At 43.0% G+C, this 144,179-nt stretch overlaps 1 protein-coding gene and 2 pseudogenes across 1 annotated transcript; 1 reads left to right on the forward strand and 2 right to left on the reverse strand.

The window, feature by feature from the left end:
* Window positions 1–18,066: 18,066 nt before the first annotated feature.
* Window positions 18,067–85,811, reverse strand: LOC133052095 (heparan-sulfate 6-O-sulfotransferase 2-like). Its single transcript, XM_061136870.1, has 3 exons — window positions 85,384–85,811; window positions 84,005–84,523; window positions 18,067–18,105 (listed from the first exon to the last, which is right to left on the reverse strand). Exons 1-3 carry the CDS (start codon window positions 85,809–85,811, stop codon window positions 18,099–18,101), a joined length of 954 nt encoding a protein of 317 aa, XP_060992853.1. The 3' UTR covers window positions 18,067–18,098.
* LOC133053363 (U2 spliceosomal RNA) lies at window positions 36,456–36,573 on the reverse strand (annotated as a pseudogene).
* A 28,846-nt stretch (window positions 85,812–114,657) lies between the features above and the next one.
* On the forward strand, window positions 114,658–114,775 carry LOC133053368 (U2 spliceosomal RNA; annotated as a pseudogene).
* Window positions 114,776–144,179: the final 29,404 nt, after the last annotated feature.

The raw sequence follows: 144,179 nt of genomic DNA on the forward strand, positions 1-144,179 counted from the left end.
CGACTAACACTTTCACTTTAGTTTCACATGTACTGCAAAGTGATGCACTTATATATGTGTGTATATAGACGTCCATCCTTTTTAGATTCTTTTCTCATATGCGTTATCACAGAATATTGAGTCGAGTACCCTGTCCTATACAGTAGGTCCTTGTTGGTTTATCTATCTTCTAGGTAGTAGTGTGTGTATGTTCATCCCGAGTTCCTGATTTATCCCTCCCCTCACCACATTTCCCCTTTGGTACCCATAAGTTTGTTAAATTGCTTTTGCAGCATAAAACTTACTGCATAAAATGAGCAGGTTTCCAAGAATGGAATCTGACAGCTACTCCTATTTCCCTGTTCCAATTCTATGTCTAGAGCTCACCAACCCCTGAAGCTTCTGGAAGGCATCTCTGCCATGGTAGCACTTATAGCATTCACAGCCAAGATTCTCAGTGGAAAGGCATACTTCCTTGCCTTTTCCTTGCATATCACAAATTTTCCTGTCATGGAAATGCAAGATAGATGGATAGATGGGTTGATAGATAAGTAGATGGATAGATAGATGAAAGGAAATGGCCACTGATTTTGTGTTAGATTTCAGGAACAGTGGAATGTCATAGAGTAAGACTATAGGCCAGAGTTCAGTAGACCATAGTCTGTGGGCTAAACATGGCTTGCTCTCTATTTTTGTAAATAAAACATTATTGGGATACAAGTCCTGATGGTTCATTTACATATCTCTAACTAGAGCAGTCCAGTGCAGTAGTTGTGAAAAGGACTGTAAAGCCTAAAGTATTTACTATCTTGCCCTTAAAAAATGCCCTTCCTTTAGGCTTCCACTCTGATGCTGCTTGAAATCCCCCATTAGGAAGACATCATTTGAGGATGTTCCTATTGCTATTGGAACAAGGCAAGATGCAATACTCCACTGTTCATGGGGCCAGATGCCTTTCTTTCCCCTATTTTAGCCTAGGGCAGAAATGAACACAGGGACGGCAGTGGGGAGAGAGGAAGCTGGGGTATGGAGAGGTGCCGCAGGATGGAGGGTGTGGATGTGAACACAATTTATCCACAGAGGATACAGATGGAGAAGAGGGACCATGGTATGACAGACTTATATGGGTCCCATTCCTTGCAATATCTGTCAAGGCAAGCCCAAACAGAAGAATGGCGTGGCGAGCACCACACAGACTTTGAACAAATATCAGAAGGATACAGAAAAGGTTCCAACTGAAGTGAATTCAGTTAGCCTCAATGAGGATTAACTGAGTACTTCTTCTATACTAGCCAACAAAAGGTGGATAATCTACCTCAGAAGAGAGGCCTTGATTTATTTCTGTCAGTGAGGCTACCAAGCTTGAAATAGTAGCATCAACCTTCTCCCTCAACCACCACATAGTCAACCAATCCTCCGTCTCTTCCTCTTCATTCATTCCCAGTGATATCAATCTAGACCGGACTGTAATCAACCAACTCAGTCAACTCATAATCTTTTGAGTCTGGGATGTATATATAAACATGTAACTGATAAAACCCACAGCACAAAAAAGAACAACTAAACTTTGAAAAGGAAAGAATTTCAGAGAAGCTGGATTCCTATTGTCTGGGCTGATTAGAGAAAACTTAAAGACATACATGGCAGTTGAGTTGAGCCTTGAAAGTTGCACAGAATTCAATTATGTGGAGAGAGGGGCATCTCAAGTGAAGAAATGGGCGTAGCAATGGCATAACATATGGATTGTCTCATTCTTAGATGACAACACACAGTGGGCCTCAAAAAGAATCTATGGGGAATACATGTAAATCCATGGCTGATTCATGTCAATGTATGACAAAAAGCACTACAATATTGTAAAGTAATTAGCCTCCAACTAATAAAAATAAATGGAAAAAAAAAGAATCTAAAACTCTGCTCCCTAAGGATGAGGTAGGTCATGAAGAACAGCGACCAAAGCCTTACCCAAGCTATGTGATCACTAAACAGCTGGATAAGCTGATTAATGGTCTCTTGTATCCAGAGAGACTGTTCCTTATGCTAAAGATAACACAATAATGGGGAGGAGAGGAGTAAGTGACTCCCATACACACACCTTGCAAAATGGCACTCGACTGAAACAAAAAAGAAAGGAAGGTGACATCCAAGGCCATACTGAGATTGCATCAAAAGGTTTTACAGGGACTTCCCTGGTGGTCCAGTGGTTAATGCTCCATTCCTTATAACATGCCCAAGAACCTCCACACATCCTCCATACAATGGTCCCACAAAGTATATACACTTCCAGTTTTAAGAACAATGAGTTCTGGATCTAACATACAACATGGTGATTATAGCTAATAATGCCGATAGAACTGTGTTAACATAATACTGTATTGACTTGAAAAGTGCTGAGAGCAGATCTTAAATGTTCTCACCATCAAAAAGAAATGGTAGGGGCTTCCTCGGTGGTTTAGTGGTTAAGAATCCACCTTGCAATGCAAGAGACACTGGTCTGGGAAGATCCCACATGCCTTCGACTAACAAAGGTCGGGAGCCGAAACTACTCAGCCCATTCACTGCAAATACTGAAGCCCATGTGCCTAGAGCCTGTGCTCTGCAACAAGAGAAGTAACTGCAATGAGAAGCCTGTGCACCGCAATGAAGAGTAGCCCCTGGTTCACCGAAACTAGAGAAAGCCCGCATGTACCAATGAAGACCCACCACAGCCAAATAAATAAATCTGAGAAAAAAAAAGAATTAGTAGTTATGTGACACGATAGAGGAGTTGGCTAAAGCTGTGGTGTCATCATTTTGCAATATATAGGTGTACCAAATCAAAATGTTGTACACTTTATAAACTTATTCAGTGTTTAATGTCAATTATATTTCAATAAAGCTGGGGAAAAAAAGAAAGAAATCCCTCAACCCTTTTGTGTTCCAGGAAATGACTTATTGTAAAGAGCGTCTATTCCCATAGGATGTAGGTAAGGCCTGGGCTGGCCCCCTTCTTTACCTGTGACAAGGCCAGATACAGACCCTCCCAATTCCCATTCTCTGTCTCATCAACTGAATTGAACTATTTTTTCCATGGGCTTCCAGGTGGCACTAGTGGTAAAGATCCCACCTGCAAATGCAGATGTAACAGATGTGGGTTCGATCCCTGGGTCAGGAAGATGCCCTAGAGGAGGCCATGGCAACCCACTCCAGTATTCATGCCTGGAGAATCCCATGGACAGAGGAGCCTGGCAGGCTACAGTCCATGGGGTCACACAGAGTTGGACACCACTGAAGCAACTTTGCATGCACACACACGCATGGGCGTGCACACACACACACACACACACACACACACACACATGCACATTTATTTCCATTAGCCAATCTGGACATAATGTTGGCTAGTTTGACTTGACCAGACGTTAGTCAAACTTCTCTCCTCCACACAGATCCCTGAACTTTGACTTGCTTTCAGCCTCAGAATGCGGAACGGCCCCTCCTTAACAACCCCTCCTGAGAATCGGCTGACCAGCAAGAAAGATATTCCTTGATTAACTGCCTGATTATGCCACAGGCTCATCCCACTCCCCCACATGGGTTCTTTCTAGCCAGAGTTCCTTGTTCCTATAAAAGAAAAACACTTTCTGCCTGCCCTTTGAGGCACTTGCATATCTCCTGTTCCTATTGCAGTAGCCTCCTCCTTACCTCGGTCTCTTCTGACCTCAGTCAGGTGTTTTTTTTTTTTTTTTTAATTTGACACAGACTTCCTTTCCTGCATGATGTAGCAGTAAACTGATTTCTCCTTGGAAATCAAGATAAACCACCCCAGTTAGTAGACGAACCCCTCTTTACACCAGTTTGTTCAGTGACACAAGATCAAAATGGTCAGTTGGCACTTCCCACCTCCAGTTCCCTGAAGCCATCTGTGTGGCCCCGGGAGGAAGCATCCTTTCCTTGGGAACTAATATCTCCAAGACAGTAGAGCTCAAAATTCCTAGTGTGGAAAACAAAAATGCGGGAAGTGTGGTACTGGGTGTAATAGTAACAGGAGCTGTTCCCACTGCCTCTCCCACTCCTTAATTCCTGGACTTCAGTGTTCTGGGTATGGCGGACACATGACGATCTGTGATTTCAAACATAAACTGCATCCTGGGAGGCGGAATCCCATCCTAGCAAGGTGTTTTCTCCCAGTTGACACTGTGAGTCTTCAGTAAGCCATTTCACCTCTCAATCATGCCAGGTGCTTGTGGGGTAATGGAGGGTGTCATAAGACCAGTTATTTCCATGGGTACAAGGTCGTGGCTGCACTTCCTTCCTGGGAGACAAGTTCCCTGATGAGGTGCAAGGTTGGACTGCCGTCTGTCAGATAAGGCTTTCTGTGAATCCAGGGGTGGCGGTGCTGGCGGAAGCTTTACCGGCAGGGTTGACAAACCCATTTCCAGAATATATGTCTACTTCAGTGTGGACAAATATTTATTCCCTCTATGGGAAAAGAAGGGTTTTCCAGGTGGCTCTGTGGTAAAGAATCTACCTGCCAATGCAGGAGACGCTCATTCAGTGCCTGGGTTGGGAAAATCCCCTGGAGGAGGAAATGGCAACCCACTCCAGTATTCTTGCCTGGAGAATCCCATGGACAGAGGAGCCTGGCGGGCTACAGTCCCTGGGGTCACAAAGAGTCAGACGTGACTTAGCAATTAAAACAACAGTGGGAGAAGAGGTCCAGGGTAACCCATATGCCCACAGGCAGGTGGCTCGTCCTGCCAAGGAATGGCGCCATATCCGGGGCTCCGCATGGACCTTTGCCATCAGCAGGTTACACGCTCAGCAGTAGCTGTAGCCGGGTCAGCCTTCCTGCGGGCAAGTCTGTGTTGTCCTGCCCATGCACAGCCTCCACGGCATCTTTCTGTCCACCTGCTATCTTCACATCCCCTGCCCATTCGGAGTCACCGATCCACATGCCTCTCCCCTAGACATCCTCGCGTCTACACCGCTGACCCACGGCACACCACACCCCTGACAGCTGCCGGAAGCAGCCGCGAACTTTCTCTTGCAATGTCCTTCCGACGCCCTCTACTGGCAAAGCCCAGCATCGTGCTCATTGTCAACCAGGGATGTTAAGTGAATTCTGTCCACTATCGCACAGCGGTATGGACCTGGGAATTTGGAGCTAAGATACAACACATTGATAACCGGCACAGATTCTTCACTTCAGTGCCATCGGGCCTCTGATTTATTTGAATTAGAATCCCGTGTGACTGTTGAGGTAGTAAATTTCTGAGCCTCAGTTTTCTGACCTTTGGGACATAGTTCAGTGTTCAGGGCTTAATATTTTATGTTTTCAGCAACGTATTTCCAAAATACTGGAAAGTAGGTATGTCCATTTGGAATCCTGCCTAAAATCCTTGATCCCTCCTTTTTGTACCCCCACAGAACCCTTGCTTCACTTAAAAATTTTAAAAGAAGTTATACATTCATTCTAAAGTCCTGGGTACCCCTCAGAAAGGCAATTGGGATAACTCATCTGCGAACTTGTGGCTTTGTCTACTGAAGCAAGGAAGATTTGGGGAGGTTTTATACTAACACGCCAGTCCACTTTGCTTCCAGTTGTTCTGGTGCCGAGAACACTGACTGATTTGCATTATGAAAGACTAGTTGGTGGTAATGGAAGTCTCAGAGGCTGGCCTGATGCAGCAATTATTTTCTACACCTGCTACAGGGTCTCGGGCATTGTGGGACTCAGCAGTGTCCTCTGGTACAGAGTGTACATTCTTGCACATGGTGAGTGTCCTTTTATCAGGGTCTAACCAGAGGGCTGAGGGTGGCAACAGACTGTCCATAGGATTGTCCCCAATTCACACAAGCCTCTGTCTGATTTTGAGGGAGATAGCTTTCCACTTTGTTACATCAGGCATGCAAACCCTCAGCCTCTCTGGATGCAACAGCTTGGTTCATGGGTACTGTTACATTAGACCACTTTGCTTTGGTTAAATTCCTTCCATCGTTCATAGCCCACCTTTATGTCAGCTCGTTCAGTCTCCGAATCCTCTGCATTTATTAATATTAGCAACCTCCATTCAGTATTCCCCCCAAGACTGCCTTTCCCCAGCGCTCCACATTCTACTCACCTCTTACTCTTGCTTCTCTCTCCCTCTCATAACCTTTCTTTAGAGCCCGTGAAAACGTTCCTTTTCTCAGTAGGCTGGTCTCCCCAACACTTGATAGTAATTGCACTGTCAAGGTGAATCTTTATTTACTGAAGCTATACTCCCCTCTCACTGGTGGCATTTGGGGTCTTGTGATGAAGAGACAAGAACTGGATTCTGAAATCACTCCTGAGTCTGGTAGGTATAAGGCATATTTCATTTACTCATATTTGGATTTTGTTCTAATGGCTGTATTTCTTTTCCCATCTGGGATCACATTCACAATTCTGAGGGAGAAGTTGGAGTTCAGCAAAGAGAAGTACAAGTAATAAATGAAAACGTTGCTGAGCAGAAACTGTCCTTTAGCAATAATTATATCCATTATTGAAATGATTATCTTCTCTATAGGATTTTCAGTTTTCTCTTCTAGAAGCTTCTGATTTTCTTTTTACCCTTTTCTTTTTACGAGCAATTATCTATAAGTGCAACTGAAGTGCCAACAATCTGAACTGTTACTAAAATGGAAAACTACGCAGTCTGAGGAATAAATGTTAAAATTGATAATACTTTTTATACACGGTCTCTGTGGGTTTTGTTCTTGTGTTAGAGGAGCAATTTTCATAAAGAAGGAAAACAAGGTACTGTGTTTGTATTCATTATAAACCACCATACTAAGCATTCTCTTCATAAGTTGCAATCCAATGGTCACTAAAAGAAACCTTCCCTGTGTCTGCAATTCTGCCCCACACTGGCTGGGGTTGTAGTCAGAAGTGTCATCACAAATGTTTACTTCCGTACGAGGTAAGCTGTGAAGCCGCCTTACCTTGAATACGTTATTTAATGACTGTGCCTGTTGGAGAAGTTTGAACTGTGGTGTTGGAGAAGACTCTTGAGAGTCCCTTGGACTGCAAGGAGATCCAACCAGTCCATCCTAAAGGAGATCATGAATATGAATATTCATTGGAAGGACTCATGCTGAAGCTGAAGCGCCAATACTTTGGCCGCCTGATGTGAAGAACTGACTCATTTGAAAAGACCCTGATGCTGGGAAAGATTGAAGGAGGAGAAGGGGAAGACGGAGGATGAGGTGGTTGGCTGGCATCACCGATTCGATGGACGTGAGTTTGAGCAAGTTACAGGAGTTGGTGATGGACAGGGAAGCCTGGCGTGCTGCAGTCCATGGGGTTGCAAAGAGTCAGACATGACTGAGCGACTGAACTGAACTGTGCCTCAGCTTCCTAATATGTAAAAAGCACAAAAATTAATTTCTTTATCTATGAATGATTGTGGGGATGAAAAGAAATATCTCGTGTGAAAATACCATGTATAGGCTTAAAGGTTAAATAAGTAGTAAACACAGAGGTACCTGCACTTCAGGTTTGCCTAATGGTTACAGAACCAAATCTGAGTCAGGTGAAATAACCAAATAGCACAAGACCTTTCCTTCCCAAGTTGTTGATATCTTAGAATTCTAAAGCAGTGGTCCCCAACCTTTTTGGCACCAAGGTCCGGTTTCATGGAAGACAATTTTTCCACAGACTGGGGGAGGGGGGTGGTTTCAGGATGATTTGAGTTCTTTATATTTATTATGCCACCACTGATCTGACAGGAGGCGGAGCTCAGGCGATAATGGGAGTGATGGGGAACAGCTGTAAATATAGATGAAGCTTCCCTCACTCACCCACTGCTCACCTCTCCTGCTGTATGGCCTAGTACCAATACATGGCCCTGGGGTTGGAGATCTCTGTTCTAAAACTCTTGCCTCCCAAGGAAATCCAGGCATTAAAGTCATGTTTTCCAGCTTGGTAAGTATTTACTAATTCTGGAATAATCCATGCTGTTTCCATTTTCCTCCTCCTTCCCATCCATCTTCCCTGTGTCATCTCTCGCACCTCAATACCATTTCTCTATGGAGTTAGAGGCAGTTTCTAAGCAATTTGCTTGAGTCTGGCTTCCTGGGAATTCTAGATAGGTCCCAACCAGTGGTGTGTTGGAGCCAGTTTGTACTGCTGCCAAATGTATATGCACATTCCTTCCCAACTTCACCACTGATGATATCCATTGGTACCTTGAACTTGGCCATGGTGGGAGTTTTCACACCACAAAAACTGGCAAACTTTACAAATCAGGTCTTTGCTTTTTGCCTTTCAGAAAGTTGGTTGTTAAACATTTAGCAGCACACATATCTCTTTTGGGTTCTCATTTGCTTAGGGAGCCATTGGATCTCTTTCTGAAGCAGATAAGAGTGTATTTGGCTGCTTGTAACCAAAACCCCAACTGAACAGTAGTGTAACATACTTGTTTCTAGCAGGCATTGTTGAGGGTTGTCCAGCTTTGCCTTCCTTAACACATTGGCCTGGTGGCTCCTTCTTTCCATCCAGTTATTGCAGCCTCCAGACAGTACATTTTGCATATGGCTCCCAGTAACTTCAAGTCCAGGCAAGTGTGTGTGTGTTTAGCTTTTCAACCTCTGCAGTAGAGTAAAACAAGAGAATGGGTACATGTGTATGTATGACTGAAGCCCTTTGCTGTCCACCCAAAACTCTCACAACGTTGTTTGTTAATCAGCTATACCCCAATACAAAATACAAAGTTTTAAAAAAAGATGAATGGAATTGGGTTTTCAGGGTAGAAATCAGCACCAAATCCACTCATGTTTATTGGTCCCCTGATATTAACAAGATTCAGAGTCAGCACAAAGAATGAGTTAAAGCATGCAATGGGCAGATGCTTTTACTTTCTTTCTTCTAGAAACAGCTGTGGTCCCAAATTGATTCCATGGAACATACCTTGCTTTCCTATAATTCCATCCTCGGTTGTATGGCATTACTTACACGTGATGACTTTGTTTCACATTTGTGACTGGGGTTATGAGTCTTTATAGAGGTCACCACAGAGCCACTCAGTGCTTTTATTTATAATCTTCTGTGGGATCCTTGGTCTGAAGTCTCCTGTCAGGAATCAAATATCCTTAGATGCTGGCATCTGCAGTCCTGGCCAGATGCTGATGAGTCTGGCAAGCCACATCTCCAGAGCCTCTGACCCCTATTCTCTGAGTCCACTTCCAGTGCAGGGTTGATTTGGTTTCCCACTCTCCAGAGGAAACTTATTATGAGAAAATACTTACTGTTAATGATGACCAGTGTTTGAGCTTGCTCTCAAAGGTAGATGGTGATTTATGAACTTAATATGGAAATGTTCAAACATTGAAACTTTGAAAAGTTGAAAAGTAGTGCAGAGAAACTTTGTGTTCACATCATCGACCCATAACTATCAACTGATGGTCATTCAAGTTTGATCTCTGCCCCTTCTCCCTTCCTATCACCATGGGATTATTTTGAAGAAAATTCCAGACATCATAATATTTCACTTGAACATGCGTGAATATGTACAGGAGCTTGCTTTACAAAAGAAGGAACAGAAACCTTTATGAATGACTTCTACTGAAGATGCAATTTACAGTGAGCAGCTGCCTAAAACAGAGATATTTTCCTTCTTTTTAGGGGTAGGGTAAGTGGAGGTACAGAAAGAAGAATGGTGTAAAGTCCTTCCTCTAATATTTTACAGAAAGCTTTGTCCTTTCTTTACATCATACATATTTGTCATCTCATCTTGGTTATAAATGAGCTGAGGAGAGAATGCTTGTCTTATTCACATTGGATCACCAGCTTTGCAAGGTTTGGTTGTTTTTCAGAAATTCCAGACCTGCGTCATTTTTGTTGATTCAGTTTTTCTATGGTGTCAGCCTCATCTACATAGTTTGGTCTCAACCATCTGTTACATATCAGTGTTTTGAATGGTGTTAGTTCCTGGGCTCCAGCATCAGAAAATGAATTGCTGGTATGGGGCCCTTGTTTACAATTCTACCTCTGTGTTCTGCCACTTTATTAGACCATCTTAGGCTCGAGTATCTGGTAATAAGTTGCCTTCTTTATGAAGAAAAAAAATCAACACATTGTTAGTGGTGTTTTTCCAGATGAAATGAACAGATTAAATCAACTTTTACCTTATTACAAAGTTTCATTTTGAACAGTTAATGGGGGTCATGAGATCCCAAGAACTGGGCGTCTTCTGGAAAAATTTAATGACCTGGTTTCATTTGAGATGAAACAGCCCCCATCTAAGTTACTTTGTTCTCTATGACCCAATCCATAACTGGAGGCTGTGCTGATGAAGCCTGGCATTCGCCTTCCTTCCAGGCAGCTGGTGATGAAGTAGGCTAATGGTCAAGTAAAGTATCTTATGCTATTGAGCGTTAGGATCATACTTCATATTTTGCAAAGTACTTTTTCATTATTTATTCCTCACAACCTACCTATGAGATCTCCTGGCTGTCTTATCTCCCATATTGTGGCTGAAATATGACTAACCTATGTTCATAAATGCTTCAGGAAGCTGAAATGAATGCAGGTACTTGCTGACATACAAACACCCAGCATTCGAAATGGCCAGCCTACACGGCCCTTGGGAAGGGGGGATGCAGCTCCCCCAGAGAGTGGGAAATAATTCCATTTTCCTGTGTGTCCAGAGGTCCCTGGGACTGCAGGTATGAGAGTTAAGAAGGAGGGCAGTGAGGGCGAGTGATTATACTCTTACTGCTGTTCAGCAGAGAATTTCTCTTTCCACAAACACTGTTTACCGGGGCTTCTGCACTCAGATGAGTTCACCTGATGCCGTGTTGCTCACACCTCGGTTAAGGTCTATCATGGCTTCTGTGCTTGGGATGGTCATGTTTTGGAGTAGCTCCATTTTTCTTCGTGTTGAGCTACTTATGCTGATGCTTCATCACATTCTCTTCCAGAGAAGTTTCTAGAACAGAACAGCCTTGAAGTGATTTGGTGACCTAAGTAAGAAAGGATGACTTCTGTCTGCTGTGGCTGCCAAGGTGATCATGAATGGGAAATAGAGTTTTATTCAGAGCCTCCTTTTGCTTGGTACCATTACGTGCCATCTCCACAAGACTTAGGTTGCCATGGCTGCAGACTGCTTGTAGTGCATGGCTTATGCCATCAGTCCAGCGCTTCCTGCTACCTGGAGCTTATTGATAAGTATAGCCAAACTGAAACATTAAACTAGAACAAGGAAAGGAAGACGGAAATCTATTTCCATTGTAAATATAATATGCATATGCAAAGATGAATTCTCCAGTGATTTGGCCTCAGTTAAATGTAAGTTAGACTAGTTAGTTTCAAGAGGTACAAGATTTGCTGCCAGTAGAGTCTCAAAAGAAAAAAAATCTTTGAACTGAAATTTTTTTTCCTCATGATACTGGGATTCCCTGGTAGTTCAGCTGGTAAAGAATCCACCTGCAACGTGGGAGACCTGGGTTTGATCCCTGGGTTGGGAAGATCCCCTGGAGAAGGGAACGGCTACCCACTCCAGTATTCTGGCCTGGAGAATTCCATGGACTATATAGTCCATGGGGTCGCAAACAGTCAGACATGACTGAGTCACTTTCACTTTCTAATGATACTATTGATTATGAGCCATATGATTTTTTGAGAGGTGAATTTTAACAGAAAGCACACTGAATTAGATGTCAAGAGACTGAACTGCACTCAGATCCAGTTCTGATACTGACTAGCCCACAAGTGGTTCCTTTGCCAAGCCACCTGACCCCTCTGGACTTGTTTCTTCCTGTGTCAAGTAAGGGTGATGAGCTAGATTGATGCTAATGTGCCTTTGCAATATTTTCAGCTCTATTCTAAGAAGAAATAGATATTAACATACCAGCTAGTGACAAACATGGTTTATTGCCAAAAGGCAGGCAGAGGATCTTATCTCAGAGAATGGCACTGGAACCTAGTTCTTCCTTTTTTTTTTTTTTTTTTTTCTGATTTCTCTCCCAGAAAATCATTCCCCTTTGTGTATCTGATATTTGCTCAAGACATGTACACGCCACACTTAGATCCAAGTGCCTTAACAACAGATATATTGAGATCTTCTCCATGTTTTGCAGCTCTCCCCTATTACTCATCTAATAACCTGGCTACTGGAGCTCTTACCCAGGCCCAATTTAAAGTCTTACTCCAACTTTCCAGTTGAAAGCTGATTAGGTGGCCGCCTGGGTTACTAGGGATTGGCTGTCTGTGGCTTTGCAAGCTGTTCACAAATGTTATTTCATTGGCAGCACCGCTTTATTGAAGCAAGTGAAGAAAAGTAAAGGGAGTGTGTTCACTGAAAACGAAACCACCTGCGGATCTTTCCTCTCTAGGAGTATGAAGAATAGTCACTACCTTTCTCAGAGATAATTGATAAAACTAGAAAGTCCAGTCAAGAGAGGAGCCTAATAATGTCTTTTGACCATTATTAATGACTGAGACAAGGATTGCATAGACATATCTAAGACAATAGAGAAAATCCTAAATACATTCTTATCTGTATTATGATTAGAGCTGTAATACACTTTATAGTTTGATTTCATTCAACTGTGGACTCTTCAAAGCAGAGACTGAATGGATTATCAGACGGGACTAGAACAGTTTTTAAACATAGTAAATGGCATACTAGTTGTCCTTGAAAGAAAGCCAGTCTTCCAGGTCTGCATTGCTCCAGGTTGGGGTTTGAGGGCCTAGTGTTGGTACCTGAGATGAGGCACTGAAGCCCATCTGTTCTATGTGTAGAGAGGAGAATAAACCCAGTGGCACTGCCTCAACCACAAACCCAAATCTGAAGCCAGGCAGAGAGACATTGCATCCATGATAGAAACATGAAGGGACCTGTCCAAGGTACAGAATTCAGGTAATTAAAATCTGGAATTGATAGCCAAATAATTGCAACAGGAATCAGTTTGATCTGTGGGTGGAGCAGCATGTTTTAGAGGCACTTGGCTGGCTCAGGCATCTATTGTGAAATATCTGTCAGAACTTCCCTGGTGGTCCAGTGGTTAAGAAGCCAAGCTCCCACTGCAGGGGGCTCAGGTTCTATCCCTGGTCAGAGAACTAGGATCCCACATGCCAAGCAGCCAAAAAAAAAAAAAAAAGTCAAATTACTTTGAATAGATAAGGTAAATGGAGTACTGGGTCTAATTGTGTTAAAAGTGTGCACTTGGTGGCATTTTTTGCAACCATCAGTACATTTAAGTGATTTCCAATCTCTCTTCCTGGAGAGATGGGGGGAACCAGGATGATGTATATAGAAGCACTAGGGTTAAGAAGAAACATCCTCTCTCCTAACAGTTTAGAAGGAGAGGAAATACAAAAAAATTCTGATGCTCTTTTGGAATAAATTGGCCATGCTCCATCCAATCTAGAGTGTTTGGCATGTACAGTAAAAGCACTTTAGAGTAAGAGAATAATTGAGATTTATGGAAAAAAGGGGAGTGAGGGGTAAAAGATAGGAACATAATAATTAAGGTTGCAAAAATATCCAAAAGGCAGGAAAGAGAAGGTGGTGGCCAGGGACTGGAGAGAGATTGAAGAAATTTTCATAGACTGGATATTTGAAAAATATTTCAAAGGATATTTCAAAAATGTTTTGATTGCCTTCAACATCAGAAATGACTTAATTTCTGAAATAACAAACTTGTTGGATTATGAAGAGTAGACATTGGCACTTCTCAGCCTCTAGCTGCATTCAGCCACCCTTTAATAGGTATGCTTAAAAAACTTTCAGTATGGCCAGAAAATGGAAAAGTACTTTGCAGTTAAGATTGAGACAAATCTGCATCTAAAGTTCCTGAAAAAGGTTTATGAAATATCAAATGAAGACAGGAAGTTGTAGAACAGCTAGCATAGTCTGATTCCATTTTAATGAAAAGCCAGTAAATGTATAGAGAATAATCTGGAAAGAATACAGCAGCATAACAACTGTAGTCATTTCTGGGAGACTTTTACTTTCATCTTTCTTCATTTTGGGATAACATGACTTTATTAAACATTGTTAAATCATATTAGTATATTTTGACAGCAGGAGGAGAAGGGGACGACAGAGGATGAGATGGTTGGATGGATGGCATCACCGACTCAATGGACATGGTTTGGGTGAACTCTGGGACTTGGTGATGGACAGGGAGGCCTGCGCGCTGCGGTTCATGGGGTCACAAAGAGTCAGACACAACTGAGCGACTGAACTGAACTGAATATTTAAAAGTATCAAAAAACTCCAAATTAAAACAAATTAAATATTGAACATGAGCTATACAATAGTTCATTTTATTTATTTCTTTTTAACTCGACGGAAGTTGTCTTTCTCTTTTTGACTGCACCACGTGGCATGTGGGATCTTAGTTCCCTGACCACGGATCAAACCCACATCCCTTGCATGGAAGGGCAGAGTTTTAACCCTGGGCCACCGGGGAAGTCCTCAACTGAAGTTTTTATGATCTAGTCTAAGTAAAGAATCATTTTGTGGGAGGGAATATGAAATGCAAGGCATAAACTGTTCAAAGATGGGTGTGTGAGCTAAGTCACTTCAGTCACGTCCGACTCTGTGTGACTGTACGGACCATAACCCACCAGACACCTCTGTCCGTGGGGTTCTCCAGGCAAGAATACTTTAGTGGGCTGCCATGCACTCCTCCAGGAGATCTTCCTGGCTCAGGGATTGAACCCACATCTCCTCCATTGGCAGGCAGGTTCTTTACCACTAGTGCCACTAGGGAAGCCCACCTTTCTTAAATTGTGCATATGTATTTTTGATGACCTCAATTTATATGTGAAAAAATTTTTATTGGTCACTTTGATTTAGACCAAGGGCTTTACTTTTTATCAGCAACTAGGAAGATTTTCTTCTTCTCTGTGGTGAGAGTTTGCAGGAACCTGGAATGCAAAATTTGGAAAGTTGGTATACAATATTTAATCCATGCAAAGAATTTGGATAACATGCATACAACTTTATTGAAAGAGCTTAAAAAATAGTCATTTATTTTTTGTGTTTTCTTTCTTTCTCTCTCTCTTTATATATTTATTTATTTTTTTTGGCAAGGATGAGGACATTACACATAGTTCCTAGAATTTATGGTATTGAAGGATATAGAAATCTCTAGACCTTGAGCATTTATTCTGGAGTTTTACACAATATATGCAGTTTATGTTTCTAAAGTTTTCTGGGTTCAAGTTCTTTTCACATATATCTGGCTGTCACGAAATACAAGACCCAAAGCACATTTAGAATCACTTACCTGGAGGGAGTTTGAAGTTCCTCCAAATCTTTTTCACATCTGTTGTACTCTATTGTTCATTGATACAGTCTAAAACATACTAGAAACAAAAAAGCGGCTGCATATGCAGCATTAAAATTTACCCTGGCTTTCTGATCCATGAACAAACACTACCATGATAAGGCCAAGTAGAAGCCATGGGAGCTCTCTTGCCTCTTAAATGCTAGAACAGGTCCTGCATCTAAAGTGGGCAATGTGGCTGTTACGGTGCTCTGTTGGTATTCTGCTTTGGTGACCCTTCTTAGAGGGGCAATTTTCTTCTCTGTAGGACCACCTGTGCAGTTGGGGTACCAGTGGGGAAAACCCGGATATCTCTACATCCCCAAGCCAATTCAAGGTGCTTGTCAGTTCGTTCAGTTGCTCAGTCGTGTCCAACTCTTTGTGACCCATGACCTGCAGCATACCAGGTTTCCCTGTCCATCACCAACTCCTGGAGCTTGCTCAAACTCATGTCCATCGAGTCAGTGATGCCATCCAACCATCTCATCCTCTGTCATCCCCTTCTTCTCTTGCCCTCAGTCTTTCCCAGCATCGGGGTCTTCTCCAGTGAGTCGGCTCTTCACATCAGGTAGCCAAAGTATTGAAGCTTCAGCTTCAGCATCAGTCCTTCCAATGAATATTCAGGGCTGATTTCCTTTAGGATTGACTGGTTTGATCTTACTGTCTGAGGGACTCTCAAGAGTTTTCAGCATCACAGTTCAAAAACATCAGTTCTTCGGCACTCAGCTTTCTTTATGGTCCAACTCTCACATCCATACATGACTACTGGAGAAACCATAGCTTTGACTATGCGGACCTTTGTCAGTAAAGTAATACCTCTGCTTTTTAATATGCTTTGTCATACCTTTTCTTCCAAGGAGAAAGCATCTTTTAATTTCATGGCTGCAGTGAGTTTGGAGCCCAAGAAAATAAAGTCTGTCACTGTTTCCATTGTTTCCTCATCTATTTGCCATGAAGTGATGGGACCAGATGTCATGATCTTAGTTTTTTGAACATTGAGTTTTGCTCATGTCAGTAGTTCAAAAGAAATTATAAGTGAGATCCCCAATGATTCTGATTTGTTATTTGTTTATTTCCATGCACTCTTATCAACTCATGAACTATTTCAATTCAACTCGAGACCTGAGTTGGCTGATGAGATGACTTTGGGTTAAACTCATAGGTGAGATTACTAGAAGGATTTGTTGTATTTGTGCATTTTATTGGCTTGTGAACTAATTCAAACATCACTGAAGCCCTTAGTCAACTGTAGCATGATTGATGTGGAGGTAATCTAATTGCTTTTCTTTTATGTGACCTATACACATGCATGTGACCTGTAATGGCAATTTGAATAATCACCTTTGAAGCCTTTGGATTTGGGTTTGTCTTCTCAACCCACTGTGCTAACTCCAATATCACAGTATAGGAATTACTCACTGTTACCAGGCAGATCATGTAATAGTTTGGATTTGGGTTGTATTTCTGAGCTTCTGTTGCATCTTCATATTTGTGTTCATTTCTTGTCAACTTGCTGCTGCTTATTCAACTCCAAATGTTGATAAAACCCATAGTACTTCAATCAACTTGACCAAAGAATAGAAGTGGCCTGAAGCCCTTAAGATTCACTGATTTTTCTCAGTCTCTCCCATCAGTCAGGCACAGCAGCCTTACAGGATGATGGAAAGACCCATTGTAGACTCTGTTCTAATATCAGCTTGGGGACTACAGGTTGTGTAGTCAGGGTGCCAAGCTCGAAGGATGTAGAATGCAGTTTTAACCGAGAAGCAGGCTTTTAGCCAGGAACCAGATTGGGCTTTTCTCCCCTAGGACCCAGAATAGATGGCCTTGGGAACCTGGAGTTAGAGGTAAAAATGAAATCTCGCATGATTCCAGATGAGTGGTTACCCCAGATGTTTGCAGTTTACAGAACTCAAGGGGAAGAACATTTCTACTAGAGGAAATGGGAAGTGTCATCTATAGCTTCTGTATAATTATTTGCCCTTGATTCTTTAATTTGTATGTCGTATTTTGCCTTGGTGGGATTTAAGGTTAACCTTAAGTCTATAGATTTCTGAATCTCAAAGAATCACAGCAGCTCTGCAGAAGTCGTGAACTTCACCCTGAAGACTTCAACCCAAAGAAGTCCCATGACTTGGGGCCCCAGACTTTGGACTTGGTTTGAGCATGGGGTGGTTTTCATTGCTTATAAGGTGTGCACTTGTGCTTATGCAAACAATCCTGGAATCTTAAGTATGGGGAGATATCAGAGTATGTATATACTGTATTTGTATCCCACACAGTGCAAGGCAGTGTCTCAGGCTGATTGGTCTCCCCAGCAGGACCTTTTTTGTGATAACTTCCTGCAACCTTCGTTTTCTGTGTCACTAAGTCTCTGGGCATAGCTACCTTGTTTGATTATTTGTCAGCTTTCCCTCGTTGAACCAATCTCAACATCTGTCTTATCAAATTTGGAATTTGGGACAGGTCCACAAGACTGAATGATAGCTTGCTGAATCTCATTAATGCTCTTTTATTACAGAGAACACTATTTAGAAGACATATTGTTGATTTCTCCTGAACTCTTCTTGTTTCTGTGCCTGTGAAGCGGTTTTCTGCTTTTTTTTTTTTTTTTTTTGGTATTTTATAAAATGCTTATATTTTCCCTGTGATTTGTTGTTGTTGTAAGCTCCCACTTGTAAATTTTTGTTATTCACAATGACTATAAATGTGATCAAAAAAGCTTGTGGTCTGCCAAGTACATTATCCAATGTTTCAAGGCAGAGCTCTGAGTTATAGAACCTAATGCATTGAGAGATTTGGTGGCAAGGTGTGGACTCTCCAGGTCAGGATTGAAGTTATCTCCTAAAAAAAAAAATAAAGTATAAATGGACTTTAAAAAAAAAAAAAGTCAGTAGGTAATCTAATACCTTCCTATGAGAAGTGGTCCCTTTGGCCACTTCTTGAAGGCCATAAAGAAATATTTGGGCATTGTGGGGGTGGAAGGGACATCTTCTACCCCTGCTAGAGGAATGGCAGACTCTCAGAGGCCTGTAGCTCACCAGCCCAGAAGTCCAGAGAGCATGGACTGGAAGCAAGGGGTGCAAGGTTAACTCCTGGTCAAGCCTGCATTCAAACTCTGGTCCCCAGAGTCTGGAGTGTTTATCATTACACCACACTACCTGGTCTTATAAAGTCGTAGTAAGGGTACAGAATCCAAAGAGGTAAGTTAGTAACAGGTTGTTTTTGGCATTGTTTGTTCCTAAAATTTAATACTCTTTCTACTGCTTGTATAAAATTTCCTGTTAACTAAAACTGCATGTCCTCTGTACAGCTTGCCATGGTTTCAACATTCATCAAATAGCTTTATCACTGTGGTCAGGAAACTCTTTCCCCATGGGAGAGGAGAGCAAAACTGTGCCAGTCTGTCTTGGCTGCAGCTGTGCCTGCTGGGTGGTCTGCCAAGTACATGGGTCACTTCCTAGGATTTCCTGATGACTTGGAGTTGCAGGTGTCAGCAACTCCATTCCAGCTATTTAGTCTAGAGGCCCCAAGCCGAGCGTCCCCTGGTCTTTCAGAGCAGCTGGGACTTATCTCCTTATTATTTATTACCCAATCTATGTTAAGGAGTGGGCCACCCATTAGCATAGCATCCCCATAATGTGTGCCCCTCTCCCCAGAAAGTCTCTGAAATGTTCTGAGGGGGAATTTTGTAAGGGACTGAAGGGTTAGGTGAGTAGATGGCTGGCGACATTTGGGGTATTGCTATTAACCTGACTCCATTTCAGAACACCTTCTTGAGCTTGCAGAGCTTATAGTGAGAGTCCGGTAATGAATTTTGTCCCATTCAGATACAGCTTGCACTACCCATATCCGCTGGACGCCAGTGATGAGGGAGTGTCGCCGGAGGTGGGAGGAAGCTACCCAAGCATTTGGTGTCTGCCCTTGGCCTCACTGTGACAGTTTTGTGAGTTAAGGTAACCCTGGCCTGAGAAAGCCTGGGGCACATCAAGGAGGGAAATGCTGCTATTGTATTTCTATACACAGTTAACTGCCACAGATCAAGGAGAAGTTTATGTCTTTGTTTCCATGAAAGCAAGGAAATTTGAAACTGGGGACGTCTTTAGGAATATGAGTGATCTCAAGGAGCAGAGTAATAATTGTCCTCATTTATTGAGGGCTTTATTTTATTTTATTTTATTTTGGTGCCAAGTTCTGTGTCACTCACTCTTTGTAGCATCTCATGTAATAGTCACTGCATGCCCTGTTGGTAGAAGATATCATCCTCTCAAGTAATATTTACAGGTAAGATGTGAATTATGACTGGGAATCTATGTGTCTTACCCAGGCCCCAGGCCCTGAACCACTAGTTTCTGCTGATTTTAAAAATGAGATGAAGGTTTCAGAAGGTAGAGAAGGCCTGGTCCTCTGGGCCATTTTACAAGTGAAAGTAATGAATGCCAAGGTCCGCCTCTCTGCACCACCACGCAGCTGGGCAGTCTCCTTGAGCGCCTCACCTCCCTACCTTTGACTCTATACTTAGGCGACACTCAGCCTTCTCACTCGCTTAGTCCTCAGTTGTGTCCGACTCTTTGCGACCCCTGGACTGTAGTCCGCCAGGCTCCTCTGTTCATGGGGAATTCTCCAGGCAAGAATACCGGAGTTGGTTGCCATTTCCTCCTCCAGTGGATCTTCCTAATCCAGGGATCGAACCTAGGTCTCCCACATCATAGGCAGATTAGTTACCATCTGAGCCCCCCGGGCCAAGTGTCACTAATTTAGAAATAATCTTTTGTCTTCAAAATTCACTTTACCCTAGACCTTCTTCCAAGATATTTGATTAGAGGAAAGTGAAAGAAAGTGAAAGTCACACAGTTGTGTCTGACTCTTTGCGATTCCATGGACTGCGGCCTGTCCTGCTCCTCTGTCCATGGAATTCTCCAGGCAAGAGTACTTGAGTGGGTTGCCATTTCCTTCTCCAGGGGATCTTCCCGACCCAGGGATCAAACCCAGGTCTCCCACATTGCAGGCAGATTCTTTACCAGCTGAGCCACAAGGGAAGATTAGAGGAAGTCCCTACCAAATTAATGATATTGACATGTGACTGAGTGTAAGGATAAATACTCCAGTTTAGGAAACTGTGAAATTGACCTGAAGGACTGAATTTAATGATGGATCTACAGGAGCAGGGAGGACTGACAGGGAGATACTGGAGTGCGTCCCTGTTGTGTGTCTGCGTGTGTGCCACTCCACAACCTGCCTGTGTAGTCCTCAGTATTCCTTAAAGGCAGGTGTACACAGAAGAGGGGCAGACATTGATAATAAACAAACCCATCTTGGAGTTCAAGTATAATAACTGGAGGTCAAGCCAAAGTGAGCATTCACTGGCAGGAGAGCTACCAACTACAGAGACCTCCAGTGTGGATCAGATCATCAGCAGGATGGGGAAAAACACATTTCCTTCAGGCTCCTCTCATCCACACTGTTGAGTATTTTCCTCATGCTGCACACAGGGTCTAGAAGACCTATCAACTTTACCCCCACCTTTCGGAGGCCTGGTGAAGTCAGACCAACAGTGAAACTGAAGACACACTAGTGAAAACCAGAAACTCATCACGTTACCTTCTCCAACGGCCAGAAAACCCTTTTAGTGACTCTGATGGGCTCTATGATAAGCAGTTAGTGTCCATCATCTTCTTTTACACTCCTAGTAATCTGAAGAGCTAGGTGCTATGTTATTTCACAGAGAAGTTAAGCTAATGGCCTAGGGACACACACGGCTCATAATTTCAGAGTCAAGATTTGACAGCATGTGTTTATACAGCTCATGTGCTCTTACCTACATAACATCTACATAGTCATAGGACTTTGGGGGTGGCGTGGAAGAGTTTTGAAACATTGTTTTAAAAATCATATTAATTAATGAGACTGTAGAAAATAAAAAGGGATAGAAGAAATTCACTTCATTGTTGCCATCTAAACCCCTAAACTTTTAGTATTTTGTAGTATGTTCCTATGGGCTTCCCTGGTGGCTGTAAAGAATCTGCCTGCAATGCAGGAGACCTGGGTTCCATCCCTGGGTCAGTAAAATCCAATGGAGAAGGAAAAGGCAACCCACTCCAGTATTCTTGTCTGGAGAATTCCATGGACTGAGGAGACTGGTGGGCTACAGTCCATGCAGTTGCAAAAGAGTTGGACATGACTGAGTGACTAACACATGCACACAGTATGTTCATACAGTCCTTTATTTGCTGTTATAGTTATTTATGTATATATTTTCATACACTCTACTGTATACACAGTTTTCTATATTTGTACTCAATGCATCATAGTGTTCTCTATGGTATTTATTTTTGTAATCTAAATGTTTTCTTTAAATAATAGCATTTTATTCTTTCTGCCTATAAAAGTGGTTTGTTCCTCACTAAAGAGAATTCAAAATTCAGAAAGGCACAAAGAAGATAATAAAGAATGAACTCTAATTTCACCATGCAGAGAGAACCATTTTAATGCTTTATTTTTCATTTTTAAGACAATTAAATATTTGGGTTTATTTCCTTTCAGTCTTGCTTTTTTAAAACATATCCACATACTTTTCTTTCTTTTTTTTCCCCACATACTTTTCTTTAAAAAGAAACTGGGATCACAATGTGCATGCAATAATTTGATCATGCTTTTTTTCACTTAAAATACTATCAACAGTTTCATATGTTATTAAAACACCATTTAAAATGCTTGTGTGACAGTATGGCACATAAAGAACCGTTGATTTATTAAACTCATTATCTAATTGTGAATCTTTCGTGTCTTTCCAGTTAAAAATAATTTTTAGATGCTATCTCAGTAAGTATTTCTTCAAGTAGCCATTTCAAAATTTCTGATTAATACCTTAGGATAAGATCCTAGTCAATGAATTGTTGTTCAAAGAGTATAAACTTTTCAGAAGCACTCTATTCATATTGTTAATTGCTTTCATGAATGGTTGTATCAATTTATTCTCTCATCTCCAAGATAAAATGTCTGCCCATTTTAATTGCTGCACAGTTTGCTATTTTTGATCCATTCTTATTACAAATATGGCTCCCATGAACATCTCCAGACCAGGGTATTAAGGCACCAGACCTGGGTTGAATTCCTCTTTCACTTATCAGCAGACCTTGCACATTGGTGCCTCAGTTTCTTCATCTGCAGAATATAAAAATAACAGGGCCTCAAAAGGTTGTGACGTGAATTGACTAATTATTAGTTCAGTCAAAACAATGTGCCCTTTGTCTGCATTCTGAATTTTTCAGTTCCCCCATTTAATAAAATTATTTGATCTATAATCTATCCTGATTTTATGATCACTGAGCTTTTTTCAGCTCTGAGGTTCTATGAAGTAAAATGGAGAAATTTGCAACAATCACAGACAAAATCCACTTACTAACATATCCTTACCATGTTTGGCTATCAGAATACATTTAAGAGGATTTGTTAAAAGGCAGAGTACAAGTGAAATAAGTAGATTAACTTACAGTATCATGTAAAATGAGTTCATTTTCTTTTTTCTGTACTCCCAAGTAAGGAATGAAAAGTAATCAACACAGAAGCTTCAAATATAACTATCTAAGTTGTCATTTAGTGCCAGTTAGCTCAGTGGTAAAGAATCTATCTTCCAAACAGGAGACATGGGTTTGATCCCTAGGTCTGGAAGAGCCTCGAGAGAAGGAAATACAACCCTCTCCAGTATTCTTGCTTGTGAAACCCCATGGACAGAGGACCCTGGCAGGCTACAGTCTATTGGGTCACAAAAGAGTCAGACACAAATTAGCAACAAGTTGTCATTTACTAAAATTCCAGTGTTTTTGTAAAACTTTTCTCTATCTTGTCTTTAGCTCTCTCTCTCTCTCTCTCTCTCTCTCTGTGTGTGTGTGTGTGTGTGTGTTACTCACTTCATCATGTCCAATTTTCTGAGGCTCCATGGAATGTAACCTGCCAGGCTCCACTGTCCATGGGATTCTCCAGGCAGGAATACTGGAGTGGGTTGCCATTCTCTTTTCCAGAGGATCTTCCTGACCAAGGGATCAAACCAGCATCTCTTGCATCTCCTGCATTGGCAGGCAGGTTCTTTACTGTCTGAGTTACCAGGGAAGCTCCTGTCTTTAGGTTCGGTTCAGTTCAGTTCAGTTGCTCAGTCTTGTCTGACTCTTTGCGACCCCATGGACCGCCAGAACTCCCTGTCCATCACCAACCCCCGGAGTTTACTCAAACTCATGTCCATTGAGTCTGTGATGCCATCCAACCATCTCATCCTCTGTCATCCCCTTCTTCTCCCACCTTCAATCTTTCCCAGCATCAGGGTCTTTTCAAATGAGTCAGCTCTTTGCATCAGGTGGCCAAAGTATTGGGGTTTCAGCTTCAACATCAGTCCTTCCAATGAATATTCAGGACTAATTTCCTTTAGGATGGACTGGTTGGATCTCCTTGCAGTCCAAGGGACTCCCAAAATCTTCTCCAACATCACAGTTCAAAAAGCATCAATTCTTCAGCACTCAGCTTTCTTTATAGTCCAACTCTCACACCCATACATGACTACTGGATAAACCATAGCCTTAACTAGATGGATCTTTGTTGACAAAGTAATGTCTCTGCTTTTTAATATACTGTCTAAATTCATCATAATTTTCCTTCCAAGGAGTAAGCATCTTTTAATTTCATGGCTGCACCATGAAATTAAATTAAATTCACCATCTGCAGTGATTTTGGATCCCCCAAAAATGAAGTTTCTCACTGTTTCCACTGTTTCCCCATCTATTTGCCATGAAATGATGGGACCAGATGCCATGATCTTAGTTTTCTGAATGTTGAGCTTTAAGCCAACTTTTTCACTCTCCTCTTTCACTTTCATCAAGAGGCTCTTTAGTTCTTCTTCACTTTCTGAAACAAGGGTGGTGTCATCTGCATATCTGAGGTTATTGATATTTCTCCCGGCATCTTGATTCCAGCTTGTGCTTCGTCCAGTCCAGCATTTCTTGTGATGTACTCTGCACATAAGTTCAATAAGCAGGGGGACAATATACAGCCTTGATGTACTCTTTTCCCTATTTGGAACCAGTCTGTTGTTCCATGTCCAGGTCTAACTGTTCCTTCCTGACCTGCATACAGATTTCTCAAGAGGCAGGTCAGGTGGTCTGGTATTTCCATCTCTTTCAGAATTTTCCACAGTTTGTTGTGATCCACACAGTCTAAGTCTTTGGCATAGTCAATAAAGCAGAAATATATGTTTTTCTGGAACTCTCTTGCTTTTTCGATGATCCAGTGGATGTTGGCGATTGATCTCTGGTTCCTCTGCCTTTTCTAAAACCAGCTTGAACATCTGGAAGTTCACGGTTCACGTATTGCTGAAGCCTGGCTTGGAGAATTTTGAGCATTACTTTACTAGTGTGTGAGATGAGTGCAACTGTGCAGTAGTTTGAGCATTCTTTGGCATTGCCTTTCTTTGGGATTGGAATGAAACCTGACTTTTTCCAGTCCTTGTGACCACTGATGACTTTTCCAAATTTACTGGCATATTGAGTGCAGCACTTTCACAGCATCATCTTTTAGGATTTGAAATAGCTCAGCTGGAATTCCATCATCTCCACTAGCTTTGTTCGTAGCGATGCTTCCTAAGGCCCACTTGACTTTGAATTCCAGGATGTCTGGCTCTAGGTGAGTGATCACTCCATCGTGATTTTCTGGGTCGTGATCTTTTTTGTACAGTTCTTCTGTGTCTTTAGGTAATTTCCCCCAAATCGATTTGAATAGAATGTACAGAAAGCCAGAACTCTGACTATGTAGGTTAAATATGCATTACCCACTGAATGCCTAGGTAGAATGCAATAGGAGCTTTGGCAGTGGGGAGCTGTCTCCTAACAAGATAGCTTTGTGAGTCCCAGGAAACACCAGACCTGCTCCCACAAGGAGGCTGATCCCTTTCCTTGACCTGTTAAATGTCACTTCCTAAAGCCCTTTTGCCTCTGGATATGTCAGGGGAGTGTGTGATTTCCTCAGTTCTGTCTCACCACAGCAAAGATTTGAAATGGTGGACCAGTGTTACAGCTTGGTTACAGCTCAGTTTTATTTGGCAAGCAAAGGATAGTACACCTTCAAGGTGTGAGGGTGGGCCGACCCAATAAGAGAGGTCTCAAGGGTCTTGGCTTCCTCCTCTCATCTGTTTGTCTCCTCACCCTGAGCCTGCCCTATGTAAATTGGGCTAGCCAGGAGGGCTGTTTGTTTCACCTGAGGTTCTCACTCTGGTCCTCAGATTTTCTTTTGTTCCATTTTTGTGGGCTTTTTCCTTTCTTTGTCTTTTAGCCACCGCCATTTTGGACTCCTTTTTCCTATTCTAACTACCTAACATTCCCTCCTCAAGAGATGGAAGGCCCAAATCTTTGGGAATAGGGGCGTCGAAGTCTCACTGGCTACTTCCTGCTGAGCTGGGATGGCGAGGGGCATTGGGCCTCCCCCTCCTGCTAGTCTCAAGCCTCAGAGTCCTCATGGCAGTGTCCATCTAAGGGTGAGTGATATTTTCTGGGGTCAGGTGTAGTTTTATACATCCTTGTTGAACTGGTACTACATGTTGTAGCTTGTTGACCTGGCCAGAGACAAAATGGGTTAGACAATTGATAATATATGGAGTGATCATAAGCAGCATCAATATGGTGATAACAGGGATTAGTAGGGGTATTAGTCAACTCCAATTCCCCCTCTCCAGGAGAAGGATCCCCCAAGAGAGATTGTAGCAACCCCAAGAACTCTCCAGCTCATTCTTTGAGATTCTGAAGGATCTGAATGTTTTTCTTGAAGACTGTGAGACTTTCTTTAACTTGGTTGGAGGTGTTACCCAGAAACAACATGTCTCATTCAAGATGGCTCAAGTCCCTCCTTGTTCAGGGATCAGGGGATCTATCTCCTGTCTATTTGGAGTACAACCCGTGCCAAGCTGGGTTGGCTCTTTAGAGCTATTCTGAGAAGTCTTATCCCCAGAAACTTAATTTTGGCAGTGTTCATTAGAATGGCACTCATCTGTAGTCCTGAATAGGTATCTGAGATCTCCCATGGGCTCACAGGTGTATTGAGTGTCCTCTTCTGTTTTCTTCCATGGCTTGACTTGTGAGTAGTGAATCCAGGAGACATGTCCTTGTACCTTGACTGCTGGGGTGGTAGAAAGTATTACAGGGTAGGGGCCCTTCCATATGGGCTGGAGTTGAGCCTCTGGGGACCCATATTTCCAGACTTTAATTAGGACTTGAGTCCCTGAAGCATATAGTGGTGGCTCTTTAGAAACTTTGGGGTCCTGGTTAACACCCCACAAGCATGTATCTTTTTGGAATTGCCAAATGGTCATGGTATAAGACCAGAGGGTCTGAGCCTCTGGATCTAGGAAGAAGTCATTGACATAAATGAAAGGTCTCCCATATAGCATCTCATAACGACTAAGACCAATCTGTTCCTTAGGGGCAATACATGTGCAGAGGAGAGCTATTGGTAAAGCCTCCTTCCATCCCAGGGAGGTCTCCTGGGTTATCTTTTTTATTGCTGATTTTAAGAATTGGTTGGCTCTTTCTACTTTTCCTGAAGACTGAGGCCTCCAGGCACAATGGAGATAATAAGTAACGCCCAATGCATTGGAGACCCCTTGGGTGACCTTAGAAGTAAATGATGTCCCATTGTCACTTTGTAATGACCTTGGCAGACCAAATCTCGGAATGATTTCATGGAGTAGTTTTTTTACTACCTCCTCAGCCTTCTCAATTCAGGTGGGAAAGCCTTCAATCCATCCTGTGAATGTATCTATCATGACTAGTAGGTATTTATACCCTTGAGAAACTGGCATCTGGGTGAAGTCCATCTGCTAGTCCTCTCCTCAGTAGGCCCCATGCTATTAGATGAGTTGGGCCAGCTGGGGTCTTTGAGCTCCTTGGTGGTTGTTTAATTGGCAAGTGGGATAAGAGGAGACCACTTGCCTTATAGTTGTTGGAGGCCCGTTCCTCTCAAAGACCCTTCTAGTAATCTTTGGAGGGCCTTCTCCCCTAAATGAGTGATGGCATATAAGGAGTTAACCAACTTCCATTGGAGGTTCCCAGGCAGAAAAAAAAAAAAGAGTCCCTCCTTTTGGAACCACCCCATATGATCTTCTTGAAAGCCCTCACTCTAAGCTTTAAGAGTCTCACCTTCAGTATATGAAGGAGTTTCTGGCAAATTAGCCTGTGGAACTAAGGTGGCCACCCCTATTAGGTCATGGTTCTGTAATGCTGCTCTCTTAGCTGCCTGATCAGCTGCTTGGTTCCCTTGTGTCACTTCTGTGCTCCCTTTTTGGTGTCCTTTACAAAGGGAAACTGAAACCTCAGTGGGCAGATGGACTGCCTCCAAGAGCCTAAGGATTTGATCATCATATTTGATTGGGGACCCTCGGGTGGTCAAGTAGCCTCTTCTTTTCCAAATAGCAGCATGTGCATGTAGCACCAGAAAGGCATACTTGGAGTCAGTGTAGATGGCTACTCTTTTTTCTTTTCCCAGCTCTAAAGCTCAAGTCAGGGCTATGAGCTCAGACAATTGGGCTGAAGTACCTGGTGGCAAAGGTTTAGCCTCTGTGGTCTCAAAATTGGAGACTACTGTATATCCGGCTCTTCTTTTCCCATCCAAGACAAAGCTGCTTCCACCATTGTACCAGATTTCCTCAAGATTGGTCAGAGGATCTTCTGACAATCCCTCTCAGGGCTTTGTCCATTGGTCCGAAGTTTCTAGGCAAGAGTGAAAGGGGAGAGAGCCTTCGGGGGTAGGCAGGAGGGTAGCTGGGTTAAGAACCTCACAAGGAAATATAGTCAGGCCTGGATTTTCCATCAGCACTACTTACTATCTGAGGATCCTTTGATCAGACATCCATAAATGGCCTCTCCCATTCAGGAGTTGTTTCACTTGGTGACTGGTAAAAATAGTTTGTCCCCAAGAGAGTTTTAAAGTATCTTCTATCAGGACTGCAATAGTTGCAAGATTTTGAAGGCAGGGAACGATCTCTTTTCAAAAAGGGAATAGGACACTCAGGGACCACCAGAAACTGGTGGAAAAATATTTGTCCGTCCCAGCAACAAAGAAGCACTCGGGTGAATCTTTTCATAATTGTTTTTCCTGTAGCACTCAAAATGGTATAGGTTTGAGAGGAGAAGACTCCAGAGTAGGAGGTCAGGACAGAGTAGGCAGCCCCTGTGTCAACCAAGAAATTCTGGGACCTACCTGCCACATCCAGTTTCACCCTTGGCTTCACTCCCATGATGGTTATCTGTGACAGGCAGGCTGACAGGAAGGGGCCGCTTCAGTCCTATTGAACAATCCTGAGGGAAGGCTTGGCACTTGACCTTGAGGCTGTTGGGTCCCCAGAGCAGAGGGCCGTCCAGTGTCCCAACTGATGGCATTTATAGCAAGCCATTTTAGGAGACTTGTTATGGTTTGGACACTCTTTGGCCCAATGCCCCACTTGTCTACAGATAAGGCATTTGCCTGGTGCCTTGTCCTTCAAGGACTCGGGGTTTGCCATAAGGCTTCCCTGAAGGGCGGCCAGCATCTGGGCATGCCTTGTCTCTTTCCTTCTCTCCCTTTCCTGGGCCTTGGCCTCCCTCTCCCGTTCTCTGTTATAAATGGTATTGGTGGCTATCTGGACCATTTCATCTAAAGGGGCAGCAGGGTCTTGCTGCCGTAGCTGTTGTAACTTTATCCTGATCTTTGATGCACACTGGGACAGGAATTTGTCCTTTAAAATCACCTGTCTCTCGTAAGAGTCTAAATTCAGATTGGTAAACTTTTGGAGGGCCTCTTTTAGACTTTCCAGAAAGGCAATGGGGTTCTCGTTGGGCTCCTGAGATACTGCTGAGACTGGGCACAGTCCCACAACTCATAAGCTTCCTTCTATTTCCATGGGTGGACTTCCTTAGGGGTGAGTCTTTCTGAAGCTTATTCTACCCAGTATTGTTGCAACCTGAGAGCTGGGCGTCCCTGGGTCAGGGTGTAGATCCCCAGGCATGCTGAGGCATGACAAACTTCTGGAGATCGAATACCCAGGCAGGCAAAGGCATGTTGACCTCCCAAGAATTGGGTCCCTCGGCAGGTCAAGGCATGTCAACTTCCTGGGACCCCTGGACTGGCAGCTCCCTGAGCAGGTTGAGGCATGGCAACCTCCCAGAGACCAGATCCCTAGGCAGGTCAAGGAAGGTCCACCTCCTGGGGCCCTGGGCTGGTGGATCCCTGAGCAAGCTGAGGCATGACAACCTTCCAGGGACCAGATCCCTAGGCAGCTTGAGGCAGATCGACCTCCTGGGACCCTGGGCGAGTGGATCCCTGAGCAGGCTGAGGCATGACAACCTCCCAGGGACCAAATCCCTAGGCAGGTCAAGGCAGGTTGACCTCCTGGGACCCCAGGCTGGAGTTTGGCATCCCCAAGGTCTCCAGTGTGACTAGCACTGGGTAGGATTAAGGGGTTGTAGTCTTAACTCATTGCCAGTTTGTCCACTGCAGATGGGAATAGATACCATGATGTAAAGCAATCTAAGCCTGTGCCCTGAGACTGGGAACCTGGCAAAATAGCCATAGGCCTTATCCTCTTATTGCCCTGAAGGAATGTAACTCACTGATTTCTTCCCTTAGTCCTCCATAAGAGCAGTTTAGGGTGTTTCCCATGGTAAACATTTCACTGTCATAGAATAATAGAAGTAATGACAAAGGAGTGCGTTATCTGGTACTGTTAGGGAGTATTTTAATTATAAGCTGGGTGGAGTGATGTTGCCTACAAGGGGGCAGGGTCCTGGTTGTAGGGGTTAGTAAGTGGCTTAAGAAAGAATTGATAAGAGGCAACAGACCAGATGTTCCATAAAAGTGGAATGGAGATTTGATCTAGGGATATGTTTGTAACTTTAGGAGAAGGGTGGTAAGGGTTTGGGCCCAAACGGCCTTCAGGGCTAACTCCCAAAGTGGCAAACATTGTCCCTGGAAGCTCAATTGCCCTTGAAGGGATGCCACCAACAGATGGACTTCTAGCAGGCATTGTGTGCCTGTCACCTGCCCTAGCGGGTTCACTGAGAGATGTTGTTGTTATACATGTTGTGGGAAACATGGAAGGTGAAGGCCTGAATCTCTAGAGGGATTGGATTTCCCTCCTAAGGGTCAGCTATTTTCTGGCTGTCCCGCTAGAAGATTGTATGGGCAAAACTGTGGGCCCAGATGGGGCTCAGGAAAAGAGAATGAAACAGGAGGGAAGGGGGCAGGGCACAACTTTTGAAAGAATGACATAACCCAAGGTCATAACATAAACCCATTCAAATCAAGTGGGTCCAAGATGGCAGACAAGTCAAATTCAACTAAGCCTTGATCCTCAATCTGCAAGCTAAATGACACACCCAGAGGTGACATGACAGTTCCAAGGCACTATCAAAAGACCAAGAAGTGGGCGGTTCCCCAATTGTTGGAATGATCCTCCCACTCATTAGCATATGAATTCACCCAGCTCACAAAAACTAACCACACATTTCATGGCCACCACATACACCCTCTGCGATGGCACACACTCTGTGGACTGTGCTTCTTTCTGAATCTGAACAAGGCTACCTCTTACCTATCACTGTGTCTCACTGAATTCTTTTTACAATGAGACATCAAGAACCTGAGCTTCATTAGGTCCTGAAACCAGGCACCATGGGCTTTGGCCAGGCTCAAGTTCTGGTTGGACACAACTGAGTGACTAAGCATAGCACAAAGTCCCTGCCACATGGCTTTGAGTCCCAATCTTAGGTAAACGGTTTCAAACACAATTTTCAGAAATTGAAAGATGATGACCTGCCCAATCAAACAGTGGAGAGAAGAGCTGAAGGACAGGAGGAAAAAGCAGAGGAACCCTTTTCATAACTTGCCGAAAAACTGCTAAATGCCTGACCTGCACCCACAATTTTCATTGGCCTGATCCTTGGCATAAAGGAGGTTAAGGACAGAAGGACCCTCATGCACTTGGGCAACAGCTACTAGGGCACAGCAGATAGTGGAGCCTTTGGGACACAATGGGGAGTAGCCCCTGCTAGAGTCACTCAATTGCATGCCACTCACCTGTTCACAGGGGGTTCAAGGAAATAAGAAATGAGAAACTATAAAGGAATTCAGATTTTGTTAGCAATATGTCCTTCCTGCCATAGGGGTGAGGACTTCCTACCTTGACTGGAGGTCTTCTGGAATCTGAGATTGAGCCACATGAGCTTTCTGCCGAGTTTGTTTTTGCTGCCCCAGTTTCCAGCATGCTGGGCTTCTTGTCACTTCCACTGCACTGGATTTCCTTTGTGTTCAGCTTCCACCACATGAGCTTTTGCCAAGTTGGGCTTCTGCTGTGCTTGGTTTCCGCCTTGCTGGGCCTGAGCTGAGGTTGTTTCAGCCAGGTTAAATCCGAGTCATGGCACCAGATATGTCAGGGGAGTGTGTACTTTCCTCAGTTCTGTCTTGCCACAGCAAAGATTTGAAATGGCAGACCAGTGTTACAGCTCTGTTACAGCTCAGTTTTATTTGACAAGCAAAGGATAGTACACCCTTGAGGCATGTGGGCAGGCCGACCCCAAAGGGGAGGCCTCAATCCGTCTTGGCTTCCTCTTCTTATATGTTTGTCTCCTCCCTTCCTTGAGCCTGCCCTATGCAAATTGGGCTGGCCAAGAAGGGGCGTGTTTGTTTTAGCTGAAGTTCTCACTCCAGTCCGTGGATTTTCTTTTGTTCCATTTTCGAAGGCTTTTCACTGTCTTCGTCTTCTAGCCACCACCATTTTGGACTCCTTTTTCCTGCTCTACCTACCTAACAAACCCATGCAAGCATGCAGCTTGTTTAACCCCATGTGCCCCGGAGCCTGCTGTGCACCCGTATCACCCGTGGTAACTGTGTGTGTGTGTGTGTGTGTGTGTGTGTGTGTGTGTGTGAAAATACAGAGCCTCAGGTCCAACTGCCCAGATATTCATAAGTTGGGCAGGGTCTGCAAATCAGCACTGCAACAAACTTTCCAGCTGATTCTGATATGACAGATCCACAGACCAGCCCTTGTCAACCACTGACAAACCTCAGCTTGTGCAGCTGGGGGACTGAGGCCAAGAAAGGCTAAATGGACTTGCTCAAGGTCACACAGCTGAGTTTCGAGAAAAGATGAACACGACTCTTTGTTTCTCCCAATTTGAAGGTGAATCAGGTAACTGCTTAACAGTCAAAACTGAAACGTAGAAGTGCAACTGTTACCAAGTCCAAGCTTGCTCTGCTCTCCACATGATAGACCAATGAATCTGAGAGACAAGATGTTGAGGGAACGAAGAGACTTTAATTGGGGAGCCAGGAGACTGAGAAGACGGCAGGCTAGTGCCTGAAAATAACCATTTTATTGGGGTCTGGATGCCAGGTTCTCTTATAGATCAGAGATGGATCAGAGGAAGCTTAGAAAAAAGGCTATTAATCTTGCAAATATCTCCTAGAATGGCAAGCTTCAGGCAGGGGATGTGTTAACTTCTTCCTTCCTGCCATCCACAGGTGGGTAGGGTTCTGAACAAAGGAACTTTAGTCTACCAGTCAGGCCAAGGGGCATGATTCCCTGAGGCAAACCATTCTGTATGATTATAATAACAAAAGCAATGAAAAGCAAGTCAAAGAAACAGTTCCAACATGGAGTCAGAATTGGCTTCCTCCCTGCAACATAACCAGAGCTCAACCTCCCAGGGGAGGCAAAACTAGAGAAAATTCTGGGCTGGGAGGAGAAGGAAGAAACCAAATGTTTAACCTTTCACTTTGGCACTATCTGAATAAATTTTTTTCCAACTAATTTTGCTTATTTGGATGATGGGCCTAAATTACATTTTCAGCCGTTTTCTCTACCCTACATTGAATCTCCCAGGTTTTTTATACTGTTCTGGGGCACAGAACCTTTTGAGAGTAATTATCTGACTTTATGCAATATCAAGGGAATATTTATTAAAATGACATAGTGACTGGATGCAAAATGGTATCTTGAATTGGATCCTAGAATAAAAAAGACACTAGTGGAAAAACTGGGGAGATCTGAATAAAGTTTGTAGTTTAATGAATACTAATTTATCAACATTAATTTCTTAGCTTTGACAAATGTACCATTGTTATGTAAGATGCTAACATTAGGGAGAACTGGATGATGGGTGTACAGGAACTCTGCAACTTCTCTGTAAATATAAAACTATAGCAAAAGAAAAGATTTGCTTAAAAAATGAGCTTAGGTAACAACAAACCAGAGCTGTCAATGAAGCAAAGACAAATTGCTAATCAGAGTACTGATTCCCTCTCCCATTGGCAGAAAATCCTTTTGGAAGCTGACTGCTTAATCAAGCAGTGTGTGAGAAAGTTACCTAGGAGAAAAAGTCTGTTATCTCCCAGAAGGTAACCTGACTGAGTTGGGGAGAAGAGTGTGCTTTAATTTCAGGAGAATAAAATAATGATTTCCTTCTCTAAGAGCACATTTTGTCTGTGCAGTTTTCACTGAGGTAATTGTTTTCTATTTAAGTAACCAACAAAAACTGGAATAACCGCAAAGTGGGGTTTGTATACAGTAGTTTATATACAGTAGTGGGATTAAACTGGATGCTTTCTGTAGTAAAAAACATTTTTAAAAAGTAATATTTTGTGGTGGTTGGTCATCTTCATTGCACGGCATTGGTCCCTGTGGAGGAGGTGCCTGCGCTTGATATTGTAGGATGTGAGAAGTCTTCAAACCTCCTGTCCCCATCTCACCTTCCTGCAACAGTACCTGAAGCATCCCCTCCATTCAATAAACATTTTGTTGTTATTATTGTTGATTAGTTGCTCAGTCGTGTCCAATTCTTTGTGACCCCACGGACTGTAGCCCACCAGGCTCCTCTGTCCATGGGATTCTCCAGGCAAGAATATTGCAGTGGGTTGCCATTTCCTCCTCCAGGGGATCTTCCTGACCTAGGGGTTGAACCCGCGACCCCTGCATTGGCAGGTGGTTTCTTTAACACTGAGCCACCAGGGAATAAAGCCAGGGAATAAAACATTTACTGGGTATATTAATAATAACAGCTAAAACATAAGAAATAATTATTATGGGCCAGGTGATGACCATGAATGCTTTTAATTTTCACAACAACCATGCAAGGTAAGAATGAGTTATTATTTTTGGTTCTGTAAATGGGAGTTCAGACTGTATGGGAAAATTGTCCAGGTCTGACAGGAAGTGTGTGGCAGAGCTAAATGTTCAGCCTGGTTTTATCTAGCTCTTCTCACTTTGGATGTCGTGGAAAAATGCTTTGCACTGCAGTGAACCATGCCACAGGGGCAGAGGGCAAAGAGCAAAGAGGGGAATTATATCTGTGTGCCAATGGGAATGGAAGCCAGGAGCAATGTGATTGGTTGGAGTCCTAGATTTCAGAGGCAGCTGCAGAGTGGTGGTCATCTAAGTTGTGGGAGAAAAAAGGCATCTCTAAGGGAGACAAGAGGAAAGGTGAGGCCAAAGTCTTCAATCTGCCCACATGTAGGCAGCAGGAGGTGGAGAAGGGGGTTGTTAGAGAGTAAGCAGAGGCCAGGAGAGGGAAATATTGGGGATGCATATGCAGAGAGAATTTCAAGAAGTCATCAAATGCTCTGAGAGCTTAGATATGATGGAGAAACAAGAAGCAGTGGCATTTAATAATTTGCGTCATATCAGTTCAGGCCAGTACAATAGGAGGATCAGATCCATATTCAGAGGAGTTAGGAGGCAGGGAGCAGCAAGGCAGGAGAGGGAACAAGGTCAGGGTGCATGCCCTACCCGTTCAGTGGGGGGTGTAAGGAGAAAGGAAGGACGGTGTCATTTTCAAAGCTGAGAAATGCTGAGAGGTGGAGGATCCACAGCTGAGTGAGAAAGTGATGATGCACAAGGAGGAGGAGGAGGACCATTGATGCGGGGAGACCCAGAGGAAAGGGATTGCAGAGGGATGGAGGGTGCCGGGTGCCAAAGAAGGAGCAGGTGGTGACTCTTGGAGGGACTGGGAGCATCTGTGGAGAGGGCCTCTCTCAGAGAAAATTCTTTCCCCTTCCTGCTGTGTGCTCCCTTCTCTCTCCCAGTTTCCAAGATCTGCAGGAGACTGGACTCTCAACAGCTGGGGCAGTCTGAGGGCACTGTCTTCCTGGGCACTAGGTCCATGGGTGGAGTCAAAACAAATGTCCATTTGGTCATCATTTGGGGCTTGTTTCAGATCAGAGGTGCGATTTCACCAAGGGCTTCTGCTTTTAGTCTTTTATCAACACCACAAAATCACATTATCCCACTGATCATTAGATTACTCTCACTAACATCATAATCACATTGCATATCCACAAATACATCACTATTCACTTAGGGTAATCAGTTTTAACGACACTCGCTTCAGTTTCTTTCATAAATCACACGCTTTTATGAGATAATGGAGGAGAAACATCTAATTTTGAACGCGGACAAATGAAAAGTGAATGCATGTGTTTTTAAATGTATCTTTGTTGACTTCCCATGTCCATTACTCAAAAGGCAAAGACTATCTCCTGACTTCTCTTTTAGAAATAAATGAGGCAAAAGTACAGTGGATTTTGAATACCAAAGCACTCACTGGAATGTGTTGCAAACAAATAATAAACGTAGCTCCTCCTTCGTTGACTTTGCACAAATCTCAGCTGAATAGAAATCAGTGGTGGGAAGCAGTGTGTCTGATAGTCTCTGAAAGCGGTAAGGAGGAAAATCTTAACACCACCGCTTTACAGGAGCAGAATCAGACTCAGCTTGCTGTGTTGCCTGTGGAAAATAGAACAGCAATTTCTTCCATCCAACAAACATATATTGAATTCCTACTATGCGCCACACTAGGTACAAAGATGGATAAAACATTTTCTGTGGCACCTGCAGAGAGAGCTTCAGCAGACAGTAGCCTTGTCCCACCCATTTTATCTTCCCCTTCCATCCACCTCTGTGAATGCACACCCAGAGATCCAAAAATGCATGGATTTTATGTCCCTCACCACCGCCTGCCCACCTCTCTGCCAGGGAAAGGCCAGCTCTCAGGAGTGCCCCATGGCAGGTAATTGAGCCACCCTCCTTGGTAGACCTGCCCTGAGATCCCAACCCTGTGACTTCCTGCCTTCCCTCCCATACCCTACCAGTCCATCAGGAGACACCAGATCCTTGCCTCAGGCTATCCTTCAGAGGATTCCCGCCAGAGACAGGGGCTCAAAGAAGAAGTTTTTTCCTGCTGGCTCAAACAGAAGTCAGCCTGAAGACAGATACTACACTTGATCTTAGCCAAAAGGCCAAGAAGCAATATAGTGAAAATGAGTACACTACCCAAAGCAATCTATAGATTCAATGCAATCCCTATCAAGCTACCGATGGTATTTTTTACAGAACTAGAACAAATAATCTCACAATTTGTATGAAAACACAAAAAACCTTGAACAGCCAAAGAAATCTTGAGAAAGAAGAATGGAACTGGAGAAATCAACCTGTCTGACTTCAGACTATACTACAAAGCCACAGTTATCAAGACAGTATGGTACTGGCACAAAGACATAAATGTAGATCAATGGAACAAAATAGAAAGCCCAGAGATGAATCCCCGCACATATGGATGCCTTATCTTTGACAAAGGAGGCAAAAATATACAATGGAGAAAAGACAATCTCTTTAACAAGCGGTGCTGAGAAAACTGGTCAACCACCTGTAGAAGAATGAAACTACAACACTTTCTAACACCATACACAAAAATAAACTCAAAATGGATTAAAGATCTAAATGTAAGACCAAAAACTATAAAGCTCTTAGAGGAAAACATAGGCAGAACACTCTCTGACATAAATCATAGCAAGATCCTCTATGACACACCTCCCAGAGTAACAGAAAGAACAGCAAAAATAAACAAGTGGGACCTAATTAAACTTAAAAGCTTTTGCAAAATGAAGGAAACTATAAGCAAGGTGAAAAGGCAGCCTTCAGAATGGGAGAAAATAACAGCAAGCAAAAGAACTGGCAAAGAATTAATCTCCAAACTATACAAGCATCTCATGCAGCTCAATACCAGAAAAATAAATGGCTCAATACCAGAAAAATAAATGACTCAATAAAAAAAATGGGCCAAAGAACTAAACAGACATTTCTCCAAAGAAGACATACAGATGGCTAACACACACATGAAAAGATGTTCAACATCACTCCTTATCAGAGAAATGCAAATCAAAACCACCATGAGGTACCATCTCACGCCAGTCAGAATGACTGCTATCAAAAAGTCTACAAGCAATAAATGCTGGAGAGGGTGTGGAGAAAAGGGAACCCTCTTACACTGTTGGTGGGAATGCAAACTAGTAAAACCACTGTGGAGAACAGTGTGGAGATTCCTTAAAAATAGAACTGCCATATGACCCAGCAGTCCCACTGCTGGGCATACACACTGAGGAAACCAGAATTGAAAGAGACATGTGTACCCCAATGTTCATTGCAGCACTGTTTGTGATAGCCAGGACATGGAAGCAACCTAGATGTCCATCAGCAGATGAATGGATAAGAAAGCTGTGGTACATATACACAATGAAATATTACTCAGCTATAAAAAAAAAGAATGCATTTCAGTCAATTCTAATGAGGTGGATGAAACTGGAGCCTATCATACAGAATGAAGTAAGTCAGAAAGAAAAACTCCAATAAAGTATATTAGCACATATATATGGAATTTAGAAAGATGGTAACAATGACCCTATGTGCGAGACAGCAGAAGAGGCACAGATGTAAAGAACAGACTTTTGGACTCTGCAGGAGAAGTTGAGGGTGGGATGATTTGAGAGAATAGCATTGAAACATATTTATTACCGTATGTGAAATGGATGCATTTCACAGTCCAAGTTCAATGCACAGTCCAAGTTCGATGCATGAAACAGGGCACTCAAAGCCAGTGCACTGGGACAACCCAGAGGGATGAGATGTGGGGGGAGGTGGGAGAGGGGTTCGGGACAGGGTTCTAGTATCCATGGCTGATTCAAGTCAATGTATGGCAAAAACCACCACAATATTGTAAAGTAATTAGCCTGCAATTAAAATAAATAAATATTTTTTTTAGAAAAAGAAATCAACCCGAGGAAACCACATTCAAAGAGAAGTGGGTGCATTCAGTCTCTGGAATGATGGTGCTTAAACAAACCAACCAAAAAAAAAAAAAAAAGTCCAAACCATCCCGCATTTTCTGCTCTTGATCAGATGGCATGTTTTAGTTGAAGAAGCAGACATAATATATAAGTTCATTCACTAAATCCTGCTAGGTGCCAGGATGAAAGCAATTAAGTGGTGAAATGGGAGCATTGAGGAGGAAGTATTCTCTGTGGCGTGTGCGTAGATGTGTGTGTGTATGTGTGTAGTGGTGCAATTGGTCAGAGAGTCTCGGAGACATTGTGCAGTGCTGGTGTTTCAGCTAATCTGTATTGGTGAATTGGGATCCCAGGGAGAGAAGAGGAAGAAGGACATCCTGGCAACCTTTCCCCATGAATACACTGTCCTCTGCCCTAGCAGTATCTTTCTCCAAAGTCACATGCTAACTCTGTATGGCATAGGAAGCTCTTTAAAATATGGTCCCAGGCTGCCGATGGGACCTATTTGGTCCATACGCTTTGCCTCCCCAAACTTCTTTTAGTACTTCCACAACATGCTTTTTCACAGTTCCTTTCCTTTGCACTCCTGTCACCTAAATGCTCAGCTTGGCAAGGTGACCCTTGTCCATCTAGTACCCAGAGCAAAAAATGGCACCTTGGCGACAACCCCCAGGTCTCTTTCTCTCTGGAGCTGCTGCTGCCTTTTCCTGGTGTGGATGTGCTCTGGCAAGCTCAGTGGGTAGGGACCACCCCTCTCTTCTGATTGACCTCATGGGTATAATCCTGCTGCCTAGGTCTCTTCCATGGACAGATAGCTCCTAAGTCAGACAGGCTGGGACCTGGGGCCTTTTGCTGCAGTGCTGCAATGCTTGCACCTGGACAAATGTCTCCTCAAGCAACAAAATACAAAGAAACTAAAAGTAACTGTATGCCTGTGCAGTTGGGGCAAATTCTGGACAAAAAGATACAAAGAGACCAAAAAGCTTAATTTTCACTTTTGAAGAGCTGGGAGAAAAAACAGGATACCACATGCCCCCTGCACACAATACCACCAAAGAGGTGGGCAAACCACCTACGCCACCCCTCTGGCCTGATCCCTAGACACCCCTACGCTCACCCCATATAATGGGAACAAGGTGGGAACAAGGTTGCCCCACCTTGGTGAGTGAGGAAGCAAAGGAACCTGTTCTTGCTCCCTCCTATTACAGTAGGGGCATCAATAAAACCTTTCCTGAATTTGTCTGGCTTCTAGTCAATTTCTATTTTTTTTTTTAATTTTTTTTTCAATTTCTATTTATTAAGGAGTCCAAGAACCCTGGTTGGTTCAGGGTGTCCAAGAGATTGGACTTGAAATCCTGTGGGAATGATGACAGCATGTATCTATATCTGAGATTCATTCTGGGATTGAATGGGACAATTTATGTAAACACCTGATATTATATTAGAATAATAATATGCATAGGAATAAATGGCTTCTCCTTTTATCAATAATAAAAATATGTACATATATACATATGTACTTACATACTTCTTGCTTCTTTCTCCCCTATGCATCCCCACAAACCTAGGACGTCCTCTGTCAGCTGCTGTTAAGCCGTGAGTAATGAGCCCTTGTTTTTTCCCTGAGACACAGTACTTGGGGGCACCTTTTCTCAGTGGTTAGGCATTGGTACCTTTAGATAGTAAGTGTCTGTCTATGGGTTATGATTAATTTATTTAACAAGTAGCAGTAGTATCTGATCTCTAACATTCTCTTTCTACCTAATGAATCATTGCTGGAATATTTGCCCCCTTTGCTCCAACCTCTTCCATGGGTCCTAAATGAACACCAATCCATATTTCTTCCTTACCTGCAAATATAACATGCTGAGCTTAGTCAGACTGCTTTCATACTTTCTTCCTTCCATTAAATGCAGCTTTGAGTCGTTCTTTCCTCAGAAAAATCTGCTTGCATTTTTCAAAGCAGGTTCTCATTTTATTACTTCCTGATCAGGACTCTTCCAAAGTCCCTTGTTCCCTTGATCCTTTTACTTTCTCTTTTTGGTCTCTGATATTTGCCCATCTTTCCACATTAGCATCATTTAAGACTGCAAGGAAGAAGCTGTTTAGTGGCTTCTCCACATAATGAAATAAGACTAGATGTTTCCTTCCCCTTTGAAGGAATTGCTTTCCCTTATGCACCTAGAGTGGCCGGGTGATAAAAGTGTCCTCATTCTTTAAGGCTAAACTCAAATGGTGCTTCTGCTCTGAAGCCTCTCTGCCACCAATGCCAGCAGAGACCATTGCTCCTCTCCTCCTACAGATACTTATATTAAAGCAATTGCCATTTTGTATTAGAAATTTTCAGGTATCTATTTGTCTTCCCCAATATACAATATACAACAAAGACAAGCATATTTCATTCATCTCTGGAATCCCAACACCTGAACACAAGACACAATAATTATGGTCACTGCTCAAGGCATGATTGATGAGCTACTGGAGGAGTGAATACACAAATAATTCTGCATGTACTAGATCATGCCCCCTGCTTTATAATGTTTGCTTTAGAGAATGTTGAGCTTAAAATAATTTACCATTTTTATTGTTAAAGACTCAAAGTATGAACATTTAAAAAAAGAACCCTAAGCACTAAAAACTGAATACACCCTGTGATATGGACACATTTTACAACTATTTTTCTGTACATCTCTAAAGAAATGCTAAATAGGATGAAGACAGTATTTTAACTATTTTTCACTTGCTATTTTAGACCAAGAGTTTTCATAGTTTTAAAATTCTTTGAGTATCTTAGAATAGCCAATGAAAAATTGATAAGCTAAACATTAAGTTCATCTGAAATAATACATACATCAGACTAGGATAGGTTGAGAAGTTTACATGGGATCTTCTTGTATTCAATTGCAGTAGTATAAGATTATCTGCTATCAGAGAAAGTAGATCTATCTGGTATATCTGAGAATTCAAATAGAGACTTTGGTATGTTTATTTTACATGAAAGGTGCATTTTCAAATCAGTGGTGAAACAATGATCTTTTTAGTAATCTGATCTCTAACCTTCTCTTTCTACCTAATGAATCATTTCTGGCATACCTACTCCATTTTCTCCAATCTCTTCCATGGGTCCTAAATGAACAGCAACCCATATTTCTTCCTTACCTGCAAACATAACATGCTTAACTGGTTTTCCATATGATGGTAAAAAATCAATTCCCTGTCTGACAGTAGCTCAGATCATGAACTCCTTATTGCAAAATTCATACTTAAATTGAAGAAAGTAGGGAAAACCACTATGCCGTTCAGGTATGACCTAAATCAAATCCCTTATGATGATATAGTGGAAGTGTCTAATAGATTCAAGGGATTAGATCTGATAGAAAGAGTGTCTGAAGAACTACAGACAGAGGTTTGCCACATTGTACAGGAGGTGGTGATCAAGACCATCGCCAAGAAAAAGAAATGCACAAAGGCAAATTGGTTGTCTGAGAAGGCCTTACAAATAGCTGTGAAAAGAAGAGAAGCTAAAGTCAAGGGAGAAAAGGAAAGATATACCCATCTGAATACAGAGTCCCAAAGAATAGCAAGGAGAGACAAGAAAGCTGTCCTAAGTGATCAATGCAAAGATATAGAGGAAAACAATGGAATGGGAAAGACTAAAGATCTCTTCAAGAAAATTTGAGATACAAGGAAACATTTCATGTAAAGATGGGCACAATAAAGGACAGAAATGGTATGGACCTAACAGAAGCGGAAGATACTAAGAAGAGGTGGGAAGAATACACAGAAGAACTATACAAAAAAGATCTCCATGACCCAGATAACCACGGTGGTGTGATCCCTGACCTACAGCCAGACATCCTGGAACGCGAAGTCAAGGGGGCCTCAGGAAGCATCACTACAAACAAAGCTAGTGGAGGTGATAGAATTCCAGCTGAGCTATTTTAAATGGTAAAAGATGATGCTGTGAAAATGCTGCACCTCAATATGCCAGTGAATTTGGAAAACTCAGCAGTGCCCACAGGACTGGAAAAGGTCAGTTTTCATTCCAAATCCAAAGAATTTTGAAACTATCATACAATTGAGCTCATTTCACATGCTACCAAAGTAATGCTCAAACTCCTTCAAGCGAGGCTTCAGCAGTACATGGACCAAGAGCTTCAGATGTACAAGCTGGAATCAGAAAAGGCAAAAGAACCAAGTATAAAATTGCCAACATCCATTGGTTCATAGAAAAAGCAAGTGCATTCCCAAAAACCATCTACTTCTGCTCCACTGACAATGCTAAAGCCTTTTACTGTGTGGATCTCAACAAATGTGGAAAATTATTAAAAAGATGGGAGTACCAGACCATCTTACCTGTCCCTTGAGAAACCTATATGCAGGTCAAGAAGCAACAGTTAGCTGTATATAGACTCCCTGCTTATTTAACTTATCTGCATATTACATCATGCAACAAGCTGGGCTGCATGAATCACAAGCTGGAATCAAGATTGCTGGGAGAAATATCAAATCCTCTGATAAGTAGATGATACCACTCTAATGGCATAAAGTAAAAAGGAACTAAAGAGCCTCTTCATGAAATTGATACAGGAGGGTGAAAAAAACTACCTTAAAACTCAACACTCAAAAAACGAAGATCCTGGCATCCAGTCCCATCATCTCATGGCAAATAGGTGTGGAAACAGTAGCAGATTTTCTCTTCCTGGGCTCCAAAATCACTGCAGAACAGTTACTGCAGCCACAAAATTAAAAGACACTTGCTCTTTGGAATAAAAGCTGTGACAAACCTAGACAGCATATTAGAAAGCAGAAACATCACTTTGCTGACAAAGGTCTGTATAGTCAAAGGTACAGTTTTTCAGGTAGTCATGTACGGGTATGAGAATTGGACCATAAAGAAAGTTTAGCCTTTCAAAGTTTAGCTTTCAAAGTGTGGTGCTTCAGAAGACTCTTGAGAGTCCCTTGTACATCAAGGAGATCAAACCAGTCAGTCATAAAGGAAATCAACCCTGGATATTCACTGGAAGGACTAATGATGAAGCTGAAGCTCCACCTCCAATATTTGACCACCTGATGAGAAGAGCCAACTCATTGGAAAAGACCCTGATGCTGGGAAAGATGAGGGCAGGAGGAGAAGAGGGCAGCAGAGGATGAAGTGTTTGGATGGCATCATCCACTCAATGAACATGAGTTTGAGCAAGTTCCAGTAGATAGTGTAGGATAGGGAAGCCTGGCGTGCTGCAGTCCATGGGGTTGCAAAGAGTGAGACACAACTTAGTGACTGAACAACAACAACAACACAGTTGACTTACATTGTTTCTTGTGTACAGTATATATGTGTGTGTGTGTGTGTGTGTGTGTGTGTGTGTGTGTGTGTGTGTGTGTGTATGTGTGTGTGTGTGTGTATATATATATATATAAATTCTTTTTCAAGTTCTTGTCATTATAGGTTATTATAAGATATTAAACATAGTTCATTGTGCTATACAGTAGGCCCCTGTTATCTTGTATTATTTTAATTTGCTAATTGTTTTGTGATTTTTGTTCTGTTCTCTGAAATGACTATGCTTCACTGTGGCAAGGACAGGCTTTGCCTCCTTTGTTCCCTCTTGGCCCTGCTTAAGAGCATGACAAACACCAGGTCCCAGCAGACACAAGAAAAAGCAGCGAAAATTAAGTAGCAACCAGCTATTTCAGGCCTTCAGCTTCTAGACTGTCATTTCTTCCAAGGAAAGTAGAAAAACAGTGTATTATTGGGCAAAGGAGTCTGTAAAGTTGATGTTAGAGGTCAGAAGTAAAAGGGCAAAAAAATTAAAAGTGGTGGTACCTTTGAGGGCCTCTAAGTGTTGAGTAGTGAACGGTTTGTCAGATAAGGAAGGTAGCTTGAACACCTGCCAGAATAACTGGCCTCCACTCTGTGATTATCTGAGTATGCTTTTTAACTGTAAGTATTACTTTTTTTATTATTTGTTCTCCAACTGGAACCATATTCAGAGTAAGGTTTTAATTATAAAAGCATGTGCTTTTTTTAAAAAATGTGAGTTTTAGAGATTTGCTGCATTCACAAGCACAATTTTATTCTATTCAGCAGGGTCACTATTTTTTCCATTTGAAGGACATCTGATTTTATCAAAGTTCATAAGACTACCAAGTCCACTTAACAGAAACTCATTTCCAAGCAGTCATTGCTGAAATCCATTTCTTAATTTAGGGATACCTATCATCTATGATAAAGTTTTTCAGTTGTTAAAGAGCCTTAGACAGCTAAAACAATTAGTCATTGAAACTCACTTCTTATTCTGAATATGTTGCTTTCTATTGAGAAGGCCTTTTGAAATTGTTAGCATAGTTCTCTGAGTGGAAAGAAGCCTGATGGGGACACAGATCTGCCACTTATACAACCCCATGACTTTGAGCAAGTCCTTTCCTCTCTGGGCCTCAGGAAGTTTTTTCTTCCTATAAGATCCAATATGGAAGATGAAATAGAAAGGGGAAAAGATCAAACGGATACAAAAGATCAAACAGAAGAATGAAAAGTGGAAGCAATGACAGATTTTATTTTCTTGGGCTCCAAAGTCACTGTGGATGGTGACTGTAGCTATGAAATTAAAAGACGCTTGCTCCTTGGAAGAAAACCTATGACAAACCTAAACAGACTATTAAAAAGCAGAGATGCCACTTTGCCAACAAAGGTCCATATAGTCAAAGCTATGGTTTTTCCAGTAGTCATGTATGGGTGTGAGAGTTGGACCATAAAGAAAGTTGAAGCACTGAATAATTGATGCTTTCAAACTGTGGTGTTACAGAAGACTCTTGAGTGTCCCTTGGACATCAAGGAGATCAAACCAGTCAATCCTAAAGGAAATCAACCCTGAATTGATTGGAAGGACTGATGCTGAAGCTGAAGGTCCAATACTTTGGCCACCTGAGACGAAGAGCCGACTCATTGGAAAAGACCCTGATGCTGAGAAAGATTGAAGGCAGGATGAGAAGGGGATGAAAGAGGATGAGATGGTTGGATGGCATCACTGACTCCATGGACATGAGTTTGAGCAAACTCCAGGAGATAGTGAAGGACAGGGAAGCCTGGCATGCTGCAGTCCATGGGGTCACGAGTAGTCAGACACAACTTAGTGACTGAACAACAACAATAACAAACGAGATCAGAGTATTGCACTAAGTGGTCTATGAAGGTTCTGGCATTCTAGTATGACTTTAGGATACTGAGGAAAGAGAAAAGAAGAAACCAAGTAATGGGACATTGGGATGTACAGACCCAGTATAGAGGTATCACATGAACTGGGCCCGTTTGGACCTCTTCGGAAGAAACAAATTGCTGAGAATCCATGGCTGGAGATTCTCTACCATATGTCGACATGATACCTCAGCAGCCCTGTAGTACTTCTGCCAATAGCAGTAGGGGCCTCCTGTGACACAAGGTACACAGATCACAGCCCCCAACCTTCTCAGGAGCATCACTGCTAATGGTTAAGCTGAATGCTCTGGACTAAGATACATTCAGATTCAAAGTTTTCCTCTGCTGACTTTCTAAATGTGTGACCACAGGCAAGTCGTTCAACCTCTGTAGAGACTCAACTTTCTCATTTGGAAGATTCAGTGACATAATACATATAAAGTGCTTAGTAGAGGGACTGATCTCTAATCACTCAAATGGCAGCTGCTATTATTATATTCATTGCGGTTATTAACAGAAGCACCTTAGCCACCTCTCTAAACATTTCACCTCTCTATATTACAGCCAAAAGAAACCCCACCTCTCTTTCTACAATTCCCTTTGTGTGAATTCGCAGTTACAGCCAAGCTAATCTACTCACTCTCTTACAATGCTTCTGATACTTAACCAGTCCTATATCTTTGCTTGAGCTCTACCCACTGCCTTACCTGTTGACTCCCCCTTTCTCCACCTTTGATAAATATTCTGTTTGTCCCATTCCCTTGTCCTCCATGAAACATCCCTAACTACTTCAGCTGACAAGGATTACTTTCTCCTCTAAAGATAGTATTTTACTATGTAAATCACTTGCTTGGCAATTCATCACAAAAACTGCCTTGCAGTTGGAGACATTGTAAATTATAGCCAGAATGACTTCACTTCTTACATGTGACCGCTTTGATGGCAGACACTGCACTGCACTCTTTTGTTTCCCCCTTCAGTGCCTAGCATAGAGTCGAGGTTCAATAAACTTTTTTTTAAAATTAACCCACAAACAAACCTTCAGTTCAGTTCAGTTCAGTCGCTCAGTCGTGTCCAACTCTTTGTGAACCCATGGACTGCAGCACACCAGGCCTCCCTGTCCCTCACCAACTCCCAGAGTTTACCCAAACTCATGTCCATTGAGTTGGTAATGCCATCCAACCATCTCATCCTCTGTCATCCCCTTCCCCTCCTGCCTTCAATCTTTTCCAGTATCAGGATCTTTTCCAATGAGTCAGTTCTTCTCATCAGGTGGCCAAAGTATTAAAGAGTTTCAGCTTCAACATCAGTCCTTCAAATGAACACTCAGAACTGATCTCCTTTAGGATGGACTGGTTGGATCTCCTTGCAGTCCAAGGGACTCTCAAGAGTCTTCTCCAACACCACAGTTCAAAAGCATTAATTCTTCAGCGCTCAGCTTTCTTTATGGTCCAACTCTCACATCCATACCCGACTACTGGAAAAATGAACAAACCCAGGTCCATCTATATAAGACAAGTTGCACTAAAAGTTCCTTTGGGCCTGGGCTATCTTATATGGTAGCCAGTAGCCACATATGGCTCTTAAACACTTGAAATGTGGCCAGTCCAAAATGAAATGTGGTGTGTACATATATTACACACCTGATTTTCCAAGACTTTGTACCAAAACAGAATGTAAAATCTCTTTTATAGTACTTCCACGTTGAAATAATATTTTTAATGTATTAGGCTAAATAAAATGTAATAAAATTAATTTCACATGTTTCTTTTGACATTTTTAATGTGACTACTAGGAAATTTTAAATTATATATGTGACACACATTATATTTCTACTGCCCAGCACTGCTGTGGTCCTTTGAAAATAAAAAGTGTGTGAACACACTGATAATTAGATGCATTAATAACATTACCACTGTTCTTTTCAGAGAACACCTATAACAACCGGCTGGGGCTGGAATTTCATGTCTGCTCTGATCTAGTGCTGTAGGTGTGAACTGCTCACAGGTTGTTGGAGAGAATGGGAGCTCCCAAAGCCTATGCCAGAGGGGGACCAGACTGCAGATACTCAGTAAAGGAATGTACTACGGTCAGGCCATTTCTGTCCAGCTTAATATGTTTTTGTTATTAATTAAGAAGCTTGAAAGCTCCCTGGTGAAATACTAAAACAAAATACAGTCAAGTGGTTTATGCCTACGAGTAGGGAGGGTGGCAAAGGAATAAACTGAATGATCAGTGTTGGATGACGATGTTGATTTTAAGGCAGTAGTTGGGGAACTAAAGAGCTTCCATTGATCAGAAATCACTCAGGAGCCCTTGGAACATTCAGAGACCATTTGTACTTTTACACTGACTGTGGCTACAAAAGCTATCTTCTGAAGCAGAACCCCATCTTTCTCATAGCGTTATTCAAGCCTAGGAACCACTGAGTGCTCTGTGCATGCAACGTCTATAGCTGTTGTGGAGCTGCCGAAGATATCAGCTAGAGCTGCAAGACTAGAGGTCATAGACTCGTGGTCTTACTATGGTCCACAGTGCCAGGGAAGACTTCACAAAGGAATCAAGATTGGAGGTGACCTTGAAGGGCATACCGCCTTGGATCAGAGACCATTTGTTATGGTACAGTCTGTCACAGCAAAGAACAAAAGGATGAAAAAGAGAAGGAAAGCAGGAGGAGGATACACATCTTGAAATGTATCAATAGAAGGCAAAGAGGGGATGGCAAAGAAGAAATTTAACTGTGAGACTTTGAACATGTTTCATTCTCCTCATCATCAAAGGGGAATAATACCTTTCCTATCTTATTGTGAAATCTAATGAGTAACAGCACATGAAAGCACACATTCCATCATTGAAGACTGGCTCCCTCATCTTTCATTTAGGGCTAGATGTCTCAGTTTCTGATCTGGACACCTGATGTATACCTGCAACTGCTGTTGGCTCCTAAGTTCTTGCCTATGAGGATCTTAACCCTGATGTTGATCTCTATCTGGTTACTAGAGCTGATTTAAGGTGTATTTTTTACCTCTGAAGAGACAGTCCATCTCAGTAAAGATTAAGGCAGCTGGATAAAGCTTTCATGGAAAATTAGGAGCCATGATTTTCATCAAACTCAACAGCAAAATGAGCCATTAGTCTGAGCAAGTGAGTATTCACTCTCTGATTCTACACTTCAAACTGGACACACCAACACAAGCATAACATATCCTCAGCCAGTCCCACTCACCCTATGAGACACTATTTTCATACTTCTGAGCACTTCAGTACAAAGTGCAATTCCATTCTGGCAAAGTATTGCAAGATCTGCAAACCACACTCTTCACACACCCTCTGTTTTAATTCATCTATAGAAAGAAGACAGCCAGGGGGCACGTGGGGGGAGGGGAGTATCTTTTAAAGGCAGCACTGCTTCCGCTTTATTTCTGTAACACACCTTCATCACCCCTAGCTGCTACCTCATGTGATTTGGAACAGATGGCAGTTGGTTTTGTTAATTCCCGGAGTAAAGACAAAAACTAGTGGGTATGCTGGGTACAGACACAAGTTATCCTAAGACAACCAGAGCACATAATAAGCTAAGTTCTGTATAGGCAACTGGGCAGAAATGAAATAAAGATGGTGTGCCTCTGCTCTGGCCTGCTGACATGAGGTAGGAGAAGTCTGCGTGGGTCCAAGAACATGGAGATCTCCTCTGAGAGATCACCTGTCAAATTACTTCCAAAGAGAGAAGGACCTTTCCTAAGGATAATGAGGGCCTTTCAGAATAATGGTTACCTCTGACAGGGAATAGATACTGACTGGGGCATGAAGGAACCTTCTGGGGATGATGAAAATATAAATATCCCAGTGTATAATTTTGATCTGCATAGTATTTTCACAGATGGACCTATATATTGGGTTGGTCAAAAAATTCGTTTGGGTTTTTCTTATGGGAAAACTCAAACAAAGTTTTTGGCCAACCCAATAAAAATTCACTAAGCAAATGCACTGAGGATTTCTGCATTTACTGTATGCAGGTTATATCTCATTTAAAAAGAGAAAGACAAATATCATATGCTATTGCTAACGTGTGGAATAAAAAAAAAATGATACAGATAAATTTATCTACAAAACAGAAACAGACTCACAGACATAGAAAACAAATTTATGGTTACCAAAAGGGAAAGTTGGGGAAAGATAAATTAGGAGTTTGGGATTAACAGATACACACTGCTGCTGCTGTTGCTAGGTCACGTCAGTCCTGTCCGACTCTGTGCGACCCCATAGATGGCAGCCCAGCGGGCTCCTCTGTCCCTGGGATTCTCCAGGCAAGAATACTGGAGTGGGTTGCCATTTCCTTCTCCAATGCATGAAAGTGAAAAGTGAAAGTGAAGTCGCTCAGTCATGTCCGACTCTTAGCGACCCCATGGACTGCAGCCTACCAGGCTCCTCCATCCATGGGATTCCCCAGGCGAGAGTACTGGAGTAGGGTGCCATTGCCTTCTCCGAGATACACACTACTATATATAAAATAGATAAACAAGAAGGGCCTACTGTATAGCACAGGAAACTCAATATTTTGTGATAACCTATAAGGGAAAAGAATCTGTAAGAGAAAAGTGTGTGGGTGTGTGTGTGTGTGTGTGTGTGTGTAACTGAGTCACTTTGCTGTACACTTGAAACTAACATGATGTTATGAATCAACTTCAAAAAAATTTTTAAGTATTTTTTAAATGATTGATTCACTCATGTGTGGGCCTGAAGGAAGACTCCAGCCTTGCTGTTGTGAGCCATGTCAACTAGTACAGTCCTTTTGGAAAGCAATTTGCCACCATGTATCAAGAGCCTTAAAACAGATTCAGAACCTTTGACTCAGTAATTCCATTTCTGGGTGTCACTCCTAAGGAGATAATGTGAAACGTGAGAAAATCTATGTATAGGACGATGGGCCAAATAACTGTCAAGAAGATGTACTCATTTGTCAGTGACTAGGTTTTATTCTGTGAACATCAGGTTTAAAAAGGATACAAAATTCAGCTGTGAAGCCATCTGGTCCTGGGCGTTTGTTTGCTGGAAGATTTTTGATTACAGTTTCGATTTCCTTGCTTGTGATGGGTATGTTAAGATCTATTTCTTCCTGGTTCAGTTTTGGAAAGTTATACTTTTCTAAGAATTTGTCCATTTCATCCAAGTTGTCCATTTTATTGGCATAGAGCTGCTGGTAGTAGTCACTTATGATCCTTTGTATTTCAGTGTTATCTGTTGAGATCTCTCCATTTTCATTTCTAATTTTGTTAATTTGGTTCTTCTCTCTTTGTTTCTTAATGAGTCTTGCTAATGGTTTGTCAATTTTGTTCATTTTTTCAAAAAACTAGCTTTTAGCTTTGTTAATTTTTGCTATGGTCTCTTTAGTTTCTTTTGCATTTATTTCTGCCCTAATTTTTAAGATTTCTTTCCTTCTGCTAACCCTGGGGTTCTTCATTTCTTCCTTCTCTAATTGCTTTAGGTGTAGAGTTAGGTTATTTATTTGGCTTTTTTCTTGTTTCTTGATGTAAGCCTGTAATGCTATGAACCTTCCCCTTAGCACTGCTTTTACAGTGTCCCATAGGTTTTGGGTTGTTGTGTTTTCATTTTCATTCATTTCTATACATATTTTGATTTCTTTTTTGATTTCTTCTATGATTTGTTGGTTATTCAGAAGTGTGTTATTTAGCCTCCATATGTTTGAAGTTTTAACAATTTTTTTCCTGTAATTGAGATCTAATCTTACTGCACTGTGGTCAGAAAAGATGACTGGAATGATTTCAATATTTTTGAATTTCCCAAGACCAGATTTATGGCCCAGGATGTGATCTATTCTGGAGAAGGTTCCATGTGCACTTGAGAAAAAGGTGAAGTTGATTGTTTTGGGGTGAAATGTCCTATAAATATCCTCTCAAACCCTTCCAGAAAATTGCAGAAGAAGGTAAACTTCCAAACTCATTCTATGAGGCCACCATCACCCTAATTCCAAAACCAGACAAAGATGCCACAAAAAAAGAAAACTACAGGCCAATATCACTGATGAACATAGATGCAAAAATCCTTAACAAAATTCTAGCAAACAGAATTCAACAACATATTAAAAAAAACATACACCATGACCAAGTGGGCTTTATCCCAGGAATGCAAGGATTCTTTAATATCTGCAAATTAATCAATGTAATACACCACATTAACAAATTGAAAGATAAAAACCATATGATTATCTCAATAGATGCAGACAAAGCCTTTGACAAAATTCAACACTCATTTATGATTAAAACTCTCCAGAAAGCAGGAATAGAAGGAACATACCTCAACATACTAAAAGCTATATTTGACAAACCCACAGCAAGCATCACCCTCAATGGTGAAAAATTGAAAGCATTTCCCCTGACATCAGGAACAAGACAAGGATGCCCACTCTCACCACTACTATTCAACATAGTGTTGGAAGTTTTGGCCACAGCAATCAGAGCAGAAAAAGAAGTAAAAGGAATCCAGAAAGGAAAAGAAGAAGTGAAACTCTCGCTGTTTGCAGATGACATGATCCTCTACATAGAAAACCCTAAAGACTCTACCAGAAAATTACTAGAGCTAATCAATGAATATAGTAAAGTTGCAGGATATAAAATTAACACACAGAAATCTCTTGCATTCCTATATACTAACAATAAAAAAACAGAGAAATTAAGGAAACAATACCATTCACCATTGCAACAAAAAGAATAAAATACTTAGGAGTATATCTACCTAAAGAAACAAAAGACCTATACATAGAAAACTATAAAACACTGATGAAAGAAATCAAAGTGGACACAAACAGATGGAGAAACATACCGTGTTCATGGATTGGAAGAATCAATATTGTCAAAATGGCTATTCTGCCCAAAGCAATCTATAGATTCAATGCAATCCCTATCAAGCTACCAACGGTATTTTTCACAGAACTAGAACAAATAATTTCACAATTTGTGTGGAAATACAAAAAACCTTGAACAGCCAAAATAATCTTGAGAAAGAAGAATGGAACTGGAGGAATCAACCTGCCTGACTTCAGACACTACTACAAAGCCACAGTCATCAAGACAGTATGGTACTGGCACAAAGACAGAAATATAGATCAATGGAACAGAATAGAAAGCCCAGAGATAAATCCATGAACCTATGGACACCTTATCTTCAACAAAGGAGGCAAGGATTTACAATGGAAAAAAGACAACCGCTTTAACAAGTGGTGCTGGGAAAACTGGTCAACCACTTGTAAAAGAATGAAACTAGAACACTTTCTAACACCATACACAAAAATAAACTCAAAATGGATTAAAGATCTAAATGTAAGGCCAGAAACTATAAAACTCCTAGAGGAGAACATAGGCAAAACACTCTCCGACATAAACCACATCAAGATCCTCTATGACCCACCTCCCAGAATACTGGAAATAAGAGCAAAAATAAACAAATGGGACGTAATGAAACTTAAAAGCTTTTGCACAACAAAGGAAACTATAAGCAAGGTGAAAAGACAGCCCTCAGATTGGGAGAAAATAATAGCAAATGAAGCAACAGACATAGGATTAATCTCAAAAATATACAAGCAACTCCTGCAGCTCAATTCCAGAAAAATAAATGATCCAATAAAAAAAATGGGCCAAAGAACTAAACAGACATTTCTCCAAAGACGACATACAGATGGCTAAGAAACACATGAAAAGATGCTCAACATCACTCATTGTCAGAGAAATGCAAATCAAAACCACAATGAGGTACCATCTCACACCAGTCAGAAGGGCTGCTATCAAAAAGTCTGCAAGCAATAAATGCTGGAGAGGGTGTGGAGAAAAGGGAACCCTCTTACACTGTTGGTGGGAATGCAAACTAGTACAGCCACTATGGAGAACAGTGTGGAGATTTCCTAAAAAACTGGAAATAGAACTGCCATATGACCCAGCAATCCCACTTCTGGGCATACACACTGAGGAAACCAGATCTGAAAGAGACACGTGCACCCCAATGTTCATCGCAGCACTGTTTATAATAGCCAGGACATGGAAGCAACCTAGATGCCCATCAGCAGACGAATGGATAAGGATGCTATGGTACATATACACTATGGAATATTACTCAGCCATTAAAAAGAATTCATTTGAATTAGTTCTAATGAGATGGATGAAACTGGAGCCCATTATACAGAGTGAAGTAAGCCAGAAAGATAAAGAACATTACAGCATACTAACACATATATATGGAATTTAGAAAGATGATAATGATAACCCTATATGCAGAACAGAAAAAGAGACACAGAAATACAGAACAGACTTTTGAACTCTGTGGGAGAAGGTGAGGGTGGGATGTTTCGAAAGAACAGCATGTATATTATCTATAGTGAAAAAGATCACCAGCCCAGGTGGGATGCATGAGACAAGTGCTCCGGCCTGGTGCACTGGGAAGACCCAGAGGAATCGGGTGGAGAAGGACGTGGTGGGGGGGATCGGCATGGGGAATATATGTAACTCCATGGCTGATTCATGTCAATGTATGACAAAACCCACTGAAATGTTTTGAAGTAATTAGCCTCCAACTAATAAAAAAAATTAATTAATTAAAAAATTAAAAAAAAAGGGGGGGGGATACAAAACCCTTATGTGTACTTTCTATTTGGGTAATATTAATATCTGAGTTGTTAAACTAGTAGATACTATGGATCTGAAGAGCTTCGATTCAGATGTTAAAATTATATTGTGCCATAGGAAGTGGATACTTTCTTCTTCTGTAATAATTTTGGTATGAATTTTGTAGTAAATTTTCATTATTGAAAATGGAGAAAATACAGCTGAGCATGAAGAGAACTATAAACATTACTTGTATACATACACTATTAAAAAAATCAAACAAAACCAAACCTTGTATGTACATGATGATTTGTCCTGACAAAAGAAACATAGAGAATGAAAAAACAAAAACCACTCCCTTACAATTATGTTGTGATGATGGAATTTCAGGTGATTTCTTTTGAGTCTCTGTCCTAAAGTTGTCTTAGAATCACTTTGTGTCTGTGGACAACATATCCACTGTTTGTGTTTCCTATGAAATATAATTATGTCACTTTTACAAAATCAAACAATAGGGAACCTAAGGGTGTCAGGATGGTCCTGCTCTTATCAGTCGCACCAGGGTCTTTGATATCAAGCCAGAAAGATGAACATTGGCTTAATAATGTCATACTTCTCAAGATAATACCAGACCCTACACTGACTCTCTTATATGAGTACCAAGCTTTACATAGAACACTTTTACATGAATGCATCAAATTTAGAGAAAGAGCCTATAATAAAAATGCAAATGTAAAGGGGCCTGTGGATCCCGCAGGCCACATAGACCTTGCTAGGATAGACCAGGAACCCAGTGCCCCAAATGGGGAAATGACCACAGAGGTAAAGCCTTTAGGTGACCAGCTTTGTCCTTCAGATTCTTTCTTTTTCCTAAGAAATTTTGATCACCCTTGATTTATTCTGCTAGGTGAATAATCCAGAGGCAAGCAAGTTGAGACATTTTTATCACTGCCAATAACAAAAGCAAGCACTTTCAAGTGTTTTTCATCATCCCCTGCTACTTCTTGCATTTCAAACCAAAATTTTTATATTTTGTCACTTCTCAAAATTTCTAGAGATTTTCTCCTTTCACCTGTGAAATCTGAGGACAGTTTCACTTTCCCCTTCCAGGTTTTCCATTAGCTAAAGCCATTAGAAAGAGCCTGTACCTTGTCTTTATGAGGCCTCCTTCAAAGTGGGCTGTCACTGGGGGTGATGGTCCAGTTACAAGATTGAAGACTTGGGCTCTGTAAAGAATTGCTCTTAAAAAGTCATTAGTGAGGTTCTCAGGCCCAAGCTTTTACATCCAATGTGGAAAGTCTCAGGGCATTTTACCTCGGGTGAATACATAAATTCCACTCATCACACATACTTGTCCACCACTGCGTGTGGCAATGGTGACATCCATAGAATACAACAGAAGGTAGTGGGGGGGCAGAGGGATGCTGGGGGTTGTTTTGTTTTTCAAATTTCAAACAAGAACAGTTCTCAAGAAACTGTTTCAGGCCTTTCATTGTTCTAGAACTTTTCTTCCTTTTAAGGTATCTGTGAAAGCTAACTATAAATCCTGTGGGCAATCTACCATTTCAATATCCTGGATTAAAGCCCAAATCATAAACATGAAGAGAAAGAGGTTTTCCAGGAACGTGACCAAAAGAGGCCAGGAAATAACTCTGAAATACTGTGGATTATTAGGGACATACAAAATGCCACTAACTGGCTTTATTAAAAAGCAAAACACTTTGCTAACAGGGACATCCCTCTCGTCTGTAAAATGAAGGGTTGCAACCAAAGAGACCCCCAGTTGCCAGGTTCTCTGATCCAAAATGAGGGCCTAGGAGGGGATTTGAGTGAAAAGCTCTATTTCTGAGACGAGGAGGACTAATAATGGGCTGGCTTCTCCACAGTGAGGCCCAGCCACTTACAGACATTCCATTGCACACAGGCCTCGTCCAGTTATATTCTGGACACTGCTGCTCGCTTCTCAGAATAGAGATGCTGCGGAAACGGTTCTCATCTACTAAAATGTACCCAACAGCTGTACTTAATGAGGACCGGGAGGAACACACACGTTCTGCTCCAGGGCCAGACAAAGGGGTCAGGCCTGTCTTAGGCCGAAGCCACCCAAGGCAACAATGCTTCTCTTCACAGTGAGCTTTCCCACCTATCAACAGATGCTTAAGGCAACAGGATGAATATGAAACAGCTGAGCTGGACACCAAAGCCAAGAGAAGCAGCTGTTCCTTGCCTTTCAGTATAAAAAGCATGGCAGTAATGTGGAAAAGGGGCTGCTGGTGTATAAATAAGACCACTCTGAACATTCTCTTCTCTCTGTAGTTTTTATGACTATGTTATTTAACGGAAGAAACTGTAGGACAACCAAGAGTTTTATGGATGGGGAGGCTGAAGAAGACAAAATCATAGGAGACAAAAGATAATAACATGTGACCATGGGGAGGGGAGGGATAACTAGGGAGTCACTGACCTTCAGAATTAAACTTCAATGGATAGACTAGCTTTTATCAAATTATTCACTTGAGTGGTGCTGGGAAAACTGGTCAACCACTTGTAAAAGAATGAAACTAGAACACTTTCTAACACCATACACAAAATAAACTCAAAATGGATTAAAGATCTAAACATAGGAATAGAAACTATGAAACTCCTAGAGGAAAACATAGGCAAAACACTCTCTGACATAAGTCACAGCAGGATCCTCTATGACCCACCTCCCAGAGTAGTGGAAATAAAAGCAAAAATAAACAAATGGGACCTAATGAAACTTAAAAGCTTTTGTACAATGGAGGAAACTATAAGGAAGGTGAAAAGACATTCTTCAGAATGGGAGAAAATAATAGCAAACAAGGCAACTGACAAAGAATTAATCTCACAAATATACAAGCAGCTCCTGCAGCTCAATTTCAGAAAAATAAATGATCCAATAAAAAAAATGGGCCAAAGAACTAAACAGACATTTCTCCAAAGACGACATACAGATGGCTAAGAAACACATGAAAAGATGCTCAACATCACTCATTGTCAGAGAAATTCAAATCAAAACCACAATGAGGTACCATTACACACCAGTCAGGATGGTTGCTATCCAAAAGTCTACAAGCAATAAATGCTGGAGACGGTGTGGAGAAAAGGGAACCCTCTTACACTGTTGGTGGGAATGCAAACTAGTACAGCCACTATGGAGAACAGTGTGGAGAGTCCTTAAAAAACTGGAAATAGAACTGCCATATGACCCAGCAGTCCCACTGCTGGGCATACACACCGAGGAAACCAGAATTGAAAGAGGCACGTGCACCCCAATGTTCATCGCAGCACTGTTTACAATAGCCAGGACATGGAAGCAACCTAGATGTCCACCGGCAGATGAATGGATAAGAAAGCTGTGGTACATACACACAATGGAATATTACTCAGCCATCAGAAAGAATGCATTTGAATCAGTTCTAATGAGGGGAATGAAACTGGAGCCTATTATGCAGAGTGAAGTAAGCCAGAAAAAAAAAAAAAAAACACCAATACAGTATACTAACGCATATATATGGAATCTAGAAAGATAGTAACGATGACCCTATATGCGAGACAGCAAAAGAGACACAAATGTAAAGAACAGTCTTTTGGACTCTATGGGAGAAGACTAGGGTAGGATGATTTGAGAGAATAGCATTGAAACATGTATATTATCATATGTGAAACAGATCACCAGTTCAGGTTCGATGCATGAGAGAGGGTGTTTGGGGCTGGTGCACTGAGATGACCCTGAGGGATGGGATGGGGAGGGAGGTGGGAGGGGTGTTCAGGATGGGGAACACATGTACACCCATGGCTGATTCATGTCAATGTATGGCAAAAAAACACAACAATATTGCAAAGTAATTAGCCTCCAATTAAAATAAATTAATTAATTTAAAAAAATTATTCACTTGAAAAAGTTCATCTTCCCACCAGTTCTTCAGTCTCCATGGTTTGAAGCTCACTTCTCTGAACATTTTAACAAAAACTAATTCTTGTTTGAATTTATAAATTGGATTTAAGATCAAGATTTGTAAATTTGAGCTGCATTATGATTATGAAGAGGACCAGAATATACCGCCCCAAATGATGCCTCTTTGGCATAAGAATTATACTGAGAGAGCATGCATATTCAGTCGTATCCAACTCTTTGCAAGCCCATGGACTGTAGCCCTCCAGGCTCCTCTGTTCATGGGATTTTTCAGGCGAAAATACTCGAGTGGGTTGCCATTTCCTCCTCCAGGTGATCTTCCCCACCCAAGGATCAAACATGTGTCCCCTGCATCTCCTGCATTGACAGGAGGATTCTTTACCACTGAGTTATACTGAGCTGAAGGCAACTGAGAAGCAGGGGACATAGAGGAATTTTCTGCCCTTCCCCTTTCAGCCAAAAAGCAGGGTATAAATTTCTCCCTGTGAAAAGCAGCCTCTGTCCAGTCTCCCAAACCAGGAAGAGACAAGTGATATCACTGGAGACAGAAAATCAACATGGAGATGGGTCTGCACAAACAAGCCCTAACAAAAAAATCTTTCTCTGCCATTAGTTTTCCCCATATAGTTACCTTCCCACAATATTCCACTCCTAGAATCCCAAACCCCTTCTCCTTTGCCTTTTCAAGTAAAGTAAAGTGTGAGTCGCTCAGTTATGTCTGACTCTTGGTGACCCCATGGACTGTAGCCCACCAGACTCCTCTGTCCATGGAATTTTCCAGGCAAGAATACTGGACTGGGTTGCTATTTCCATCTCCAGGGGATCTTCCCAACCCAGGGATCGAACCAAGGTTTCCTGCATTGTGGGCAGATTCTTTACCTCTGAGCCACAAGGGAAGCCCTTTCAACTTCTCCACAAATACATCACCCTCTGCTAAAATGGCATCTAAGCCCCCAGTATTTAACCACCTCTTTGGCTCTTTATTTCTTTTCTATGTAGGCCTCCATGCACATAAAAAGTAAAACATTAATATCACATACACATATACAGTTTGTGCACACACAGTCACTCACACATGCATACCACACTCACACATATAATCACTTATGCACAGAAACACTGTAAGAAGAAGATTTTAGCTGTGCTCAAAGTAAAGGCAAAGGAGGCTAGAACACAGGAGGAATGAATTTCTAGTAAGAGTGTTAATAACAGCAGACGTCTAAGTTTTAACATTTTTCACCAATCAGATCCTGAAATTTGTTGACTCCTCCAATGGACAATATTGACTCAGGTTGTATGAGTTTTATATTTAAAGCAAGATATGCTCTTGATACATTTTCAGTAACTGGATGGAGATGTATTCAGAAACAAACTATGTAAATCTAATAAGGCAGAACCAAGAACATTGATGATATGAATATCTGGTTAAATAATTCTCATTTAGTTAGTAAGCTGTAAGCAAATAATATATAAGGTTTGTTGCTATTGATTTTTGTTAACAGCTTTATCGAGATATAATTCACATAACATACATCTCATACATTTAAAATGTACCATTCAAGGTTCCTTAGCATATTCACAGATATGTACAGTCCTAATCACAATCAATACTGGAATATTTTTCATGAGTCCCCAGAGAAACCCCACACCCCTTAGCCATCATCCTCCAACCCTAGGCAACCACTAATCTACTGTCTGTCTTTGTAGATTTGCCTACTGTTCTTATTTTAAGTTTCTAATTACACTAAATTTATATAGCATACAATATATTTATGTTTGTATGTTTTGTTTCAGCTAACATTATAAGTTTTTTCTAATGTTAATTACCAAGTTTTCCTTTAAAAATAATTGCACAGAGTAATCTATCCAGAGAGTAGATTTATGATAACACATTTAACTCCTTGTCATTTGAAATTTAGATTCTTTCCACTCCCCTTTATTCTGATCAGTTTATGTTGCATTGGTCCCTGAGCGAAACCAACTGATGAGCGATTCATTCATATGAATGCAAGTCCCAGCCTGTGACACTAAGGGCCATGCCAGCCTTCCTGCCAGCCTACATTTTCCCTCTCTGTCAGGGTTTATTGCTCAGCCAGAATTCTGGCCATGAAACCCTTGGCATGAGTTGCTAACCTTGTCAAGGGGAAACTAGGGCTCAAAAGTGACCTGTGTGACAAGTTGTCAGATGCCGGATGCCAAGTATCCTGTTATCTTCCTGATCTGATCACTATCACACACAGAATACCATTCCTCCATTCCACACTGCAATCTGATGCCCTCCGGCTACATCCAGAAGCACTCGGCAATCAGGAAACCTGCAAGGACCTAGCCCCACCCCCCACCCCACCCCATACTCAGGAAGGAAGTGGGCAAGAGGCTTCCAAGGGCATTCACAGGAAAGGAAGTTGCACATTTCACCATCTCCGAATACAAGAAGTCATGAGACGAAACCCAGCAAATCTGGAGGGAACATGTTTTCAGGACACCATCAGCAGTAACCCCAAACTGATCATGACCACTGTGAAGGACATAACAATACCAACCACAGCAATATGAGCACTTACATGCTTTTATATGCACTATCTCACTTAATCCTCACAACACAAACTTGGAGATGCATATTTATGTTACCTATGGCCACACGGCAAATAAAGGAGCCGAGGCTCCCATGCTCAGTAATCTGCTTGAGATCACACAGCCCCCTGTCCCTTCCCCCGCCACAAAAAGCAGTAGAGGCAGAATTCAAATCTAAGTCTTCCTCATGCCAAAGTTCGAGCCCTCTGATTCATTTAAATGTCATCCTCAGGACTTCCTTGGTGGTCCAGCGGTTAAGAATCCACCTTGCAATGGAGGGGATGTGGGTTCCATCCCTGGTCAGGGAACTAAGATCCCACATGCCATGGGGCAACTAAACTTCAGCATGAGCGCCACTACAACAGGACCCGCGTGCCTCAACTAGAGAGCCCGTGTGCTCTGGGGCCTGCATACCACAAGGAAAGATCCCACATGACACAATCAAGGCCTCACTCAGCCAAATAAAAGTAAATTTAAAAATAAATAAATCCCTCTTCTTCCAAAAGAAAAGAAAAAAAGATAATATCACATATTTCTTAAATACCTACTATGTATCAAGACCTGGGTGACATACATCCTTAGACGCAAATGCCCAATACACTTGGAATTAGAGATATCTCTCACTTCACAGTTCAACAAACCAAGACTTGGGGTGGGGGGCGGATAAAGGATTCATCTGGTAGTTAACCTCCTAGCTAACACATGGCCCCGCTGTGAGGAAATCCCTGATTCCAACTGAAAAATCTTATCGTTAAACCAAAGCTGAAAGAAAAATGCCTTTGCTTTAGGGCATTGATAAACTCAGGGTTCATGGCACCAACATTATTCGAAGAGTCAAGGCTCAGGAAATTGTTCTTTGGCAGCATTTTAGGAAAGCAGGTTAAACGTGGCTCAGGGGTCAATAAGCTGTGAATCCTCAGTTTCGAAATGTAAGATAAACTCAATGGAAACAATATAATTTTCTTCGTGATTTGAGAATTGCACATCACACACAAATGTGCACTTCGGCAAAGCTTTGTAGTTCACCTTTCCACTTAACAGACCTCTTGGGAAGCAGAAAAATATGACTATTATGCAAATAGCAGTGTTGAGCCAATTACATAGAAAAGTGGGTGTACTTAAAGGGAAAAAAAGGTTTGACAAAACTTAAGCTTCCCTCCTTAACAATGAGGAGTTTAAACTCAAAGACATTTTTGGCAAACACAAGGGCATAGGTGCCTCTGGCTTACTCTCTAGGTGTTATTAGTTCCAGAGGTCTCCTGGTCTTTGGTTTTCAGCTTTTAATAAGCCAAGTACTCTCTAATGATATTTTAAGTGAGTTGCTAAAATGTTCGAGATTCATTTCCCTGTGTTGAGCTCCACAGAGATGATTTTCTGCGAGTAAATGAAAATAAGCATTTAAAAGATTTCTTCACTCATCAAATGGTGAGGAAATCTATTCCTTTTAGCCTGCTCTATGCTTGAAAAGGTTAGTGTGGCCTTTGGAAAATACCAGGCTGTGCATTCTGTACACTGTTAATGATTCCTGGGATGCTCTGACACTTTCGAGTACATCTTAACCTTTTTAAAATGGGGCCTCCATTGTCTTACCTTAATAAGCAGTTTGTTCACCTTATGTCTTACAAAGGCCACCATGGTGGAAAATCCATACAAGAGGTAAAGCTGTATGGATGAGCAGTGTAACAGGAGAAGTAGGACAGAGGACCATTTCCAGCAAACAGACCTACAGAGTCCCCTGCCCCCATCTCTGACAGCAACCCTGTAAGGACAGCTGCTCGCTTCAACAATACCCCATGATTACTCCTCGTTTCAGCATCTTCCTGGAAGTCCTCATCTAACTGTAGCTGTATGAATTGAATTCTTGTACATTTATATGTCTCCTTGAAGCCACCAAACTCCAGGCTCACCGAGAGGTCCCTGTGGTTTAGAGAACCAGACTGATGAAAAATATGCTATATTAATTTCACTTTCCTATTTCAATGCCTCACCTATTCTGGTAGTGAGAGCCCTGACCTGTCCCAAGTCCTCTTTCAAATTCTAGATCTTATTCCTCATGACACATTCTTCAGCACGGTTCCAGGACCCCATTTGTGGGTCAGCTGTCCCCTCCTCCGGACTCCTGTGATACTTTATTTTTCTCGGCAGCTTGAAACACTTATTGAGCATCAACCATTGGCAACACTGTCAGCTGGGCTCTGGGATTACAAACCTTGAGTCACACCGTATCTTCCCTCGATGAGTTCAAGATCTGTGGAATTTCTGTGACGTGCAGGCAATTAATACAGGGATCTTTTTTCATGTGTCACTTGCAATTTGCCTCTCACCATGACTGACTCTCAAGGGTCCTGGCAACATAGCGCCTTGAAGTTGCTGGAGGCGGGGCACATGTCCACAAGGGGAGGGACGGCAGGAGAACTTAGAAAGACAGAAAAGGCCCACTGGGAGCTTCTCTGGTCTTTCCACTTCTCGGGCGGAGAGATTCTCCGTTCCGGCCTTCCTGGAGGTACCCTGTTTGCTCTGAGAGGCAGCTGCCTGCCCCCGCGCCCACCCCAGCACTTTGCAAACAGTTCCAGGAAGTGTGCACTCGCATATCTCTCCTGCTCAGAGGCCAGTGAGTGGTCTGAAGGAAGCAGCCAGGCTAGTTCTTTTCCCTGACCCCTCTAGCAGCCACCTCCTCTCCCCTCCCAGATAAACAGATAAATAAAGGCAAGTGAGGGTGGGCTGGTCAATGGCACGTCTTGACTATAAAAGTAAATAATTTGAACTTGGATGTGCATAGTTGTTTTTTTATTTTTCATGAGATCAGTCAGAAGACATAAAACCTCTAAAAGGAAATGTATATTCATTTGTGTTTCCAGGAGAATTAAAAAAACTCTAGCTCCTACGGTCCAAAACAAGATATTCAAAACTCCATTGGAGGAGTAGGACGGGGAGACCACTTTCCTTCAAATTCATCAAAAGAATAACTGAACGCAAAGCAAACTTCACAAAACAACTTCTGATCGCTAGCTGAGGTCATCAGGCGCCCAGAAAAGCAGCCCATTGTCTTCGAAAGGAGGTAGGACAAAATATAAAAGATAAAAAGTGAGACAAAAGAGCTAAGGACGGAGATCCGTCCCGGGAAGGGAGTCTTAATAGAGGACGTTTCCAGACACTGGGAAACCCTCGCACTGGCGGGACTGGGGGAAGTGTTTGAATCTCGGAGGGCAACCTGACTGGGAGGGAAACAATAAATAAAACCCACAGATTATGAGCCTAAAAGCAACTCCCAGCAGAAAATTACCCCAGACACCCGCATCCACCACCAGCAAGTGGGGGTGGAACGGAGAGGAGCGGGCGGCATTGCTTGGGGTAGGGTCCGGGCCTGAGTGCCCTGAGGACAATCGGAGGGAGCTTTTGTGAGTTGCCACCTTGAACTGTGGGAGAGCAAAAGAGAGAGAGAAAATTAACTGGCCTGAACACACTGCCGGCCGTTCGCAGAACAAAGGGACCGAGAAAGTCCAGAGAAGAGCTCGCAGGCTGCGGACCGGCCCAGCCCCGCCGGAGACAGGAGGCAGCGGGGAGGGGAAGGGGGTAGGCTCGGCCCCAAGGACCGCATCCCCTGCCGCACTGCAAACAGGCCCCCAGTTTCTAATCAAAGACCTCCTTAGATTCTGGATGGTCGACATCCGCTGGGAGGGTTGCAGCGAGACACAGGGCGCAGGCACCCGACCGGTGTGGGCGGGGACTGGGGCTGGGGACGTGGAGGGCAGAAGGCGCACGCACCCGACTGGCGCCGGCGGAAACTGAGACTGGGACCACGGAAGGGAGCGGGCGTGCCGCACCCAGGCAGAGTGCACCCGTCAAGCCCCTGGCTGCCTGGACTGCTCTCACGGGGAAGGCACAAAGAGCAGGCGCAGCTTTTTGTTCCGCGCTTTTGTGGAACACTGAGGGCTGGAACCACGCGCAGCGCGGGGCGCGCCCCATATAGAGCAGCCGGGAGCTTGAGCAGGGCAGACAGAGAAAGCAGTGCCAGCTCCTCCCCGCAGCGTGACGGAACTAGCTACCTGAATAAGAGTCCACCTCTGCCCGCCTGTGACAGGGCGGAAATGAGGCACTGAAGAGACCGGCAAACAGAAGCCAAATAAACAAAGGGAACCGCTTCAGAAGGGACCGGTGCAACAGATTAAAATCCCTGTAGAAAACACCGACTACACCAGAAGGGGCCTGTAGATATCGAGAAGTGTAAGGTGGAACAAGGAGCTATCCGAAACTGAGCCAAAACCACACTGACCGCAACAGCTCCAGAGAAATTCCTAGATATATTTTTACTTTTTTTTTAGTAAGAAAAAAAAATTTTTTTTTTAATTTTTTCTTTTTTATTTTTTCTCTTTTATTTTCCTTTAAAATTCCCTATTACTCCCCCATTACTCCTTAACTTTAACTTTCATAGATTTTTACAATTTTTTTAATTAGGGAAAAATTTTTTTCTTTCTTTCTTTTTTTTTTCTTTTCCTTTTTCTCTTCTATTTTCTATGTTTCTTTTTCTCTTATTTCTTTTAAAGTCCTCTAGTACTCCTCTACTACTCCTTAATTTTCATTTTCAATACACTATAACCTTACCAAAAAAAAAAAGAAGAGAAGCCCTATTTTTAAAGCAAACTTCATATATATTTCTAAAATTTTTGTGTGTGTGTTTTGGTTTTTGTTTTTAATATAGTATTTTTAAGAGTCTAACCTCTACTCTAGATTTTTAATGTTTGTTTTTGATTATATGATACAAATTGTGAACATTTAAGAATCCAATATTCAGTTCCCATTTTTATTCAGGAGTGTGTTGATTATTCTCTCCCAATCTTGACTCTCTGTTTTCTACCTCAGAACACCTCTATTTCCTCCTTTCCCCTTCTCTTCCCAATCCAATTCTGTGAATCTTTGTGGGTGTCTGGGCTACAGAGAACACTCTGGGAACAGACAACTGCGTAGATCTGTCTCTCTCCTCTTGAGTCCCCCTTTTTCTCCTCCTGCTCATCTCTATCTCCCTCCTCCCTCTCCTCTTCTTCATGTAACTCTGTGAACCTCTCTGGGTGTCCCTCACGGGGGAGAATCTTTTTGCCATTAACCTAGAAGTTTTATTATCAGTGCTGTATAGTTGGAGAAGTCCTGAGACTACAGGAAGAATAAAACTGAAATCCAGAGGCAGGAGACTTAAGCCCAAAACCTGAGAACACCAGAAAACTCCTGACTACATGGAACTTTAAGTAATAAGTGACCGTCCAAAAGCCTCCATACCTACACTGAAACCAACCACCACCCAAGAGCCAATAAGTTTTAGAGCAAGACATACCACGCAAATTCTCCAGCAACACAGGAACATAGCCCTGAACGTCAACATACAGGCTGCCCAAGGTCACACCTAACACATAGACCCATCTCAAAACTCATTACTGGGCACTCCATTGCTCTCCAAAGAGAAGAAATCAAGTTCCACGCACCAGAACACCGACACAAGCTTCCCTAACCAGGAAACCTTGACAAGCCAATCGTCTAACCCCACCCACTGGGTAAAACCTCCACAATAAAAAGGAACCACAGACTTCCAGAATACAGAAAGCCCACTCCAGACACAGCAATCTAAACAAGATGAAAAGGCAAAGAAATACCCAACAGGTAAAGGAACATGAAAAATGCCCACCAAGTCAAACAAAAGAGGAGGAGATAGGGAATCTACCTGAAAAAAAATTTAGAATAATGATAATAAAAAAGATCCAAAATCTTGAAAACAAAATGGAGTTACAGATAAATAGCCTGGAGACAAAGATTGAAAAGATGCAAGAAGTGTTTAATAAAGACCTAGAAGAAATAAAAAAGAGTCAATTAAAAATGAATAATGCAATGAATGAGATCAAAAACACTCTGGAGGGAACCAAGAGTAGAATAACGGAGACAGAAGATAGGATAAGTGAGGTAGAAGATAAAATGGTGGAAATAAATGAAGCAGAGAGGAAAAAAGAAAAAAGGATCAAAAGAAAAGAGGACAACCTCAGGGACCTCTGGGACAAGGTGAAACACCCCAACATTCGAATCATAGGAGTCCCAGAAGAAGAAGACAAAAAGAAAGGCCATGAGAAAATACTTGAGGAGATAATAGCTGAAAACTTCCCTAAAATGGGGAAGGAAATAGCCACCCAAGTCCAAGAAACCCAGAGAGTCTCAAACAGCATAAACCCAAGGTGAAACACCCCAAGACACATATTAATCAAATTAACAAAGATCAAACACAAAGAACAAATACTAAAAGCAGCAAGGGAGAAACAATGAATAACACACAAAGGGATTCCCATAAGGATAACAGCTGATCTGTCAATAGAAACCCTCCAGGCCAGAAGGGAATGGCAGGACATACTGAAAGTAATGAAAGAGAATAACCTACAACCTAGATTACTGTATCCAGCAAGGATCTCATTCAGAGATGAAGGAGAATTCAAAAACTTTACAGACAAGCAGAAGCTGAGAGAATTCAGCACCACCAAACCAGCTCTACAACAAATGCTAAAGGATCTTCTCTAGACAGGAAATGCAGAAAGGTTGTATAAACGTGAACCCAAAACAACAAAGTAAATGGCAACGGGACCACACCTATCAATAATTACCTTAAATGTAAATGGGTTGAATGCCCCAACCAAAAGACAAAGATTGGCTGAATGGATACAAAAACAAGACCCCTATATATGCTGTCTACAAGAGACCCACCTCAAAACAAGAGACACATACAGACTAAAAGTGAAGGGCTGGAAAAAAATATGTCACGCAAACGGAGACCAAAAGAAAGAAGGAGTCGCAATACTCATAGCAGATAAAATAGACTTTCAAATAAAGGATGTGAAAAGAGACAAAGAAGGACACTACATAATGATCAAAGGATCAATCCAAGAAGAAGATATAACAATTATAAATATATATGCACCCAACATAGGAGCACCGCAATATGTACGGCAAACATTGACGAGTATGAAAGAGGAAATTAATAGTAACACAATAATAGTGGGAGACTTTAATACCCCACTCACAACTATGGATAGATCAACTAAACAGAAAATTAACAAGGAAACACAAACCTTAAATGACACAATGGACCAGCTAGACCTAATTGATATCTATAGGACATTTCACCCCAAAACAATCAACTTCACCTTTTTCTCAAGTGCACACGGAACCTTCTCCAGAATAGATCACATCCTGGGCCATAAATCTGGTCTTGGAAAATTCAAAAAAATTGAAATCATTCCAGTCATCTTTTCTGACCACAGTGCAGTAAGATTAGATCTCAATTACAGGAAAAAAATTGTTAAAAATTCAAACATATGGAGGCTAAATAACACACTTCTGAATAACCAACAAATCATAGAAGAAATCAAAAAAGAAATCAAAATATGTATAGAAATGAATGAAAATGAAAACACAACAACCCAAAACCTATGGGACACTGTAAAAGCAGTGCTAAGGGGAAGGTTCATAGCATTACAGGCTTACATCAAGAAACAAGAAAAAAGCCAAATAAATAACCTAACTCTACACCTAAAGCAATTAGAGAAGGAAGAAATGAAGAACCCCAGGGTTAGCAGAAGGAAAGAAATCTTAAAAATTAGGGCAGAAATAAATGCAAAAGAAACTAAAGAGACCATAGCAAAAATTAACAAAGCTAAAAGCTGGTTTTTTGAAAAAATAAACAAAATTGACAAACCATTAGCAAGACTCATTAAGAAACAAAGAGAGAAGAACCAAATTAACAAAATTAGAAATGAAAATGGAGAGATCACAACAGACAACACTGAAATACAAAGGATCATAAAAGACTACTACCAGCAGCTCTATGCCAATAAAATGGACAACTTGGATGAAATGGACAAATTCTTAGAAAAGTATAACTTTCCAAACTGAACCAGGAAGAAATAGAAGATCTTAACATACCCATCACAAGCAAGGAAATCGAAACTGTAATCAAAAAATCTTCCAGCAAACAAAAGCCCAAGACCAGATGGCTTCACAGCTGAATTTTACCAAAAATTTAGAGAAGAGCTAACACCTATCTTACTCAAACTCTTCCAGAAAATTGCAGAAGAAGGTAAATTTCCAAACTCGTTCTATGAGGCCACCATCACCCTAATTCCAAAACCAGACGAAGATGCCACAAAAAAAGAAAACTACAGGCCAATATCACTGATGAACATAGATGCAAAAATCCTTAACAAAATTCTAGCAAACAGAATCCAACAACATATTAAAAAAAAAAATCATACACCATAACGATGTGGGCTTTATCCCAGGAATGCAAGGATTCTTTAATATCTGCAAATCAATCAATGTAATACACCACATTAACAAATTGAAAGATAAAAACCATATGATTATCTCAATAGATGCAGACAAAGCCTTTGACAAAATTCAACACTCATTTATGATTAAAACTCTCCAGAAAGCAGGAATAGAAGGAACATACCTCAACATACTAAAAGCTATATTTGACAAACCCACAGCAAGCATCACCCTCAATGGTGAAAAATTGAAAGCATTTCCCCTGACATCAGGAACAAGACAAGGGTGCCCACTCTCACCACTACTATTCAACATAGTGTTGGAAGTTTTGGCCACAGCAATCAGAGCAGAAAAAGACGTAAAAGGAATCCAGAAAGGAAAAGAAGAAGTGAAACTCTCGCTGTTTGCAGATGACATGATTCTCTACATAGAAAACCCTAAAGACTCTACCAGAAAATTGCTAGAGCTAATCAATGAATATAGTAAAGTTGCAGGATATAAAATTAACACACAGAAATCCCTTGCATTCCTATACACTAACAATGAAAAAACAGAGAAATTAAGGAAACAATACCATTCACCATTGCAACAAAAAGAATAAAATACTTAGGAGTGTATCTACCTAAAGAAACAAAAGACCTATACATACTATAAAACACTGATGAAAGAAATCAAAGCGGACACAAACAGATGGAGAAACATACCGTGTTCATGGATTGGAAGAATCAATATTGTCAAAATGGCTATTCTACCCAAAGCAATCTATAGATTCAATGCAATCCCTATCAAGCTACCAACGGTATTTTTCACAGAACTAGAACAAATAATTTCACAATTTGTATGGAAATACAAAAAACCTCGAATAGCTAAAGTAATCTTGAGAAAGAAGAATGGAACTGGAGGAATCAACCTGCCTGACTTCAGACTCTACTACAAAGCCACAGTCATCAAGACAGTATGGTACTGGCACAAAGACAGAAATATAGATCAATGGAACAGAATAGAAAGCCCAGAGATAAATCCACGAACCTACGGACACCTTATCTTTGACAAAGGAGGCAAGGATATACAATGGAAAAAAGACAACCTCTTTAACAAGTGGTCCTGGGAAACCTGGTCAACCACTTGTAAAAGAATGAAACTAGAACACTTTCTAACACCACACACAAAAATAAACTCAAAATGGATTAAAGATCTAAATGTAAGACCAGAAACTATAAAACTACTAGAGGAGAACATAGGCAAAACACTCTCCGACATAAATCATAGCAAGATCCTCTATGACCCACCTCCCAGAATATTGGAAATAAAAGCAAAACTAAACAAATGGGACCTGATGAAACTTAAAAGCTTTTGCACAACAAAGGAAACTATAAGCAAGGTGAAAAGACAGCCCTCAGATTGGGAGAAAATAATAGCAAATGAAGCAACACACATAGGACTAATCTGAGAAATATACAAGCAACTCCTGCAGCTCAATTCCAGAAAAATAAATGATCCAATCAAAAAATGGGCCAAAGAACTAAACAGACATTTCTCCAAAGACGACATACAGATGGCTAAGAAACACATGAAAAGATGCTCAACATCACTCATTGTCAGAGAAATGCAAATCAAAACCAAAATGAGGTACCATTACACACCAGTCAGGATGGTTGCTATCCAAAAGTCTGCAAGCAATAAATGCTGGAGAGGGTGTGGAGAAAAGGGAACCCTCTTACACTGTTGGTGGGAATGCAAACTAGTACAGCCGCTATGGAGAACAGTGTGGAGATTTCTTAAAAAACTGGAAATAGAACTGCCATATGACCCAGCAATCCCACTTCTGGGCATACACACTGAGGAAACCAGATCTGAAAGAGACACATGCACCCCAATGTTCATCGCAGCACTGTTTATAATAGCCAGGACATGGAAGGAACCTAGATGCCCATCAGCAGACGAATGGATAAGGAAGCTGTGGTACATATACACCATGGAATATTACTCAGCTGTTAAAAAGAATTCATTTGAATCAGTTCTAATGAGATGGATGAAACTGGAGCCCATTATACAGAGTGAAGTAAGCCAGAAAGATAAAGAACATTACAGCATACTAACACATATATATGGAATTTAGAAAGATGGTAACGATAACCCTATATGCAAAGCAGAAAAAGAGACACAGAAGTACAGAACAGACTTTTGAACTCTGTGGGAGAAGGTGAGGGTGGGATCTTGCGAAAGAACAGCATGTATATCATCTATGGTGAAACAGATCACCAGCCCAGGTGGGATGCATGAGACAAGTGCTCGGGCCTGGTGCACTGGGAAGACCCAGAGGAATCGGGTGGAGAGGGAGGTGGGAGGGGGGATAGGGATGGGGAATACATGTAACTCTATGGCTGATTCATGTCAATGTATGACAAAACCCACTGAAATGTTTTAAAGTAATTAGCCTCCAACTAATAAAAAAGAAAAAAAAAAAACTCCATTGGACAATCTGTTCGTGGGAAATGAGGAACCATTTAGGATTCAACAGAGCAAAGCTCAAAACTTGAGCCTTGAGGTGACGAGAAACAGTATTATAAATCCATTTTAAAAAGAAAAGCCGAAAACGCCTAGAAAGCATTTTTCAGTACAAGAGAAAAGCAATTTACTTGTTACTGCTTCAATTTCTTAAATCATCTGACTTCATAGATCAACACTAACTCTCTTTAAATCTACCAAATGAAATTCCATCAAATGACTCATTACTCAGAGCGAGCCACAAATTGTGATTTGTGATTCCAAGACTTCCTCCAGGAAATGCGGAAAAAATGATTGTCCAGGAAAACAGCATAGCCCTGCCTGTGTGTAAATAGATGCTATTCGCATGCCTACCTGGGTCTGCTCCATTATGTCTCAAACTGGGAAAACATTAAAAAAAAAAAAAAGACTCCTCAACTTCTTGGACAGGGGTTTCTAACTAAATATAAACTCCTAATCCACGTGGGTTGGAGAAAGAAATGGCAATCCACTCCAGTATTCTTGCCTGGAAAATCCCATGGACAGAGGAGCCTGGTGGGCTATAGTCCATGGGTTGCAAGAGTCAGACACGACTTAGCGACTAAACCATTCATGCAGGGCTGAAACTGCCCCACTGGCCACAGACTGCAGGAAAGTTACCAAAAAGCCTGGCATCACTCTAATAGCCTTGCAGGCTGTGTCAGCTGAATCCCTAACTCAAACAGGAACCCTTTACAGCAGGCTCACCTGGAATGGTCCTGCTGTTCTCTTTCATTAGCTCTTCTCTCATAAATCCAGGCAAACCACCCTTTACAAAGTAGCATTTGGGAAAAGAAAACCCCTCAAACAGATATAATATCTCATTCAAACTGGTCTATACTCTTCTAGACCTGGGACTGCAGATGCTTGCTGGGCATCCAGCGAGTCCCAGGCTTGACCCTATTTCCAGAATCATCCTCTCACAAACTACTTGCCAGACTGTGCATTATTTGATCCAGTCCTATCTTGTAAGGATTTATTGTTTAATTAATGGCTTGACTGTGAACCATTAACATGAGCATGCAAATAGACATAATACCCATGTTTTTCCTCTCACGAAAGAGCTGGTTTCTTTCTAGCAGAGGCACAGTGGTAGTCATCAAGTGGCTATTTGGTCGAGTGCAGCATATTTTGCAGTAATTATGTTTTTGTGGCTGTATTCTTCCTCTTTAACACAAAAACATCCTTTTAATTATCATGAATTCTTTCCTTTTTCTCTTTTGGCTGCACTGTGCAACATGCAGGAACTTAAGTTCCCTGACCAGGGATGGAGCTCTCACCCCTGGCAGTGGAAGCACAGTCTTAACCACTGGTCCAGCAGGGAAGTCCCTATTACGAATTCTTTAACCATCTAATTCTTCTGTGAGTAAGGCTTTCTCCCCTCCCCCACCCCACACTTCCCCAGATTCTGGCAAGCCTACAGCAAAGCTTCAGGACACGCTTTCCTTCTCTCCCCTGTACCTACCCCCCTGCCCTCTCACCCTTTTCCTGCCAGGGAGCATCATCAGCTCTCTTCTCAAAGATGCCACTCCCCCAATGAGATATTAACAACTAGCCCCTGGTCTCTATGTACCCAAAAGCATGTAGGTCATTAGCAGTGTTCTCACTTCCACCAGATGGTGTTTACAGACAAGGAAGCTATGAGATCTCCAAATGATAAGCCTGGATGGAAAGAAGGGGTGGTCTAAGGGGGCTTTGGCTCCTAGGACTCAGAATTATAAATTATAATATGTGAACTGAAATTAGACTCCGCTTGGCAAAACTGGATTGAATATTTTATCATTTTAAGGTGGATTTTATTTTCTCCTACGAAGAAAGGACTTAATACAGAAATTCCAAAATCACATATATTACTTTGAAAAGAATGCAAGGAGGTTTTCTTTTTTCTGGGTCACGCTTGAGCTTGGAAAAAGTGGTTCTAGATTTCTAGACCATTCACTACAAAATGCAGTTCTAAGTGACAAGAGTAAGGAGCGTGCCACTTCCTACTACCATCAAAATCTGTTGCCTCTAGATTTGCAAGAATTGTTCAAAACGATAATGTTCTGGAAGCAGAATTGGAGGATAAAAAAATAGATCCCCATGGAAGTGGGGTATCCTCTTTAGAAAAGATCCCTGCAAAGCTAATAAGAGCAGTTGAAAAGCTGTGAACTGGGCCTAATCTCATTCCTCCAGAGTGTGAAACAAGTCTTAGTTATCCACATTATACCCACATGATCCAATTAGTTTAACAACTGGATTTAGTTGGGTGGGGTGCAGGGGCAGGCTCAGAATAATGAGGTAAATAATGCAGGGTCCCAAAAATTCAAAGTTTTTCAGATGAGGCAAGCTTGACATCTCCCTCCTCCCTAACACTCCTTCCCTCCTTCTTTCTTTTACCCCTTTCCTTCCTTTCACCCTCCTTTCCAATCCTCCTCCTCTTCCTCTTCCTCCTCTTCTCCTCTCTTTAAAACAGTACTTGCCAAATTTTTATCCGTGTTATGAGAATTTAGAAAGTGTGTGCACTGCAAGGATACTTCAAGGATTAAATGAAATTGTAAGTGAAAATGCCTAGCACAGTGCTTGACACATTTGGGATGTCCATGAAATATTAATTTTACTCTGTTTCTCTTTCCAATCCCTCCTCTCTCCTGCCCCCACTCTTTCTACTTTGCTCTTTTATAACCATTATGCCCTTACCTGACCATGACTGGGAGCTGACACCAGTTCTAATCGTGTGTGTGTAGAAGCACACACACTCATAAATATTAGATGTGGCTTGTGAGGTCCTAGTTTTCTGACCAGAGAGAGAACCTGGGCCCTCAGCAGTGAAAGCAAGGAGTCGCAACCACTGGACCACCAGGAAATTCCTTAGGACTTATTGCTGAATCAAGCTGTTGACTCCAGGTTTTTAATAATAAAATGGTTATATTGAACATTTTGTATTTCTCTCTCACATATCATGTCAACTGTGTTTGCTTTTTATGAACTTCACAGGGATGGTTCATAAAAATCCCAAAGCAATTTGAAAACTGAAGTGGGTTAGTAGGAAGTTATAGACTTACAGAGCTTCATTTTTGTTGCTCTCAGTTCTAGTTATAAATGATGAGAAAGCCCAAACGGGAGAAATAAAATCGCATGATCTCACACACTCATCAAATTTCACACTTTGAAAGAAATTCAGTCTCTAAGTTATTTTTAGTAGAAATAATGAACTAGATCCCATGGACAGAGGAGCCTGGCGGGCTACAGTCCATGGGGTCGCAAAAGAGTTGGACATGACTTGGTGACTAAACAACAAGTCTTAGGTAGAGCCACCTAAGAAGTAGAAACTTGTGACTTACCAATTTTAGGAGAATTCCAAAGAAACCTGTTAGATTTATTGCTCATTTCTCCAAAGGTCTCGATGTAAACCAATGCATTGCACACTTTCAGTTGCTCTGTATTCCTTCCGAAATGTGCATGGAAGTGATTCATTAGAACTACACTCTTCACAGAAACAGACCAATTCTCTTAGGCTCAGTAGGGCATCTCCACTGGTAAAATTCAAAAACCAATCAAACTGAATAAGAAGCCCTCTTTGCAGACATCTACATCAAGAAAGAACATGATTCTTGACAATTTAGAGTAAATGAAGTGCAAATTATTCTCTTATAATATATACAAGAATTGAAGCCTAAATTGTGACTAAAAAAGAACCCACAGTTTAATCAGAAAAATATATTTATTGGTAATTCCCAGGAGCTCATATTTGATACAATTATATCATAGGATAACAAGTTCAAAGCTATTGCTAAGTTATAAATATGGAATTTATGCCAAATTTGCATTATTGAATTTTATTTTGAATTTGCAAGTGTGCCTATATTTGAATATTTATAATATTCCAGAAAAAGCACAGTGGAATGTGCAAGACAGATTTATTTTGTGTAATGCTCTGAAATGTGTCAAAGTCTTCAACACTGTTCTTAGAGGCAAAATGGCAGAAATAACAAATGGCATGCAATAAGACCAACTGAATAATCTGCAAAGTCCAATACCTAGCAAAGCTAGGAAAGCTTCTCTGCCAATAAATATTTTACTAAAAGTTTAGACAAATATTTCTCCTAGCTTACAATGACATTGTATTAGAAGACATATACCATTAATTGGAATCTTCATTACACTTTAATGGGAGACCGAATATTCCCATCTATACCTTTTTTTTCTCCTAATCTCAGTGACTAAATATCTCATCTTATTTGGCACAGAATGTTGATATTAGCTTCCCAACTGCGAAGCACATTCTTTACACTGTCAAAATAGCTTGTCCCTAGAATGTAGTCTTTGTGGAGTTTCAACAATAAGATTCTGAACCTCACTGTATTTAGTGGCCCCTCAGATACCCAGAGCAGTTGAGGAATGCAGTGTTCTAGTCCAGGGATCCCCAACCTCTGGGACCAAATGCTTGATGATCTGAGGAGGAGCTGATAAAATAATAATAGAAAAAGTGCACAATAAATGTAATGCACTTGAATCATCCCCACACCATCCCCAGTCCATGAGAAAATTGTCTTTCATGAAACCAGTCCCTAGTGCCAAAGAAGTTGGCGACCGTTGGTCTAGTCAACTTAATTTACAGTTAACCGGGGGCAATGCTCTTATGAAGTGAAACTGCTCTAGGGGGAGGCTGCTGCAGCAGACTGGACTCCACTTCTCTCCTGGATAAGGGCAGCACATGCACTAACTGATCTAAGCCCTCAGTTGTGGACGTTTAGAACCTACAGTCCTTCTCCCAACCCCAAGACTTCACTCTTCTAATCAGACCATTAGCTCTCGTATCAGCTCACTTGAAAAGAGGCTCATGAGTATTCAAAGTCCAGGCTATCTTGGGTGGCTCTGGCTGAAGAGAGTAAGCCTTTTATTTCTGTGTGCCATTATTAATTTCCTGTTTCATTTAATTTTTAAACAGAGAACAAGCAATGGCAATCCACTCAAATATCTCTGTACTGTACTAGTATAAGAGTTCTGTGGATTCTTTGGAATGTGATAACAGCCAATCATCAGAAAAATCAACAGTCGATGTCTAACTTAATACCTCTGCCTTTCAGTCTCAGAGTTTATTTAGCCAAGGCTGCTTTCCTCATTAAGGACTCCCAGAATATCAAGAGGCTAATGAAATAACCAGCCAATAGTCTTTAGAAACCAAAAAGCAGACGTGTGTAATTTATCAAAGCCATAATAAAGCATCATTTTAAAAACTGTTAACATTTATTTTTATTATGAAGGCAATGCATACTCGTAAAGAAAATTAAAATCCTTCAAAGAAACAGAGAAAGAAAATAAGTCACTAACTGAGCCATTGATATTTGGGTGTTTTTCTTCCATTCTTTGCCTTTTATGCTTAGATTTGAGAGGGATGGAAAGATGATTTGCCTCTCTCCTTCCACCCCCACCCCTTTGCTCGCTCTCTCACATAATTGTTGTCAAACTGGGCCCATAACTGTCTATCTCTTTTCCCCTGAGCATTAAATCACTACCAATTTTCCATACTCTAAAAAGGATGTTTAAATGGCTTTGAAATTATCCCTCAAGTGGATGTACTGAGATTTCTTGAACCATTCTCCTATACATTGTTCAGATTTTTCCAATTTGTTACACTTACAAATAACTCCAAATAACTTACAAATAATGGTAGCCTCCTAGGATACCATTATCATGTCACCCTCTGCTTTTTCCTCATGGCACTTCTCACATTTTCAGTAATGAATTATTTGTTTCATGTCTACCTTTCCCATTCTATGAAGCCAGGGACCATGTCCACTTGGTTCCTCACAGTGCCTCCAGCACATAGCATATTGATGAGATATTCAATAAATATTTGTAAATAAATGAATAAATAAATGAGTGAGTGATAGAAAGACATGTACAGGACGGTTTTTCAGTAAAACCCAGGAAAGAAATCTTGGGTCAAAGAAATACTGCCGATGTTCTCTGTTTGTCTATTTTATTTCCAAAAGAATCATTTCAATTTACATTTCCATCAACAATGTATATGAATGATGGTATTTACTACACCTTTGTCAACACTGACTACTACCCTTTTTTTGTTTGGCGGCGGTGGTGATGTATACCTAGTTGTCTTTTTTCAATCTGAGAAATTAATTAGAGAAGCAAAAAGCTTTTCCTATATACAATTGAAATTTGCATTTCTTTAGTACTAGTGAAACTAAACTTTTTTCTTTAGTTTAGAAACTGAAAACTAAGCTTTTCCCTTTCTGTAAACTAGCTTTGGTTCCCTGTTGCAAAATTTTCTGGTCATAGCCTTTGTTTTTCTGCTCGATTTGTTGGAGCTCTTTTTCCAGGAAAGATGTCAGCCTTTTGTCTGTTTTATTTGTTGTGCATATTTTCATCTGTTTGACACATGCCTTTTCATTCTGGTTATTTTTGGACAGATAAACATTTCTCATTTTTATATAATCATAACTGTCGATCTTTTCCTCTATTCAAACAGTCTTTTCCTTGGCTAAGATTCCCACATCAAAATTGCAGCAATCATTTAAGTAATACTGCCAACTGTGAATTCAGATTAACTGGGTTCACAGACTCCTATGTATACAACTAAGCCCTAACCTGTTCGGAACTCCGGTTCTCACTTGTTTGCAAGCCTTGGCCAGTAGAAACCTAGGCAAGTTAGACTGGTCACAACTCTCAATACCCTCCCAGTGCTCATTAGAGCCCCTTCTCAACCTCTTTTTTTTGGTCAGTGGTACCATGTTGACTCCAGACCGGAAATCAGAGCTCTCTCTTTAACTTGACTACATTTACTTTTGTGCTTCTTACATTCCTGCCATGCAAGAGTTTCTCATACCTCTAGGGTTCGACCTTCTGGTTGCCATTCCAGGACCTCTACAATGAGGCTCCCTAACCCTCCCCCAGGCATGAACCTTCTCGGGGACTTGACCTTGAGATGCCATGAGGATGCCACATCCACCCACAATGCCTCCTTTCTTCTAAATTTTGTTGTTTGTTCATTGTTTAGTCCCTAAGTCATGTCTGACTCTTTGGGCCCCATGAACCGTAGCCCACCAGGCTCCTCTGTCCATGGGATTTCCCAGGCAAGAATACTGGAGTGGGCTGCCGTTTCCTCTTCCAGGGGATCTTCCCCACCCAGGGATGAAACCCGTGTCTCCTGAGAAGCCAGTTTCTTCCCGAAAACAAGCCACCTATTCCCAGAAGGCTTTCCAAACAGATCTCTCCTTTTTCTGGCCTGCTCATCATCTTTTAGAAAGAAAAGAGCCTTAGAAAGCAACCTGTTTAAGTCTCCCATTTTACAGAGTGGGGGTGGACTTGCCAAATCACTGGCTCTTCCCCTCTCCCCACCTGTCTATACTCCATAGTTCTACATTTTTGCCATCATGAACTTGAGGCTGAAGACGGTGACCTCGACTTTTGGGGATTTGTCTGGGCTCTAATCTCCACCAACTGCCAGCACTAGGCAGAGGTCATAATACTTACTCCACAAAGTTTGCTGATTAGACCTAAACTGTTACATAAATAGATGAACTTTTCTCTATTTTTAAAACATATCCCAATAAAGGTATGACATTTTGAAGGCATTATTGATATTCAAATCATTTCCAAACAAAACCCATCTTCTTTATTAAATATCTAAAACACCAAATTATTCTGTTCTACTCTAAGTTCTGTGAGAGCAAAGATGACACATCTCTCCTGGAATATAATGGGCAGCTTCACAAAATTTCGCTTCACGAATGACAGATAGAAGAGGTGACTATTCTTTAAAGTCACTTCATACTACTTGACGACAGATATCTAGAAAAGACAAGCTCTAACATTCTTATTGCCACATAACAGCACTAATCTAAAATTACTATTAAGAAAATCTAATTCCAAATAGCTTTTTATACCACCTTGAGAACTTTGAGCTTGGCTGGGATGCCAGCAACGTATTTGCCATCCAGGCAAAGATGTTAATTTATCATGGTGAATTTCTCCCCCTCTCCTGGGAAATACATGTGTGCAGGGCAGGAGGCAATAACAGCTCTTAGCATCCTTGGCTAATTGAAGCTACGCCTGTGAGAACCCAGTGGCCTACAGCTTGAGGGACCAGAAGGACCACACCGCTGCCTAAATTGATCCATTCACTCGCTGTCTCGCCCTGTTCCACATGCCAATCTCATCGTCCTGCTTCACTGCATGAGGGAAGGAGTGGAGCATGGGCACCTGAGCCATGAGCAGGCTCATGCACCATGGACTTCTTACCAAGACATGGTTGTGTCAAAATAGAGCTTGGGAATTCCCTGGCACTCCAGTGGTTAGGACCTGGTGCTCTCACTGATGAAGTCTGGGTTCGATCCCTGGCTAGGGAACTAAGATCTCGCAAGCCATGCGGCCAAAAATAAATAAATAAATAAAGCCACCTTTAAACCAAAGGAAAAGAAAAGGAAGCCTTTACTACAAGTATTAAAAAGGAGTGACCACAAAGAAGACAAAAGAGAGAGAAAGCTATGCTCCGTAGAAATGCCATATAGTCCTTTCCTGTCAGTGATAACCTAGTGGATTCTAGGTGACAATTAATTACTCTTCCCCTATGACTGCTGCAAAATGTAAAGACGCTAAATGTCTAAGATGCACCATGAATATGATGACCAGATTCTCTGACTTGGGTAGCCGAGGAAGCTGATCTTCTCCCGCCGCCAGCTGCCACCCTAGTGTGCCAGCCAGCACAGTGCCCCGGGGAAGAATGAGCCTGGTGCACTTTCTCAATGCCCAATTCTGAGGTCCTCCCACAGACTCAGGGATGCACTAGAGTTGGCTACAAACAGAGGGAATTTGGTCTGAGAAAAAGCCTGCAGAATCTGGCAGTCAGAAGAACTGATCAGCAACCATGTTTTGATACATTTTCAAAAGCAGTCTTGGGAATTCTCGAATGAGCGGGATTTCGCTCTGGTCCCTAAACAACATATTCGCACACAGAGGCATGAAATGCAATTTCTAGGTGTTTTTTTTTTTTTAAACAAACACAAATCTTAATAAACTGGTGCCTTTTGCCAGCCAAGCACTCTCTCTTTGTCCTCTCCAGGCAGCGTGATGGCAGCCATTTGCACTCAGCAGTTACATATCACCCAAGCACTTCTAGAATGTAGCAGTGGGAGCACGATTCAGGTCTTGGCTTGCAGGCTCGGTGGCCTCTCATGCCCGCCTCCCCCACCCCAGCATGGACGGATGTAGTGAATCAGAAGGTGTCCCTTCTAGCCGCTGACGGCTCCTCCTGACGCTTATTCACCAGGCCCCCAGAGTACTCCCACCCTGCTCAGCTTTGCAGTGATTCCCGCCTTGGCAATGAGACGCCCCTTTGCCACCCAGCCACCAGACCTTCTCCTGGTGAGCATAAAGCTTCAGGGAGGTAGAATTCTATTTCTCTCCCAATGCCTGTGCAACCCTGGTCCAATCACTCATTCAAACACATGTGTAAAAACGACTGGAAACGGTGATGATGTAGGTGATAATAACACCAGTGAGCATCCATGGAGTGTTCACTTTGTGGTAATGACTCACATGAGATACCTCACTGTGCTTTCGCAAAAAAAAAAAAAAAGAAAAAAAAACCTTGCTCATGAAGTTCCAGTCAACAGAGCCAGGGCTGTGGAATCAGCCCAAGCTGGAGCAAGATCCCTGTTGTATCACTGAAGAGTCCAATGACCTTGAGAAAGTCCTTCAACCCCTTTGGGCTTCTGTCTCATCTGATAAATGGGGAGACTTCTGTCCACTCTGCCTTCTTGCTACCAACAGCACAACTTTACAGAGACATAGCAGAGATAAGGGATGGCAAAGCTCATCAGGAACCGGAATGCACTCTCCACACAGACAAGGCTGGGAGAGGCTAGGGTCCAAGGGCATGCAGCTGGCTCACAGCTGGCCTGGAACTGAGGCCCAGGCGTCAGAACTCCCAGGCCTAACAGACGGAACTGCTGTTCTGCTCAGCTCAGCGGACCACACAGCCCACCAGCAACTGGCATGGAAGGCTGCTCCACACAGGAACTCCCCACGGCTGACTTTCTGTCTCCTGAGACCAGCTCCTCGGCCTCATGCATCACCACCAGCACAGATGCTTCTATCTCTAAATTTTCAACATACACACACACTCTCACTGTCACACACTTGTGCACACCTTCTCTCACACAGATTAGCAGAGTTCACAGAACTGGTCCTGTAAGCAGTCAGCATCCTGGGAAATTCTGGAACCCTTCGGCTATGACTACTCTTTAAGATGAAGATTTCCGGAGGTGGGTAGGAATTAAGGAAATAAAGTACCCTTGGGGTAGCCACGTGTTTCTCTAGCAAATTTTACTTCATTTTGGTGAATATCAGAAGATCCAAGTAACTCCGACTCTTTAGAAAGTGATTCTTCCTTTATTAGACTAGATGGCACTGTGGTATCACCCTTTAGATGACCAAGGAAATCGTATTTCATTTCAAATAATTTTGCTTCCACTGGGGACTGTCCAAGAGGCTAAGCCCTCCCCTTGAGGGGTCCTCGTTATCCTATGGGAATTTTCTGAAGGAATCTGCCAGAGGACAGCGGCCATCAAACACACAAGATCACAATACTAATAATGTGTGTTTACACACTATGTCACACTACCTGTCCAAAGGGATTTTAAAAGGCACATGTGCCTCGTGGAACTCCAGAGAGGGCCGGGGAGTCCATAGTGGCCAAGACTTCATTTTTCTTCCTCTGCCACAGCCATGGCTGTGGAATTCGATTTTTGCCCTCAAGAGCTTTTTTTATATCAGCACCTCTCACTACACCTACAGGCTCCATCAGCAAGAGGAATTATTTTCAATATTGCCAAATTGTTTGTGAACATCTTCAACCCTAAAGTCTTGTAGTGACAATGTACAATTTTCACAATGGATTGACGTGGCAACCTTCCTAAGGTCAAGGTTTGCTTAGGAGGTTGGGGACAGGGGAAGTTAGTGCTGGAAGGGAAATGAAAGTTCAACAGATTCTCCCAGAATTCCGGCATTCAGAAAGGACACTGTAAACTGAGGGATGGGAAAGTAAGTAGGGAGTGAGGTTCCGTCTAAATCTCAGTGATGACCAGAAAGTTGGAGGGCTCCATTCGTCTGGGGCTGGACAGAAAAACCCGCATTGGCTGTTGCATTCCAAGAGGTACCAACAAAAGGTGACAGTGTCTGGAGCAGAGCAGCCCTCCCCATGAGAAGGGAATGGGGAATCTGTCCAGGGAAGCAGCCTCTGTAGCAGCAGCAACCTCCTGTGGTCAGCTCGGTGGAGAGGCAGAGAGCATGGCCTTGTCAACTAAACTCACCTTATCCATTCCCGGCATCCCCTGCAGCAGCCCGCTCTGTTTTATAGAGACCAGCAGAATGGGAGCCCTGACTGGGGCAACTGCACCCCAAAGAGTCCTTCCTACTCCCCCCTTTATGGCACTCCCTGACCGCCAGCAACCAGGCATTGCAGCTGGCTGGAGGAAAATGCCCTCGCTTCAAAAGTGACAGGCTTTTCATAAAACAGCTCTTTCAGCATCAGCCCTAGGTTCCCACAAGTGGACTGGCAGCTCCCTGCTCTAGGGCTCAGGAGTTTGTAAATCAGGAGAGGTTTCTCAAGACTGAGCCCCACACCGGATCCTCAGCAGCGTCCCAACCCGCCCTTCGGCCCGTGAGGTGCCCCTTGCACTCGCAAGGCGCAGGGGATGCCCCGCGTGCAGCCAGTAGCCAGGGGCGCAAGCTCTCTCTGGGTGTCCGCAAACAGCCGCAGAGGGACATTCATTCGCCCAAGGAGAGTAAAGCCAGCGGAAAGAAAGGAGGAGCGAGGCGACAAAACTACGGAAGGAAGAGGGGGGAAAAAACATAAAAGGTTAAAGAAAGGACGGGAAGCAAAGTGAGAAAGGAAAACGGAGGGAAAAGGAAAGAGCAAGCGGCCAGGAGCTGACAAGATCCCAAGCAAGAGAAGGAGAGGCGAATAGTCGAAGCGAGGGGAAAGGCCGAGGAGGAGGGGGAAGAATGCGGGATCGTCAAAGAAGAGAAAGGCGGCTTGGGAAGCTGGGTGCAGAGAAAAGAGAGAGGCTGGAGGGGCTTAGGCAGGCTACACGAAAAGCGCGGCTCTTTCCGGCGCTCCAGTGCGGAATCTACATTCGGTACTCTGTCCCGGCGGCTGCCGGGGGGCACTCGTCCCAGGCCTCCCGGCCGCTTCCCCCCGCGCACTCCGAGGCGCCAAGCAGGCCAACCCGTGTGCAGACACAGGAGCCGTCCCGGGTAGGAATGGACGAGCCGCCACAGCGCCCTGCTCCCACGCGCCAGGGCGCCAGGCGCCTGCCCAGCCCAACCCGGGCGCCACTGCAGGGACGCCGAGGTGCTCCCTGGGTCACCCGCACCGATCGGCCGCGCCTTCCGATCCTCTGCCTGCCCGCCGGGCCGGGTCAGCACCCCGGCTCGGCTCCGGGGGGCCCCGCTCGGCCGCGGGCGCTCACTCACCTGGACGGTCTCAGCCTGGCGTCGCGCTTGCCGTCCACCACGGCGGGCACGCAGCTGGTGAGCTCGGTCCAGTCGGCGTGCAGTCCGCAGCTCCAGCCCGTGGAGAACCTGGAGAAGAGCCAGGTCTCCCGCTTACCCGGCCGGTGGCAAGTGCATTTCTTCTGACCCACGCGGCACTCACACGGCTGCTCCAGCTGGATGTTGCGCACCAGGTGGCGGCCGAAAGTGGTGCCTCCGGTCTTTTGGATGTGCAGGAACACGATCAGGTCATCGCCCTTGATGTCGAAGTCTACCTTGCGCAGAAGGTCGCCACGGCTGAAATTGTAACGGGGCACGAACCTGGCGGAGCTCTCATCCTCCGAGCGGTACGGGTCCGGCAGCGGGGAGCTGAACGCCTGCAGACGGAGGAGCTGGCATTCTGTGCCGGGGCACACGTATTGGAGGACGATCACCGCAAATAGGAAGAGCATCACCAAAGCCAGCAGCAGCTTGTTGGATTTCTCATCCATGTTCCCGACGCTGGGGGAAACCCAAGCTCCTTACGTCAATCCCGCAGCTCAGCCCGCGCTCGCCGCGCGCCCGCAGCGCCCCCTCCCCTGGCGCCGCGGTTGCTCCCCTTTCCCCCTCCCTTCGGCACCGAGTGCTCCACCGCGGCGGCGGCGGCGGCGCCCTTCCCCGCTTCCTTCCTTCCCGGCAGGCTCAGCGCTGTGGCTTCTGCCGCACACCCCTCCTCCCTCCCCCCCGACTCCTTACCGCTGGCCGCCTGCCCTCTCCCCGCACCGGGGCTCTCTGGAGCGGCTCCGCGGGGTTTCGTCCCCGTGGGACCCCGCCTGCCCCGGTTGCCCCACTCCTCAACTCATAGCACGGGTCCGAGCCTCCGCGCATCTCGTTCCACTCTCGGTGGCTCCGTGGCTCCCATCCCCATCCCGCTTCGCCCACCGGACTCTCCCCGGGGCTTCTGCCCCCAGTCCCCTTGGCGCGCACGCCGCCACCCCCTCGCCTGCCCGATCTCGGGCTCCTTCACCGTGCGCCTCCGAAGCCCTGCTCTTGCCCGCACTGGGTTGCCCACCTTGGGGGCCGCCTCGAGGGAGCTCAGAGCCCGGCGTTCGGAGTTCCCCTGGGGGAAGGGGGTCCGCGAGCAACCCGACTTGCTAGCTGAGACGCTGCGCTCAGGGTGCCCGCGGAAGCGCGGGGAAGGAGCCGCAGCGGAGCCAAACGCGCGCCGCTCCCCTCCCGAGCCCCCGAGCCCCCGAGCCCGGCCGCCGCGGGCCAGCCGGAACTTTGCGCCCTTTCCTCTCCTCGCGGTTGCTTTCCCTTCCCGCACCGCTCCCGCGCGCCCTGGCCCGGAAGCGCGAGTCCCGCTTTCGCCTAAAACGTACCTGGCTAGGGGACCGAAAATCTTGGAGAATATCGCGCCGAGCACGTGCTTCAGAGAGTGGCCCAGGGCGGCCAGGCCCCGGGTGAGCAGGGCCCGGCAGAGGGAGCCCAGGTCCCAGCGTCTCCTGAGGTCGTGCATCCGCCTGCGGCGGCCTCGGAGCAGTAGCGCGAAGAGAGGGGCGCGCGCGGCTCCCGCCAGAGAAGCAGCAGCCTTTAGGGGCTCGTCCAGGAGCGGCTGGGAGTTGAATCCGCGAGACACACCCCTAGGAGGGCCCGCGCGGACTGAGGCGGCGACTGATCCGGGCCGGCTTGCTGCCAATTCGGCCTCTACTCTGGAATGCCGGCGGGGACAGGTGGTGCGGGCGGGCGCTCCTCGCTCCGGTTGCAACGGCGGCCCGAGCGCCCCGGCTGCACACGCAGGCAGTGCCATTCCCCCCTTCAGGCAACTCAGGGTACTAAGGATCAGGAGCGAGCTTGAATTTACGTAATAATGCCTCACGCCTAAGAGCTCAAACCACTTAAGCAAAAGACCTGGCTTTTCTCCGGTTTGGGGGGACGGAGGTCACTCTAGTGAGCACATCACTACACTTTGGCTCGTAATTTCAGCCTCCCCTAAAATAGCAAAGGTGCAAATTGGGCCTTTTCCCTCTCTCCTTGCCAATTTCCATTCTCCAGCGGAAGCGGGGGCATTTTCTGAAAAGGTAAGTCAGCATGAAGGAAAAAGCATGACCAAAAAAACCCAAAAAAAAAAAACAAAAAACGTTTCGGAATGAGAATTTGAGCTTTTTTAGAGCAGGGACTGGTCCTTACTTCCCTATTCTTTCTCAATCCCCAGCATCAAGCCCCGTGTCTACAGGAAGGCTTCACTCATAAGATTCGTTAAAAGAAAGGCACATGATTAAATACTACATGGAGGGGGGGGCATCTAATCCAAGGTGGTGTGACAAATGAGGAAGCAGGCCCAGAGAGGGAAAGGAATGTGCCCAAGGTCACACAGCGGAGCCTGAGGGTTTGAACCCAGGAAGCCATCCATTTCCTAACACCACCTCTTTTAATAAACAGGTGCAGAGCGCCCTCAAGCCAAGTGTCCGGAAAGGCTCTCTTCAGCTGCAGGACCAGCACTGTGAGGATTGGCAAGGAAAGAAGGAATGTCCCTTTAGAACAAGGTCCCAGGACTCAGGACTCTGACCATTCCCATCTGATTGATCAGGTATTGGGAACTGGTATTTCTGTGAATGAGTGTCCACCGGTGTCCAGTCCCACCCCTGCAGAAGGAGCTCGGGCTGGCAGTGGTGTCTCAGAACAGTGTTGATGGGGAGGTGGGGGCCCGTGAGCGGAGTCCTGGGGGTGGCAGTAAGTCCCTCCAGAGACAGGCGCTCCCAGGATCTCGCTTAGAACATTTGATCCCTTGCTGAGCTCTGTTCATCCCTCATCTATTCTCTCTGTGCAGTAAGGCAGCGAGCACTGGTCTCCAGACCTGAGATTCTGTCATTTGCTTGCTGGGCAGCCTTGGGATTATGACTTGCCCCTCCTGAGCCTCAGTTTCCTCTGCTGTAAAATAGGACTAATTCCTTTCTGACCATCTAGGTCACTGTGAGGATGGCCTTTGATGTTGATGTTTAGTCTCTACATCCGACTGTCTGCGACCCCATGGGCTGTAGCCCACCAGACTCTTCTATCCATGGGATTTCTCCAGGCAAGAATACTGGAGCGGGTTGCCATTTCCTCCTCCAGGGGATCTTCCCGACCCAGAGATTGAACCCCGATCTCTTACATCTCCTGCATTGCAGGTGGATTCTTTACTGCTGAACCACCAGGGCTTCCCAGGGATGGGTTTGAGCAATTCCAAATATGAGGCAGTGTTTACCTCCTGCTCTAAGCTCAGATGTGCCAACTGAGTCATGGGCCAGTGAAGGCAGAGGCCCTTCTCAGGAGATTTCACAGCTGTGCCCCTTACCCTTACCTCCTCCCCAGACGTCCCCAGTCCTGGTTGAACTTCCATGTGGCCCCCAAGCTACTGGGGACAGTGAGAGTCCCTTCGTCTGGTGGCAAGCATGAGGGATTCTTGAGAATCCTGCATTTCAGGCATTTCACCTATCTGGGTGTCCTGGGGAGGGATGGGGGGATCAGCTGATGGGTGAAGGAGTCAGACTAAGGAGTCAGATGCAGCAACTTTCAAGGCAGACCTCTTGGCCTCCCAGAGAGCTCCCCAGATGCCCCCAGGCTTGTGGGACGCATCTGCAAGGGCAGGTGAGGGGAGAGCCAGGGGAGCCATGAGGATCACCGAGGAGCTCAACCTGCCAGTTGTCCCTGCCTGCTCCCAGGTCACCCATTCGACTCCTTTGGTCTCTTCAGTAGGTGGCTCTCTTCATGGTGCCGTATGAGGACCACCTCCCACCCACCAATACATTCAGTGGGTCCCCAGGGAAACACTTCTAGAACACAGTGGGTCACACATTCATGCCCCCAGTGACTCTTAAGAACTCTGGAGTTCCTGCTCTAAGAGATATCAGTGGAACTGAAACATGGGAAGGTGCCTTGGATGGGGGTGGGGCACTGGTAACCAGTACAGGAAACAGTCAGGATTTACTCATTTAGGTCATAAAGAGGAACACATGCACACAGTCAATCTGATTCTCAGAGGAAGGGGCAGTCAGGTTGGTAGTTTTGCTCTGCACAAAGAAGGGGCAGGATGAGGCTGTGAAGTCCGGCTTCTGAGATTGGATGCGTGCGCTCATTCACTTAGTCGTGTCCGACTCTGCGACCCCACGAACTGTAGCACGCCAGGCTCCTCCGTCCATGGGATTCTCCAGTCAAGAATACTGGAGGGGGTTGCCGTTTCCTCCTCCAGGGGAACTTCCCGACCCAGGGGTCAAACACATCACCCGAGTGTTCTGCATTGGTAGGCAGATCATTTACCACTGAGCCACCTGAGTGTATTCTAGTGTGACTATATATACCAGCTCACTGGAGGGTATTTGCATTTCTAAGATGTTCCTCTAACCTTATCCTGTAAGAAAAATAAAGGAATTACTCTCTCGTGGTGGATTTCATATATCTGGGTTCCTAAAAGTGAGAAGAAACTGTCTGCGGGGGAGTAGGGAACAAGTCTCAGAGGACTGTTCCTGGGGTGAAGAGGATTCCTGCTAAGAAGAGGGAATTCTTCCCGTGTGTGTCCTGAGAGCCATGTTCTCCTGAGGCCATGCCTGGGCCTTCGTAGGACATTCCAAGACCTCTTGCACTGCTGGGCTGGGCCCATCTTCCAGGAACTGGTTCCCCTCAGGAATTGAGTAACAAAGATCCTGATACTCTAGAAGGGCTTCCCAGATGGTACTAGTGGTAAAGAATGCACCTGAAATGCAGGAGACATAAGAGGTGTGGGTTCGATCCCTGGGTCAGGAATGGCAACCGACTCCAGTATTCTTGCCTGGAGAATCCCATGGACAGAAGAGCCTGGTGGGCTATAGTCCATGGGGTCGCAAAGAGTCAGACACAACTGAAGCGACTTAGCACACATGCTCATACTCTGAAATCAGCCCTCTTTTGAGGACTGGGATGAGGAACAGGTCTGTGGTTTTGCATCTTCTTTCTTAGGGCAGCCTGAGTGGTCGTCTGTGTATATATCTGGGATTCAGGACTTGGAACATGAGGAGGACTCTGCAGTCTGAGCAGGGCTTCTGGTTGTCTCCACAGTGTGCCGTTCTTTTCATCATTTATCCAGAACCTTGTCCTCCCATGGTTTCCACAAAAGGTTGCCAATTCTGGGAGCATAAAGGTCAGGCTGGCTTGCATACTAAGCAATGTGCTCCCAGTTACGCATTTGGTTGCTGGTGTCTGAGAGGAGGGTAGGAAGTGTTTGAGAGAGCCCTGGCCTGGGAGACCAGAGACTTGGGTTGCCGAGAACAGGACCCTGTATGACCACGACGAAGACACCTATTCGCTCTTGGGCTCAGTTGCCCTATTCGTAAGAAGTCACCGTGGTGTTGTGCCCTAAGGGAGTTGTCCTGCTCTAATACGGTAAGTCACTTGCTTTTCTTGTCTTCTTCAAGGACCAGAGTGCTGCCAAACTCTCAGCGCCTCATCGCAGGGCAGAACCCAATCCTTCCCGCTTTCTGTGACAGTCACATGGTGGGGACCCATTAGGCCATCAGCAGCTGGACTTGTCCTGAGCCTATGTGACAGGGGTAACAGCAGGGTCCCCTGTTCAAATTGAAACAGAAACAGTGGAAACTTAATGTCAGATAAAGTGCTGGCAAATAACTGAAGTAAATAAATTTACTTTTAAAAATGCTGCCATTCTTTATAGAGTATAAAACACTAAGAAAATATGCTTTCCCCTTGCCCCGAGCATTTGCCTCAAAGCTGTCTTTCCAGCTGTTGCTAATTAAAAAAAAAAAAAAAACAAAAAACTCATACTATCAATTATAGGTGATTTTTGTCACCAGGATTGAAGACATGCAAACTGTTGTCACTCCGTTGCTGTTTTTCTGCATCTCTCCAAACTGAATGAACAGCATTGCTTCATGAAAGCACTGCTCCGAAATTTGACTTTAATATTCTAAACAGGTTCGGTGTGTTATAGACAGCACTCTCAATGGTTGTCTATTTTTCTCCCATGAAGCACTGAATTTATCTGTTTAGCCTTTAAAAAAAAAACACATGGGGTTGAAGGAATGAAAAGAGGAGGAGGATGTAGGGGTAATGTGTATACTGAATGAATGCATGCTGCAAAGGCAAGAGAAAGAAGCACTAGACCAGGGTTCATGGTCAACTCTGAACATCAGACCCATGGCCGCCCTTCTCCTGATGAGAACTGCCCACCATTTCCCCAACAGTGAAACCCCCATTTCTCACCGACAGCCTTTGGAGGAGTCTGTTCAGGCAGGACTTTGAAAGCCAGGGCAAGCCAAGGCCTGGCAACCACGAGGGGCAGCAGGTCAGACTCCACTCCTGATACACTCATATCTCTTATTTGGGCCTCAGTCTCCACTCATAAAATAGCCTGACCAGGTACCTTCCGAAAGCTGCCTGAGAGGTAGAATAAAGAGGAAGCCAATCTCAAATGAGTTTATTTTAAAAAGGAGAGGGCATGGGTTTGGAGAGCACCTTGCCCTGGGGTTTCATCAGGGCTCTCTGAGCTGTCTCAGAGCCTCAGTTTTCTCATCCTTGAAAATGGGGCTATAACAGCCTCACTGGGCTGTAACATGAGTTCACTAGAACAGTCTGTGGGAGGTACTCAGTTGAGTTCCTGGAAAGAGTACACCTTGTGTAAATGTCCATTTCTCTTGGCTTTCGACTCTGATATCTTTGGTTTGAGCTCTTGGTTTATATTTCCCACAACAGTAACATACACATATTCAATGACGGGGGTGGGGCTGGCTCTGCCCCCACCCCATTTTCTTTGCCTGCCTTCTTGTCTCACCCTCACTTCACATCTCTCCAGTGCTTTCCGGAGCTGGTTTCCCCCGGGTGACGAAAGGATAAAATGATCCATTTAATCACACTGAGGAATGAGACGTGTCCACGTGAACCCTGGCAGGAGACATCTACAAAAGGGGGGGGGGGAATGATCCCCACCAGGAGACACCGTGAAACAGGCATAATGGCAGTGGAGGAGATGCTTGGGGAGCTGAGCCGGAGGGTGTTAAGTAGGTGCAGAACTTACAGGGCCAGCCCCACTCTATAAATTATTGACAGTAATTTTCAACTCTGTTCACTTCAAAAGTTGATGGTCGATTTGGCCAGAGCAGTTTCGACTTGATCAGCTGGGCAAACCACAGCGGACATGAAAAACACGGTCAGTTTTGTGTTCATCCGGCGTGAGCCAGAGCTGGGCCAGCAACACCCTTTCCCCCTGGCTGAGTAGAAAGAGCGCCCCATCACAGGCAAAGAAAACAATGTTTGAGTCTTAGTTCTGCCTCCAGCTCACTGTGTGACCCTGGACTAGTCTCTTGACCTCTCTGGGATTTAGCTCCTGACCTTGGTAAATGGAGGGGCTGTATCAGATGATTCCTAAGACCAAAGACCGGTCCCAGCAGGAACTTGCTGTGATCTAAGTTATGCCAGCTACCAAGCAGAGCTGAGGAGGGACCGCACTCTCTCTCGCCTTTGTGCGAGTAAAAATGTTCTACCAAAGATGACCTCAAGCTTGGGGCTGAGTCAGAAAAGCCAAAGGAGGACTTAGAGGAGGCAACTTTCTTAGATCACATGGGTAAGAGAGAAACTTGAAAAGAAACCTTCCGGGCTTCTGCTGACTTGGAAAGGAAAGTCAGAACTGAAGGATTGGGGAAAAGTGTTGAGAACTGACCTCCCACTGACACAAAAGCCCTAGGTCGGTTTTAATAATGATAATAACAAAAGCAAGAATGGCCCTGCCTGGCCCACAGACTCCCACTTGTTTGCTTACTGTGGGATCTTTGCAAGAGACGAGCACGCCCACTGCTGATCTCCTGGCTGGTCTCTGTGGGAGTTCTAGTTTTAAATAATAAAATACAAAAGCTGAAAATTATATCTCAGAGCAATCTGGAGGATTTAGAGGAAGCTAGCCTCTGAGGGCAAAGTGGCTCCCAGGAAAAGGATCTCTTTGTCACCCAAATGGGCTTGAAGAGGGAGGTTTTATAAGAATAACCCAGGAAAAGAGAAAAATTAGTTTAGAGAAATCATACATGTCACCGCCTAAGTGAAAATCAATTTTTAATCAGAGGGAGCCAGATTAGACTTAACCGGGCTTGAGAGCAAAACCTAGAAGAGGATTTACTTTTTTATGTATGTATTTTCAGAATCCAGATTTCACTAAAAGGCATGAGAATGCAGAAAGCTACAAGCTTAGAGCAGCAGAGGGAAATGAACTTGGTGAAAGACACGGTGAACATTCATCCACACTGAAAAGCTGCCTTAGTGGGTACCATCTTGTGAAATATTTAGCTGACACAGAAGACAATATTCCAGTCCCCAGTCAGAAGAGTTGATACAAGTGAATAAAGGGTTAGAATTGTGATGGGGGGCAACTGAGGAGAGGGTGACATTCTGTCAAGGATGCCAGTTCCAGTGCTCTGCACCATGGTCAGGGATGGCGGGCCATGGTGATGTCACCTGTAGGCTGACTCCAGACTGCTTAGCAGACTATGCCAGGAAGGCCTCCTTGACTCCATACCTGTTATGTGTCAAGCACTTGGCTAAACACTTCACATGCCCTCTCTCAATTAACATGCTCAGCAAGGGACTTCCCTGATGGCCCAGTGGCTACGACTGTGCAGTCCCAATGCAGGGGGCTCCAGGTTCCATCTCAAGCCAGGGAACTAGATTCCACATGCCGCAACTAAGAGGTCATGTGCCACAACTAAAAGATTCTGCATGCTGCAGCTAAGACCTGGCATGGCCAAATAAATGGATTAAAAAAGAAAAACAACTATGCTTGGCAGCCCAGTGAGGTGGTTACTTCTGCTGTACTGGTTGTTGTACACTATTTTACAGAAGAAAAAAACGGGGTTCAGGATTAGAGCCACCCAGCTTGGAAGTAGTGGAGCTGTGCCGTGTTGTTGTGCTCAGTCGTGTCCGACTCTTTGCGACCCCATAGGTTGTATCCTGCCAGGCTCCTCCATCCATGGAATTCTCCAGGCAAGAATACTGGAGTGGGGTTGCCATGCCTTCCTCCAGGGGATCTTCCCGACCCAGGTATCGAACCTGTGTCTCTTACGTCTCCTGCACTGGCAGGCAGGTTCTTTACCACTAACACCACCTGGGAAGCCCAGTGGAGCTGAGAGTTGAACCCAAATCTGTCAGTCTCCACAGTGAGTCCAGTGTCCCAGTGATGCTCATCCAGCTCCAAGACGTCTAGGCATGAGCTGGAGAGTGAGTCATCCTGTCCACAAATCGAATATCAAGAAACTTAGATGGTCCTCATCCTAGGCAGAGAGAGATCGTGGTGTGTGGGGGGAGCTTACGCTCTGAGGACACTGAAGGAAATTGAGGTTAGGGGCTCAGAGCCTGAACTTTGCTAATAGTAAAGAGGGAAGCATAGATGCAGACACTGCAAACCGGGTAACTCAATGCACACACAACCTTAGGACATCTCCCACACTATCTGATCCCGGTATTTTTTGGGGAAGTGTCTTAAGCAACTTGGTCCACTCTGCTATGCAATAACCTTCTGAAAGGCTGGGACCTTGGCTTCTTCATGTTTAAAACTTCTCCTCAGAGCCCAATAACAATAATATTTGGTCTAAGGCTTCTTGGTTTACCAAATACTTTCATGGACACTGACTCGACCTTCAAAATAACTCAACGAGGCAGCTGTTCTTGCCCTCACTTTATCTGTGGGGAAATGGCATTTGGTGGGGCCGAAGGACCTTGGTCAAGGGCACACAACTGATGTGGAGTTGTCACTGCTGACCACTCCCTTGATACCCCCAAGCACGCAAGCCAACACGAGGCAATCACAAGGCCTCTCACAGAGGATCTGCCATAGAGTAGATGCTCAAGAGATGTCAGTTGTTCCCTCCCTTGACAATATATGATTTTAAAATGTTTTCTTTGCACTAACTATATCCTACCTGGTACCCCAATATATTCAACAGACACCAGTCTACGTTCTCAGAGAGCTTACCATTGATGTAAGGAAATACAGCCTGTGTGTGTGCCCAGTGACCCAGTCCCTTCCTTGTCAATGAGGTTGTACAAAAAGTATCCTAGGTCCAGAAGATGTGGTACATATATACAATGGAATGCCATTCAGCCATTAAAAAAGAATGAAGTAATGCCATTTGTAGCAACATGGGTGGACCAAGAGATTGTCATACTAAGTAAGGTAAGCCAGGTGGGGACAGACAAATACCATATGATGTCACTTATATGGAATCTGAAATATGACACGAGTGAACATGTCTATGAAACAGAAACAGATTCACAGACGTAGAGAACAGACGTGGTTGCCAAGGTGGGGGTGGGAATGGGGGAAGGATGGATTGGGAGTTTGGGATTAACAAATGCAAACTATTATAGATAGATAGATCAGTAACTGAGTCACTTTAGCGGACACCAAAAACTAGCACAACATTGTAAATCAACTATGCTTCAATAGAATTAAAACAATTTTTAAAGTGTCCTAGCTCTGCCCAATTACAAATGCCACCCTCCATCTGTGGCACCAAGAGTGTGACACTGTGAGCAGTGTGTGGTTGCACAAGCACACTATAGTTTGTATCCACATCTACAGCCCCATTAGGACAAATAGTTGATTTTTTAGACCAAGTCAACAAGCTGGTGTGTTTTATTTCACTCGAGCTGTGTCTGTCCTGCTCACTCCTCTCCCTACAAAAAGCAGCTTTTTGACTTGGTCTAAAAAATTAACTATTTGTCCTATTGGGGCTGTAGATGTGGATACAAACTCTAGTGTGCCTTTTGCAGGGAGAAGAGTGAGCAGGACAAGACACAGTTTGAGTGAAATAAAACACACTCTAAACGTTTCACCCTAAACGTTTCTAAAGTTCCAGATCTTGCCAGTGGTTTGTTAGCAAGTCAAAGCAGAAACTGACTTTTGGTATTCCAGAGTCTTCTGGAAGACAGCCATATAAGGAATTGCTCGATGAACAGTTCCTGGCTCTCTAATCAAGGACAAATCTTCTGCCAGCTGAGATGCAAGATGCTGTGGCAGTAGCAAGCTAACAACAAGGACAACGACAACAACAATTTGCCAGGATGATGCAAACCCAGAATGCACGAGAGGCTGTTTTCTTTGTGGAATGCATCTGGAAGTATGGCTAGTTGTGATTTATCATCTGCATTAGATGCTCCACCATGACATCCTATATAGACATTTTATATGCATATCAACTGGGAAAATTTTTATTCAACACTAATTTCATCAAAACCTGTGTAGCTGATACAGCCAGATTTCATCAACTAAAGGAGAAGGAGTATAATATAAACTATTCACTCTAAAGGCATTACTTTATTATCTGAACCTTCTTTGAGCTCTATTATACAATAGAGTGTGTAACCTAATACTTAGATTGAAAAAAAATGTAGAGTTGGAGATTCAGGCTGAACTGTACCTCCTTGTAAGACCCCTGAAATGGATCTGAAATGATAAGGGAGTCACTCTTGGAGTATTTATAGACTACTCTTCATGTTAAAGAACGTAAAGAAGTCCCCCAAAGGCAAAGTGGTCTGCGCAGGTCCTTTTCCTGCCCTTCCTTCTCAAAAGTCTGCTGCAAAGGCTGTGGTCAGTGCTGTAGGCTGCTCTTTCATCTCCGTAACCTGAGCGCTTCTGCAGAGCAGGCTCCCTCTCCACATGGCATTCAGTGAATTCCGAGTCAAGTCCAGGCTCGAGTCAGCTGCCTTCATTGTAAGTCTTTTGCAATTCAATGGATGGCTTGGCCCTTATGCCTTGAGGATTGGAATCTCCTGGACAGGGATAGGATTTCACTTTCCATGTCTACAGCACTTGCACCAAGGTTATTAATATAGTCTATACAGGGGAATCATATTGACAGCAAGCTCAGATCCACATCATAAAGTCTGTGGCTTGAAGCTAGACTGAGCCGAGCCCCCGAGGAGGAGACTGAGTCACCCTAGGCATCCAGCCACCCTGGGGAATTTTGAGAGTTCAAAATCCAGTTCAAGTCAGTCCTGTCTAGGACACTGCTTCTTTCCTTCTATATCAGCCCCACTCTCCCAGACGTCCCACCCATGCCTGGAGGTGCATTTCAACACATAAGGAGGAAGAACCTAATTTGGGGAACACCTCAGGTGTTACCTCCACTGAGGCATTAAGGACTCAGAGTTTTAAATGAATAAATGAATCATAATACAGTGATGTCCAGCCGAAGAATCACTGAGGCCATTGGAGGAGCTGGAAAATGCAGTGGAAGGAATACACTTTCTGGATTCAGACCAGGATTTGGATCTCCATCTGGCTCCTTACTAGCTGTGGCCTCAGGCAAGCAGGGCCTCACTTTTCCCATCAATACAGTGGGGATAATCAGCTATCTTGTAAAGTATGCATGAGAAAAGAGAGAAAAAATGTACATAAAGCACCTTTTACAGGACCTGGCAGAGAATAAGTACCCAACAAATGGCAGCTACTGTTACAGAAGAGGCCAGAGAGATGGCTAGATGTGTCTTAGTGTCCTCCAGTCATGCGTGACTGTCTGCCTCCACTGTGGACAAGAAGTCCTCTCCTCAGATAAGACACTGGGTCACTACACATGCTTTACTCTCTCTTTTGTTGTTGTTGTTTAGTCACTAGTGAAAGTGAAAGTCACTCAGTTGTGTCCAACTCTGCGACCCCATGGACTATAGAGTCCATGGCATTCTCCAGGCCAGAATACTGGAATTGGTAGCTTTTCCCTTCTCCAGGGGCCCTTCCCAACCCAGGGACTGAACCCAGGTGTCCCACCTTGTAGGCAGATTCTTTACCAGCTGAGCCACCGGGGAAGACCAAGAATACTGGAGTGTGTAGCCTATCCCTCCAGTGGATGTTCCCAACCCAGGAATCGAACCGGGGTCTCCTGCATTGCAGGCACATTCTTTACCAACTGAGCTATCAGGGAAGCCCAGCTAGGTTGTGTCTGACTCTTTGCAACTCAATAGATTGTAGCCTGCTAGGCTCCCCTGTCCATGGGATTTCCCAGGAAAAAATACTGGAGTGGGTTGCCATTCCCTTCTCCAGGGGACCTTCCCAACCCAGGGATTAAACTCTCGTCTCCTGCCTTGGCAGGCAGAGTCTTTACCACTGGGCCACCTTGGAAGCCCATACTCTTTCTTTCACCTTCGTGTTTTTAATGATCCAAGTCATTCATGACTGCAAACTCCATGCAAGTTCAAATATTGTAGAAAAAACAAAAATTCTCTTGACTCGCATACAATCCCACTGCCTTCCCTCAGGGAAATCGCTGGTTTCAGTTTGTTTTGTAGGTTAAGGGACTTTTTGGTACGCAAGTGATATAAGAATAGACATAAAAAAATACATAGTGTTGTTTTATGTGGGATTTTTGTAAAAAACAAAAATGTGTGTTTTGCATGCATGTTTCAGTATTGAAGTATGATATGCATAAAGAAAAGGGAACATAGGCTAAATGCATAGCTTGAATTCTCACAAACTGAACACACATGTAATCGACATCCATATTGAAAAACATTATCATTGCCCCAGAATCCTCTTTTGTGCCCTTTTCTAGTCAATAAACTCCCCAAAATGGCAACTATTGTAACATATCAGTGTATATGAGTTTTGCCTGCTTTTGTACTTTATATAAATTGAAGCATACAGTGTATTAGTTTTGTGTGGCTGCTGCCACAAATGACCACAAATTCCACAGCTTAAAACAACACAAAACTATCATCTCACAGCTTCTCTAGGTCAAACATCCAGGCATAGTGTGGCTGGATTCTCTGCTCAGGGCTTCCCATGGATGAAATCAAGGTGTCCACCAGGACTTGGGTCTCATCTAGTGCTGGGTTCATCTTCCAAGTTTACCAATTGTTGGTAGAATTGATTTCCCTGTGGTCGTAGGACTGAGGTCTTCATTTTCCTGATGGCTCTCAATTGGGGGTCGTTCTCAGCAGCTAGAAGCCACTCACATTCCTTGTCACAAGGCTTCTTCCACCTTTAAGGCAGCAGCAGAGAACTTTCATGTCAGTCCCCCTGTACTTTAACTCTGACTTCCTCTTCTGCCGGCAGTTAAAGAACATCCTCTGCTTTGGAAGAACTCATTTGACCAGGTTGGGCCTCACCTGGATAATCTCCCTATCTTAAGGGTCACTGCTTTGGGACTGTAAATCTGCAAAATTTCTTTACAGTAGTGCCTAGATTAGTGTTTGAGTAACTAGGGACATATTTGTGCCCACTGGGCTCCAGGCATCTTAGAGGAGATTCTGCCCACCATATGCACTATGTCCTCTTTGATGTCCAGCTTCTTTCACTCAATGCTGTGTTTGTAAGGTTCATCCATATTGTGAGGATCAGATCTTTTGGTGAACATGTGTACATACAGAACTAAATACTTTTTGCTATAAGACAGTAAAGTTTTGGACTTTTTGTTACCACAAAATGATCCAGCCTATCCTAACTGATGCAGCAATCTGAAAGTGGAATTACTATGACCAAAGGTGATGGAGCTTCCCTGGTGGCTCAGAAGTAAAGAATCCACCTGCAATGTAGGAGACCCAGCTTTGATCCCGGGGTCAGGAAGATCCCCTGGAGAAGGGAATGGCTACACACTCCAGTATTCTTGCCTGGAGAATTCCATGGACAGAGGAGGGTGATAGATGCTGCCATATTGCCCTCCAATAAGGCAACACCCTGGATATTGTACAAGAGCATCTTGCCACATCCTTACTGACAAATTTTATGATAGAAGCCTGTGTGTGTAAATGAATTGTGACCAATCTGAGCTTTATTTTCTATGCCTATAAAATAAGGATTTTACCCTAAGGATCCAGGAGAACAAGCCTAACCCCCCGCCTGTCCAAACCACTAACATCACCACCAAGGACTGTGCATGTCCCTTACTGTGCTGTTTTTTATTTCATGGAATTTATCACTCCCAAATATTCCATATATTTACTAATTTAGGATTTTACTGTTTGCTTTCTATTTCTACTCACTAGGATATGAGCTTCTGCGTGGGGGAGGGGTTGATGAAATCTCTCTTAGGTTATTGTTAGATCCCAGAGGCCTAGAAAATTCCCTGACACACAGCAGGTGCTTATAAATATTGGTTAAATGAACACATTAACTCAAGATATGAACTTGAGGTTATTATTATCCATAATTTTAGGTTATTTTACAGTAATAGTCATCATATTTTCCAAATCAATTAGGTCACTGCTTTAAGAAAGTATTTTCTGCATTGAAATGTGGGAAATGATTTAACTATGCATTTGTAGCCATTGAATCTACTCTGTCCTTCTTCTACCTCATTTTTTAATTTTACTTTACACAGTTGTCAAGAAATTTTTTAGAATATCCTAAATTCTTTCTGGTTATGCTTATAAAATTGAGATCACTAAAGAAAACCGGAGATTTATAGATCCTCTCTTCCTAGAGCATTCTACCATACCAAAACAATAAATATTTGTCCCTGCAAATTCTGTCCTGAAATATCTTCCCTTCTCACTGCAACTGATCTGTATGCTGCTATACCTTCAAGGTCGAAATCAGTGAGGGTCCAGAGCAGAGCTGTCAAAAAGAACTTTCTGCAATGATGGAGATATTCTTCATCTGCCCTCCCCCAAATCATAGCCGGTAGCTACCTGTGGCTTCCGAACCCTTGAAATGTGGCTACTGTGACTGAGGAATTAATTTGTAATCGAACTCAATAAGGCATTTTTATTCACTTTAATCTTAAGTAATTTAAATGACCACAGGTGAGTAGTGGCCATCATATTGGGCAGTAGAGCCCTAGAGGAAAGAGATGGAAGAATGGAATCCATTTTTGATCCTTTGATTATGGCAGCCAGAGAGATCCTGAGACTCAAAGGTGAGAGGAAAAGGTGCCGGGTCCCTTTGTTCACAACTCCTTCCCCCAAGTGATGGAGAAGAAGCAACAGAGTACTCTCACCTTCTCTCCTCAGATAGAAGAGCTTGGGCGGGGGGACAGAAGGATTCATGCTCTTGTAGTCATTGAACATCACCTTAAGTTGTTCCTTCATGTGGTCATTGGCTTAGGTTGTGCCGACACAGGCCCAGTGACTCAAGCTGGAACTCTGAATGTGAAATGGCCATTTGGAGACATGGATTTCACAGCTCACACACAGTTCCCCTGGTCACACTATGCTTTGTGCAGCTCACCCTGGGGGCACTGGCAGAGGCCCTCAGTCCATCTGCTGGAAGATTGGACACTTCAAAGGAGGTGGTAATTACTGAAGCAGGTAATGGATCATAAGGAATTAAAGTCTAGATATGTCACCCAGTAAAGAAAATAACCATAACTAGGGTTTTAAAGGAGTAAAGAAAAGAATATTACCTACTTTGAGCTACTTCTTGGAGCAGAGGATATTTGGCTCTACTGCGATGTTATGAAATTAATTTGAGGTTGAGAAACTGTAATATATTACAGCTATCAGTTTCTCTGGATGGTTTTACAATCAACATGTAAGATATGAAAAAAGAAAGATGCCAATAACATATCAATGTGGTATTTGGTGTTCAGTCTTCTTTATGCAGCAGAATACTACAGCTGAGCAAAAAATGATCAAAAAGTTGGTTCTCTTTTATACAAAAAAACAGAAGGAGGAAAGTTGAACTTTAAATTATCCCATCTGTCTCTTTCCATTGATTGAGTCTTCCTCATTAAGATAAATTTCGAGCTAGAATATCATTATCTTTTGAGTTCTCCAAAAAAGTAGTATGCCTTTCAGCTACCTTGGTTTCTTTCTTTTTCTTTCCTGATTTTTTTCTTTTCCTTTTTTCCCCCTATATTGGCAGCTTATAAGGAAGAATCATTATCCCATTCTGTATGTCCCAAATTTCTTATTTGAGTTCTTCTGGAAATGTATGTATGGTTAGCTTAACACCTGACACCCACCTTATAGATGTACCCAAGCGAAGTCAGATATCTGCCGTGTTGGCACAAGAAGGGTGTGTGACTTCTCTTGGACAGAAAAGAACCCAGACTCAGCTCTACCATAAATTAGTTGTGGGACCTTGGGGGAGTCATTTACCCTGATTCTCAGCTTCTTCATCTGTCGAAAGGGAGACACCAGTGAAGAGGACAGAATGGCTGAGTGAGCTTGCTTTATGACTTCTGGCTGGTTCTGACTCGCTTCTTCTGACAGATACCATGGCTCTGCTCAGTGGCTTATTTCTGTCCCTCTCCAACAACCAATGCTGATGTGATGTGGACATTCTTGGTAACTGGTAGATAGCAAGTGCTCACTGGGTGTGAATTCATCCCCCTCTCCTTTCCCACATTTTCAGCCAAGCAGCTAGTGCTGCATGTTCATCAGATGCCCCTTGTTCTCCCCCTACCCTTCATTGCCAGGGATAAAATGAAGGGATAAAGCAGGAAGCACTCATGATGACAACATGCTTATGAGGATAACAAGGCCCAAATGGACCCTGTGAATAAGTAGAAGAGCAGAAGTTTCTGTTCAGTTGCCTCCTCCTACTCCCTATCCCTACAACCCTAAGAATCCATCTACTTCCCTATTTGTGGGCTCAGTATCCTCCCCAAACCCACCCTCAGATCCTTCATTAAACTACAGTGTGGGTGAGTGAAAACTCTCCTTGTTCCATGTACATTTCCACACGGATCAGAATCTCCAGTTAAAATGGATTGCTCTCTGAGTCCAAAATCTTAGGCATGAAGCTGTGGGAGAATATCCTCCATTTCAAAAGCCCTTTCTGGAGTTCTGGAAATAAGGCCATGTAATTACATGCCCACAGGGGTGAGCCAACACCACAAGGCCTTCTTGAACCGCAAAAGGGCCAACTATTTTCCCAGTGGAGATTGCCCAAGTCATGATCTGCAGGAAAGGAATCTTATTAGGTCCCCATCAGTTTGAACAAGAGGGGGCAGCAGAGAGCAGTTGACCAGAGCCCCAGGAGCAGAGTAAGTGTGGTTGGATAAAATGGCATGAGACAAGTGCTCTGGCCTGGTGCACTGGGAAGACCCAGAGGGATCGGGTAGAGAGGGAGGTGGGAGGGGGGATCGGGATGGGGAATACATGTAAATCCATGGCTGATTCATGTCAGTGTATGACAAAAACCACTACAATACTGTAAAGTAATTAGCCTCCAACTAATACAAAATAAATGGGAAAAAAAAAGAAAAAAATGCTGCCTTGGAGAGAGATTTGTGAGGAGGCAGGTTGGAAATGGGAGTGAGGTTGATGTCAAGAGAACAAACAGTACAGGGAAGGAGGGGGAATAGGTCTAGGCTTCAACAGACACCATTGTGGCTGGAACTAGAGAATAATGAAGGTATCTGAATCTACAAAGAAAGTCTCTGGAGTGAAAGTCGCTCAGTCATGTCCAACTCTGTGACCCCATGGACTGTAGTCCATGGAATTCTCCAGGCCAGAATACTGGAGTAGGTAGCCTTTCCCTTCTCCAGGGGCCCTTCCCAACCCAGGGATTGAACCCAGGTGCCCCACATTGCAGGCGGATTTCTTTACCAGCTGAGTCACAAGGGAAGCCCAAGAATACTGAAGTGGGTAGCCTATCCCTTCTCTGGCAGATCTTCCCAACTCAGGAATCAAACCAGGGTCTCCTGCATTGCAGGCGCATTTTATACCAACTGAGTGATCAGGGAAGCCCAAAAGAAAGTCTCTAGGGAGGAAGCAAAAGATTCTTCGAGAGATTAGAGCAGCCCATTGAGAAATATGATGAACTCTAAAGGCCTTCTCTGGAGAAAAGTCAACATGGGTTTTATAATCAAACTCAAGAACTGTTAAGCTTCCTAAACAAACCCATGCATGGACTGCAGGTCCAAAATGAATATAGGTGCTCTGAGACAGTAAAAGCAAGGCCATCTGGTCACTTGGGTTCTTTATCCTCTTGGATATGTAAGTCTGGGCTGCCCACTCAGTCAGGAAGGGGCCCAGGCCTGTCTTCATAGGTACTCGCATTTCTATTAGTTCTAAACAATCCCAAAGCAGCCTTGGACTCGAGTTTATTAAGGATCATATATAAGATTTGAGTGTTTCTTTGCTACTCTCTACCTCTATCCACTAGCTAACATGTTGAAATATTCCTAAGTGCCAAAGGCTTTGTGTTTCTTACCTAAACACAGCCTCAAATCAATGAACTCTTCTCATCTTCACTTTACAGATGACAAGACTGAGGTTAAATCACTCACCCGGGTTCACACAGCCAGCCAGTCCTAGAGCTGGGATGGGCATCCATCTAGCACACTCTGAGCCTGAAGTCTGGGTCATTAACCATGCTGCTCACAGTTTATAATAGCCAGGACATGGAAGCAACCTAGATGCCCATCAGCAGATGAATGGATAAGGAAGCTGTGGTATATATATATATATATATATATATATATATATATATATATATATATATATATATATATATATATATATATATATGGAATATTACTCAGCCATTAAAAAGAATTCATTTGAATCAGTTCTAATGAGATGAATGAAACTGGAGCCCATTATACAGAGTGAAGTAAGCCAGAAAGATAAACACCAATACAGTATACTAACACATATATATGGAATTTAAAAAGATGGTAATGATAACCCTATATGCAAAACAGAAAAAGAGACACAGATGTACAGAATAGACTTTTAGACTCTGTGGGAGAAGGCGAGGGTGGCATGTTCAGAGAGAACAGCATTGAAACAAGTATACTATCAAGGGTGAAACAGATCACCAGCCCAGGTTGGATGCATGAGATGGGTGCTCAGGGCTGGTGCACTGGGAAGACCCAGAGGGATGGGATGGAGAGGGAGGCGGGAAGGGGGATCAGGATGGGGAACACATGTAAATCCATGGCTGATTCATGTCAATGTATGGCAAAAACCACTACAATATTGTAAAGTAATTAGCCTCCAACGAATAAAAATAAATGAAAAAAAAAAAAAAAACAAAAAAAAACATGCTGCTGACCAGACCCAGCTCAGGCTTCAGAGTTTTTAGAACATTTCAACATTCTTCTAGGGAGGAACCTTGTTCAGAAGGTCGGTTTTGAGTCTTTGTTTTTCTGATGGATAGTGAAGATCCCAGTCTCTGGGATCCTTGTCCAATATGTGGTTAAGCAGGTGAGACACCCACCCAGGGAGGGTGGGGGGAAACGGGAGGCCCTGTGATGCTCACTTTCTCAACACCCCCAGTTCATGTGCTGCTTCAAACATTGGACATCCTCCCATAACTGCACAGCTTTGCCGAGGCAAAAACATTCCTGCTCCAGAAATGCATACAGTCTGTGGAATTTTGTGGATAGAAGATGTTTATTAATAATTCCTTTTTATTGTTATGTTCTCTTAGATTTTACTTGATAAAATATATCTGTTGAAAGAGGGAATATGTTTTAGGAAAAAAAAAAAAAAAGAGCGTCCAACTGCACCGGCTGCTTCCTCCCCACTTGAGGACGGAGGTTTGGCTCGCTCCCCTGATTATGAGAAAGGTAGTGGTGAGATGTAGGTTCCATGCCTGCTGGGATAGTTGGCCTGTAAAAAAAAAAAATCAGTTCCCTTAAATAGTTTTTTTTAAAAACATCACGTTTGTTAACTTACTATGTGAACAACCGCATGGAACATAAAATAGATATGATCACAAAGAGCGGGCATTTTAGAGAATAATGAAGTCAGTGCATCATATAAATAACAGATTCCTGTGGGTTAATTTAACTTATCTTTATAGCAAAATCACAGCTACCTTCCAAACTGTTCAATCTGCAGTTATCTTAGATGTATGGAGCTTTTCACCAGCTTTATAAATAAATTGGATCAAAGCCTCCTATGAGAAAATGAAAAATAATCTAAAATGATGTTTTTCTCACACACACCCCACCCCCGCAATGGCATGGCATTATGGCTGATAGCCATGAAAATATTCAATGTACTGAGTTTTGCTCCATTTCCCATATTAAAACATGTTTGGAAAAGATGTTTATTTATTTCTTCCAGCTACCTGGATTAATGAGAGTGTCCAGCCAACCACTCTCTGCTGTTTTAGCTCTGTTATTCTTTTTCCAGAAGGAAAAGACATTTAAATAATTAGCATGATTTCTCCACATGCTTCTGAATGGTATGGTGGGCTCACAGGGACACACTCTGTTCTGGCATGCAATATGCAATACAGGTAAAGCATTTATCTGTAGAAGGTTTCTTCTGGCTGAACGGCACAGTCCTCAAGAAGAGGTGGAAGACAAGCAAGAGAAATGGAAGAGAAGAGGAAGAGAAGAGGGGAAGAGAGGATGAGGAGGGAGGCAGGAGAAAATCCTTGAGAGTGGAGGAAAGCCCTGGTATTGAACTTTTAATGGACTGAGTTGAAATGCAAAAGCAAATGAGTCATTAATTACCCACAAGAGATGAAGTTTTCAACCAGAAGATGCTGAGTCATCTTAAAGGGGTAAGGTTTAGTAATTTGCTCCTCAGTGGAAATGCAGACTCACAAGCAGGTTGACCTCTGTCACAGAGACATAAAGAAAGTTACAATTCTGCACAAATGAGTTACATGAAATCATAAATCTGCTTGAAAGGTCTTACTCCCACAAAATTTCCGAGTGGTATCAAAATGCTTGCATGACCTTTGGGAGGTTCTTCTTAATCTATAGCTGAACTCTAGGGAATCCTTGCTTCACAGTACATTATCAGCTACAACATGAAAGGAAGTGTTCCATGGTCAAATACCAGCAGGAAAAGCCGAGTTAAATAAAATAAACAGAGACTTGTAATGGCAAGGCCTCTTCAAGTGTTTAGTGCTAATTGGCATTGTACATACCTCCCATGGAGGGATATAGCACATTATCATTTCCCATTCTTGTCAGTGAGTGTGTTGTTCACAAATGCCTATTAATATTTCATTGATCTAACATTCCCTTGAGGAAGTTTGGGAACTATGGCTTAATCATCTAAGGTGCTTCCTCAGGTAACTACAGAGAAGGAAATGGCAACCCACTCCAGTGTTCTTGCCTAGAGAATCCCAGGGACGGGGGAGCCTGGTGGGCTGCCGTCTGCGGGGTCACACAGAGTCGGACACGACTGAAGCAACTTAGCAGCAGCACCAGCAGCAGGTAACTAGGCCTAGGATACAGAAAGGATGGGAGCCCCTAAAGGATGGACAAAGGAATGCCAAACACAGACTTGCCTTTCTTCTTAAGTTTGTCCTGGACTGGTCATGGTAGGAACCTACTTCTTAGTTTCTCTGAAGGTGGTGGACCAACCTCTGGGCTGCACATAAATAAAATCTCCTTAGCTGGTCTAGCTATAAACACAGATTATGTTGGCTGTAGTCCAATACTTCTAGAACGAATTCAGAGGGCTAACAGCTCTCCAAACTACCAGGAGACCCCAGCCTGATGGCTGAAGACTGAAGCCTGAGTTTGTCATAGCTTGGAGGCATTTCACCAATAATTGATGATTGTTGGGACTGGGGGAAAGGGTAAAAACAGAGCCAGTGAAAACACTAGAAAGGATTCATCAGTTCTGCAGTAAAGGGACAAGGTTGTTGGTATATTTTATTTTTACCATAAGAATGATGGCCAGGTTCAAGAATTTCAAGAGTTCTAGGTGTTGGCTGAGAGATCAAAAGAAGAGTCTTGCCATTTCACATTTCCATGACCTTAAATCACCCACATATTATTTGGAAACTGACATTTACTCCAAAGCCCTTTGATTGTGCCTTTCTTTTTTTTTTTTTTTTAATTTATTTATTTATTTATTTATTTTTTCAGTGGGTTTTGTCATACATTGACATGAATCAGCAATAGATTTACACGTATTCCCCATCCCGATCCCCCCTCCCACCTCCCTCTCCACCCAATTCCTCTGGGTCTTCCCAGTGCACCAGGCCCGAGCACTTGTCTCATGCATCCCACCTGGGCTGGTGATCTGTTTCACCATAGATAACATACATGCTGTTCTTTCGCAAGATCCCACCCTCACCTTCTCCCACAGAGTTCAAAAGTCTGTTCTGTACTTCTGTGTCTCTTTTTCTGTTTTGCATATAGGGTTATCGTTACCATCTTTCTAAATTCCATATATATGTGTTAGTATGCTATAATGTTCTTTATCTTTCTGGCTTACTTCACTCCGTATAATGGGCTCCAGTTTCATCCAGCTCATTGGAACTGGTTCAAATGAATTCTTTTTAATGGCTGAGTAATATTCCATGGTGTATATGTACCACAGCTTCCTTATCCATTCATCTGCTGATGGGCTTCTAGGTTGCTTCCATGTCCTGGCTATTATAAACAGTGCTGTGATGAACATTGGGGTGCACGTGTCTCTTTCAGATCTGGTTTCCTCAGTGTGTATGCCCAGAAGTGGGATTGCTGGGTCATATGGCAGTTCTATTTCCAGTTTTTTAAGAAATCTCCACACTGTTCTCCATAGCGGCTGTACTAGTTTGCATTCCCACCAACAGTGTAAGAGGGTTCCCTTTTCTCCACACCCTCTCCAGCATTTATTGCTTGTAGACTTTTGGATAGCAGCCATCCTGACTGGTGTGTAATGGTACCTCATTGTGGTTTTGATTTGAATTTCTCTGACAATGAGTGATGTGGAGCATCTTTTCATGTGTTTGTTAGCCATCTGTATGTCTTCTTTGGAGAAATGTCTGTTTAGTTCTTTGGCTCATTTTTTGATTGGGTCATTTATTTTTCTGGAATTGAGCTGCAGGAGTTGCTTGTATATTTTTGAGATTAATCCTTTGTCTGTTGCTTCATTTGCTATTAATTTCTCCCAATCTGAGGGCTGTCTTTTCACCTTACTTATAGTTTCCTTTGTTGTGCAAAAGCTTTTAAGTTTCATTAGGTCCCATTTGTTTAGTTTTGCTTTTATTTCCAATATTCTGGGAGGTGGGTCATAGAGGATCTTGCTGTGGTTTATGTCGGAGAGTGTTTTGCCTATGTTCTCCTCTAGGAGTTTTATAGTTTCTGGTCTTACATTTAGATCTTTAATCCATTTTGAGTTTATTTTTGTGTATGGTGTTAGAAAGTGTTCTAGTTTCATTCTTTTACAAGTGGTTGAACAGCTTTCCCAGGACCACTTGTTAAAGAGGTTGTCTTTTTTCCATTGTATATCCTTGCCTCCTTTGTCAAAGATAAGGTGTCCGTAGGTTCGTGGATTTATCTCTGGGCTTTCTATTCTGTTCCATTGATCTATATTTCTGTCTTTGTGCCAGTACCATACTGTCTTGATGACTGTGGCTTTGTAGTAGAGTCTGAAGTCAGGCAGGTTGATTCCTCCAGTTCCATTCTTCTTTCTCAAGATTACTTTGGCTATTCAAGGTTTTTTGTATTTCCATACAAATTGTGAAATTATTTGTTCTAGTTCTGTGAAAAATACCGTTGGTAGCTTGATAGGGATTGCATTGAATCTAAAGATTGCTTTGGGTAGAATAGCCATTTTGACAATATTGATTCTTCCAATCCATGAGCATGGTATGTTTCTCCATCTGTTTGTGTCCTCTTTGATTTCTTTCATCAGTGTCTTATAGTTTTCTATGTATAGGTCTTTTGTTTCTTTAGGTAGATATATTCCTAAGTATTTTATTCTTTTTGTTGCAATGGTGAATGGTATTGTTTCCTTACTTTCTCTTTCTGTTTTTTCATTGTTAGTATATAGGAATGCAAGGGATTTTTGTGTGTTAATTTTATATCCTGCAACTTTACTATATTTGTTGATTAGCTCTAGTAATTTTCTGGAAGAGTCTTTAGGGTTTTCTATGTAGAGGATCATGTCATCTGCAAACAGCGAGAGTTTCACTTCTTCTTTTCCTCTCTGGATTCCTTTTACTTCTTTTTCTGCTCTGATTGCTGTGGCCAAAACTTCCAACACTATGTTGAATAGTAGTGGTGAGAGTGGGCATCCTTGTCTTGTTCCTGATGTCAGGGGAAATGCTTTCAATTTTTCACCATTGAGGGTGATACTTGCTGTGGGTTTGTCATATATAGCTTTTATTATGTTGAGGTATGTTCCTTCGATTCCTGCTTTCTGGAGAGTTTTAATCATGAACGGGTGTTGAATTTTGTCAAAGGCTTTCTCTGCATCTATTGAGATAATCATATGGTTTTTATCTTTCAATTTGTTAATGTGGTGTATTACATTCATTGATTTGCAGATACTAAAGAATCCTTGCCTTCCTGGGATAAAGCCCACTTGGTCATGATGTATGACTTTTTTTTAATATGTTGTTGGATTCTGTTTGCTAGAATTTTGTTAAGGATTTTTGCATCTATGTTCATCAGTGATATTGGCCTGTAGTTTTCTTTTTTTGTGGCATCTTTGTCTGGTTTTGGAATTAGGGTGATGGTGGCCTCATAGAATGAGTTTGGAAGTTTACCTTCTTCTGCAATTTTCAGGAAGAGTTTGAGAGGATATCTATAGGACATTTCACCCCAAAACAATCAACTTCACCTTTTTCTCAAGTGCACATGGAACCTTCTCCAGAATAGATCACATCCTGGGCCATAAATCTGGCCTTGGAAAATTCAAAAAAATTGAAATCATTCCAGTCATCTTTTCTGACCACAGTGCAGTAAGATTAGATCTCAATTACAGGAAAAAAATTGTTAAAACTTCAAACATATGGAGGCTAAATAACACACTTCTGAATAACCAACAAATCATAGAAGAAATCAAAAAAGAAATCAAAGTATGTATAGAAATGAATGAAAATGAAAACACAACAACCCAAAACCTATGGGACACTGTAAAAGCAGTGCTAAGGGGAAGGTTCATAGCATTACAGGCTTACATCAAGAAACAAGAAAAAAGCCAAATAAATAACCTAACTCTACACCTAAAGCAATTAGAGAAGGAAGAAATGAAGAACCTCAGGGTTAGTAGAAGGAAAGAAATCTTAAAAATTAGGGCAGAAATAAATGCAAAAGAAACTAAAGAGACCATAGCAAAAATCAACAAAGCTAAAAGCTGGTTTTTTGAAAAAATAAACAAAATTGACAAACCATTAGCAAGACTCATTAAGAAGCAAAGAGAGAAGAACCAAATTAACAAAATTAGAAATGAAAATGGAGAGATCACAACAGACAACACTGAAATACAAAGGATCATAAGAGACTACTACCAGCAGCTCTATGCCAATAAAATGGACAACTTGGATGAAATGGACAAATTCTTAGAAAAGTATAACCTTCCAAAACTGAACCAGGAAGAAATAGAAGATCTTAACAGACCCATCACAAGCAGGGAAATTGAAACTGTAATCAAAAATCTTCCAGCAAACAAAAGCCCAGGACCAGATGGCTTCACAGCTGGATTCTACCAAAAATTTAGAGAAGAGCTAACACCTATCTTACTCAAACTCTTCCAGAAAATTGCAGAGGAAGGTAAACTTCCAAACTCATTCTATGAGGCCACCATCACCCTGATTGTGCCTTTCTATGAATGTAGAACATCATGCTTTCCTGGAGCAACTAAGTTTCTGCCAAAATGCAGAAAGATGGGAAGTTTGGTAATGGGAGTGTTAGGTGAGTGAAATGTAATCTTTCTGTCTTACTTCTGAAGTTCTCTGATGGTTCCCATGTAATTGTCTTTGACATTTAATTGAAAGCACCATGTTTTTTTCACTAAGCAACCCATTTGAGCCCTTGATGGTCACTTAAGGCCTACTTCACTGCCATCTGGCACTCTTCCAAAGCCAAGATTATGTAGTAAATGCAAGGTTCAGCTCCGTCTGCTGCAGTCGTGTATGGATCTTGTGGTTCTTGAGGGAAATGGTATCTTATTCAGATTTTCAAGTTCTATCTTATAATGAAGGTCCTTTGGCTTCCCATGGTTTCATAGTTATGAAATCAATTATGACTTAAGTAGCGCTGACAATATACTATATTTGTGAAAAGAAAATTGAAAAATTATTACCTGATGGGTGAGAAATGGTTTTGACATTTACAAACAGAAAATGCTTCTCCATATCTCTTCTAAATGATGTCTGATGTTGACATTAGCATTTATGTAGTTCATTCAGTTGTAGAAACCATTGTGTGCTAATTCTTAATATTACAATGGGGAATAATAATCCTTCAAAAGGCTTCGTTCCAGCCTCCTTCTTCTAGGCCCGTCATATCAACTCCATAATAATTAATTTATTTTGCTGTAATTCTGATTCAGCCAAGGCATAATGCTGTGGAGGAAGACATAATGAGGCACCTCAAATAAAGGCTGAAGTGGATGGGGGCAACAAACAGGTCTTAGTCAAAAGGTTTGTATTCACTCCAGAAAGGTTTCATGGGCAAGATTTGAGATTGAAAGGCATAAGCTTTTAAAAGATTTTTGTAATGAGGGCCAACTGTTCTCTTAATTATCCAAAAGCAATTTTGATAAAGAGGTCAACAAAGTGTAGGGCTTAGATTTGGGGTAATCTTAAGAGAAAATTCTAGTCTGCCTACCCGTGATGAGACCAGAGGAAAATTTCATCATACCTCAGTACTCCTTTTCCCCACAGTGGTTGGCATTGGAAGGCTGAAAACAAAAGGGTTCAACATTTCTATAGGTGGAAATGAGTGGATATGTAAGTTACCGACCAGGGTTCTTGGACTCCTTAATAAACAGAAATTGACTAGAAGCCAGACAAATTCAGGAAAGGTTTTATTGATGCCCCTACTGTAATAGGAGGGAGCAAGAACAGGTTCCTTTGCTTCCTCACTCACCAAGGTGGGGCAACCTTGTTCCCACCTTGTTCCCATTATATGGGGTGAGCGTAGGGGTGTCTAGGGATCAGGCCAGAGGGGTGGCGTAGGTGGTTTGCCCACCTCTTTGGTGGTATTGTGTGCAGGGGGCATGTGGTATCCTGTTTTTTCTCCCAGCTCTTCAAAAGTGAAAAATAAGCTTTTTGGTCTCTTTGTATCTTTTTGTCCAGAATTTGCCCCAACTGCACAGGCATACAGTTACTTTTAGTTTCTTTGTATTTTGTTGCTTGAGGAGACATTTGTCCAGGTGCAAGCATTGCAGCACTGCAGCAAAAGGCCCCAGGTCCCAGCCTGTCTGACTTAGGAGCTATCTGTCCATGGAAGAGGCCTGGGCAGCAGGATTATACCCATGAGGTCAATCAGAAGAGAGGGGTGGTCCCTGCCCACTGAGCTTGCCAGAGCACATCCACACCAGGAAAAGGCAGCAGCAGCTCCAGAGAGAAAGAGACCTGGGGGTTGTCGCCAAGGTGCCATTTTTTGCTCTGGGTACTAGATGGACAAGGGTCACCTTGCCAAGCTGAGCATTTAGGTGACAGGAGTAGTACATGCAAAGGAAAGGAACTGTGAAAAAGCATGTTGTGGAAGTACTAAAAGAAGTTTGGGGAGGCAAAGCGTATGGACCAAATAGGTCCCATCGGCAGCCTGGGACCATATTTTAAAGAGCTTCCTATGCCATACAGAGTTAGCATGTGATTTTGGAGAAAGATACTGCTAGGGCAGAGGACAGTGTATTCATGGGGAAAGGTTGCCAGGATGTCCTTCTTCCTCTTCTCTCCCTGGGATCCCAATTCACCAATACAGATTAGCTGAAACACCAGCACTGCACAATGTCTCTGAGACTCTCTGACCAATTGCACCACTACACACATACACACACACATCTACGCACACGCCACAGAGAATACTTCCTCCTCAATGCTCCCATTTCACCACTTAATTGCTTTCATCCTGGCACCTAGCAGGATTTAGTGAATGAACTTATATATTATGTCTGCTTCTTCAACTAAAACATGCCATCTGATCAAGAGCAGAAAATGCGGGATGGTTTGGACTTTTTTTTTTTTTTTGGTTGGTTTGTTTAAGCACCATCATTCCAGAGACTGAATGCACCCACTTCTCTTTGAATGTGGTTTCCTCGGGTTGATTTCTTTTTCTAAAAAAAATATTTATTTATTTTAATTGCAGGCTAATTACTTTACAATATTGTGGTGGTTTTTGCCATACATTGACTTGAATCAGCCATGGATACTAGAACCCTGTCCCGAACCCATCTCCCACCTCCCCCCACATCTCATCCCTCTGGGTTGTCCCAGTGCACTGGCTTTGAGTGCCCTGTTTCATGCATCGAACTTGGACTGTGCATTGAACTTGGACTGTGAAATGCATCCATTTCACATACGGTAATAAATATGTTTCAATGCTATTCTCTCAAATCATCCCACCCTCACCTTCTCCTGCAGAGTCCAAAAGTCTGTTCTTTACATCTGTGCCTCTTCTGCTGTCTCGCACATAGGGTCATTGTTACCATCTTTCTAAATTCTATATATATGTGCTAATATACTTTATTGGAGTTTTTCGTTCTGACTTACTTCATTCTGTATGATAGGCTCCAGTTTCATCCACCTCATTAGAATTGACTCAAATGCATTCTTTTTTTGTAGCTGAGTAATATTTCATTGTGTATATGTACCACAGCTTTCTTATCCATTCATCTGCTGATGGACATCTAGGTTGCTTCCATGTCCTGGCTATCACAAACAGTGCTGCAATGAACATTGGGGTACACATGTCTCTTTCAATTCTGGTTTCCTCAGTGTGTATGCCCAGCAGTGGGACTGCTGGGTCATATGGCAGTTCTATTTTTAAAGAATCTCCACACTGTTCTCCATAGTGCTTTTACTAGTTTGCATTCCCACCAACAGTGTAAGAGGGTTCCCTTTTCTCCACACCCTCTCCAGCATTTATTGCTTGTAGACTTTTTGATAGCAGTCATTCTGACTGGCGTGAGATGGTACCTCATGGTGGTTTTGATTTGCATTTCTCTGATAAGGAGTGATGTTGAGCATCTTTTCATGTGTTTGTTAGCCATCTGTATGTCTTCTTTGGAGAAATGTCTGTTTAGTTCTTTGGCACATTTTTTTATTGAGTCATTTATTTTTCTGGTATTGAGCCATTTATTTTTCTGGTATTGAGCTGCATGAGATGCTTGTATATTTTGGAGATTAATTCTTTGCCAGTTCTTTTGCTTGCTGTTATTTTCTCCCATTCTGAAGGCTGCCTTTTCACCTTGCTTATAGTTTCATTCATTGTGCAAAAGCTTTTAAGTTTAATTAGGTCCCACTTGTTTGTTTTTCCTGTTCTTTCTGTTACTCTGGGAGGTGGGTCATAGAGGATCTTGCTATGATTTATGTCAGAGAGTGTTCTGCCTAAGTTTTCCTCTAAGAGCTTTATAGTTTTTGGTCTTACATTTAGATCTTTAATCCATTTTGAGTTTATTTTTGTGTATGGTGTTAGAAAGTGTTGTAGTTTCATTCTTCTACAGGTGGTTGACCAGTTTTCTCAGCACCACTTGTTAAAGAGATTGTCTTTTCTCCATTGTATATTTTTGCCTCCTTTGTCAAAGATAAGGCATCCATAGGTGCACAGATTCATCTCTGGGCTTTCTATTTTGCTCCACTGATCTACATTTATGTCTTTGTGCCAGTTCCATACTGTCTTGATGACTGTGGCTTTGTAGTATAGTCTGAAGTCAGACAGGTTGATTTCTCCAGTTCCATTCTTCTTTCTCAAGATGGCTTTGGCTGTTCTAGGTTTTTTGTGTTTTCATACAAATTGTGAGATTATTTGTTCTAGTTCTGTAAAAAATGCCATTGGTAGCTTGATAGGGATTGCATTGAATCTATAGATTGCTTTGGGTAGTATACTCATTTTCACTATATTGCTTCTTGGGCTTTTGGCTAAGATCAAGTGTAGTATCTGTATTCAGGGTGAGTTCTGTTTGACCCAGCAGGAAAAAACTTCTTCTTTGAGCCCCTGTCTCTGACGGGAATCCTCTGAAGGATAGCCTGAGGCAAGGATCTGGTGTCTCCTGATGGACTGGTAGGGTATGGGAGGGAAGGCAGGAAGTCACAGGGTTGGGATCTCAGGGCAGGTCTACCAAGGAGGGTGGCTCAATTACCTGCCATGGGGCACTCCTGAGAGCTGGCCTTTCCCTGGCAGAGAGGTGGGCAGGCGGTGGTGAGGGACATAAAATCCATGCATTTTTGGATCTCTGGGTGTGCATTCACAGAGGTGGATGGAAGGGGAACATAAATGGGTGGGAAAAGGCTACTGTCTGCTGAAGCTCTCTCTGCAGGTGCCACAGAAAATGTTTTATCCATCTCTGTACCTGGTGTGGCACATAGTAGGAATCCAATATATGTTCGTTGGATGGAAGAAATTGCTACTCTATTTTCCACAGACAACACAGCAAGCTGAGTCTGATTCTGCTCCTGTAAAGCGGTGGTGTTAAGATTTTCCTCCTTACCGCTTTCAGAGACTATCAGACACACTGCTTCCCACCATTGATTTCTATTCAGCTGAGATTTGTGCAAAGCCAACGAAGGAGGAGCTACGTTTATTATTTGTTTGCAACACATTTCAGTGAATGCTTTGGTATTCAAACTCCACTGTACTTTTGCCTCATTTATTTCTAAAAGAGAAGTCAGGAGATAGTCTTTGCCCTTTAAGTAATGGACATGGGAAGTCAACAAAAATACATTTAAAAACACATGCATTCACTTTACATTTGTCCGAGTTCAAAATTAGATGTTTCTCCTCCATTATCTCATAAAAGCGTGTGATTTATGAAAGAAACTGAAGCAAGTGTCGTTAAAACTGATTACCCTAAGTGAATAGTGATGTATTTGTGGATATGCAATGTGATTATGATGTTAGTGAGAGTAATCTAATGATCAGTGGGATGTGATTTTGTGGTGTTGATAAAAGACTAAAAACAGAAGCCCTTAATGAAATCGCACCGCTGACCTGAAACAAGCCCCAAATGATGACCATAAGCACATTTGTTTTGACTCCACCCATGGACCTAGTGCCCAGGAAGACAGTGCCCTCAGACTGCCCCAGCTGTTGAGAGTCCAGTCTCCTGCAGATCTTGGAAACTGGGAGAGAGAAGGGAGCACACAGCAGGAAGGGGAAAGAATTTTCTCTGAGAGAGGCCCTCTCCACAGATGCTCCCAGTCCCTCCAAGAGTCACCACCTGCTCCTTCTTTGGCACCCGGCACCCTCCATCCCTCTGCAATCCCTTTCCTCTGGGTCTCCCCGCATCAATGGTCCTCCTCCTCCTCCTTGTGCATCATCACTTTCTCACTCAGCCGTGGATCCTCCACCTCTCAGCATTTCTCAGCTTTGAAAATGACACCGTCCTTCCTCCCTCCTTACATCCCCCGCCGAACGGGTAGGGCATGCACTCTGACCTTGTTCCCTCTCCTGCCTTGCTGCTCCCTGCCTCCTAACTCCTCTGAATATGGATCTGATCCTCCTATTGTACTGGCCTGAACTGATATGACGCAAATTATTAAATGCCACTGCTTCTTGTTTCTCCATCATATCTAAGCTCTCAGAGCATTTGATGACTTCTTGAAATTCTCTCTGCATATGCATCCCCAATATTTCCCTCTCCTGGCCTCTGCTTACTCTCTAACAACCCCCTTCTCCACCTCCTGCTGCCTACATGTGGGCAGATTGAAGACTTTGGCCTCACCTTTCCTCTTGTCTCCCTTAGAGATGCCTTTTTTCTCCCACAACTTAGATGACCACCACTCTGCAGCTGCCTCTGAAATCTAGGACTCCAACCAATCACATTGCTCCTGGCTTCCATTCCCATTGGCACACAGATATAATTCCCCTCTTTGCTCTTTGCCCTCTGCCCCTGTGGCATGGTTCACTGCAGTGCAAAGCATTTTTCCACGACATCCAAAGTGAGAAGAGCTAGATAAAACCAGGCTGAACATTTAGCTCTGCCACACACTTCCTGTCAGACCTGGACAATTTTCCCATACAGTCTGAACTCCCATTTACAGAACCAAAAATAATAACTCATTCTTACCTTGCATGGTTGTTGTGAAAATTAAAAGCATTCATGGTCATCACCTGGCCCATAATAATTATTTCTTGTGTTTTAGCTGTTATTATTAATATACCCAGTAAATGTTTTATTCCCTGGCTTTATTCCCTGGTGGCTCAGTGTTAAAGAAACCACCTGCCAATGCAGGGGTCGCGGGTTCGACCCCCTAGGTCAGGAAGATCCCCTGGAGGAGGAAATGGCAACCCACTCCAGTATTCTTGCCTGGAGAATCCCATGGACAGAGGAGCCTGGTGGGCTACAGTCCGTGGGGTCACAAAGAATTGGACACGACTGAGCAACTAATCAACAACAATAACAACAAAATGTTTATTGAATGAAGGGGATGCTTCAGGTACTGTTGCAGTAAGGTGAGATGGGGACAGGAGGTTTGAAGACTTCCCACATCCTACAATATCAAGCGCAGGCACCTCCTCCACAGGGACCAATGCAGTGCAATGAAGATGACCAACCTTCACAAAATATTACTTTTTAAAAATGTTTTTTACTACAGAAGGCATCCAGTTTAATCCCATTACTGTATATAAACTACTGTATACAAACCCCACTTTGAGGTTATTCCAGTTTTTGTTGATTACTTAAATAGAAAACAATTACCTCAGTGAAAACTGCACAGACAAAATGTGCTCTTAGAGAAGGAAATCATTATTTTATTCTCCTGAAATTAAAGCACACTCTTCTCCCCAACTCAGCCAGGTTACCTTCTAGGAGATAACAGACTTTTTCTCCTAAGTAACTTTCTCACACAAATCAAGCAGTCAGCTTCCAAAAGGATTTTCCGCCAGTGGGAGAGGGAATCAGTACTCTGATTAGCAATTTGTCTTTGCTTCATTGACAGCTCTGGTTTGTCGTTACCTAAGCTCATTTTTTAAACAAATCTTTTCTTTTGTGATAGTTTTATATTTACAGAGAAGTTGCAGAGTTCCTGTACACCCGTCATCCAGTTCTCCCTAATGTTAGCATCTTACATAACAATGGTACATTTGTCAAAGCTAAGAAATTAATGTTGATAAATTAGTATTCATTAAACTACAAACTTTATTCAGATCTCCTCAGCTTTTCACTAGTGTCTCTTTTTTATTCTAGGATCCAATTCAGGATACCATTTTGCATCCAGTCACTATGTCATTTTAATAAATATTCCCTTGATATTGCATAAAGTCAGATAACTACTCTCAAAAGTTTCTGTGCCCCAGAACAGTATAAAAAACCTGGGAGAGTCAATGTAGGGTGGAGAAAACGGGTGAAAATGTAATTTAGGCCCATCATCCAAATAAGCAAAATTAGTTGGAAAAAAATTTATTCAGATAGTGCCAAAGTGAAAGGTTAAACATTTGGTTTCTTCCTTCTCCTCCCAGCCCAGAATTTTCTCTAGTTTTGCCTCCCCTGGGAGGTTGAGCTCTGGTTATGTTGCAGGGAGGAAGCCAATTCTGACTCCATGTTGGAACTCTTTCTTTGACTTGCCTTTCATTGCTTTTGTTATTATAATCATACAGAATGGTTTGCCTCAGGGAATCATGCCCCTTGGCTTGACTGGTAGACTAAAGTTCCTTTGTTCAGAACCCTACCCACCTGTGGATGGCAGGAAGGAAGAAGTTAACACATCCCCTGCCTGAAGCTTGCCATTCTAGGAGATATTTGCAAGATTAATAGCCTTTTTTCTTAGCTTCCTCTGATCCATCTCTGATCTATAAGAGAACCTGGCATCCAGACCCCAATAAGATGGTTATTTTGAGGCACTAGCCTGCCTGCCGTCTTCTCAGTCTCCTGGCTCCCCAATTAAAGTCTCTTCGTTCCCTCAACATCTTGTCTCTCAGATTCATTGGTCTATCATGTGGAGAGCAGAGCAAGCTTGGACTTGGTAACAGTTGCACTTCTACGTTTCAGTTTTGACTGTTAAGCAGTTACCTGATTCACCTTCAAATTGGGAGAAACAGAGTCGTGTTCATCTTTTCTGGAAACTCAGCTGTGTGACCTTGAGCAAGTCCATTTAGCCTTTCTTGGCCTCAGTCCCCCAGCTGCACAAGCTGAGGTTTGTCAGTGGTTGACAAGGGCTGGTCTGTGGATCTGTCATATCAGAATCAGCTGGAAAGTTTGTTGCAGTGCTGATTTGCAGACCCTGCCCAACTTATGAATATCTGGGCAGTTGGACCTGAGGCTCTGTATTTTCACACACACACACACACACACACACACACACACACAGTTACCACGGGTGATACGGGTGCACAGCAGGCTCCGGGGCACATGGGGTTAAACAAGCTGCATGCTTGCATGGGTTTGTTAGGTAGGTAGAGCAGGAAAAAGGAGTCCAAAATGGTGGTGGCTAGAAGACGAAGACAGTGAAAAGCCTTCGAAAATGGAACAAAAGAAAATCCACGGACTGGAGTGAGAACTTCAGCTAAAACAAACACGCCCCTTCTTGGCCAGCCCAATTTGCATAGGGCAGGCTCAAGGAAGGGAGGAGACAAACATATAAGAAGAGGAAGCCAAGACGGATTGAGGCCTCCCCTTTGGGGTCGGCCTGCCCACATGCCTCAAGGGTGTACTATCCTTTGCTTGTCAAATAAAACTGAGCTGTAACAGAGCTGTAACACTGGTCTGCCATTTCAAATCTTTGCTGTGGCAAGACAGAACTGAGGAAAGTACACACTCCCCTGACATATCTGGTGCCATGACTCGGATTTAACCTGGCTGAAACAACCTCAGCTCAGGCCCAGCAAGGCGGAAACCAAGCACAGCAGAAGCCCAACTTGGCAAAAGCTCATGTGGTGGAAGCTGAACACAAAGGAAATCCAGTGCAGTGGAAGTGACAAGAAGCCCAGCATGCTGGAAACTGGGGCAGCAAAAACAAACTCGGCAGAAAGCTCATGTGGCTCAATCTCAGATTCCAGAAGACCTCCAGTCAAGGTAGGAAGTCCTCACCCCTATGGCAGGAAGGACATATTGCTAACAAAATCTGAATTCCTTTATAGTTTCTCATTTCTTATTTCCTTGAACCCCCTGTGAACAGGTGAGTGGCATGCAATTGAGTGACTCTAGCAGGGGCTACTCCCCATTGTGTCCCAAAGGCTCCACTATCTGCTGTGCCCTAGTAGCTGTTGCCCAAGTGCATGAGGGTCCTTCTGTCCTTAACCTCCTTTATGCCAAGGATCAGGCCAATGAAAATTGTGGGTGCAGGTCAGGCATTTAGCAGTTTTTCGGCAAGTTATGAAAAGGGTTCCTCTGCTTTTTCCTCCTGTCCTTCAGCTCTTCTCTCCACTGTTTGATTGGGCAGGTCATCATCTTTCAATTTCTGAAAATTGTGTTTGAAACCGTTTACCTAAGATTGGGACTCAAAGCCATGTGGCAGGGACTTTGTGCTATGCTTAGTCACTCAGTTGTGTCCAACCAGAACTTGAGCCTGGCCAAAGCCCATGGTGCCTGGTTTCAGGACCTAATGAAGCTCAGGTTCTTGATGTCTCATTGTAAAAAGAATTCAGTGAGACACAGTGATAGGTAAGAGGTAGCCTTGTTCAGATTCAGAAAGAAGCACAGTCCACAGAGTGTGTGCCATCGCAGAGGGTGTATGTGGTGGCCATGAAATGTGTGGTTAGTTTTTGTGAGCTGGGTGAATTCATATGCTAATGAGTGGGAGGATCATTCCAACAATTGGGGAACCACCCACTTCTTGGTCTTTTGATAGTGCCTTGGAACTGTCATGTCACCTCTGGGTGTGTCATTTAGCTTGCAGATTGAGGATCAAGGCTTAGTTGAATTTGACTTGTCTGCCATCTTGGACCCACTTGATTTGAATGGGTTTATGTTATGACCTTGGGTTATGTCATTCTTTCAAAAGTTGTGCCCTGCCCCCTTCCCTCCTGTTTCATTCTCTTTTCCTGAGCCCCATCTGGGCCCACAGTTTTGCCCATACAATCTTCTAGCGGGACAGCCAGAAAATAGCTGACCCTTAGGAGGGAAATCCAATCCCTCTAGAGATTCAGGCCTTCACCTTCCATGTTTCCCACAACATGTATAACAACAACATCTCTCAGTGAACCCGCTAGGGCAGGTGACAGGCACACAATGCCTGCTAGAAGTCCATCTGTTGGTGGCATCCCTTCAAGGGCAATTGAGCTTCCAGGGACAATGTTTGCCACTTTGGGAGTTAGCCCTGAAGGCCGTTTGGGCCCAAACCCTTACCACCCTTCTCCTAAAGTTACAAACATATCCCTAGATCAAATCTCCATTCCACTTTTATGGAACATCTGGTCTGTTGCCTCTTATCAATTCTTTCTTAAGCCACTTACTAACCCCTACAACCAGGACCCTGCCCCCTTGTAGGCAACATCACTCCACCCAGCTTATAATTAAAATACTCCCTAACAGTACCAGATAACGCACTCCTTTGTCATTACTTCTATTATTCTATGACAGTGAAATGTTTACCATGGGAAACACCCTAAACTGCTCTTATGGAGGACTAAGGGAAGAAATCAGTGAGTTACATTCCTTCAGGGCAATAAGAGGATAAGGCCTATGGCTATTTTGCCAGGTTCCCAGTCTCAGGGCACAGGCTTAGATTGCTTTACATCATGGTATCTATTCCCATCTGCAGTGGACAAACTGGCAATGAGTTAAGACTACAACCCCTTAATCCTACCCAGTGCTAGTCACACTGGAGACCTTGGGGATGCCAAACTCCAGCCTGGGGTCCCAGGAGGTCAACCTGCCTTGACCTGCCTAGGGATTTGGTCCCTGGGAGGTTGTCATGCCTCAGCCTGCTCAGGGATCCACTCGCCCAGGGTCCCAGGAGGTCGATCTGCCTCAAGCTGCCTAGGGATCTGGTCCCTGGAAGGTTGTCATGCCTCAGCTTGCTCAGGGATCCACCAGCCCAGGGCCCCAGGAGGTGGACCTTCCTTGACCTGCCTAGGGATCTGGTCTCTGGGAGGTTGCCATGCCTCAACCTGCTCAGGGAGCTGCCAGTCCAGGGGTCCCAGGAAGTTGACATGCCTTGACCTGCCGAGGGACCCAATTCTTGGGAGGTCAACATGCCTTTGCCTGCCTGGGTATTCGATCTCCAGAAGTTTGTCATGCCTCAGCATGCCTGGGGATCTACACCCTGACCCAGGGACGCCCAGCTCTCAGGTTGCAACAATACTGGGTAGAATAAGCTTCAGAAAGACTCACCCCTAAGGAAGTCCACCCATGGAAATAGAAGGAAGCTTATGAGTTGTGGGACTGTGCCCAGTCTCAGCAGTATCTCAGGAGCCCAACGAGAACCCCATTGCCTTTCTGGAAAGTCTAAAAGAGGCCCTCCAAAAGTTTACCAATCTGAATTTAGACTCTTACGAGAGACAGGTGATTTTAAAGGACAAATTCCTGTCCCAGTGTGCATCAAAGATCAGGATAAAGTTACAACAGCTACGGCAGCAAGACCCTGCTGCCCCTTTAGATGAAATGGTCCAGATAGCCACCAATACCATTTATAACAGAGAACGGGAGAGGGAGGCCAAGGCCCAGGAAAGGGAGAGAAGGAAAGAGACAAGGCATGCCCAGATGCTGGCCGCCCTTCAGGGAAGCCTTATGGCAAACCCCGAGTCCTTGAAGGACAAGGCACCAGGCAAATGCCTTATCTGTAGACAAGTGGGGCATTGGGCCAAAGAGTGTCCAAACCATAACAAGTCTCCTAAAATGGCTTGCTATAAATGCCATCAGTTGGGACACTGGACGGCCCTCTGCTCTGGGGACCCAACAGCCTCAAGGTCAAGTGCCAAGCCTTCCCTCAGGATTGTTCAATAGGACTGAAGCGGCCCCTTCCTGTCAGCCTGCCTGTCACAGATAACCATCATGGGAGTGAAGCCAAGGGTGAAACTGGATGTGGCAGGTAGGTCCCAGAATTTCTTGGTTGACACAGGGGCTGCCTACTCTGTCCTGACCTCCTACTCTGGAGTCTTCTCCTCTCAAACCTATACCATTTTGAGTGCTACAGGAAAAACAATTATGAAAAGATTCACCCGAGTGCTTCTTTGTTGCTGGGACGGACAAATATTTTTCCACCAGTTTCTGGTGGTCCCTGAGTGTCCTATTCCCTTTTTGAAAAGAGATCGTTCCCTGCCTTCAAAATCTTGCAACTATTGCAGTCCTGATAGAAGATACTTTAAAACTCTCTTGGGGACAAACTATTTTTACCAGTCACCAAGTGAAACAACTCCTGAATGGGAGAGGCCATTTATGGATGTCTGATCAAAGGATCCTCAGATAGTAAGTAGTGCTGATGGAAAATCCAGGCCTGACTATATTTCCTTGTGAGGTTCTTAACCCAGCTACCCTCCTGCCTACCCCCGAAGGCTCTCTCCCCTTTCACTCTTGCCTAGAAACTTCGGACCAATGGACAAAGCCCTGAGAGGGATTGTCAGAAGATCCTCTGACCAATCTTGAGGAAATCTGGTACAATGGTGGAAGCAGCTTTGTCTTGGATGGGAAAAGAAGAGCCGGATATACAGTAGTCTCCAATTTTGAGACCACAGAGGCTAAGCCTTTGCCACCAGGTACTTCAGCCCAATTGTCTGAGCTCATAGCCCTGACTTGAGCTTTAGAGCTGGGAAAAGAAAAAAGAGTAGCCATCTACACTGACTCCAAGTATGCCTTTCTGGTGCTACATGCACATGCTGCTATTTGGAAAAGAAGAGGCTACTTGACCACCCGAGGGTCCCCAATCAAATATGATGATCAAATCCTTAGGCTCTTGGAGGCAGTCCATCTGCCCACTGAGGTTTCAGTTTCCCTTTGTAAAGGACACCAAAAAGGGAGCACAGAAGTGACACAAGGGAACCAAGCAGCTGATCAGGCAGCTAAGAGAGCAGCATTACAGAACCATGACCTAATAGGGGTGGCCACCTTAGTTCCACAGGCTAATTTGCCAGAAACTCCTTCATATACTGAAGGTGAGACTCTTAAAGCTTAGAGTGAGGGCTTTCAAGAAGATCATATGGGGTGGTTCCAAAAGGAGGGACTCTTTTTTTTTTTTCTGCCTGGGAACCTCCAATGGAAGTTGGTTAACTCCTTATATGCCATCACTCATTTAGGGGAGAAGGCCCTCCAAAGATTACTAGAAGGGTCTTTGAGAGGAACGGGCCTCCAACAACTATAAGGCAAGTGGTCTCCTCTTATCCCACTTGCCAATTAAACAACCACCAAGGAGCTCAAAGACCCCAGCTGGCCCAACTCATCTAATAGCATGGGGCCTACTGAGGAGAGGACTAGCAGATGGACTTCACCCAGATGCCAGTTTCTCAAGGGTATAAATACCTACTAGTCATGATAGATACATTCACAGGATGGATTGAAGGCTTTCCCACCTGAATTGAGAAGGCTGAGGAGGTAGTAAAAAAACTACTCCATGAAATCATTCCGAGATTTGGTCTGCCAAGGTCATTACAAAGTGACAATGGGACATCATTTACTTCTAAGGTCACCCAAGGGGTCTCCAATGCATTGGGCGTTACTTATTATCTCCATTGTGCCTGGAGGCCTCAGTCTTCAGGAAAAGTAGAAAGAGCCAACCAATTCTTAAAATCAGCAATAAAAAAGATAACCCAGGAGACCTCCCTGGGATGGAAGGAGGCTTTACCAATAGCTCTCCTCTGCACATGTATTGCCCCTAAGGAACAGATTGGTCTTAGTCGTTATGAGATGCTATATGGGAGACCTTTCATTTATGTCAATGACTTCTTCCTAGATCCAGAGGCTCAGACCCTCTGGTCTTATACCATGACCATTTGGCAATTCCAAAAAGATACATGCTTGTGGGGTGTTAACCAGGACCCCAAAGTTTCTAAAGAGCCACCACTATATGCTTCAGGGACTCAAGTCCTAATTAAAGTCTGGAAATATGGGTCCCCAGAGGCTCAACTCCAGCCCATATGGAAGGGCCCCTACCCTGTAATACTTTCTACCACCCCAGCAGTCAAGGTACAAGGACATGTCTCCTGGATTCACTACTCACAAGTCAAGCCATGGAAGAAAACAGAAGAGGACACTCAATACACCTGTGAGCCCATGGGAGATCTCAGATACCTATTCAGGACTACAGATGAGTGCCATTCTAATGAACACTGCCAAAATTAAGTTTCTGGGGATAAGACTTCTCAGAATAGCTCTAAAGAGCCAACCCAGCTTGGTACGGGTTGTACTCCAAATAGACAGGAGATAGATCCCCTGATCCCTGAACAAGGAGGGACTTGAGCCATCTTGAATGAGACATGTTGTTTCTGGGTAACACCTCCAACCAAGTTAAAGAAAGTCTCACAGTCTTCAAGAAAAACATTCAGATCCTTCAGAATCTCAAAGAATGAGCTGGAGAGTTCTTGGGGTTGCTACAATCTCTCTTGGGGGATCCTTCTCCTGGAGAGGGGGAATTGGAGTTGACTAATACCCCTACTAATCCCTGTTATCACCATATTGATGCTGCTTATGATCACTCCATATATTATCAATTGTCTAACCCATTTTGTCTCTGGCCAGGTCAACAAGCTACAACATGTAGTACCAGTTCAACAAGGATGTATAAAACTACACCTGACCCCAGAAAATATCACTCACCCTTAGATGGACACTGCCATGAGGACTCTGAGGCTTGAGACTAGCAGGAGGGGGAGGCCCAATGCCCCTCGCCATCCCAGCTCAGCAGGAAGTAGCCAGTGAGACTTCGACGCCCCTACTCCCAAAGATTTGGGCCTTCCATCTCTTGAGGAGGGAATGTTAGGTAGTTAGAATAGGAAAAAGGAGTCCAAAATGGCGGTGGCTAAAAGACAAAGAAAGGAAAAAGCCCACAAAAATGGAACAAAAGAAAATCTGAGGACCAGAGTGAGAACCTCAGGTGAAACAAACAGCCCTCCTGGCTAGCCCAATTTACTTAGGGCAGGCTCAGGGTGAGGAGACAAACAGATGAGAGGAGGAAGCCAAGACCCTTGAGACCTCTCTTATTGGGTCGGCCCACCCTCACACCTTGAAGGTGTACTATCCTTTGCTTGCCAAATAAAACTGAGCTGTAACCAAGCTGTAACACTGGTCCACCATTTCAAATCTTTGCTGTGGTGAGACAGAACTGAGGAAATCACACACTCCCCTGACATATCCAGAGGCAAAAGGGCTTTAGGAAGTGACATTTAACAGGTCAAGGAAAGGGATCAGCCTCCTTGTGGGAGCAGGTCTGGTGTTTCCTGGGACTCACAAAGCTATCTTGTTAGGAGACAGCTCCCCACTGCCAAAGCTCCTATTGCATTCTACCTAGGCATTCAGTGGGTAATGCATATTTAACCTACATAGTCAGAGTTCTGGCTTTCTGTACATTCTATTCAAATCGATTTGGGGGAAATTACCTAAAGACACAGAAGAACTGTACAAAAAAGATCACGACCCAGAAAATCACGATGGAGTGATCACTCACCTAGAGCCAGACATCCTGGAATTCAAAGTCAAGTGGGCCTTAGGAAGCATCGCTACGAACAAAGCTAGTGGAGATGATGGAATTCCAGCTGAGCTATTTCAAATCCTAAAAGATGATGCTGTGAAAGTGCTGCACTCAATATGCCAGTAAATTTGGAAAAGTCATCAGTGGTCACAAGGACTGGAAAAAGTCAGGTTTCATTCCAATCCCAAAGAAAGGCAATGCCAAAGAATGCTCAAACTACTGCACAGTTGCACTCATCTCACACACTAGTAAAGTAATGCTCAAAATTCTCCAAGCCAGGCTTCAGCAATACGTGAACCGTGAACTTCCAGATGTTCAAGCTGGTTTTAGAAAAGGCAGAGGAACCAGAGATCAATCGCCAACATCCACTGGATCATCGAAAAAGCAAGAGAGTTCCAGAAAAACATATATTTCTGCTTTATTGACTATGCCAAAGACTTAGACTGTGTGGATCACAACAAACTGTGGAAAATTCTGAAAGAGATGGAAATACCAGACCACCTGACCTGCCTCTTGAGAAATCTGTATGCAGGTCAGGAAGGAACAGTTAGACCTGGACATGGAACAACAGACTGGTTCCAAATAGGGAAAAGAGTACATCAAGGCTGTATATTGTCCCCCTGCTTATTGAACTTATGTGCAGAGTACATCACAAGAAATGCTGGACTGGACGAAGCACAAGCTGGAATCAAGATGCCGGGAGAAATATCAATAACCTCAGATATGCAGATGACACCACCCTTGTTTCAGAAAGTGAAGAAGAACTAAAGAGCCTCTTGATGAAAGTGAAAGAGGAGAGTGAAAAAGTTGGCTTAAAGCTCAACATTCAGAAAACTAAGATCATGGCATCTGGTCCCATCATTTCATGGCAAATAGATGGGGAAACAGTGGAAACAGTGAGAAACTTCATTTTTGGGGGATCCAAAATCACTGCAGATGGTGAATTTAATTTAATTTCATGGTGCAGCCATGAAATTAAAAGATGCTTACTCCTTGGAAGGAAAATTATGATGAATTTAGACAGTATATTAAAAAGCAGAGACATTACTTTGTCAACAAAGATCCATCTAGTTAAGGCTATGGTTTATCCAGTAGTCATGTATGGGTGTGAGAGTTGGACTATAAAGAAAGCTGAGTGCTGAAGAATTGATGCTTTTTGAACTGTGATGTTGGAGAAGATTTTGGGAGTCCCTTGGACTGCAAGGAGATCCAACCAGTCCATCCTAAAGGAAATTAGTCCTGAATATTCATTGGAAGGACTGATGTTGAAGCTGAAACCCCAATACTTTGGCCACCTGATGCAAAGAGCTGACTCATTTGAAAAGACCCTGATGCTGGGAAAGATTGAAGGTGGGAGAAGAAGGGGATGACAGAGGATGAGATGGTTGGATGGCATCACAGACTCAATGGACATGAGTTTGAGTAAACTCCGGGGGTTGGTGATGGACAGGGAGTTCTGGCGGTCCATGGGGTCGCAAAGAGTCAGACAAGACTGAGCAACTGAACTGAACTGAACCGAACCTAAAGACAGGAGCTTCCCTGGTAACTCAGACAGTAAAGAACCTGCCTGCCAATGCAGGAGATGCAAGAGATGCTGGTTTGATCCCTTGGTCAGGAAGATCCTCTGGAAAAGAGAATGGCAACCCACTCCAGTATTCCTGCCTGGAGAATCCCATGGACAGTGGAGCCTGGCAGGTTACATTCCATGGAGCCTCAGAAAATTGGACATGATGAAGTGAGTAACACACACACACACACACACAGAGAGAGAGAGAGAGAGAGAGAGAGAGAGAGAGAGAGAGAGAGAGAGCTAAAGACAAGATAGAGAAAAGTTTTACAAAAACACTGGAATTTTAGTAAATGACAACTTGTTGCTAATTTGTGTCTGACTCTTTTGTGACCCAATAGACTGTAGCCTGCCAGGGTCCTCTGTCCATGGGGTTTCACAAGCAAGAATACTGGAGAGGGTTGTATTTCCTTCTCTCGAGGCTCTTCCAGACCTAGGGATCAAACCCATGTCTCCTGTTTGGAAGATAGATTCTTTACCACTGAGCTAACTGGCACTAAATGACAACTTAGATAGTTATATTTGAAGCTTCTGTGTTGATTACTTTTCATTCCTTACTTGGGAGTACAGAAAAAAGAAAATGAACTCATTTTACATGATACTGTAAGTTAATCTACTTATTTCACTTGTACTCTGCCTTTTAACAAATCCTCTTAAATGTATTCTGATAGCCAAACATGGTAAGGATATGTTAGTAAGTGGATTTTGTCTGTGATTGTTGCAAATTTCTCCATTTTACTTCATAGAACCTCAGAGCTGAAAAAAGCTCAGTGATCATAAAATCAGGATAGATTATAGATCAAATAATTTTATTAAATGGGGGAACTGAAAAATTCAGAATGCAGACAAAGGGCACATTGTTTTGACTGAACTAATAATTAGTCAATTCACGTCACAACCTTTTGAGGCCCTGTTATTTTTATATTCTGCAGATGAAGAAACTGAGGCACCAATGTGCAAGGTCTGCTGATAAGTGAAAGAGGAATTCAACCCAGGTCTGGTGCCTTAATACCCTGGTCTGGAGATGTTCATGGGAGCCATATTTGTAATAAGAATGGATCAAAAATAGCAAACTGTGCAGCAATTAAAATGGGCAGACATTTTATCTTGGAGATGAGAGAATAAATTGATACAACCATTCATGAAAGCAATTAACAATATGAATAGAGTGCTTCTGAAAAGTTTATACTCTTTGAACAACAATTCATTGACTAGGATCTTATCCTAAGGTATTAATCAGAAATTTTGAAATGGCTACTTGAAGAAATACTTACTGAGATAGCATCTAAAAATTATTTTTAACTGGAAAGACACGAAAGATTCACAATTAGATAATGAGTTTAATAAATCAACGGTTCTTTATGTGCCATACTGTCACACAAGCATTTTAAATGGTGTTTTAATAACATATGAAACTGTTGATAGTATTTTAAGTGAAAAAAAGCATGATCAAATTATTGCATGCACATTGTGATCCCAGTTTCTTTTTAAAGAAAAGTATGTGGGGAAAAAAAAGAAAGAAAAGTATGTGGATATGTTTTAAAAAAGCAAGACTGAAAGGAAATAAACCCAAATATTTAATTGTCTTAAAAATGAAAAATAAAGCATTAAAATGGTTCTCTCTGCATGGTGAAATTAGAGTTCATTCTTTATTATCTTCTTTGTGCCTTTCTGAATTTTGAATTCTCTTTAGTGAGGAACAAACCACTTTTATAGGCAGAAAGAATAAAATGCTATTATTTAAAGAAAACATTTAGATTACAAAAATAAATACCATAGAGAACACTATGATGCATTGAGTACAAATATAGAAAACTGTGTATACAGTAGAGTGTATGAAAATATATACATAAATAACTATAACAGCAAATAAAGGACTGTATGAACATACTGTGTGCATGTGTTAGTCACTCAGTCATGTCCAACTCTTTTGCAACTGCATGGACTGTAGCCCACCAGTCTCCTCAGTCCATGGAATTCTCCAGACAAGAATACTGGAGTGGGTTGCCTTTTCCTTCTCCATTGGATTTTACTGACCCAGGGATGGAACCCAGGTCTCCTGCATTGCAGGCAGATTCTTTACAGCCACCAGGGAAGCCCATAGGAACATACTACAAAATACTAAAAGTTTAGGGGTTTAGATGGCAACAATGAAGTGAATTTCTTCTATCCCTTTTTATTTTCTACAGTCTCATTAATTAATATGATTTTTAAAACAATGTTTCAAAACTCTTCCACGCCACCCCCAAAGTCCTATGACTATGTAGATGTTATGTAGGTAAGAGCACATGAGCTGTATAAACACATGCTGTCAAATCTTGACTCTGAAATTATGAGCCGTGTGTGTCCCTAGGCCATTAGCTTAACTTCTCTGTGAAATAACATAGCACCTAGCTCTTCAGATTACTAGGAGTGTAAAAGAAGATGATGGACACTAACTGCTTATCATAGAGCCCATCAGAGTCACTAAAAGGGTTTTCTGGCCGTTGGAGAAGGTAACGTGATGAGTTTCTGGTTTTCACTAGTGTGTCTTCAGTTTCACTGTTGGTCTGACTTCACCAGGCCTCCGAAAGGTGGGGGTAAAGTTGATAGGTCTTCTAGACCCTGTGTGCAGCATGAGGAAAATACTCAACAGTGTGGATGAGAGGAGCCTGAAGGAAATGTGTTTTTCCCCATCCTGCTGATGATCTGATCCACACTGGAGGTCTCTGTAGTTGGTAGCTCTCCTGCCAGTGAATGCTCACTTTGGCTTGACCTCCAGTTATTATACTTGAACTCCAAGATGGGTTTGTTTATTATCAATGTCTGCCCCTCTTCTGTGTACACCTGCCTTTAAGGAATACTGAGGACTACACAGGCAGGTTGTGGAGTGGCACACACGCAGACACACAACAGGGACGCACTCCAGTATCTCCCTGTCAGTCCTCCCTGCTCCTGTAGATCCATCATTAAATTCAGTCCTTCAGGTCAATTTCACAGTTTCCTAAACTGGAGTATTTATCCTTACACTCAGTCACATGTCAATATCATTAATTTGGTAGGGACTTCCTCTAATCTTCCCTTGTGGTTCAGCTGGTAAAGAATCTGCCTGCAATGTGGGAGACCTGGGTTTGATCCCTGGGTCGGGAAGATCCCCTGGAGAAGGAAATGGCAACCCACTCAAGTACTCTTGCCTGGAGAATTCCATGGACAGAGGAGCAGGACAGGCCGCAGTCCATGGAATCGCAAAGAGTCAGACACAACTGTGTGACTTTCACTTTCTTTCACTTTCCTCTAATCAAATATCTTGGAAGAAGGTCTAGGGTAAAGTGAATTTTGAAGACAAAAGATTATTTCTAAATTAGTGACACTTGGCCCGGGGGGCTCAGATGGTAACTAATCTGCCTATGATGTGGGAGACCTAGGTTCGATCCCTGGATTAGGAAGATCCACTGGAGGAGGAAATGGCAACCAACTCCGGTATTCTTGCCTGGAGAATTCCCCATGAACAGAGGAGCCTGGCGGACTACAGTCCAGGGGTCGCAAAGAGTCGGACACAACTGAGGACTAAGCGAGTGAGAAGGCTGAGTGTCGCCTAAGTATAGAGTCAAAGGTAGGGAGGTGAGGCGCTCAAGGAGACTGCCCAGCTGCGTGGTGGTGCAGAGAGGCGGACCTTGGCATTCATTACTTTCACTTGTAAAATGGCCCAGAGGACCAGGCCTTCTCTACCTTCTGAAACCTTCATCTCATTTTTAAAATCAGCAGAAACTAGTGGTTCAGGGCCTGGGGCCTGGGTAAGACACATAGATTCCCAGTCATAATTCACATCTTACCTGTAAATATTACTTGAGAGGATGATATCTTCTACCAACAGGGCATGCAGTGACTATTACATGAGATGCTACAAAGAGTGAGTGACACAGAACTTGGCACCAAAATAAAATAAAATAAAATAAAGCCCTCAATAAATGAGGACAATTATTACTCTGCTCCTTGAGATCACTCATATTCCTAAAGACGTCCCCAGTTTCAAATTTCCTTGCTTTCATGGAAACAAAGACATAAACTTCTCCTTGATCTGTGGCAGTTAACTGTGTATAGAAATACAATAGCAGCATTTCCCTCCTTGATGTGCCCCAGGCTTTCTCAGGCCAGGGTTACCTTAACTCACAAAACTGTCACAGTGAGGCCAAGGGCAGACACCAAATGCTTGGGTAGCTTCCTCCCACCTCCGGCGACACTCCCTCATCACTGGCGTCCAGCGGATATGGGTAGTGCAAGCTGTATCTGAATGGGACAAAATTCATTACCGGACTCTCACTATAAGCTCTGCAAGCTCAAGAAGGTGTTCTGAAATGGAGTCAGGTTAATAGCAATACCCCAAATGTCGCCAGCCATCTACTCACCTAACCCTTCAGTCCCTTACAAAATTCCCCCTCAGAACATTTCAGAGACTTTCTGGGGAGAGGGGCACACATTATGGGGATGCTATGCTAATGGGTGGCCCACTCCTTAACATAGATTGGGTAATAAATAATAAGGAGATAAGTCCCAGCTGCTCTGAAAGACCAGGGGACGCTCGGCTTGGGGCCTCTAGACTAAATAGCTGGAATGGAGTTGCTGACACCTGCAACTCCAAGTCATCAGGAAATCCTAGGAAGTGACCCATGTACTTGGCAGACCACCCAGCAGGCACAGCTGCAGCCAAGACAGACTGGCACAGTTTTGCTCTCCTCTCCCATGGGGAAAGAGTTTCCTGACCACAGTGATAAAGCTATTTGATGAATGTTGAAACCATGGCAAGCTGTACAGAGGACATGCAGTTTTAGTTAACAGGAAATTTTATACAAGCAGTAGAAAGAGTATTAAATTTTAGGAACAAACAATGCCAAAAACAACCTGTTACTAACTTACCTCTTTGGATTCTGTACCCTTACTACGACTTTATAAGACCAGGTAGTGTGGTGTAATGATAAACACTCCAGACTCTGGGGACCAGAGTTTGAATGCAGGCTTGACCAGGAGTTAACCTTGCACCCCTTGCTTCCAGTCCATGCTCTCTGGACTTCTGGGCTGGTGAGCTACAGGCCTCTGAGAGTCTGCCATTCCTCTAGCAGGGGTAGAAGATGTCCCTTCCACCCCCACAATGCCCAAATATTTCTTTATGGCCTTCAAGAAGTGGCCAAAGGGACCACTTCTCATAGGAAGGTATTAGATTACCTACTGACTTTTTTTTTTTTTAAAGTCCATTTATACTTTATTTTTTTTTTTAGGAGATAACTTCAATCCTGACCTGGAGAGTCCACACCTTGCCACCAAATCTCTCAATGCATTAGGTTCTATAACTCAGAGCTCTGCCTTGAAACATTGGATAATGTACTTGGCAGACCACAAGCTTTTTTGATCACATTTATAGTCATTGTGAATAACAAAAATTTACAAGTGGGAGCTTACAACAACAACAAATCACAGGGAAAATATAAGCATTTTATAAAATACCAAAAAAAAAAAAAAAAAAGCAGAAAACCGCTTCACAGGCACAGAAACAAGAAGAGTTCAGGAGAAATCAACAATATGTCTTCTAAATAGTGTTCTCTGTAATAAAAGAGCATTAATGAGATTCAGCAAGCTATCATTCAGTCTTGTGGACCTGTCCCAAATTCCAAATTTGATAAGACAGATGTTGAGATTGGTTCAACGAGGGAAAGCTGACAAATAATCAAACAAGGTAGCTATGCCCAGAGACTTAGTGACACAGAAAACGAAGGTTGCAGGAAGTTATCACAAAAAAGGTCCTGCTGGGGAGACCAATCAGCCTGAGACACTGCCTTGCACTGTGTGGGATACAAATACAGTATATACATACTCTGATATCTCCCCATACTTAAGATTCCAGGATTGTTTGCATAAGCACAAGTGCACACCTTATAAGCAATGAAAACCACCCCATGCTCAAACCAAGTCCAAAGTCTGGGGCCCCAAGTCATGGGACTTCTTTGGGTTGAAGTCTTCAGGGTGAAGTTCACGACTTCTGCAGAGCTGCTGTGATTCTTTGAGATTCAGAAATCTATAGACTTAAGGTTAACCTTAAATCCCACCAAGGCAAAATACGACATACAAATTAAAGAATCAAGGGCAAATAATTATACAGAAGCTATAGATGACACTTCCCATTTCCTCTAGTAGAAATGTTCTTCCCCTTGAGTTCTGTAAACTGCAAACATCTGGGGTAACCACTCATCTGGAATCATGCGAGATTTCATTTTTACCTCTAACTCCAGGTTCCCAAGGCCATCTATTCTGGGTCCTAGGGGAGAAAAGCCCAATCTGGTTCCTGGCTAAAAGCCTGCTTCTCGGTTAAAACTGCATTCTACATCCTTCGAGCTTGGCACCCTGACTACACAACCTGTAGTCCCCAAGCTGATATTAGAACAGAGTCTACAATGGGTCTTTCCATCATCCTGTAAGGCTGCTGTGCCTGACTGATGGGAGAGACTGAGAAAAATCAGTGAATCTTAAGGGCTTCAGGCCACTTCTATTCTTTGGTCAAGTTGATTGAAGTACTATGGGTTTTATCAACATTTGGAGTTGAATAAGCAGCAGCAAGTTGACAAGAAATGAACACAAATATGAAGATGCAACAGAAGCTCAGAAATACAACCCAAATCCAAACTATTACATGATCTGCCTGGTAACAGTGAGTAATTCCTATACTGTGATATTGGAGTTAGCACAGTGGGTTGAGAAGACAAACCCAAATCCAAAGGCTTCAAAGGTGATTATTCAAATTGCCATTACAGGTCACATGCATGTGTATAGGTCACATAAAAGAAAAGCAATTAGATTACCTCCACATCAATCATGCTACAGTTGACTAAGGGCTTCAGTGATGTTTGAATTAGTTCACAAGCCAATAAAATGCACAAATACAACAAATCCTTCTAGTAATCTCACCTATGAGTTTAACCCAAAGTCATCTCATCAGCCAACTCAGGTCTCGAGTTGAATTGAAATAGTTCATGAGTTGATAAGAGTGCATGGAAATAAACAAATAACAAATCAGAATCATTGGGGATCTCACTTATAATTTCTTTTGAACTACTGACATGAGCAAAACTCAATGTTCAAAAAACTAAGATCATGACATCTGGTCCCATCACTTCATGGCAAATAGATGAGGAAACAATGGAAACAGTGACAGACTTTATTTTCTTGGGCTCCAAACTCACTGCAGCCATGAAATTAAAAGATGCTTTCTCCTTGGAAGAAAAGGTATGACAAAGCATATTAAAAAGCAGAGGTATTACTTTACTGACAAAGGTCCGCATAGTCAAAGCTATGGTTTCTCCAGTAGTCATGTATGGATGTGAGAGTTGGACCATAAAGAAAGCTGAGTGCCGAAGAACTGATGTTTTTGAACTGTGATGCTGAAAACTCTTGAGAGTCCCTCAGACAGTAAGATCAAACCAGTCAATCCTAAAGGAAATCAGCCCTGAATATTCATTGGAAGGACTGATGCTGAAGCTGAAGCTTCAATACTTTGGCTACCTGATGTGAAGAGCCGACTCACTGGAGAAGACCCCGATGCTGGGAAAGACTGAGGGCAAGAGAAGAAGGGGATGACAGAGGATGAGATGGTTGGATGGCATCACTGACTCGATGGACATGAGTTTGAGCAAGCTCCAGGAGTTGGTGATGGACAGGGAAACCTGGTATGCTGCAGGTCATGGGTCACAAAGAGTTGGACACGACTGAGCAACTGAACGAACTGACAAGCACCTTGAATTGGCTTGGGGATGTAGAGATATCCGGGTTTTCCCCACTGGTACCCCAACTGCACAGGTGGTCCTACAGAGAAGAAAATTGCCCCTCTAAGAAGGGTCACCAAAGCAGAATACCAACAGAGCACCGTAACAGCCACATTGCCCACTTTAGATGCAGGACCTGTTCTAGCATTTAAGAGGCAAGAGAGCTCCCATGGCTTCTACTTGGCCTTATCATGGTAGTGTTTGTTCATGGATCAGAAAGCCAGGGTAAATTTTAATGCTGCATATGCAGCCGCTTTTTTGTTTCTAGTATGTTTTAGACTGTATCAATGAACAATAGAGTACAACAGATGTGAAAAAGATTTGGAGGAACTTCAAACTCCCTCCAGGTAAGTGATTCTAAATGTGCTTTGGGTCTTGTATTTCGTGACAGCCAGATATATGTGAAAAGAACTTGAACCCAGAAAACTTTAGAAACATAAACTGCATATATTGTGTAAAACTCCAGAATAAATGCTCAAGGTCTAGAGATTTCTATATCCTTCAATACCATAAATTCTAGGAACTATGTGTAATGTCCTCATCCTTGCCAAAAAAAATAAATAAATATATAAAGAGAGAGAGAAAGAAAGAAAACACAAAAAATAAATGACTATTTTTTAAGCTCTTTCAATAAAGTTGTATGCATGTTATCCAAATTCTTTGCATGGATTAAATATTGTATACCAACTTTCCAAATTTTGCATTCCAGGTTCCTGCAAACTCTCACCACAGAGAAGAAGAAAATCTTCCTAGTTGCTGATAAAAAGTAAAGCCCTTGGTCTAAATCAAAGTGACCAATAAAAATTTTTTCACATATAAATTGAGGTCATCAAAAATACATATGCACAATTTAAGAAAGGTGGGCTTCCCTAGTGGCACTAGTGGTAAAGAACCTGCCTGCCAATGGAGGAGATGTGGGTTCAATCCCTGAGCCAGGAAGATCTCCTGGAGGAGTGCATGGCAGCCCACTAAAGTATTCTTGCCTGGAGAACCCCACGGACAGAGGTGTCTGGTGGGTTATGGTCCGTACAGTCACACAGAGTCGGACGTGACTGAAGTGACTTAGCTCACACACCCATCTTTGAACAGTTTATGCCTTGCATTTCATATTCCCTCCCACAAAATGATTCTTTACTTAGACTAGATCATAAAAACTTCAGTTGAGGACTTCCCCGGTGGCCCAGGGTTAAAACTCTGCCCTTCCATGCAAGGGATGTGGGTTTGATCCGTGGTCAGGGAACTAAGATCCCACATGCCACGTGGTGCAGTCAAAAAGAGAAAGACAACTTCCGTCGAGTTAAAAAGAAATAAATAAAATGAACTATTGTATAGCTCATGTTCAATATTTAATTTTTTTTAATTTGGAGTTTTTTGATACTTTTAAATATTCAGTTCAGTTCAGTCGCTCAGTTGTGTCTGACTCTTTGCGACCCCATGAACCGCAGCGCGCAGGCCTCCCTGTCCATCACCAAGTCCCAGAGTTCACCCAAACCATGTCCATTGAGTCGGTGATGCCATCCATCCAACCATCTCATCCTCTGTCGTCCCCTTCTCCTCCTGCTGTCAAAATATACTAATATGATTTAACAATGTTTAATAAAGTCATGTTATCCCAAAATGAAGAAAGATGAAAGTAAAAGTCTCCCAGAAATGACTACAGTTGTTATGCTGCTGTATTCTTTCCAGATTATTCTCTATACATTTACTGGCTTTTCATTAAAATGGAATCAGACTATGCTAGCTGTTCTACAACTTCCTGTCTTCATTTGATATTTCATAAACCTTTTTCAGGAACTTTAGATGCAGATTTGTCTCAATCTTAACTGCAAAGTACTTTTCCATTTTCTGGCCATACTGAAAGTTTTTTAAGCATACCTATTAGAGGGTGGCTGAATGCAGCTAGAGGCTGAGAAGTGCCAATGTCTACTCTTCATAATCCAACAAGTTTGTTATTTCAGAAATTAAGTCATTTCTGATGTTGAAGGCAATCAAAACATTTTTGAAATATCCTTTGAAATATTTTTCAAATATCCAGTCTATGAAAATTTCTTCAATCTCTCTCCAGTCCCTGGCCACCACCTTCTCTTTCCTGCCTTTTGGATATTTTTGCAACCTTAATTATTATGTTCCTATCTTTTACCCCTCACTCCCCTTTTTTCCATAAATCTCAATTATTCTCTTACTCTAAAGTGCTTTTACTGTACATGCCAAACACTCTAGATTGGATGGAGCATGGCCAATTTATTCCAAAAGAGCATCAGAATTTTTTTGTATTTCCTCTCCTTCTAAACTGTTAGGAGAGAGGATGTTTCTTCTTAACCCTAGTGCTTCTATATACATCATCCTGGTTCCCCCCATCTCTCCAGGAAGAGAGATTGGAAATCACTTAAATGTACTGATGGTTGCAAAAAATGCCACCAAGTGCACACTTTTAACACAATTAGACCCAGTACTCCATTTACCTTATCTATTCAAAGTAATTTGACTTTTTTTTTTTTTTTTGGCTGCTTGGCATGTGGGATCCTAGTTCTCTGACCAGGGATAGAACCTGAGCCCCCTGCAGTGGGAGCTTGGCTTCTTAACCACTGGACCACCAGGGAAGTTCTGACAGATATTTCACAATAGATGCCTGAGCCAGCCAAGTGCCTCTAAAACATGCTGCTCCACCCACAGATCAAACTGATTCCTGTTGCAATTATTTGGCTATCAATTCCAGATTTTAATTACCTGAATTCTGTACCTTGGACAGGTCCCTTCATGTTTCTATCATGGATGCAATGTCTCTCTGCCTGGCTTCAGATTTGGGTTTGTGGTTGAGGCAGTGCCACTGGGTTTATTCTCCTCTCTACACATAGAACAGATGGGCTTCAGTGCCTCATCTCAGGTACCAACACTAGGCCCTCAAACCCCAACCTGGAGCAATGCAGACCTGGAAGACTGGCTTTCTTTTGAGGACAACTAGTATGCCATTTACTATGTTTAAAAACTGTTCTAGTCCCGTCTGATAATCCATTCAGTCTCTGCTTTGAAGAGTCCACAGTTGAATGAAATCAAACTATAAAGTGTATTACAGCTCTAATCATAATACAGATAAGAATGTATTTAGGATTTTCTCTATTGTCTTAGATATGTCTATGCAATCCTTGTCTCAGTCATTAATAATGGTCAAAAGACATTATTAGGCTCCTCTCTTGACTGGACTTTCTAGTTTTATCAATTATCTCTGAGAAAGGTAGTGACTATTCTTCATACTCCTAGAGAGGAAAGATCCGCAGGTGGTTTCGTTTTCAGTGAACACACTCCCTTTACTTTTCTTCACTTGCTTCAATAAAGCGGTGCTGCCAATGAAATAACATTTGTGAACAGCTTGCAAAGCCACAGACAGCCAATCCCTAGTAACCCAGGCGGCCACCTAATCAGCTTTCAACTGGAAAGTTGGAGTAAGACTTTAAATTGGGCCTGGGTAAGAGCTCCAGTAGCCAGGTTATTAGATGAGCAATAGGGGAGAGCTGCAAAACATGGAGAAGATCTCAATATATCTGTTGTTAAGGCACTTGGATCTAAGTGTGGCGTGTACATGTCTTGAGCAAATATCAGATACACAAAGGGGAATGATTTTCTGGGAGAGAAATCAGAAAAAAAAAAAAAAAAAGGAAGAACTAGGTTCCAGTGCCATTCTCTGAGATAAGATCCTCTGCCTGCCTTTTGGCAATAAACCATGTTTGTCACTAGCTGGTATGTTAATATCTATTTCTTCTTAGAATAGAGCTGAAAATATTGCAAAGGCACATTAGCATCAATCTAGCTCATCACCCTTACTTGACACAGGAAGAAACAAGTCCAGAGGGGTCAGGTGGCTTGGCAAAGGAACCACTTGTGGGCTAGTCAGTATCAGAACTGGATCTGAGTGCAGTTCAGTCTCTTGACATCTAATTCAGTGTGCTTTCTGTTAAAATTCACCTCTCAAAAAATCATATGGCTCATAATCAATAGTATCATTAGAAAGTGAAAGTGACTCAGTCATGTCTGACTGTTTGCGACCCCATGGACTATATAGTCCATGGAATTCTCCAGGCCAGAATACTGGAGTGGGTAGCCGTTCCCTTCTCCAGGGGATCTTCCCAACCCAGGGATCAAACCCAGGTCTCCCACGTTGCAGGTGGATTCTTTACCAGCTGAACTACCAGGGAATCCCAGTATCATGAGGAAAAAAAATTTCAGTTCAAAGATTTTTTTTCTTTTGAGACTCTACTGGCAGCAAATCTTGTACCTCTTGAAACTAACTAGTCTAACTTACATTTAACTGAGGCCAAATCACTGGAGAATTCATCTTTGCATATGCATATTATATTTACAATGGAAATAGATTTCCGTCTTCCTTTCCTTGTTCTAGTTTAATGTTTCAGTTTGGCTATACTTATCAATAAGCTCCAGGTAGCAGGAAGCGCTGGACTGATGGCATAAGCCATGCACTACAAGCAGTCTGCAGCCATGGCAACCTAAGTCTTGTGGAGATGGCACGTAATGGTACCAAGCAAAAGGAGGCTCTGAATAAAACTCTATTTCCCATTCATGATCACCTTGGCAGCCACAGCAGACAGAAGTCATCCTTTCTTACTTAGGTCACCAAATCACTTCAAGGCTGTTCTGTTCTAGAAACTTCTCTGGAAGAGAATGTGATGAAGCATCAGCATAAGTAGCTCAACACGAAGAAAAATGGAGCTACTCCAAAACATGACCATCCCAAGCACAGAAGCCATGATAGACCTTAACCGAGGTGTGAGCAACACGGCATCAGGTGAACTCATCTGAGTGCAGAAGCCCCGGTAAACAGTGTTTGTGGAAAGAGAAATTCTCTGCTGAACAGCAGTAAGAGTATAATCACTCGCCCTCACTGCCCTCCTTCTTAACTCTCATACCTGCAGTCCCAGGGACCTCTGGACACACAGGAAAATGGAATTATTTCCCACTCTCTGGGGGAGCTGCATCCCCCCTTCCCAAGGGCCGTGTAGGCTGGCCATTTCGAATGCTGGGTGTTTGTATGTCAGCAAGTACCTGCATTCATTTCAGCTTCCTGAAGCATTTATGAACATAGGTTAGTCATATTTCAGCCACAATATGGGAGATAAGACAGCCAGGAGATCTCATAGGTAGGTTGTGAGGAATAAATAATGAAAAAGTACTTTGCAAAATATGAAGTATGATCCTAACGCTCAATAGCATAAGATACTTTACTTGACCATTAGCCTACTTCATCACCAGCTGCCTGGAAGGAAGGCGAATGCCAGGCTTCATCAGCACAGCCTCCAGTTATGGATTGGGTCATAGAGAACAAAGTAACTTAGATGGGGGCTGTTTCATCTCAAATGAAACCAGGTCATTAAATTTTTCCAGAAGACGCCCAGTTCTTGGGATCTCATGACCCCCATTAACTGTTCAAAATGAAACTTTGTAATAAGGTAAAAGTTGATTTAATCTGTTCATTTCATCTGGAAAAACACCACTAACAATGTGTTGATTTTTTTTCTTCATAAAGAAGGCAACTTATTACCAGATACTCGAGCCTAAGATGGTCTAATAAAGTGGCAGAACACAGAGGTAGAATTGTAAACAAGGGCCCCATACCAGCAATTCATTTTCTGATGCTGGAGCCCAGGAACTAACACCATTCAAAACACTGATATGTAACAGATGGTTGAGACCAAACTATGTAGATGAGGCTGACACCATAGAAAAACTGAATCAACAAAAATGACGCAGGTCTGGAATTTCTGAAAAACAACCAAACCTTGCAAAGCTGGTGATCCAATGTGAATAAGACAAGCATTCTCTCCTCAGCTCATTTATAACCAAGATGAGATGACAAATATGTATGATGTAAAGAAAGGACAAAGCTTTCTGTAAAATATTAGAGGAAGGACTTTACACCATTCTTCTTTCTGTACCTCCACTTACCCTACCCCTAAAAAGAAGGAAAATATCTCTGTTTTAGGCAGCTGCTCACTGTAAATTGCATCTTCAGTAGAAGTCATTCATAAAGGTTTCTGTTCCTTCTTTTGTAAAGCAAGCTCCTGTACATATTCACGCATGTTCAAGTGAAATATTATGATGTCTGGAATTTTCTTCAAAATAATCCCATGGTGATAGGAAGGGAGAAGGGGCAGAGATCAAACTTGAATGACCATCAGTTGATAGTTATGGGTCGATGATGTGAACACAAAGTTTCTCTGCACTACTTTTCAACTTTTCAAAGTTTCAATGTTTGAACATTTCCATAATAAGTTCATAAATCACCATCTACCTTGGAGAGCAAGCTCAAACACTGGTCATCATTAACAGTAAGTATTTTCTCATAATAAGTTTCCTCTGGAGAGTGGGAAACCAAATCAACCCTGCACTGGAAGTGGACTCAGAATAGGGGTCAGAGGCTCTGGAGATGTGGCTTGCCAGACTCATCAGCATCTGGCCAGGACTGCAGATGCCAGCATCTAAGGATATTTGATTCCTGACAGGAGACTTCAGACCAAGGATCCCACAGAAGATTATAAATAAAAGCACTGAGTGGCTCTGTGGTGACCTCTATAAAGACTCATAACCCCAGTCACAAATGTGAAACAAAGTCATCACGTGTAAGTAATGCCATACAACCGAGGATGGAATTATAGGAAAGCAAGGTATGTTCCATGGAATCAATTTGGGACCACAGCTGTTTCTAGAAGAAAGAAAGTAAAAGCATCTGCCCATTGCATGCTTTAACTCATTCTTTGTGCTGACTCTGAATCTTGTTAATATCAGGGGACCAATAAACATGAGTGGATTTGGTGCTGATTTCTACCCTGAAAACCCAATTCCATTCATCTTTTTTTTAAAACTTTGTATTTTGTATTGGGGTATAGCTGATTAACAAACAACGTTGTGAGAGTTTTGGGTGGACAGCAAAGGGCTTCAGTCATACATACACATGTACCCATTCTCTTGTTTTACTCTACTGCAGAGGTTGAAAAGCTAAACACACACACACTTGCCTGGACTTGAAGTTACTGGGAGCCATATGCAAAATGTACTGTCTGGAGGCTGCAATAACTGGATGGAAAGAAGGAGCCACCAGGCCAATGTGTTAAGGAAGGCAAAGCTGGACAACCCTCAACAATGCCTGCTAGAAACAAGTATGTTACACTACTGTTCAGTTGGGGTTTTGGTTACAAGCAGCCAAATACACTCTTATCTGCTTCAGAAAGAGATCCAATGGCTCCCTAAGCAAATGAGAACCCAAAAGAGATATGTGTGCTGCTAAATGTTTAACAACCAACTTTCTGAAAGGCAAAAAGCAAAGACCTGATTTGTAAAGTTTGCCAGTTTTTGTGGTGTGAAAACTCCCACCATGGCCAAGTTCAAGGTACCAATGGATATCATCAGTGGTGAAGTTGGGAAGGAATGTGCATATACATTTGGCAGCAGTACAAACTGGCTCCAACACACCACTGGTTGGGACCTATCTAGAATTCCCAGGAAGCCAGACTCAAGCAAATTGCTTAGAAACTGCCTCTAACTCCATAGAGAAATGGTATTGAGGTGCGAGAGATGACACAGGGAAGATGGATGGGAAGGAGGAGGAAAATGGAAACAGCATGGATTATTCCAGAATTAGTAAATACTTACCAAGCTGGAAAACATGACTTTAATGCCTGGATTTCCTTGGGAGGCAAGAGTTTTAGAACAGAGATCTCCAACCCCAGGGCCATGTATTGGTACTAGGCCATACAGCAGGAGAGGTGAGCAGTGGGTGAGTGAGGGAAGCTTCATCTATATTTACAGCTGTTCCCCATCACTCCCATTATCGCCTGAGCTCCGCCTCCTGTCAGATCAGTGGTGGCATAATAAATATAAAGAACTCAAATCATCCTGAAACCACCCCCCTCCCCCAGTCTGTGGAAAAATTGTCTTCCATGAAACCGGACCTTGGTGCCAAAAAGGTTGGGGACCACTGCTTTAGAATTCTAAGATATCAACAACTTGGGAAGGAAAGGTCTTGTGCTATTTGGTTATTTCACCTGACTCAGATTTGGTTCTGTAACCATTAGGCAAACCTGAAGTGCAGGTACCTCTGTGTTTACTACTTATTTAACCTTTAAGCCTATACATGGTATTTTCACACGAGATATTTCTTTTCATCCCCACAATCATTCATAGATAAAGAAATTAATTTTTGTGCTTTTTACATATTAGGAAGCTGAGGCACAGTTCAGTTCAGTCGCTCAGTCATGTCTGACTCTTTGCAACCCCATGGACTGCAGCACGCCAGGCTTCCCTGTCCATCACCAACTCCTGTAACTTGCTCAAACTCACGTCCATCGAATCGGTGATGCCAGCCAACCACCTCATCCTCCGTCTTCCCCTTCTCCTCCTTCAATCTTTCCCAGCATCAGGGTCTTTTCAAATGAGTCAGTTCTTCACATCAGGCGGCCAAAGTATTGGCGCTTCAGCTTCAGCATGAGTCCTTCCAATGAATAT

The sequence above is a fragment of the Dama dama genome, chromosome X (assembly GCF_033118175.1).
Source record: "Dama dama isolate Ldn47 chromosome X, ASM3311817v1, whole genome shotgun sequence".
Lineage (NCBI taxonomy): Eukaryota > Metazoa > Chordata > Mammalia > Artiodactyla > Cervidae > Dama > Dama dama.

What these genes read in the sequence shown, in the direction of transcription:
- LOC133052095 (XM_061136870.1), bottom strand. Translation starts at nt 85,811, where the DNA reads ATGGCACTGCCTGCGTGTGCAGCCGGGGCGCTCGGGCCGCCGTTGCAA. An exon ending in ATTTTCGGTCCCCTAGCCAG is followed by an intron (nt 84,524 to 85,383) that starts GTACGTTTTAGG and finishes GGTTTCCCCCAG; the next exon opens with CGTCGGGAACATGGATGAGA.